The sequence below is a fragment of the Sinohyriopsis cumingii genome, unplaced genomic scaffold (genome assembly GCF_028554795.1).
Source record: "Sinohyriopsis cumingii isolate HCF-2022 unplaced genomic scaffold, ASM2855479v2 utg001944l, whole genome shotgun sequence".
NCBI classification, from domain to species: Eukaryota; Metazoa; Mollusca; class Bivalvia; order Unionida; family Unionidae; genus Sinohyriopsis; species Sinohyriopsis cumingii.
In genome coordinates, this window is record NW_028316088.1 from 952,781 (window position 1) to 1,093,087 (window position 140,307).

Sequence of the window (140,307 nt, forward strand, 5' to 3'; positions counted from 1 at the left end):
ATCCTGGCAATGAATTTCGCGGCGCTGTTTTATCAACGCTGAAACATCATAGGGTCGCGATACGACGAGGTCATACTGCGTTACATCGTGATCAGGCAATTGTTGAACGATTCAATCGGACTCTTGCTGAACGGTTATTTGGGTATCAATACGCGAAGGAATTCATCCAAGAAAAACGATCTCGTGAATGGGTCAAAAGGTTGCCAGGCGTAATTTCAGCGTTAAATAACGAGATTACCCGAGCAATCAACATGAAGCCCAGCTACGCGATTAAAAGAAAGTATATACCCGGAAGATCAAAAATAGATAGCGTTTCCAAGCCGATTCTCGGCGATGTCACTGTTAGATATCTGTATGAACCAGGAGAGCTTGAAGGCGGTAAAAAAAAGAGCTACTGATCCTATTTGGAGTGTTACCACACATAACATATCAACGATAACACGATCAACTGGTAGACCACCGATCTATAGACTGGATTCAACTGCTCCTCAGCGCGGATTTACTCGCGAGCAACTACAAGTGATACCTGATGATACTCAATTACCCCCACGTGGCCTTAACTAGCGCCGTTGCGTTTATTGCACTCAAGACAAGTTAACCTCACATTACCACGGATATGACCGAGACTGTTATCGATCCTGTCCACGGTAAATTGGCGAGCGTCTTTATCCGAATAACGCCAGCGCATTACACAATTGCAACTCGCGCAGTGATTATTCTGTTGTTGTCGTAACGCAATTATTAATTCGGCATCAATATCAAAACGCCGCTGTTTTTTTTTATCCTGTTGGCGGTAACCCGAGAGTTTTCTATCAATGACGCTAGCATCAATAATGTCATCGTTGTCACTGGCTTCGTCAATAACAATTCTTCGAAGCTGATTCATTCTCCGTACTCGGGACACTGCAAGATAGACTAGATTTGACCATTCGATGCGATTATCAACCATCCAAACAATTGTGTCCGTGATGGTTAATCCCTGCGAGGAATGTATTGTCGTTGCGTATCCTAGAGTCCACGGGGATTTATCAGCACGTAGCGCGTCCTCGACGACGCTGATATCAACGAGCACGATATCATTCAGCACGAGAATTTGTTTTTTTGTCCCTGACGCTGTTGGGCCCGGGATTTCAACTTCAATGTTTTGCCGCCGTGTGTCCGCGGGTCTATAACATAACGGCACTGGACGCGTTGGAAACTTTTCCTTATGCAACGCAAACAACTTCCGCTGAAGTGTGTCTCTGACTATCTTTCTACTCGCTACAATCAAATCGTTTGGTCTCCATGTTTCCCAGAATTCATTTAACTGCGTTTCCGGAATCACCTCGCGGATTATTTCACATTGAACTCTATCCGGCTGTAATCTGATTAATTTTTTAACCTCGCGCAGTTGTTCATCAAGTGCTCGGTAATCAGTATCGGTTTCTTCATAATAGTCCACAAAACCCTTTAACCAATCATGTGGACCCTCGCCGACAAATGGTGGTGGTTGGCCATGATCTCCGCACATTATCACCGCTGTATTCGCGCGCAGCAACCACTCAAGAAACATTTGTAAAACATCTAACGAAACAGTACATATCTCATCCCAGATGATAACCTCAGGAATAAATTTTTCCCCCATTCGATCAGGAGTCCACTCACCGCCGCTGTATCGAAAAAAGCTGTGATAAGTAACGGCGTCAACACTTCGTTGTTTTATCTCTCGCGCTAGTCTATGGGTCGGTGTAAGCACGATTATACTTGCCCGCGTTCGAAATAATTCAATTGCCCGAGTCGTCTTTCCCGACCCGCCACAGCCGCTTAAATAAACTGTTTTATATCTACAAATTGGATCAGAACACGGTGGTGCATTAGACCGTTCTGATAGATTATCACCGCGTAAGTAATTATTTTCAACGGTGACATCTGCTGACGGGGAATAATCGCGTCGTATTTCGTTTTTAATTCTCCATATACCCCAACTCTCGTCCAGACTAGTAAACTCGGCTATGTTTCCCTTATACTTTACGTCTATGTAAAATGAATCAATCGCAACTCTAACCGCGGTGTCGGGAAATCTATTTATCATCGAGAATAAATTGATAGCGGCGTAACCCAGCATAGACGCCCTCAAATGTGGATATGCCGGGCTGTCTCCATCGCTGTAGGTAACAACTGTACCCAACTTTGTTCCATTGGACAAGAAAGCTGTTTTGCAGTTCACGTATCTATTTTTTGCCACTGCGTCCTTGATTACGAAATCATATTCTGCGTCATCTATAATCAGCCGTGAGCAATATCGTTTGTAGTCGCAGTTTTTTCCACCTTGTGTGAACTTACCGATTATTCTTCTACCGAGATCTTTTGCCTCGCGGTTTCGTTGGTTGAATATCTTTTTGGACCATTCGATGATATATTCCTCGTTGGCATCAATGTGTTTTCTGGACTCGTCAATTATGCTATCTAGACGCTCTGGTTCTGGTAACCAGACTTCAGTCTGCGCCCGGTATGATATAATCGCGTCACTGACAATCAACGATACAAGCATGCTACAATCAATCATATACCGTAGCAGCGCTATTGGAAGCCATCTCTTTTCAGCCATGTGTCTACCGATCCAAATATAACAACAGCGATGAAGTCCTGCCGCGAATTGAAATGATACTATGCGAGCGAATCCGGTTAAATCAAAATCAGGCAGTGGTCCATTAATAGCAACACGAGTCATTTCATGTCTGGGGTGTCCAAATCGTTTAAAGTACTCAGCGGCGGATCCATATCCGAGAAAACTCGCTGGATAACAGGCAACCATATCAACGGAAATCATAGCGTCGCGGTTGTATTCAGTGTTCCATAGTCCACCGTGATAGTATTCCAAACAACTGGATTGTACATCCGGTAGAAATTCCTTGCGCGTTGGTCTCCACGCATTTTTCCTTGCTGCAACATGAGCCGCAACCGATGGAATCGTAAAACAATTTGTTAGCAGTTGTTCATCATGCTCTTCAAATTCCATGGCGGTTTTTTTCATTTTGTTGTGAAACGCTTCAGTGCGATATAATTCACCGTTTGGTCTTACAAACTGATCAAAGGTATCCATGTCGTTTTCAGCGCTGCGAAGTAACCACACTGACACAGGGTCGTTTTTACACAAACAAGCAATAGCATCAAATAGTTTCCTCTCCGCGAGAAAACCATCCTCTCCCAGGAATTCCCCGGGGATATACTTTACTGTTCTATCCCGTGGAAATATTGTGACCGCGGGCGTCCACGCGTGTTCGTTATGATCAATAATTTTGATTGGGGCTCCATTTGATTTATACTTTGATTCATATAATACTTCACCGGTTATTTTTGTAACGGTTATTGGAAATCTCAACGACGTTTCTAATTTCGCTATGTCGCTGATGGTTGCTCCTCGCTCGCGCACTGTCTCCTCCCATTGGTTTATTTTGCTACGTCGTAAATCGGTCAGTTTATTTCCTCGACACGCATTTGTAAAATGCTCTATTACTCGTTCTGCTACACAATTTATCCCCGTTGACTGTTTCATCGGCGCTAGTTTTCCGATATCAGGTTTCTTATTTAACGGGTATATTCCATAGACAACTGCTGTTTCAGGATACGCTCGTTCATAGTATGGTCTGTCAATTCCGGTTAACAGCCCTGGCTTGGAGTCGCGGCTAACAATAACTGTTTTCTTGTCGCTGAGAACCGGTTCAAATTTATCACGTATGATCCAATTACCTGATTCCACCCGGACAATGAATTTTACTCTGAAGAAATACTTTTTACCGTCAAGTTGTGATATTATCGTTGCTGCGCGGTTGTCGTTCATGGTAGCATCAACAACACCATCAATTCGAAATGTTGACCAACTATGAGATGCACCATCACGCTTGAATTCATTGATACAGTCGCGTATTTTATTCAACAGGGTTCTATCGTTTATTAACGCTTTTGGTGCGTCCTTGAGGACTCTATCGAGATTGAACTTAATATTTTTCCAGGGCTTAATTGCTGCTAGTTTCTTGAACTCCTCCTCCATATAATTAAAACAAGTATTTAAATAAAAGAATATAGTATAATGAATCACTGCAAATGGTTGATGATTGGGTCGACAACCCCGTGCAATAAATCATGTAGAGGTGAATTCTGCGGGTATCATTTACAAAGCGTTCGTAATGGTTCTCTTGGCCCCCTCCCGTGCTTGGTTTGCCACGTTGGTGTAAGAGGAAAATCACAGTTGTGTATCAATTGTGGCGGCAAACGATACAGGGAACTAAAACGCTATTATGACAAGCGAATAAAAAACGCCGTCATTGACCCCACCGCTGACTCCGTCAAGGACAAAATCATCAAAACTCCTCAGGACTACATTGCAAGGTTTATAATTAAAACAAATAATGAATTAGACAAGTAGTATTATTATACAAATGAACCAAGAATTTCAGCCGCATCCCGTGCTTGTTAATTACGAGGCATCTCGCGATGGCGTTGTTAGAAACCGCAGACTGAAGAAGCCGGTTGGTACCGTAAATAATCACGGGTATTTGGTGTTTGGTGCCGGGAAAAAAAAACTATTACGTTCATAGAATAATCTATGAAGCGTTTAACGGATTGATCAACGACGGTCTTGTTATTGATCACATTGATGGATGTCCTCAAAATAACAGACTGTGTAATCTGCAAGCCATCTCTCAAAGTGAAAATAGTAAAAAAGGCCAAACTGGTAAATGCTCAAAGCAAGCAAGGGGTGTCAAATCGTTTGATACATCAACGCACGAAGAAAAAATATTTCGGTCAATGAATGAGGCAGGAAAATATTTTGATATTTGTATGCCCTCAGTACGATTTGTTGCAGAAAATATAACTAAAACAGCGATCTCAAAAAAGACGGGTCACAGAATTCGATTTTCATATATAACGACAAAGGGAGATAACTCGTTTTGTGATAGCGTCGCATGACAAGAGTTACGTCCCTTGAAGTCCAATTAATGTTACAATTAATTAATCATTTTACGATGAAAACTAATGAAATACACGCTGTTATCTAACAGCTGTATTCTTTTTTTAATGTTTTATTCAAATATTTGGTTTCATTTGAATGCTGTGAAACACCATTAATAATTATTCAAGGATTTAACGATTCAAGGGAATTCAAATTAACACACACACCTTGTGACTGACGCGGTTGTATTAGTCACCTTATATATAAGACGACTCGTTATAAGCTTGGGGCTTTCGAGAGCCGATTCGATCAATGAAAACTAACCCACGCACTTGACCCGGGCGTGTGGTTGTCTTTTGTTCACAATCATGCAACCGGGTTAATTTAATTGGGTTGCTTTTGATTGATCGAATCGGCCGTAGAGTTCCGCCCCGCCTTTTTATGTTTGTGCTGTCTTGTGCCGTCCCATCATCCATCAATCATTTCATTGTAAATATATCCATCCTTAATTAAGTAACCGATGGGCCTCTCTGACGTCATAGGGCGCCAGCGGGGTTGCCAAACGGGTGTGCCGTCCAATCATAATACTCTCTGTTAACACGAAGATGCGGTGGCAACTTCATGTTATACGAGTCCATAATCACGCACATATTTCTCTAGGCAGTAAAGATGTTAACAGCACCTTTATGCGCCTAGAGTTCATTTTGTAAAACATTTTTTTTTTATATTAGAAATAAAGATGTTTATAAGAATATGAATATCGAAGACATCAATAATATATTAACCGAGATTTCAAAATTAAAAAATCAAGGAATTGTATTATCTGATAAGCTTGATAACCAAAAAATATTATCCGATTATGAAATTATTAACGAGCAATCAAAGAAAGGTCGATATACCCTGCCACGTGAGTATTCTTTTATAAAGCGATTACAATATACGATCAAATGAAAACCTGTATGGCAATGACGTAAATGCATTTATTGGACTATTTACTGCCGTTGAAAAAATACGACAAAAACTCGGACAGGCTTTTGAACGGCGTCGAGAAATCTCTAATAAAATTAAAAACATCAGGAAGATTCTAGACGAAGACGCTGTGGAGGAGAGAACTCTCAATTGAAATCACCGATTATACTCGTGTGTACAAATAAAACGTTAAAACAATATTTTTTTTTGTCATATACGTATGCAGGTATATTTTCTCCTCCAAGAATTCTTATCAATCTGGATTTTCCTATACAACTATGTGCGTACTGATTACTGCGACATGGTGTTATCATCTAACCACTAGTTTACTTTGACCTGGTAATTGCAATGACGTGTTGGGGTTTTGTATTATAAAATTAGAAGAATTTTATTTATAATAAATGGTAGGTGAATCACTTACAACGAAATTAGCACGTGAAAGACTAGCAGCGCTTAAAAAGTTTATACCGTTACGAGACAGAGTGAGAGAGAAACTTCAAACGCGGCAACAAATGCAAACTGATTTTGCTGTTGGAAGCGAACAACTCTTTGCCCCGGTAACTAATGCGACCAAAGATGTTACGGCGGCAACTGTGCCCGTCCTCGGTGCGCTTGAAAAGAAAGCGGCAGAGACAGAACAAACAAAAGAGTCTCTGAAAACACTTCCTGCGAAAATAGCGGTTGCTACAACACACCAACGGAGGGAGAGGCCGCCACCACTCGCTATAACGGACCCACAAGAACCTTACGTTACAATGGCCGATGAAGAAGAACTAGGCGCCACCGCAAGAAAACCAGAAGAAGAAATACCGGAAGAAATACCGGAAGAAATACAGAAAGAGGGGAATATACCCCGTAATGTACTTAAAAAGAGCACAATAGACACAATCAGAAATCTTGACGATGAAGAATTAGTTAATTTTACTGCCATAAATTTTGATAAGGATTCACGAGAGATGTATATCAATAGCGGCTACGAGAAAAATGTAAATTCGGTGGAAAAATGGACAAGAATAGTGTATTTAGCAAGTAGATATAAGGATATAATACCACGTGGTGATACCGATTACAAAGCATTCCTCGATAAGGTTAAAAGTAGGAAACCAAAAAAAGGAAAAGGATACTCTGTTGGTAAAGACGTTACTTGTCCTGGTAATGTTCTCAGTGATATATCACGGCTGGAAGTACTAATCGGAGGAAAACGAGCTGGAAATAACTCTCCGGAAATAATCAATGAGGCCGCTGATATTTGCAGGCGGTTATTTGCCGGTGGTATCATGGACATTAATGTATATCGAACGCTCATAGACGAACTCGTGGACCACGAACATTACAGCGATTGACCAATCACTGGTGATCAATCACTGGTGATCAATCACTAATTGGAAAACACTGGTGTTTTTATAATAAAGATGATTATACACTACAACCATGATAAACCAGTCAGCGTCTACGTGGTAAACTCACGATTGCCTGTATACCGCGCGTGGTACGGAGACAGTCTCGGTGATACCATTGCGGGGTTATTTACAAGAATGGCTCCAAAAGTGGCGCCGTTAGCTAAACAATTATCTATGAAGGCCATTGATGTTATTCGTGATAGGGGTATTAGTGCTATTGGAGATGTTGCCGGAAGGGCGTTTTCTGCCGCACGAGATAAACTAATGTCGTTGGTGAGAAAAAGAAAACAGAAACCACCGGTGATGCCATCAACGACAGTGATGCCTGCAAATGTCAGTAAAGTAATAAATAACGCCGTGGAAGAAAAACTAGAGTCGTTGGCGGCTCTGGCAAAGCCATCCACCGATGCAACAACCAACGCGCTCATGAAAGCAATAGCGGGAAGTGGCTTAAAGAATTTACGACGAAAACGACGTTGATGAATTTCAATTGAAAACACTCACATGATAAATAATAAAATGTTTGCGCGAACCGCTGATCCAGCGTTTGATATGGACGCCCCAGTGCGCAGGGATGATTCTGTCCGTGATTATCAATTTTATTCCTATCAACCACCACAAGCCAACCTACGATCGCGAATTGAACTTCAAGTCCAAGATACCAGTAAATACTTTTTGCCGTGTGAAGCGTTTATCGAAATTGAGGGAGAACTTGTAACAAATACTGCCGATAATACACCATACGCAAATAACCCTTATGTTCGAGTTGGCTTTGTCAACAACGGCATCATGGCGTTATTTGAGAGTGCTAGATATCTCATTGATGGGCGAGAAATTGAATCAATAGAAAACGATGTTGATGTTGCAACAACGATAATCGGGCTAGCAAGATATTCTGATGATTATACAAGATCGGCGGGCCCATCTATGATGTTCGCAAAGGATACCACTGATAACGCTGATCATATTCAGTACATTAACGTGCTGACACCACAAGATACTTCAGTTGCTAATCAAGCTGAAGCAGCCAACCCAGACCGCAGGGCAAGACCAGGAGCTGATTTTACTATTATAAAAAGTACTAACAATAATTTTAATCTAGGATTCGCAACACGATTAGGGATGTTGCACGAACAACGCCGACAGTTTTCATGCGCGATTCCACTCCATCACATATTTGGATTCTGCAGAAATGTCAGAAAAGTTATCTATGGGGCTAAGCATACAATTGCGCTATCGCGAAGGGGCGATGATAACAATGCAATATGGCGTGCTGCTGGCGTCGATAACGGTAAAGTCGTTTTAACTAAAATAGCATTGTGGATGCCGGTGTTAACTCCATCAGTTACCACGGAAGCACGATTGTTATCATTTATGGAACAGGGGGGAAAATCGTTGTTGAGTTGGCTAGCGGTAACAACTGATGCTAAAGAGGATAATGTCGCTGATACATTTACATGGCACCTGGCATCAAAACAAGGCGTTTCAGCCCCGCGTCATATATTTATAGCGCTACAGAATAGGGATCGATTGGGTAATCAAGAACGCAGCCATATGATATTTGATCGATTAGGAGTCAGGGAGGTTTCGCTGAGAATAAACGGACAACAGGAACCATCCGAGGATATACAGCTTAATTACGACAACAACCATATTGCTCGCGTGTACCATCGGATGCTGTCATATATGGGTCGTGATCAAAACGTTGACACCGGTTTGCAAATATCACAACTTGATTTTAAAAACCTGTATCCGATTTATTACTTTTCGTTGGAACATCTTGATTTAACGAGACAGTCCGTCGTTGATATACACTTCCGAGCTCGTATAGCCCCGGGTGGTGTTAATTATAGAGCGGTTGCTGTCATTCTCAGCGATAAATCAATGCTGTTGGAAGGTGTTGGTGGACGAATGAGAATCGTTGATGGACCAGTGGAAAACATGTAATTGAAAACACAAACGCGTTTACAATAAAAATGTCGTATAGTGTTGTCGGTGTAGAGTTGACCGATGGTCAAGTCAAGAAATTACGATCAAAGTCGGCTAAACAATGTGGAACCACAATAACGTTAAAGCCGTCACAGATGGCAGGTGGTAATCATAAGATATCGTTGACGGCGCGTCAAATAAAACATTTCAATGATGCGATGAAGAATAAAAAGGGTGTTCAAATAGATTTTTCGGCCGCAGCGATTAAAAACATGGAAAAGACCGGTGGGATATTTCCGCTGTTAGCTGCGATTCCAGCGTTGATTGCCGCGGCGGCCCCAGCAGTGGCGAAGGCGGCGGCGTTAGGAGCCGTTGGTACCGCGGCGGGAATGGCATTGAAGAAGGCAACCGGGAAAGGCTATAAAAAAAAGAAACGAGGACGACCCGTAGCCGGAAAGGGTCTAAGACTACCGGGAACCCCGTATTCATGGTACTCGGGGAAGGGTCTAAGACTAACGGGAACCGTTTAATGACTCCTATGTCTAATTTTGATTTAATAGATGCCGCAAACGCGTTAGCGATAAAAACTTCAGAGGTGTTTTTATGAGGGATCAATTACCGACAAAACCAAGGAATATTGAAACCGGTATAATTAACCTCGATAAATCCTCCGGAGCGGGAACTCATTGGGTTGCATATGCAATTGATCCGCGTGCGATCGTCTATTTTGATTCATACGGGTTAGCCCCGCCAAACGAGTTCATGCGGTATATCCGGGCGTGTTCAGCCCCGGTTTTTTATTCCACGCTGCCAACACAACAATTAAGTGACCCACCGATATGCGGCCGTGAGGTATTGAACGTACTCGCGGCTATTTCATCATCGCGGAAACCACCTCATGTGGTTGTAAACGAATACACTAGTGGGGTCGTAGAGGCCCGGCGGGTTAATTAAAAACACTGTGTTTTTTTACAATAATAATGATTGATATCTGGGGACGACCGGTTTCGGCGCTGAAAGAATCCACGGAAACGCTCGCCACCGATGACATAAAAAAACTAATCGAGGATGAAATCGCTGATACGTTAAATCTAACCAGTGTTGACCCGGGCGAAATAGTTGTATTTCAAGATCGTCAGGGTAAATTAAAATCCAGTAATGTGTCGTTGGATGACGTTTTAATACGACAACGTAATGCCGCCGAGAACACTATCGCGCTATATACCGGCGACGGACGACTTAAATCAGGTGAATCCATCTTGACGATAAATGGAAAAATAAATACACTAGACGACAATTATATAACCATGTCGAATTCGTTAAAAAATTTATATGATAAATTTAACGCGCAAGCAAATCAGTTCGAGGGGATACAAAAGTCTGTCACCAATATACAACTCACTACTGCTAGTTTTTTTGGGACCCCGACGGTGACCGAACCGAATCTTGTAGGGATAAAAAATACTATTTCGGAGTTTACAACGCTGTCGGGCCAATTTTACACGTTACGAAAAAATTTTAACAGGATCGATAACAACTTTGATAAATTCTTTGGTAAAAAAAATACCAAGCTGGATGAGATTACAATAACTATAAATGATATCACTGCGTATAGACAGGAAATAGAAACAATCAAAACTGATGTTGCAACGAACAAAAGGAGTGTAGACGTGCATGAACGGGAAATAGAAATAATCGGCGCTAATGTTGCAACGATCATAAATAATGTAGACTCGCATGGACGGAAAATAGAAACAATCAAAACTGATGTTACAACCATCATAAATAATGTAGACGCGCATACACAGGACATAATAACAATCAGAGCTGATGTTGAAGCGAACAAAGGGGGTGTAGACGCGCATACACAGGAAATAGAAATAATCAAAACTGATATTGAAGCGAACAAAAATAATGTAGACGCGTATTGGCGGGGAATAGGAATAATCAAAACTGATGTTGCAGCGAACAAAAAAGGTATAGACGTGCATACATATGAAATAGGAACAATCAAACTTGATGTTGCAGCGAACAAAAAAAGTATGACCGAGAATACACGGGAAATAGAAACAATCAAAACTAATGTTGCAGCGATTAAGGGGAATGTAGACGCGCATACACAGGAAATAGGAATAATCAAACTTGATGTTGCAGATATCAAAGACAGAATACCGGAAATGACAAAAATAAAAATCCCTCACGAGAACACCATCAACACAGTATACACAATTCGGCATGGATCATTCACTTGGACTCTTACACAGAATATAGTAAATATTACCGCAACTGTTAAGGGTATTTATCGATTGACACTGGTTTCAATGATGCAGTTTAATATATTATCGTCGAGTTCATCCGGGTTTAACAATACAATATCAACAATTATAGACAAGGACGCAACTGAACCGTTTACAATTTATGCCGTTGATAGAAATTTAACCAGGGCAAACATTACATGGTATGTGGAATTTGTAGCGGATCTAAGTAATTAAAAACACTAGCTCTTTTAAAATAAAAATGACCACCAAGGTAATTGAATCAGAGGTATCACCGACGTCACATCAATATCGATTCAATACCGTAAAAGAATTCTCCGCGAATTTGAAAACGCTTTCCGAACAATACCGTGTAAAAATAAAAAAATACCGTCGAAAAATAACCACCATCGACGCGGTCGTGTACTCGGTGTCAGGTATAGTAGCCGGTACCGGTGTTATTTTATCCACGGTGACCATGATGGCCCCGATCGCTGTTCCAATCGCTATCTCCGCGGCGACAACAATTGCTGGAGTCGCCAACGCAATCACTAGAAAGATATCATCGTGTTCTCAGAAAAAACTCAACGAGTATACAGTAAAACATCAAATAGTATCCGACGCGTACTCGAAATTAACCGGGTTGATCTCGTTGGCGATAGATAATTCGTTTATATCCGATGTTGAATTCTCCACGATGGTCCAGTTGTATGACTCCGCGATGTCAAAAATCGAAGATTTTCAACTGGAAGCTGGAAACCACGTCGCTGAAACCACTTCAATGGGCTTAAAACATTCTCCTGAAAACAAGCAGGTTGTTAATATTCGGTGTTGAAATTAAACACTAGAAACAGCGAATAATAATAATGTCGCTGAACCCCGAAGGGTTTCAATTACTTCAACGGATCGCGGAGAACACCACTCCGGTACAAACAAGTATGATATCGATAACATCAACGAAGCCAGAATTCAGTGTAAACTTCCCTTCTCCGATTCCAGTGAAGGAAATAGCGCTGGCAAAATTGCGAGTATATCACAGTTGGCCTAATATCCGAGCGGATGTATTTAACGGACAACAACCTAATAACTCGCTGGTTTTTGCATGGACAAATAAACCCAATGGGACCCCAGACTGGAAGGAGGTTACAATACCAACTGGGTCATACCAAGTAGAACAAATCAATAAAGAATTTCAACGCAGGATAAAATCGATCACAGGAAAAGAATCAAAAATCGCTATTACGGTTCATGAACCGACGTTATCGTCGACGATTGAAATAAGCACACCGGGGTATATGGTTGATATTTATAACAGTTCAATAAGAACCATACTAGGTTGGCCTGAGAATCCACCTCATGAAAGTCCGCGGGAATTTCACACGAATGCGCAATCGTATCATGAAATTAATCCCAGTTATCGAGATAAATTGTCTATTATGAAAAACTCGTTATTACCCAGCGGGTTTATATTTCAAGACATGAATACCATGCAATGGCATTTTCAGTATAAGGAAACTCCTGAATTGTTCGTCATTGTCAAAGTTAATTTAAATGATATCGATAGTTTTTTTTATCGAGATTAATCGTAATTACCGATTGCAACTAGAACAACTACGGAAAACAAAAGCACAAAAACACGTTGAGGTGTTAAATCAACTTATATCAGACATGGAATATATCAATAAACGATTCGTTAAAATGATATCCGATAGCAGCGATGATGATAAACAAAAATTCCTAACCGAGTATAATATCACAGAAGCCGATTTACCCGATTTCAAGTTTCCAGGATACAACGCGCCAGAACTAAGAAAGTCTCTTAATGATTTTTTCGGTCCATCAACTATCCTCAAACACGATAACGGAGATGGTGGTAGGCATATTGCCCCATACAACGTAAATATCGCATCGGTGATAGCAATCAATCTAGTGTGTGATGTTATCGAAGGGAGTTACCAGGTAGATACCAAGCAATCAAATCAAGCTCAACAGGGGTATATCCTTTATTCATTTTCACCAACAGCCCCTCCCGGATTCTTAATCGTTGAGAGTCCGATTAATCCGGTCTATATGCGATGCCATAATCGGTTTTTAACGAGAATTAATTTTAGACTTACCGATCAGTCAAATAACCTAATTGATCTACAAGAGGAGGAGTTAGTAATCACTGTTTGTAAGATCATTGTAAATAACTTCTTAGCAGCAGGGGGAGGCAATGACATCGACGCGGTCGTCGCGCTTTTTTACCGGACGCTGACGACGCTGGGATCGGCGCGCAGAAAGTATTAATTAAACCAAATGACGATTGGACGACCCACCGACGACGACGTCGTTTTTTTTTACCGGGCGCTGACGACACCGGATCCGCTGAGTGCAGAAAGTATTAATAAAGCAAAATGACGATTGGACAAAATGTCGGATTCGCCCCCCCTGCTGCTTTTTTAGAGGAGCAATTAGCGAAGCAATTAGCTAACGATCTAGCTTTTATAGGAACAAATATCTGTTTGTTGCAATTGATCGCGATGACAACGAAATACAATAATACAAACTATATCAGGAAGGATTGCATAGAGAAACTGCAGAGTTCAGTTTAAACAGAGCCAGGACACGTTAATACCTGAATAAAAAAATTAAAAGAGATTGAAAATGAAAGACTGAGAGAGCAAAGTTAGATGACTATGTACTTGAATAACCTGAGTTTGGTTTTGCTGTATCCAAATATACTCTTAGTGTTGATGGTAGACATTATTTGAACAATTATGTCAGTAACGAAACACATTTATGATCATAACAACGAAAATGAAATGATTTCAATCAATCTTCTGATGAACAAGTAAAGTACGAATGCATATGCATTACACCTGTGATGGGAGATGGTGTTCATGTAACGACATTCTGTGTGTTTCTCATACCTGAACCCGCGATGTGACCCTTCACGAAATTCATTAGGACTTCCTTCGTAGGTTGACTCCATCCATTAGAGATAAACATCAAACTAGGATTCCTGTTAAAACTCTGTAAAAGAGTGGACGTAATGTCCCAACTGTATACAAAAATATATAATGTTCCCAAGGCATGTGCTGTACCCAACCCCTTTTATCTAGCCGACAAATTTTCTTTAAAAGTTTCATCCAATTGTAACTGTTCCCAAACTAGATAGTTTCCAAGAGGAGATAAAATCAATGTCCTCTAAGTTCGTGCCCAATTAATTCAAGTTATTGCTCAATTCGATCTACATTTTGTGTGTTTTTCATACCGGGTTCCCTTAGGGTGCCTCTTACGTGGACAATTCCGCGCCACAAAATTCATTAGGACGTAATTCACTAGTCGCCTCTATCCCCTAGAGATGAAATACAATTGAAAGGTTCATGTATAAATTGTGTACGCAATGGCCCAAATGTAAACGTAAGATATAATCTCACGGCATGTGTTCTGCTCGACTTCCGTTATTAAGTCGCGAGTTTCTCGAAATCGGCTAGATGAATTTTCTTTTAACTTTTTATTCTGTTAGAAACGTGCCTTATGTGAAAACAATATAAGAGGCGTTGAATTCAACATCCTCTAAGTAAGGTTCCTATGATTACAGACTATTGATACAATTCATTAAGATTTGCGTGTATTTCATACCTGGTACCCCCTTAGGTGCCCCTTATTTCGCTGTTTCGTCTCCACGAAATTCGTCAAGACTTCGTTGTAGGTAGACTGTATCTCTTAGAGATAAAATATCCATAGAGGGTTCATGTCAAGACTGTATAAAATTCTAAAGGTAGAGACAATACTAATGTAACTTGATTTTCTTTATGTTATTGTTAATGCTGTTGTTGTTGCTTTATAAGATATCGTCTTAAAAAGTGTATCCTACAAACTAGAAAAAAATATGAGCTTAGTAAATTGCATTAAGTTAGAACATTATGTTCCTACTTGGCATATAATACTTTAGCTGAGAACACCTTAGCGTTAAAAACCGGTACTTGTCTTCTTGATATGGAGTTATAAGTTAATGAATTACACCTTGTAACAATTCTTTTGTATAGAAAATGGCTATTTTCCCCCACAAACTTTGCATTTGTGACCAGGACAGTGATATTTTGAAATGTACCTATTTCCTGAACATTCCAGATAGATTCAGTGCTGTGCTGACTTGCAGAAAGGTCAAGAAATTTCTAGAACTTTCGAGTAATATAAATAGCAATATAAATACAGGGGCCTTAAGCCCACCTATTCAGTTTAGTTCCACCTGCCTAAGTGGATACATATCTGAATTTATTTTTGAGATGGCATCAAGAGGCTGAAAGCATCCGACAGACGCATTTTGCTATTTCTGCGGCCAATTTATCAAGACCAGCCCGACAAATTTCTCCGTGGAAGCATTTGCTAATACGTGAGGCCTACAAGTCATATTTCGGCATGCCTGTCGGGGATCAAAACAAACACTGGGCAGCTCGTTTCACCTGCGAGCAATTTTTGCTCGGAATATTATGTTATAAAATTTGTTAAAATTTTTAAAATTGTAAACGTTTTAAATTTAAAAAAGTTGTACAATTTTCAACATTATTGAAAAAATATATTATATATGAAAAATGTTGCGAGAATCTCCTACACGTTAGTCATGGGTGAAATGATGAATTTTTGTAGAATGGTACAGAGGCGATAAGAGAGTCATGAAGTTCACTGTCACAAGAATTTGGCAGGAACCCACTGACCACTCAAGCGACTGCTACTTCTACATGGTGGACCCTTCCAGACGTCGGACTGGCAAGAATGCACCTGCTATCACGTTTCAGGACCTTCATTCACCCATCGCTTCGGTGCCACAGTGCCCTGAACTTCCCGTACCCACTCCTCCGGAGAGAGAACAGTCGTCTTTAGAAGAGAACAGCAAGCCAGAGACGTGGAGCTGAGGAGAGAAACCCATACTACCCCAACCCAAGAAGACCTCAACGACTTGATTAGAAATGAGAGATCAGGGATCAGAGATCTTTGTCTCACCAAGTCCAATGCCGAGCTTTTGCCGTCTAGACTTAAGCAGGGGAACTTGTTGGATAAAAGTATGAAAGTCGCAGATCAGAGAAAGCGTCACCAAGTTTTTACTAGCTTCTTCACCCGTCAAGTTGGGCATTGATTCTGCCACAATGTGACCAGTCTGTTCGATGCAATCGGTTTCGCCGTAACCAAAATGAGTGGCGCCTCTTCATTGACAGCTCATTTAGGAGCCTCAAAGCCGTGTTGCTCCATAATAGAAACAAGTATCCGTCTCTTCCCTTTTGTTCACTCAGTGAACTTCAAAGAGGATTACAACAGCATCAAGACCTTGTAGAACACATCGAAATATGATGAGCATGGCTGGGAGGGCATCGGAGACTTCAAAATAGTGGCATTCCTGATGGGTCTCCAAGGCGGTTTTGCCACGTTTCCCTGCTATCTTTGCCTTTGGAACAGGCGGGAGTGCCCACAGTGAACCGAAATCTTCGTGGGGAAGAACAACGTCAAGTGAGTGCCATTGGTAGACCTCTATAAGGTACTGATGCCACCACTGCACATCAAATTGGGCCTTATGAAACAATTTGTCAGAGCTCTAGATAAGGAGTACCTTCGAGACTTCTTCCCTAAGATGATTGAGGCAAATGTTAAAGCATGTGTCTTCACAGATAAACAAGATCCTGGAGTGCAATGAATTCCCAAAAAAAACTCACTAGTAAAGAGAAAGCGGCTTGGAACAGCTTTCTCGCAGTGGTTTTGGGGTTTTCTGGGCAATTACAAGGCCGAAAACGATGCGAAGCTGGTTGAGATTCTGGTGAAGAACTACGGTACAATAGGCTGCAGCATGTCCTCAAAGTCCATATCCTTCATGCTCATCTTGATAAATTCAAGAACAACATGGGATCGTACTCGCAGGAGCAAGGTGAGCGCCTCCACCAGGATATATCGGACTTTGAACGCCACTACCAGGGACAGTATAACGAGAACCTGATGGGCGGGGGGGGGGACTGATTCGTGAAAGTTATTTACATTATAATCGTTAATCTCGAAAATCTACTCACTTTTAAATATTTTGTTGTCATTTGTGTATTACATTAGTATAAACGCATGTTAATTTGTATTCATATTGTTTTTTCTGACCTTATGTGAACGAAAAGACATAAATTTGCCCATTTTCTCATTGGAAATAGGTAAATTTTAAAAGATCACTGTCCTGGTCACAAAAGCAAGGTTTGTCGGGAATAATAGCTATTTTCTATACTTTTTAGGCATAAGCAATTTCGAAATACCATGTACTACTCAGAAACAAAAAATGTGTTACATAGTGTTATCAATTATTACAGATTCATCAAATTGCTCATATCTTTATTTTGCATGAAAATCCTAAAAATAACAAATGTCACTAAGAAATTCTTAACTATGTTCTTCCACCATTTCGCAGCACATCAGTAGAATGGATATGACTTGTATTTCATTTATTTGGACTTGAGCAGCTAAATGAACCGGCACGTCATGTTTTATTCTACACAACCTGTGTATTTTATATTTGTAATACTAGCGCGTAGTTGATAACTATGTGCAATCATTTTGGCGAATGTTTAGAAAATGATTGGAGACCGGTAAGTTATTTGGTGGAAAATGTCTCATAAACTACTCTATCCTGTAGAATTTCAAATATGAACGATCTGAGAATTTATTGATTTTATAGGGTCTCTGATGGACCTCGAAGCAAACGCCAAAAGTTAAAATCAAGAAGTTAAATTCATTGTCAAGAGCTATAGCGTTACCTGCTACATTTTATTATCCGTTTAGTCTGTTGTTAACTTACGAAGGTCCTTTCCCAAGATAGCATTATGAAATACTTCTTTTTCCATGACAGGTATTAGAGTGTATGTTCCACTTCTTGCTGGTGTTCTTCGACTGCATGTATGCCCTCTACTGGCCAGTAAGGACGTGGGTCAATGACCTCTCCATTCTTTATGCCGAAGCAGCAATAAACGTAAGTTAATAACAAAAATAATTTCATTTTATATTTCATGTTTAGACCAAGCTTGTGATTTGATTGTTTGTCCCCATATTCCTTTAGTTCAACACGCAGATATTTTAATGACTGCAAATTGGTTTTTGTGACACATATAAACTTAAATGATTGATAAGTTGTCATCTGTGCCATATATAGTCAATCAGGGCAATCCGTTGAATAACATTATCGACAACATTCAAGCATACTGAGAGTTGAGGAAGGAATTAATACGATTCTCTCTATACTGTCCGTTGTTCTTCTAAATTAATAGGCATATAACACTGAAATGTTAATAATTACCTTCCTAAATAATTCGAAGTTCTTTAACGTAATGTCAAAATGGCGTCTTCCATTAGCGTCAGTAGATAGGTACTTCTCACAACTGTACAATCTGCTGACTTTTTATTGCAGGCCTGGATTAGTGTTATATAACTATAAAATCTGATGATTTATTTTATTGCAGGCCTGGATTAGTGCTACTCAATAGTAAATTCTGTTGATTTTTTAGCGCAGGCACAGTTTTGTTACATTGGTAGCGCTATCCACCTGCGTACGCCGCTGAAGTACGGGATTCCTATGACGTCATAGGGTGCCTGGTTTTGGTTGATTAATTTGAGTCTGCGACTAGTGCATACAGCTCGTTGAGTTCAAAGTTGTTATCTTAAGAACGAAACCATATCGATCATGCAGAAGAGGGGAAAATGATTTCCAAATTACTGGTCACTTAAACATTTTTAATAGCTACGGAATGCATGTTATTTACTCAGATAATTGTCTTTTTCAGATTAAAAGTTACCATCGACTTCTATCAAATTTTCATTCAGCTTTCATCGATGCAATAAATATTGCTGAAAAAAATTATGTCTAGTATAAAAATAAATGGATTAAAACTGAACATTTTGTTCAAAATACTTGTTGTGTGACTGATATAGGCATACCACACATACAATGAAGTTAGATAAAGACAAGTAATCGGTATAAGAGATATAACAGCATCTCTCCTGATAGACTATAATAATGCCAGATCATATCATAGATTTATTGATTCCAAAGGGTTACGGCCTATTATGAAAGACAACCTCTTTTGCGAGACCATGACTTGTGGGCTGCAGTGTTGGTCTTTTAAAGCAGATTTTTAGTGTATTAAGTGTCTCGTTATGTCATCACTGTCGACTAAAACTTTAACTTGACTACCACATATGTCTACCAAGTTTTAACAAGTATGACATCTACGTGGTGCTTGCATTTTGTAATGTTTATGAAAGCTGTTGATTGTAAAGAATAATTTCATATGACTGGTTCAGAGTGTAATTTAAGCCAAAAAGAAGCATGTTTCTTCATAAATGGAGACCATTCTTATATTATCATAACAATGACTGAAATGCAATAAAAGCACATGGAAAGATGAATGAGTCTTGCATCTTATATATATATATATATATATATATATATATATATATATATATATATATATATATATATATATATATATATATATATATATACATATACATATACATATATATATATATATATATATATATATATATATACACTCACACACACACACACACACACAGAGAAACAATACCATCATATAGGTTAGAGAATTTTTAATTCATGCATACATACATATATATATATATATATATATATATATATATATATATATATATATATATATATATATATATATATATATATATATATACGCGCACACACACAACACACACACACACACACAGAAACAATACCATCATACAGGTTAGAGAATTTTTAATTCGTACTGTACGGAGATTCTAACCCAGGTCAGCGGGTAAACAGCACCATAGGCGATGGGTGCCGTTTACCCTCGGACCTGGCTTCGAATCTCCGTAGTTTACGAATGAAAAAATATCTAACCCGTATTATTTGTATTAAAATATTAATTATGCTTACTGTTCTCAAGCATTCTTCTATAGGAATGCATGGATAGCACTTTCCGTTCTGTCTGGTATATATTTATAATACTCTCCCTCTCTCTCTCTCTCTCTCTCTCTCTCTCTCTCTCTGTGCATATATATATATATATATATATATATATATATATATATATATATATATATATATATATAATGCATACAGCTACATTAATTAGGGAGGCTAATCATCAATAGCAAACCAAAATGCAATATTCTTAAAAAGCGATAGCAACGATTCACAAGTATGAATATTAACAACAGTCACCGAGTGAAGTGGATTCCATGACCTCTGTTTTCTGTAGATAATAAGTCTTCACATAGTACATACGTATTTGCTTCCAGACTGAGAGCCTCAGATGACCGATATGTCTACAGCTATGAGGCGTCTTAGCTGACAAAAGCTGGTGCAATCAGAACGTTGCCATTTAAATTTTAATGTCATGTGTCCAGAATTCCAATTTCACGTGTTGTATATAAAAAAAAAATTGTCCTTAATGTTCCATTTTCTAGGTCGAGATTTTAGACTGTATCTGTTGAATTAATCAATAGTGGTTGAAAGTTATATTTTATATGTCGATGGTTTAGAGTGTGTCGTTTGAAGTTTGAAGTACACGGCGGTGGTTGAAATTTCACTGTCATACGTCGAGGATTCCTAATTTACAAATTGGTTCAAAGAGTTTATGTTGAAAGTTCCATTTTATATGTTGAGTATTTAGATTCCATTATGTTGAATTACACAGCGCTGGTTGAAAATTCGATGTCCAATGTCGAGTTTTGAGATTGTATCTTCTGAATTACACTGCGGTTGTTGAAATTTGAAAGTCATATGTCGAGAGTTTCAATTTTATGTGTTACTGATCATGAAAGTTCTATTTCGTATGTTGAGTTTTGAGCTTGTATCTGTTGAATTACACAGCGGTGATTGGACATTTTATTGTGCTTGTCAGAATTATTATTTTTATATGGTGAAATGATGTGTTGGTGTTAAAAGTAACATTACAAAATGTCCACTTTAACAATTCAAAATAATGTCGAGTATTAATATACATCATACGTGTATTAAATTTTGAGGCGCCATTACATTTCATGCATTTACAGTTTGAAAGTTACCATTCACAGGTCGAGAATTGTTATGAATTTCTTCGGTAGAGGTCGCTCTCGGGAATGTACCGCGTTATTTTTAAACAAGGAGGCGGCATCTCGTTGCTGTGAAATTCAACAGATGAAATCTAAATACTCAACGTATGAATTGGAACTTTCATCACAAACATTTGCATACAACGTGTAAATTAGGGATTCTTCACATATGATATTGAAATTTCAGCCACCGCTGTGTAATTCAAAATACACACTGTAAAACGTCGACATAGGAAATAGAACTTTACACAACCACTAAATAGTCCAACAAATAAATCTAAAATATCGATCTAGAAAATGGAACTCTAAGGACATGCGATTTGATCCAATACGTGATACTGGATTTCTCGACATAGGACATCGAAATTTCAACTGCAACTTTCTCATTGGACCAACTTTTCTCCGCTACGGCGCCTCATACTATATCTCTCGCAAGTACCGATCACTGCCATTTCATCTTTGTCAGTGTGGGTTCGAATCACGGTGTCTGCCAATGTGGATAAGTAAGAAGACTTGGCAGTAGCTGTCCGTGGTTCAGTGGTTCTTGTCGGGGTTTTCTAGGTTTCTGCCTTCTATAGTTATACTGATCATATATATCATACGCTGACACATATTTTTAAACTCAAATTAAGTAGCAACTTCCAGACTGTATGGTAGGTAAACCGCACGAAAGTCGATATACTTAACATGGGAATATGTTTTAAAAAAAACCGAGGCGCTGAAACTAGCATTGTAATCGGAATGGATGTTATAGGCTCCTGACAATATTAGAAAACACAATTGTCTGTAGGATGGATTAAAAGTACGAATTTACATTGATGTAAATCTTTGCACCCATTATTGACTAACATTCATGTTATACATGCATAGCACCTATACTTCACAGACCCAGATCTATGATGGCCTAGTAGTTAGTGCGTCCGCCTCGGATGCAGGAGGTCGTGGGTTCGATCCCCGGCCGCGTCTTATCAAAGTCTTACAAAAATGGCACTAACAGCTGCCTCGCTTGGCGCTCAGCATTAAGAGGCTAGTGTTAGGACTGGTCGGCCTGATGTCAGGAGAATGTAACTGAGTGGGACAACATGCTATATGTCTGCGACATGATGCCCCAGTGCTAGGCATCACTATAAACTACAACATTGCAGACATCGTAGCGATATGACTGAAAAATTGTTAAAGCTACAAATCCAAATCACACACACGCACGCACACACACACACACACACACACACACACACACACAGATCTACAGTCAAAATTTTGCACACAAATGTAACCAACACATAGATGCATATCATATAATAAGAGTCCAACTAAAAACTGCACAGATCCATAATGTTAGTCTGTGCAGTTTGTTAATCAGTAGAACAAACACAGACCCTGATATCCAGGGGCGTGTTTTGGCATATTGACTCGACTTATAAGTGAGTGCTTACAGTGTGTACTTACACACATACATAGATTTTTACATGGGACAGTGCATACATACTTACAATAAACCATACATATAACCATAAATGATTGTATGCATTTTTATGCACCTACCTACCTACACGCATGGATGCGCACATACATACCTACATACCTACCGACCTACCTACCTACCTACCTACATGCATACATACATACATACATACATACATACATACATACATACACGCATGCATACATACATACATACATACATACATACATACATACATACATACATACATATATACATACAGTCTCTGTTTAAGAGGAAATTAAGTCAGTCAGATGTACATAGATGGTGTACATGGTATACTAAACGTATATGAGCGCACGCGCTTTTGCTATATTCATTCTTGATATCTGAACCAAATTATAATGACAAACTGAAGACTGAAACATGAATCGTTTACACGCTTATTGTTAATAAGTGTGATTTTAGAAAATACAAGAGAATACATAGTTATTTTACAAGTGTAAGCTGTATTACGTGTATTCACTTCACAATTGAGAAACCATGTCAGCGTTTGAATATTGAAAATAAACAATGATCGATGAAAGCAAAAGACATATACAGTTTGTAAATGCAAAGATTCTTACATATTTATACAAGTCAATATATGTCTTTAATTAGAACGTAAGAATTAATAAAAAATATATAAAAACATCAACAAGAAAAAGTGAATACTACGAAAGAGTTTATAACTCTCAATATTTTGTACGACATGAAAATCAGCTATGAAACATTGAAGGCAACAGTTAATTTTTACTGACTTGACCAAGTAAAGTTATCGAATGATATTTTAAATTTTACTTTTCATCACAGCAGAGAAAACTTATACTGTTCGTACTGTAGCTAGGCATTAGTTCTTTTTAGTATGTTGTCGCCTCCATAACGTTATGGTATCATAGGAGAATGCAAAGCATGTGCAATTGAAATGGACACTTAAAAATGAAATTATATAATGAAGGTCTTAAACAGGGAGGATACTGAAATCAACGTTTCAAGAAACAAAAACTTTTGATTTTGCATGATAACAACAATTAAAGTAAACTTAGGTTTAAATATGCCTTCGTCATCAGCGACTTATATAATTTATCTTAAACTTACAATCGTTGGAGAATTCAATCGTGAGTTAAACAAAGGACGATGTGTGTAACTAATTGAAAAGCAAGAGACCTTGAAATGAGTGTCGTGGCTGTATCCTTGTCAACACTGTGGTAAACGTACCCTAATATCGTTCAAAATTGCTAGCACTATTATCTTCAATTATTTTTACTATCATTTATTTAAAGAAAAGACAAATACAATTTGATTCAGCAAGTATAAAGCACGCTTTTATTGTTCGAACACATGTTTCATCATATTAAGAAATAAATAATAAAATTTCCGTTTCTGATGAAGCTTATCGTGACAAACTGCCTGTTTCATTTGGATTCTTCATTATGTTCCAACCTGATGCACGTTCTGATCCTTAACACCAGGGACATTACATAATACACTTATCGAACAAGTTGTACGCATAAAATTAAAAATTAATTTATTTTGATGCGTGTATTTATTGTGCCAAACTTCATAATTACGATCTCTGGCTAAGAAAACTGTGATGTTCATTTAATATCTTTCAACAGCACTATTTGATACAACTTTAGAATTTATATTACATGTACAATGATATTCCCTTACTAGAGAAGCAAATTCTGGGTACAAAGCTCGTTTCCGTTAATTTCTGTACATTGGATGCTTTAGAAGTGATCCCTTTACCGACCGCAATTCTTATTTGCTTAGATCAACATAGATGGATTAAAATATTCTTCAGAGTATGTGAATATAATCACGTGACGGTTCATAAATAGAAACTTTAATTTCAACAGCAATTCAGTAATATATTCATATTCGTATGAATGAAACTATATATATCCGATTATACACGCCTTAGAATCCGCTTTAAATGGATAGATTAAAACTAGAGGCATATTGTTCAAATACTCAGATTAAAGATTGAAGAAGCTGCACTTGTTTAATTTATGGTCTTTATTAATATTATTGTTATTATTATCATTATTGATATTATTATTATTGCTACTATTTATTATTATTGTATCCTTATTTAATTAGCTAAGGCATGCTCGGCAATGTTCCTTACTCAGGATGACAACCAACTATCATTTGATGTCATAAGTTTTAAAGACTATTCGCGTATAAAAGAATGAGTGACGGTACTATTAATTTTCAAAGTTAAATATAATACAATGAATTGCATAAACAATTTGACTATGTACTCTATTCATTGAACTATTCCGCCACAAAATAATATGTAACGATTATTGTTTACATGCTAAAATCATGATAATCTTGTTTCCGTTTCTTTGCCTCAAACGTTTGAACATCGTGGCTGCATAATAACAGTAGATACGCACTCTAAATGGATATATTTTATATACGCAGGCACTGGTGGTAGCATGAACAACTCTAAAATAAAAAGGAAACAGGATCCATCAAGTAGACGTCTAATTTAAAAGTTTGTATGGTATATTATCTAGAATCATCTACAAATGCAACAATTAGGAAATTCGTGTATTTGGAATCTTTGACCCTTTTTTCCTTGTCCTGAACTAGTGCTAATCACTTCCATGACATTCCCATTTTGTCAGACAAAAGATACACCGGTATATTTCAAAGCATTGATAAAGCAAGCAGCAGATCTTACACACATGAAGCTTATACAACATGAGAATACTGATCTATCGGTACACAAGGGACACGAACTAATCCAATATAAATTTCAAATAATATAAACCAGAACAACTGTGCATAACACCCAAAGTTTCAGACGCAACCCATTCGCATATCAGAACCTTCGTATACAAATGTAGGTTCATATGAAAAGAAAGGCCTATGTTGACCCATGTGAAGACAAATTGTTCAAACCACACTGTGTTAGCTTAAAATGAGATTTCAGAGTTTTAACAAGATGTTGCTTCAAGAAAAAAAAACAACAACAACTTTACGGAAGTAATAAACAATTTCATTTTGTAAAGCCTCTGAGTCTCAGAAGTTCTCAAAGTGGTGTTGATATGACGGGAAGTTCTCGTACTGCTTGACCTCCGAACAGGCCTTCTCCACCGCTTGGATCATCGGCTGTGGACCACAGCTGAATACACCAATCTGTTTTACCTGTAAAGAGGAACACTATGCAATTTTTACATAAATGATAACACGCGGAAACGAAACAAGAAACAGGCTGAAAATTACATGTTAATGTACAATATCAAGCAAGAAAGCTACATAAACATTATGTTATTAGCTTTGAATGGTGGAACGGGTAGAACTGTTTTGGCAAGGTACACTGGTGGATAGACTTCTAATGGCCCTTCGAGTGATTCGTCAGTAGATTTTTAGCTGTATTTCTAACACATTGATATATTATGCCAATGAAATGGGAGCTAAGGGACTTTCCAAGAAAATATCGAGGTAGCCTCTCTGGGCTGTTCTGAAAAGGTATCGGACTCAAAAGAAAATGATATATTCTCAAATGATATCAAGTACATTTTTAAATAAAATAAAATGCGCATGGTTCTGATACCAAACGCACTTAGGAAATAATAAACCAAAACAGTTTCGACAAGGCAAAAGATGCAACAAAACAATTCAAAATAATTTATTTTTTTAAATGTTGATGCAGCAAATCCTAACAGACTATATCATTAAATTTAAATTGATCACATGCACCATTTTAGGAAGTGTATTTTCCTTACATCTGGGTGTTGATAATGAAGAGACTGGAGGAAATCCACAAACTCAGGGCGACCAAAATGGGTAATTGCCTTCAGTCCAGTAAACAGACTCCTACCGGATATCTTCTGGAAGTGGCGCTCACATACGTACTGGAAAACAAAGCGTCATGGTGAAATGGTGTCATTACAGAATATACGATTGCAGCAAAATTGATTTGATTTTAATGTAAGTTGATATAAGCAAATGGCTTACCAAAATTATTTGGTTTGTTCGTTTTTTCCCTTGTTTAATGTCCAAAGTCCGTCATTAATAATTCTCTTATTTTAAGGCTGCATCATCCATTGGTATGAAAATTTGTGTACCTATACATATGCCTGGGTGGATCTTCTGGCCTTAAGCAACATATATTCAGGAACATGAATGCGTTTGAAAAGTGGAAGAATAGATGTTGATCCAGCCTACCTATATTTCGATTAAATTCATATATATATATGCCTTATAACTATATAAGAACTTTGCCTTAACGAGCAGAAATCTACAGAAAACATAATCCGATAGACGCTGTGAAGTACAACCTAGATTCTTCAGTCAAATGGGTTAAAGACATAAAATCTAAATGTATTTGGTTGTAAGATAAATTTCTAATAGTTCAATAAGACAAATGTGGCATTACCAACATGGTGGTGCGGAGGTCATATTTCTGCTGGAACTGGGTGATGATAATGTGTGTGCTGACCAGGTTCTTGTGATCCGTCGTTTCCACCTCCCTGATGATATCCGTCAGCCACTCGAACTGTTTCTGTGTTCTTGTAACCCATAAGAAGTACACCTTTAAGTAAAAACAATTTGCAGTTCTATCAGGATAATTCTAAGGTTAATCTTGATTTCTTTTTATTCAGTTTTACTGTAGAATACACGAAGGCAGATTTAAGATCACGAAACGTTAATAATTTATTGCCGACAAGAAGTGCAACGCCAATTGAATTGTGTCAATGGGATTTGAGGCAAATTTGTAGCTTAAGAAAATCTAAATAATGAACTTTGTCTGGATAACGAGTTAGACATATATTTAATATTGGAGATATAAAAGGTATATGAACGAAATAATCCTGAACATCATACCTTTGTACAAGGAAACTTGGCCCCTATCTTTGATTTATGGACAATGTCTTTGAGGATAGAGGAGAAAGGAGTGACGCCGATACCTCCTCCGATCAGCACCGATACTGGGAACCTGTACCAATCTTGATGTCCCTCCCCAAACGGACCGTCCAAATACAACTATGGAAAGAAACATATATGAAGAAACCATATTTATTTAGTGTCAGACTTTATTATTTCACGTCCATTGGATCAACAATGTGTAGAGTTCATTAACATTTTACCTCATATACCTTTGATAGTAAATTATGAATACTACTTGCATCGTAAATTATTACACCCCCACACAACTTTAGTTACCATACAGAAAATACGATAGTCCTACTACAAAATATGTTTAAAAGCCTTATAAGCCGACAGTTTGTTACATACTTCATTCAACATCACGTTTTCTAGGTGGCATATTTTTTTTTTTTTTTTTTTTTTTTTTTTTTTTTTTTTTGGCGGGGGGAGGATATCAAGTCAAATTTTCTATCAAGTATCAATTATCGACAGCATGTCACTAGGTAAAGAGCATATTATCTGCCTCACTGCGAACGTTGTGTTGCTAAACCTTTCCGCACGCATATGACATATAAATGTTGCTATTTTTGGTAACCATAATATTCCTATCTCAGTCTGGCCGTCTCAGTCCAGTCGTCTTGGTCACAGTGTCCACCTGCTAAGAACTACTTTATCAAGAGACGCAACCATTGTTTTACTCTGCTTGGCTCAATATTTAGAGTTGTTTCCTATGACACACATGCCGATACTTTAGGAAATTTTCCAAATAGTATTTGGAGGCGAGATAGAAATAACTTAAAAAAGAAGATTGTACGGGCACCAGTTGGGACAAGAAAGCTTAGCTCAACAATGAAAACAAATTCCTATGAAAACAAACGTGCCAGATGTGGCTTATAGCCACATTAAAAACTCAAGCTTGGTAAATATATATGTCTATTCGAATACAATGTTGCAGACACAAGGGTGATACAGAGCACTGGTTCCAAAAATCCTAAATATGTCAACAACTACCGAAAACTTAGTAACAAGAAATGTGTTATATAAAACTTGTTTCCGACTAATTTTTAGACATTCCCAATGTGCCTGAATAGAATCGAGGATTAACGATCAGTCATAATTAATAATCATGGACTTAGCTGTTAGAATGAATCATTTATCCGTCGACACGCTACATCAGTAGCACCTTGTAGCATATTCGGACGCTACTAATAATAAGAACACTTGCTATATTTTTAAGATTGAAAATAACAATTTTCTAGGAAACCATGAATTTGAAAATTCAGTACATGGTTATCCGCTATGGAATGTGTTATGAGGTTTTTCATACTTCTGAATAATTTTGCGATCATTACCAATTACAGCACAGTATGTCACAAACAGTTTCACCTCTTCCAATGAATTGGAGAGTTATATATGATATTGACAGATATCTCCAATTACCCATGAATAAATCCAAGGTAGTGTCACTTAATATTACATTTTCTCTTCATTATGGGCTATCACTGCGTACTCAGTATAGTTTCAGTATTAACCATACATCGATTTTATTAGAACAGAGGAAATTAAACCTTGTCTTTGTAATAAATATTAATATTTTATGGTTAATTTACTATAACATCCATCTATAAAATGTTATAGTACCTCAATACTGTCATACGTTTTATATTTTTCGATTCACACCCGTAAAAATTGTGTACCTCCAATGGACTGGTCACGCCACAGCACCTATTAAAATATTCGTAGTCAAGCTCCATATACAAAAAACATTTGCACGTGGCTGTAGACCTCTTCGCGCAATAATTACAGTAAGTAACAATTATAACTGTCAACTTGTATCTGTTTGTGGATGATGGTGCATTAGCGGTAAATATAGATTGATTCTACTAAGAGTAGAATTATGGTTTCTTGAAAATATTATACAACCAAAAGACCTAGAGATAAATGTGAAGAAATATTAGTGAGTGATGAACTATATTGCAAAAATGAAGAGTTCTTATAACTTTAAGATAACATGTTGGGTGAGAAAAATAATCTACGTTGGCGTTTGCATCTAGACAAGGAAATACCAATCGCGGGGTTACATTATTTACCTCAGTACTTGCTTCGGTGCAAACCCCATCATAGATTATATTAGTATCAGACATGTAACCAAACACTCTCCATGCATATATTTTGCAAGATTTCCAACTATTAGCTGTTATTTACTGTTTGATTTTCTATTTCGAGTTACAACACTATACTATTATTCTTGGACTAGAGTACTAAAGTTTTGATTAAAGACTTTACCATGGGAAGCGGTTTGTCTCCCCTCTCATTGACGTCGTATGTCTTGCGGAGATTCATGGTCCAGGGCCCAACTGCCCTGATATGCAGCTGTAACTCCTCCTCGTGTGGAGCGGAAGTTAACGTGAATGGGTGGTATTCATTTTCCCCGAGTTCCTGACATGCTATCCTAACCCACTGACCTGACTTGTATTCAAAGTTTAAAGGTCGCTTGAAGGTCAAGGCCGTGACATCTGCAACAATCCGTTATGTATTGCACCATTGAAAAGACTTTAAGCAATATCATCAATATTGGAAAATGAATTTATTTCGTGGAATTCTTATACAACAAACTGTACTGAAGCTTATGGTGACAAAGTATAATAGAATATATTTAAGTTATTCATTGTAGTATGGTACTATGCACTAACGCATACGATAAATGAAAATCCTTTGAAACTTTGTCAGCAGAATACTATTAATATTTTTCTCCCTACGTGCGAGCTCTATATTTATATCAGTTTGTTCTTGTCGGTACCGTAAACATCAGAATGGTATAGAATGTTGTATGAGTATTGCATACATTACAGCGTGTTGGGAGGAAATAGTCCGATAACAAATGAAGGGCAAATTCAGAAGACGGCACAAAGGACTAAGATTTGTATATTTATATCAGTGTTGTACTCGTCGGTACCTTAAACATAAGAAGAGTGTAGAATGTGTTCTATTTTGCATATTATAGACCGTATTGGGAGGAAATATTCCTTTAATAAATGAAAAGCAAATTCAGAAGACAGTCGACTAAGATTTGCACTAACATGTGTTTATTATCCATGCAAATGTGTGCACAGTCTCGTTGACTTTCTGGAATCGAGTATTTATATCGGTAATTTAAATTCAAGATTCTTAATACTTTGGTCAAATTAGAAAAAGAAGTTGGATGCAAACACATGCACAGACAAATTACAAACATTCATGCAAATCAATACAGTGGTACATACATCTACAAGATTTAACTAAGATCGTACATACCTACATATGTAGGTTATATATTACCACTATGGTACGCTCATTCACGAATTCATACCTAAGTACCAACTTACCTAAACACTTAACTATATATTTGCTTAGACCGCTCCGATGGCTTAAATGATTAGAACGTCAGCCTCGGATGCGGGAGAAAGCAGGATAATATGACTGGGTGGGATATGATACTACGTGTCTGCGGTATAATGCCACAGTGCTAGACATCATTATACACTGCCACACTGCAGACATCGTAGCGAGATTACAAAAACATTGTTAAAGCTACGTTACGAATCCAAATCACACACACATAAAACTAAATATCCACCTACCTGATATATGCAACCTAATAAACATACATTACACACACACACACATACACACAAACACACATATTCCATCATGATGCACAGTTTCATGCACACAAGCACATACATAACATAATAAACATTAAGAATTTAATAGAGAACTGAAAGATCTCAATATTTTAAAGCTACTAAGCTTGAAGGAGATAAGCAACATATGCAAATGAACAAATAACATCACCTCTGCTAGTTGTAAAAAGGTATGCAGTAACAGCTTCAGTTAAAATTAACATAAAAACTATGTGCACAAGACTTGATGCCCTTCTAACTTGTAATAATGTGTTCTAACCCTTTGTACCCATATACCTGATTTCAATCTTCCAGAAGTTATCCATTGCACTGGCGTCACTTGGGGATGAGGGTGGTGGTGAGTACCGCACTGGGTGACACCAAAATTACTGTCTATAAAATTGTTGAATTTGTGTGAAGGAACGATATCCCTGGGGGTGACACCTTGAGCTACCTCACTGGGTGGCACCAACCCTAGTCATATCAATGATCGACTGAAACTCCGATACTCGTAGTTATGCATATGCTTTGTTCCTCATTAGTAACAAAATGTGTTTGATATTATTTGGAACAACACAATTCCCTTTGAACTCATCAGCATGAAAGGCGAAATTTGGAGAATACCAGTGCACACGTACAAAGTGCGGTTGTGGTCATAGTTTTATATGAGACAAGGAGTCCGATATGACGACGTCCTTGCCTCCATTACTTTATCTGATAATCATATAAGATTCGATCTAAAGGCGAATCAGTAGCAACCTGGGTTGCAAAATAGCTAGCATTGCAACGCAGATACCCCACACCTGCAGATACCTTTTACTTTCCTGCAAAATCACCCGATAATATCATTAAGATATTTGTAATTAATGCCGAAAACTCGTGGAATTGGCTCAAAGAAAATCTGCTCCCCCAATAAGTATGTTAAATACAGAAAGAAATGGCCTAAACTTCCGAAACAATATTTTTCTCAGGTATGGTTCAGTGACATATACAATAATCCATGCAATGAGTTATTGTTCCCACCTTAACATTTGTACACATTTAAATGTTTCACAAACGAAGATTTATGTTGTTAACTGAGAAACATGTTTAAAGTTTGCTTCCTTAAACGCTTTAATTTCCAAAACATCGTTGAATTTTGCTTGGTTCGATGTAGAAGTCATTGTTGCCTCAAACAATGGACACTATCTGGTTTGATTTTGAAGTGTTTTACAGATGCTCTCGTTGCAACGTTCTCCCTTTGGGACACCACACACTTGTTGGTTGCGATTTATGAATTTATAAGTATTCAAGCGATATTCTTGTAAATGGTTACAAGTAATGTGTGAAACCGTTTAAGCCATTTAACTGTTTCTGATCTGTAAACCACCCCTATGTACTAATGCAACAATTCATAGCACATAATCGATTTGGCAAATTTAGTCAAAATCATACGTACCAGAAGGCAAGAGTTCCACCTTATTTACCCGTATAGGAATCTTTTTGCGGTTGATGCTGACAAGTTTGTCCAGTACAAATAGCACGAGTGGTCCAAGGAGATAATAGTGGGTAAGAGGGTCCTGAACAAGGCGCCCGGACCCATGCAGAATCAGTAAGGCGTACATCAGTATATACAGAGTGTGCGTGACCCAGAAAGCCCTAAATACATGGCGACGGGCGTAAGGCAGGGCGAAAACATACATAATGATGACGATTAGCACCAGGAGAATTCCGGTTAAACCTATAATAATAATAATAATAATAATAAACTGCCAATGTTTAATAACTTTGAAATTAAATAAAGTTTATTTTCTGACAGTCCTTACTAAATGTATACAAAGGTTATTTGATGTAACATTTATATTCTGTTGGAGTGAGTTTTTTTAAGAATATATCTCTGTAGAATTATGTCAAAATTTTAAATAAAATAAACGGTCGATTGTATTAAATACTTCCGGATTTCATTCAAATACCAGTAGGTTAGTGAGGGGTTATTTTATTTTCTTTATTTTCCTTTCGTTTCGTCAGTTTCCTTTTCTGTAATTTAATGCTTAACTGTAGATGTTTAGTTGCAGGACAACATGATGAAAACAATCAACGTAGAATGTCTATCATTTTACTTCATTCGCTGAATTGATTTGAAAAATCTGTTCGCTGTCCCTCTCTCTTTCTTTTGTTTTCGTCTAGATATGTTCTGAGCTTGATTATAATTTGTGTTTTTGGAATTTCATAATTTCTTTCAACTGAAATATACAGGAGCGAACACTAATATCACATTTTGTACCGATTTATGCTACATACAAAGTTATTTGATTTCGAAACCATATTCTCTCCCGCAATACTCGCTCCATATATTTTCAGTCCGAGATTGGAAATAACGTCTGAGACCAATGTTGCTCTTGGAATAATGTCACATTTGTGGGACACCATTTAAACTTAGTGCGCGGTCTAGTCATGATTTTTTCAGAATTTACAACATGGGAAAGATCAGACGGAAAGGAATGTCATACAATAAACCTAAAACAATATGAAACAAAATAGGCATGCTGTATTCACGATATCTGTGGGCACTGCTTTTATTGTCTAATCAATAGAATAATGACCTAGATATATGTCAATTTGTACAACTGTAACATCTGAATAGTATTGTCAGTCAAAGCAAGCCTTTCTGGACAACCTTACTGTTAGCAGTATATGATCCGTTTAAAAGTATCACCTGTACATCGATTTAGACTATCTACTGTCCCTTACTTCACGCAGTTAAAATCATTTTCATGTTAGCTCTAGATGAAAGACATTTCAAGCTCAGAAGTTGCTTGTCAGATTCCTACATGACATTACTGCAATGGATACAAAATTTTACATGTGGGCATCATCAGCAAGTAGTACGTAACGAGAAAGCCTCTACAAGACTCCAAGTCAAGTCAGCTGTGCCACACAATTTAATCCTTACACCAGCAATATACACAGTCTGCATGAATGTAATCACGTACTAACCCTATGACGGCGTTTCGTCGTAGACGATGCGGTGATATGTCTGGTCAGGAAACAATTGAACAGCTGTTAACAACTCCAGAAAGACTTTTGAATCCTTAATTTGGAATTCGTGCAGAAAAATCAGAAACCGTCAACATATTTCGGAAGACCAATAGTTTGAAATGTACGTATCAGCTCCATTGTGAAGTCAAAACATCAGCACCAGGCGTACAACACCATGACACTTACATCAGTAAAGACATCAATGACCACACAAACAACATAACAACTAAGGCAGACCATGCCCTATGTTTTACTAAGAAGATTTACTTTATCATAAGATCTAGAAATAAAAGACCGATAATACACTACACTAGTGAGACCCAAACTCGCGTACCGTGAAATAGTATAGGAAACCATGTCGATTAGTCCAGTATCATGGTAAGGAAGCATCATATTTTAAACAAAATTAAGATGGTACAACACGGTTGACTAGATCGGTATTTAATGTACATCACAATGCATCCAATGTTTCAAATGTGCCGAAGCAATGGGAAAGGAGGTGCACAGAGCAAAGCTGAATTGAATCGAGACTAGACAGTGTTAGCTGACACTACGAAAGAGTGCAATAACCACAGATACATGCCAACTAAGGCTGCATTTGCTTCTACTTTAAAAAATGAAAACAATGAATGACTTTCCAGCTACTACTACAATCTCAATTAACAAATCGTCTCCTTCTCAACCAGTTTATTTTACTTCTTTCTGTCTTTTGATCATTTCTTCCGCTTTAACTAATTTATTTCACGTCATTCGACTTTATGTTTTGCTAATTCGGGTATTAACATTCACAATGAAGGCAAAATAATAATTAATGAAAAGCACAAAACTATAGCAGCATGTGTTTCCACTTACTTGCAGACAGTGAATTGAACACTTGTGCTCTCGAACACTTGTATTCACGATTACATTGTGACGGTATCCGATGATTTTTCATGGCGAAAGATCCAATCTCTTATAAGGTACATAAGTGCTCACGCGTGATTATCTTATTAGTTCTTGCAAATGAGATAATTAACTCACCAGTTATTGTCCGCCAAGCCCAATAATGGAAAGATGCCAGGACATCCGTTCTGAAAGGAAATGATACTTAACAGAAAAAATAAAGATGAAATTATTTGTCTGCTTCATGCCAGTTGTAAAATTTCAATTTTACAAGACTGTTCCAGTTTTGTTGACAACATAAAAGACCGTGAGTACAAATTTTACAAATATAAATTTATTAACTTTAAGTAAAAGAAGAATTCAGACAATTTGCGTTGACATAAACTATGCAGTAATTGCATCAGCTCTATTGGTTAAAAGCTTCACAGCATATTTTATGAGTTTAATTCGTACGTCCTATCACTTTGGACTTTATACGTGAATTGTGAATGTTTATAAACACCATAGATGCTCAAGATAAGTTTACAATACCAAAGCCAAAAACACTTACGCCCTGAAATATTCTGTGAACTGGCAATTCATGTCCATGGATGCGTGTGTAGAGATGTGGTAGAAGTTAATCGCGTGTCCCACGCAATGAACAACTGAAAAATGCGTGGAATAAATAGCTTACTATTGTATTGGTAAATACATTTAGGACATATATAAAATTTAACATTATGTGAACAATATTTAATTGTAAAACTATGCAAGACACAAGGGCATTCTGGAGATACATTTAGTACATTTATTATTTCGAGTTCAAGGTATCAAATGGAACAAACGATGAATTAGCAAAGATGTAGGAAAGCAGAGTTCGATTAAAAAGGAATAGTTTCACGAACTACCAGCATTATATTTTTTACAAAGGTCACTAAGACCTCAAGTACGGCCTATGGTAAGCATGTATAGGGATTAACGGCATGCCAGCACAAACCTGGCTATACAGTGGCGATTACAAGTTAAGTGTGAAAATGTAAAAGTAAATTTGTTAAATAATTTTGGAAGAAAACCCTTGAAAATAAAGATATATATGCAAGGCTACAACAGGAAATATAAGAAGTAAAGAAATATCAATTCTTTTAACGATATACACAAAAAAGATAAAGGTAAACAAAAATAAAGTCCTTAAAAAATAGGGTCAAACGTATTACATAACGGCCATATGAATGGAGGGAGGAGTGAAAATATATCTTCCTACATGCAATAGGTTGGGAATATATTTTCGAAAGATTTTGACCATTATCCGTATTCAGGTGCAATAAGATGTAATACTGGAGATCTTTTTATTTGATATTGTAATGTAAATTTATGGTACGCAATAATTGATCTCAGGAATATATTTTTTAAAGTAATAGCAGAAAATGAGACTAACCGGTGAATATAAGCGCAACTACAGCAATCAATTTGTGCATGGCGTAAGCGGAATCGAAGGGGATAAATTGGTGAAGGAACGTTTCCCTCAGTAAGGTGATCGTATTTCTGCTCATGGTCACCAGTAGAGTTGAATATGTCCACATGATGACGCTGGCGGCGCCACGCGTAACCGTCACTCCATATCCAGCAATACGACGAAGGCCACCATGCTCAAGCTCAAAGGAATAATCTGCAGAAAAAGACTGAGATATCAGCAGTAGTTTACGTCTGTCGCATTCTGTCTTAAACGACGTCGAAAACAGTACATATGGATGCCTTCTGTACAATTATTTTCATTACATTATTAAACTGAACGTTGAATTTATTTTGAAGTCTCATTAAATCACATTAGATGGTTTTCAGATACAGCCAAAGTCTATTTTAAGCGCTCATCGATCTGAACTGATGGACTCCTAATTCTAAGATGTTTGTGAAATGAAAATTTTATATTTTTTTAAACTATTTGTAAAAGAACCCACTAAAAACCTTGGATATTCTAATCCGGTGATTCATTAACTCATCCGATATTTAAGGCAATTTTAAATGTTCAATTAACTTAAGAAACATATGAGGACTATATTATTTATGCATATAATATTGCCCTGATGTATGGCGTGTCTGAGTGCTATCTTATAAATGCATACAATTTTGCCCTGTTGTCTGGCGTGTCTGAGTACTATCTTATAAATGCGTACAATATTGCCCTGTTGTCTGGCGTGTCGAGTACTATCTTATAAATGCGTACAATATTGTCCTGGTGTCTGGCGTGTCTGAATACTATCTTATAAATGCGTACAATATTGCCCTGCTTTCTGGCGTGCCTGAGTACTATCTTATAAATGCGTACAATATTGTCCTGGTGTCTTTCGTGTCTGAGTACTATCTTATAAATGCATAACATATTGTCCTAGAGTTGGCGTGTCTGAGTACTATCATATAAATGCATATACTATTGTACTCGTGTCTCGTATCTATGAATAATATATGATTCATGCTTAGACTATAGTCCTGGTTTCTCGTGCATTTTATCAATTACTTTTGTATACTGGCATATAAAATTTAAGACTGGAAGAGAGAGACAACACAAGATAAAGCAGTGTGTTCTATAGCTACTCTGAATTGAACTTTATCTTTAATTTTATCTCTGATGTAATTGCTTTGATGTTGTCTAATGAAGCAGACACAATTTGCCGTATGTGATGGCCTATAATACGCATCAAATGGCATAGACCCAGCTCCGTCGTCATATAATATATCTAGGTTTATGTAGCTTGCTACTATTAATCAATATAACAAAAATAAGACAGACATTGATATGCCGTCGAATAATTCGTAGCCAGATAACGGACTATGTTGTTTGCTGTTTAATAAAATCTACGCTTTATTATGCATGGTATCTGTAGATTATGCGTACACAGATCTTTGTATATTACTCAACAGAGACAAGTTGTACGTTAATACTTTCCTTACTGAATTTCGATTGATTTCCTATAAACAGTATTCGCAACGAACATGACGTACGTATGTCCCTATCCCTGTAAAATTATATATACAGTTTACTAACCTCATTTAACAATAAACGAGAAAAAACAAATCAATTTGCTTACAATGGGCCCTTTCCACAAAGATTCCAACGGTAATGAGAATATAGAGTGTAACCCAAAAGATCTGACGACGGTAGTTCTCCAACCAGTTGAAAATAGCAAGCGTCCTTTTCTCCCACTTTGTTTTAGGATGCTCTTTTTGCTTGGTTGTGATCGTCAGTCTCGATTTCGTGCGAGACAATCCAGCTTGTGGCGAATCGTTTTTGTTAATGTCACGGCTTAAAATAACATAATCGGTCAAAATTCAAACCAGGACATCCCAACATGGCATGGCGATAACAAAATGCATTCAAAAACAATTTGTGCATGCACATTCTCAACCTACGAATATCAGTAAATAAACCCTTTAAAGTTGATTTGAAAAGAAATTGAACTGAGTGACAGACATATCAATAACGTAATATCAATCACCGCGTAATCTTTGCTTTTTCAACTGGGAAATAAATATGTGACTTGTGTTTAGAAATAAACGAAATTCATTATGACAAGAAACAGTAACAGTTCTGAGTAAGTCTTAAATTCTTCAGAGTATTAAATGGCTTTAGCATTTTGCTCACAAGTGACCGCAATTTATCGAAAGAGGTAAACATTAGACATGTGCACTGAGGTAATATGATGTATTAATAAGTGGAAGAATTTGTTTCATAGTCTGGTTGTTTACAGTGTCAGCTAGATGGGCGAAACGCTTGCATGTTAACATTTATATGGCAATGCTTTATTGCAAGTGTAATTGTTTGAGGCCTGAATTTAACGGAGGACATAGCTTACGTGAATCCATCAAAAAACGTCTGGCGTCTGGAACGGAAGCTTTGGGCCAGATGTCCTGTTTTTTCGTCTCCTAAACACATTGCAATGAAACATATATAAATGCGTTTTCTAACAACAAAATGCCACCCTTTAATTCTTTCTCTGGTCTGCATTGATTTTAATACATTATTGCTGAGGAAATAGAGATTACCATATATAAAGGTTTTATATAAATATAGGAGGTGTGTTGGATAAATAATGTTGATTTTATCTGCCGAAAACAATATACAAACTGTTGTTGAAGTAGATCATGTATAGTCTTCATCCAGGTATGAGCGTGGACAATTGTTTGCCGGTGTCATCCATTTTCAACATATATCTGATTGGAACTGACATTTTTGGTATTAATATTGAAAAGTGAAGAGATGAAATTGTGACATATTTACTTTGTTTAACTTACACAATAGCAGATTTAGATACATGCATTGCAGTAGCAGTTACAAAACACCGCAGACAATACAGGTACAATATTAATATTCAGGTGCGTTAATACTAAGTGCCATTTACACGAGCTCAGATCTACGAAAACCGGATGCTCTATAGCAGTTCTTCTATTGAACCACATAATATGTTTAGGGATGAACGTTTGGAATTCAGGCCTTCCCAGGTAATGGTATAAAAGATATAAATTGGACATATAAACATTTGCAAAAGTCATGTTAAAACTAGACCTTAGGCTGTTGAATGTACTTGATGAAATAAAAGCAGAATATACCTTTATGTACGTATATTTGTTTAATTGGAGTGACATAAGCACTAAAATCTTTATTTCGTGTTGTTTCTTCTTGCACGAACCTCCTGGCCGATGGGAGATATCAACTTTGAATATATGCATGAACAAAGCAAGTCGTTCTAAAAACGATGTCACCTACAAGTCCTAATGAGACGACATAGAAGTGTTTGGCTGTTTTCTTTCTCTACTATTCAGAAACCTCTGTCGATATGCCTCAGGTACCAAGTGATAAACCTTTAAAATATATTCCATGACCTAACCATAATCAGCACTTTTAGATGGAGACTTATTAATAAAACCCAAAGCACTTTTATCCAACATATTCTTTCTATACTGAACCAAACTATTGTTTTTTTTTGTTTGACAAAAATGACGTTGTCTCACAAAAATCATATTCTTTGGCAAGGACCCTAGTCGGTCCTGGATCCGATTTAAAACAAATTCCCCACCTTTGATGACATTGTCAAAGTGGCTTGGTTTTACTATGCACAATCAAAAGATAAGGGACAACGAAAATTTCAAATTAAAATAATTTTAAATTTTAATAAAGAAATATCAATTTCTCTGAAATATTCTAAATTTCGTATCACAGACAAGCCATACTCCCTTTCTGTTATGATTGATGGTCACAAACTAACATAAAGAAGCGAACCGGAAATGTTATGTAAAACGTATCAAGTACTTTAATTATCAAAGTTATAAATTTCAATGTAAGAGGAACTTACAGCTTTATGAAATGAATCCGAATTGATCCCTTTAAAGTTCAAGAAAGTGTAAATAATTCAAAAGTTGCGTATAAATTTCTAAACCAGAAATGTACTGGTCTATGAACAATCGTGACGTTGTGAAAATGGCGTTGTCCAGAACGCCTTTGAATGATTTACAATATTTCAAGAATAATAATATAATATCATAATAATATATATTTATAAGCCCTTTCTATATCCACTGAACAGGCCAACAAATGCTTATCCTCTCGAAAAATATCTAAGTATAACATTAATTACGTCTACAGACTTGCAACAGGAATACAAGAAATGACAATGACTCCAATAACATGATTGAATCAGATTGCTGAGTTCCCTCCTTAAGTATACATTCTATTACAACTATATATCTGAACAACGGACAGATCATATTGCTCAATTTATTCCGAAATCGCATATTCATTTAACCTTACCCAACCAATGGGGAATTACTTTATTTTTCTGAAATCGTCCAAACAACATCAGCCAATGAGAAATGAACCCAAATTATTCATTAAGTCTTATGATTAACATTAATATTTGTAACTATCAGCAAATACAAAATCATCTATTTATAGATCCTATGTAATTTTACGGTCTTAATATTCTTTAAAATGACCGTAGTCACGTAGGCAAAATCTAGCGAAAGATAATCAGTAAAATTTACAGCTATGAATATAAATTTTAAAATAAATAAATAGATAAAGTCATGTACCAGGAGTTACAACAAATATAGATATACATAACAACACATTTTTTTTATTTGAATCGCTGTTGCCATAACGTTATTTTTAGAAATGTTCGCAAAACAGAGAAAACAACAATGTTAAAATTTAGAGTTAATTTGGACGATCGATTCAGACTATAAAGAGACAAGGTGAATGCCTTTATGAGGATATCACGTTGTCAGAGTCGGAGGATTCTAATGAGAAAACGGTTGAGTAGAAATTCGAATTTCAAGAGTCCTTTAATACTCTGAAACTAATGTGAAGGCACTTGAAACAATGGACATTCAATATCAATATCGCGGTTAATGGATTAACAGCTGACTAAATGGACAGTCTAGTTCAATATCGAGGATAAGGGATTAACAACTCCCATAATGAAAAATCTAGCTCAGTAATGTCCAACCTTTTCGACGCCATGGGCCACTGACAAACGAAAACGAAGGCCGCAGCAGAAAACAGAAAAACAACGACTATATAGACACTGGAGCTCTGGCGGGCCATTTAAAATCAGCCCGTGGGCCGCGGGTTGGATAACACTGGTCTAGCTCATTATCAAGGATAATGGATTAACGACTGAGCACAAATATATTCAGGAGGAAAATATCGAGTGATGTTTTTATTTCAGATATTGTGTTAAACTGCTATCTAGTGTTACGGTCGTGTTTAGGAGCTTAATCAGTGTACGTCAAACCTACCTGTTACTGCCATTGCTTCCTATGTCTATTTTCGACTGGCTTTCAGCTGAATTCTTAATGAATGATGTAAAATATATATCATTCTGCTATATTGTCGTAAAACAAATATTATATATTTAGTGCTTCACACCTTGGAATCCTAAAACACTAGACACCAAACAAGTCCAAGGTGTCTCACAATAACTTCATATATTTCTCTCAGAAGAATGCTAACGAAACTTTTTGTCCTGTTGCTAGATAGCTATCTCTCTCTCTCTCTCTCTCTCTCTCTCTCTCTCTCTATATATATATATGTGTGTTTGTGTATGTGTATGTGTGTGTGTGTGTGAGAGAGAGAGAGAGAAACAGAGAGAGAGAGAGAGAGAGACAGAGAGAGAGAGAGAGAGAGTTGTTGTTGTTGTTGTGTTTAACGCCATTTTTCAGCACACGATAGGCTATACATGGCGACCAGTATTAATGAAGGAGGAAGAACCCAGGAAAACCCGGAAAGAACCACCGACCAACGAGAAGCTACTGGCAAGCTTTCTCACATACCCACGTTGGCTGAATTCAAGACTGGAACCGACGCTGATAGAGGTGAGATGGCAGTGATCCGTAACGGAGAGCGCTTTAGACCACTCGGCCACTCGGGGCCCCCAGAGAGAGAGAGAGAGAGAGAGAGAGAGAGAGAGTAGGGTAGAAAAGGTGGGTGTGAGAGAGGCTAATCATAACAGTTGAATTATCTTTTGTAAAACATACGATTAGAATATTCTATCTTACCGTCAAGTCTGAGGGTTGCATTCTCGAAAATATTTTCAAATTCGTCTGAGGCGAAGATCTGCTTGAATGTTTCGAATTTTATGTTGGCGTTTTTCCGAAGTCCAGCTTGGGAGTAGAGAGTATCTATCAGCTGATTGACTTGGTCATCTCCAAGTTTGCCGTCGGACAGGTCCAGTATTGACCTGGACACACAGAAGCGTACAACATAAGTAGGGTCCTTTCTATTCAACCTCAATTATCTTAATATTGAATGTCGTACAGACTGGCATGGAAAACATACAGACTGCAGTATGTTTCTCACTATCCCCACCCTCCGTTATCTTTATGATCAGTGTGATAAAAACTGTCTGGGAAACATACGACATACAATATAGTCCCTACTATCCTGACTTCGTTTGTTCTCATTATAATTAATATAGTCAAAGCTTGCAGGAAAACATACAGTACATAATAAAGTTTTCAATATATCAAACCTCGATTATCTCCATTGTCTATACGATACAAACTGACGGGGAAACGTACACTATACAGTATCGTTCACACATGCAGTATCATTTATTATCCTCGTTATCAATATCATAAAATACGACTGATTTATCTCTACAAATTCGGAAACAAGATTAACTCTTTCATGGTTATCCCAACCCGCAACATCCAAGCTGTGCGTATGTATTGCACTTAATTACACTAATTACGTTACATCACATTAGTAATTTTGATTATCTTAAATTGCTAAGATGATTCAGGTGTTTAAGCAAACGCCAGTCAACATTTGATAGACGGAAGAATACCTATACGAGGTCTCAATGAAGGTGCCTAATTCTTTACGTTTGAAGAATACGGACTATGGATGGTGACAAGATCGAAGTCGGAAAACATAATAGTTAACTTTAAGTGTTGAATATTCAACGCTGATGATCCGTTATATTTTCGGAACCCGATAAAACAGAAGATTTTAAAGTAGTCCATACCGTCCACATTTTGCTGCATATGCAATTATTTTAATCAGACATTTATGTAATGTATAACTTTTGTAAGCACTAACTACACATGCAGCTGATTATATGTTTGTAGTAGCTATGTCGACAAGACAGACTTGTAGATGTCAAGGAGCAATGCATTTATTTCTTATTTTGATTTAACTATATATAGTGATATCCTTTATGGCAATAAAACTGATTTACGTCTTTCAAGCTCGACAGCTGCATTACTTCAAACTACAGCAAGGCACGATTTTACTTCATACGTATTTTACTACAGACCCTGGAAAAATCACGAGGACAGACACAACTATTTTACTATAGACGCGGGTTTGAACCACGAGGACAGAGACAACTATTTCACTATAGACACTGGTCTGAACCACGAGAACATACATAACTATTTTACTATAGACGCGGGTCTGAACAGACACAGCAACAATAAAGTGGGATTATAAGTATTTCACTATAGACACTGATCTGAACCACGAGGACAGACATAACTATTTTACTATCGACGCTGGTTTGAACCACGAGGACAGACACAACAACAATAAAGAGGGATTACACGTATTTTACTATAGATACTGGTATGAACCAAGACGACAGACATGACAAAAATAAAGCGGGATTATACGTATTTCACTATAGACGTTGGTCTGAACCACGAGGACAGACACAACAACAATAAAGTGGAATTGAATATACTACGCGATCGAACTAAGCTTTTCTACTAAGAATAGGTTTTAATAAGGTATTTAATCAAACAAAATAAGGTAAATGTGTGCAGGGTTGACGCATCTATAATACGTACACAGTACGCGGAGCCCAAAGTACGATAATAAATCTGTTTTAAAACTGTGGCTTCCACATGAGGGTAGAACGTAGTGCAATTCCGTAATAACTACTCATAATGGCAGTAGAATGTAGACAACAATTTTTTTTTAAAACGTAAAAATAACGGTTACAAGCTAAAACATTTTTAAAATAAAACAAACAAAAACTAGTGAGACATAATGAAACTAATGTTGAATTATGGTTCAGCAAACAGAAATAGTTTGTTTCATGAAGGCTGTTCAGTATATATACCTTGCAGAAAAAACAGCTCTTCCCTAGTGTTTTTATTTGTACAAATTATATTGTGTAGTGGTTATATATATATATATATATATATATATATATATATATATATATATATATATATATATATATATATATATATATATATATATATATAATGTTTTTATGCCGACAGCTAAGGTAGTACCTATCTATGTATAACAAATACTTTGGCTGAAGTTAAGATTCAAGCCATCAAATATTGATTTTTAAGTCCGTGCATAGGTTATTTTACCTGTACAATATATAAAAACCGTGCTGATTTAATTTAACATTTGTCACTGCGTGTGACGGCAATAATGCCACTCTGTTTGTTAGCTTCAGTATCTCCATAGGGCATAATTACTTTTTTTAAGATATAAACGTCTGTTACATTATCAGTCGTATTGATTTGCCTGAAAAAGTTTTATCAAAGTGCTAGTAGTAAGGCACCCGATACGTCTGGTCCAACTCTCAAAATAGTACGAAAGTATAGAAAGTGGTCATGATATTAAATATGTAGCGGTGTATGTTCTCTTTCAGTCATAATAATGAAACTGTTCTAGTTCAGAAAGTATCGGATTAGTAATAAAATGGAATCAAGTGTGTGTGTATGTGTGTTTGCATATTTGTATGTGTATATGAGCTCGTGACCCACCTTATCATTTTTTCGAAGTTTTCCTTTGTCAAGAATCCTTGACCTCTGAAGTCATTCATATTAAACAAAAATTTGGTCTTCTCTTCAGCGTTACCTGAGGAAGACATAAAATATCTTATCGGATCCCACATCAAATGGTGTAGGATATATAGCAATATAAGATGATAGCGGACGTAAAGTGAATGGGATATTTCGAACGAGATTTGGAAAAGAGTATACTTAGAAATGTTTTACTCTTTCTGGGAACCTAAACGTTTCGCGGAAATTAATTCTGCTACTTTAAAATAATATCAATCAAAGAAACTCATGCTACAATAAAAATAAGCAAGATAGCAGGAATCGTAGTATTACAGATCATTTTCAATTGCAGGCTATATTTCGAAGATGTAAAATATATAAATATCAAATTATCTTTTCTTGACCAATGATGCGAAATCCCATAGTACACAAGTAACACAATGCAATGAATTATGAATATAGAAGTATCACAATGTAATGAAATATAATGATGTCTTATGTATAAAAAGACAAACTGGGATACATAAATAAAAATATAGGACGAAAGTTTGGGCAAGGATGTAAGTCTATTTACCTCTGGCCAAGATCACAAACACGTCCATGAATTCTTGGAAGCTGACAAAACCATTTTTGTCTTTATCCGCCATGAGGAACATATTTCTGACGAACACAGAGTTGGATCGTAGTCCTAGTGCATCCGCAAATTCGGTGCGAGTTAATTGGATCCTTGATATTTCATTGGCTAATTTGGAGTCTAATTGAAGGTTCACTTCAGCGTTTGACTGTTTGAACGCCTTCGCGAGAGATTGCAATCATATATACAGAAATGTATTCAGTACTACTACCCGAAGTTTGAAGTAAACCTTATTCATATTCAAATTTAATTATATAGCAAGCTTTACACTTTATGTACTACGACTGACACAATTCCTTTCCAATGCTTTACAATTGTTTGTAATAAAACAACCTTTCACAAAAGCTGCTCATAACTTAAATATCCCTGTCGAGCCTAACGATATCTGTCTAAAATTGATTTTACAGTAAATCGTTTACCCGAAGAACATCATTCCATGAAGATAATAAGAAACATTAAAATTATCATTCAGAAAGTTACACATTTGTCAGGAAGAAGAAAATGCAACCAATATGTTAAAGGAATTTCTTACGTGAACACCGCAGTTTGCTTGTATATTGCTTTCTTCATTTTGGTTTCTTTCGCCGCTGTTGTTCGTGTTTTGTTTTGTTTTGCTTTGCTGTGTTTCGTTTATATTGTTTTGTTATTTTGTGTCCAATGGTTATGTTTGTTGTTGTTGCATTGCACACAAATATGGATACTTGTGTTTAAGCCTCAATAAATAGTGTATATACTTTCTGGCTTAAAGGTATTTACTTTATACACAATTCTAAAAAGTGTTGCGAATGATCGTAACAAGAGTGTAAGCAAATGGAAATACCAACGGTATAAAACACAAAATACTGTCTTTAAAAAAATAATTGTTGAATCTACCTGCAAGCAAACCACTCTGAAAAATTTATCCAATAACTTCTTCCTAGTTTCCTTTGTTTCTGCGCTTTTCAATATCATAGATTCAGAAAATGCATGTGTCTCGCTGTTGACCCCAATCTTCTGCAGGAAGGCTTTAAGCTTGGAGACAAAGTCGTCTCTGTATCCTTCGTCGGCAAATCGGAGGATCTGAAACATGTTAAAAGGATGCAATAAATTTATTTATTCTGAACCATTTGTGTATTAAACTGATCCACATGTAAACAAACATTACCTGTGGCTACAATAGTTTGACGTTTCCAGATGACAAACGTTTCGTTGGGATAGAAGTTACCTAATCTATCTTAGTTCTGTTATCTGATTTTACGGATGTGATCTTATACCATGGAAAATGTAGTAGATTTAAAATAGACCCAGGTACAAGCGAAATTTGCATAAATCAAGTCAACTATGTAGTAAAGCCATTTTTTGTTGCTTAGGACTATGCGGCTCTTTTTATACATATTCTAGTCTGTAACTTAATATACCAAGAATATACCTTTTATATCACCCAGTAAATGAGGCCATATAGGAGAAAATATCTTGAGATAAGATGATTATGATACTGTACTTGAAAGCTATAATAGTGTTCTTTTTCATCATTGTTGTGGCTGAACAGTATCTAGAAAAAGCGCAAGTTGATAGTTTCGTGGGAAGTAGCTTCCCATTTGAATTTATATACAACAGCCAAAGAACTAAATAAACAATGACTTAAAATCTCATTGAATTGGTAATATTTTCAATAGCACATAAGATCATCCAACACAATTTTAAACTTTAGTCTCAAACAGGATCCTAGAAAGCCAGTACAGGTGAGACTTAAAGATAAATGTCCTTAAAATGTGAAATGTTACGGGTTTTTTCAGATAAAATGTATGCGGAAAGGTGCACGTAAAAAAGCATCACGCACCTTTCACATATCAGGCAACAGATGAAATTCAAACTAGCCCACAACCAACACTTGGAATACATTGTTTGATGAAATTAAAGAATTAAACCATCTTACCAAATCTATTTCACCTAATACACGAACGGATATAAGCGTTCTCTGTCTGTCGTCAGATAGACGCATATGAACCTTCCCTGTATTTCGGCGTAAATCTATCATCCGGAGCGGCTTCTTTACTCTGTCCATGATATGAATCTTCTTTCTGGCCAGGTCAAACTTGGCCTTAATGTTTCTTTCACCCCCTTTCGGACCCGTCCATTCGGTCACTGTAGAGTTGGATTTAAAGAGTGGGAATGTATGAAGACATGTTCATTGAACAACCCAAATATGTAAACATTTGCTCGAAACTTTAGTAGAATGTACTAACATAGTTTTGAGGTGGAACAGAACACAGAGAATAAACCTTGATACATAATAATATAATATATTTACTCTAGTCTTAATAAAGCAACTTTATGCAGCAATCACATCTTTAAACATTTCTGTCCTAAACGGCACTTTAATCATGATGTCCTCTAAATCACTTTCATTCACTCACAATAATCAAATTAGCATAAATAATGTTAAAGATGCACTTTCGAATCAGCACATGAGAATGACAGGTGGTTTCTGATGCGATTACTTATATGGTACGTAAGGAGGGCACTAAAATAATACTGATACGTTTATCAACAATTGTAAACAGTTGTTTCAAGCATCATATTTCCCTTGAAATAAGGGAATAAGACTAAGTGCAGACCTGTTTCTCTACTAAATTGTGTAAATAACATATTAAACAATGCAATGTCTTGCATTTGTATAACTCTATATAACTATCGACAACCTAATTAGTCATATTCTATCGGCCTTCTCATCTAGATTATAGTTGTTTTACAACAGTTTGTTATTGCTAGTAACTCATAAAAGAAATACGATAAAGACAGAACATAAATTGTGTCTTCTACCAAACCTGGTTTGAAAGGATAATTTATGAACTATGAAAATATGAACCGATGGTACATTATTGTAATTGTTTAAATATGATAGGACGTTTCAAACGCTATTCTATATGTTTACATTCCAGATCAGCAGGACGATGGGAATGGTGTGTCACAAGGATCTCTACTGAGACCACTCTTTTCATTATACTGTACTGTTCCTCAGTCCACTGATATTTCTTTATCAACTATTTGTATAGCACCCAACTTTGGCTGATTGGATGATCACGTAAATAAAATAAAGTTTTTTTCTGAATAATGATCAGTACACTTTATTCATAACAAAACTGATTCAATAACCATTTTCAGAATATCTCGATCGGTACACCAACTATGATACATAATGAATGATAGGATAACAACAATCAGTATGAAAAAAGTTGATAAACAAAGAAATACAAAACTGAAGAACAAATAATCGGGTATTGGAACAAAAAGAAATCTACGTCGTATGGTACAATGTTGGAAGACATGTACTATTTTGGAAGACATGTACTATTGCATGACCCAGCCGCTAATGAACAGGGGAGTTTATAATTGATCAAAGCTCCAAAGGCCGCTTTAAGAGGACATAATATAATTTCTTGTTAATCAAAAACCGTTACGGATTTAACTCTTCTTCCTTTGGAGTTAGGAAACAACCCATCTATATATTATTTTAATTTACACTTAAATATCAGTCTTTAAGACTGTCTATGTGAGAGATAAACACAAATTGTATATGCAGTGGTTATTCTACGTTGTAGCTCATTACGCAATTATCTTTCGAAATATTAATTGTCATTTTCTAACAATTGTTTATTTAATGGATCAGAAACCTAGTACATTTTCTTACAAATCTTCAATGTTGAAGTTAGAAACCACTTAATACCACGTCCTTTCCTGGTTTTGATATGACTGGCAATACAAAATAGACAATTTATATTATAAACTGAGTATTTGAATTAATCAAATGGCATGCCTGAAATTGGTGCAAGGACTGTAAATTTACATTAAAAACAACATTATGTTCTAAATTACATGCATACATTAGAATCTACAGGGCGTCTTGGTCATCTTGATAACAAATATGTTCTCTATTACTACACGATCCTCCCGATGAAGAGGAAGGATATTGTTGGTCTGAAGTTTTCTTCTATCCCTTGCAAGTAACATAGGCTAGCTCCTCCAGCATCGTTGTCGATACATATCTAAAACTTTGAAATATCAGTTAGGTGGTTTATAGAAGTGAACAACTCTTTAAACATTTTGAATGAACCCAAGGGCTTTTGAATTTAGGCAGCGTTGTCACCAATATAAATTAATATTGTCGAAGTAGATCCAACATTTGACAGGTATCATCATTTGGTCAAGCGATATGAATTTATTAGAGCATTTTGCATTACTCTCAGCTGTTTTGCCATAGGGCGGAAGAATAATGCCATTGGGTAGTAACATGGAAATTGTTGAGATCCCAGATGTATAACCCATAGGTAGGTGTGAAACGCATGGGGATGCGAATTCAAGCACATATCCAATATAGTTTCTTAATGCATCAAATTTTAATGTAAATCGATTTGGACCCCAAAGGGAAAGAATCGAGCAAACGCTTCATGATGACTCACCAACTGGTTAAACAATACAAAGAACCGAAAAATCTTGACACAGTCTATGAGGTTCCTTTGTGTTAATTTTATGGACTGTATTCTAAAGTTTTGATGGTTTAGTAGTTGGTAGATGTGAACTTTTAATTTTCATGTAATGGAGGTTGACACGATGCACAAAACCATCTTGAGGCGAGTGATGTTTCATTTCTATTTTCAAAAACTCCAAAAGTACACTTTGGTTTATTTTATTGTATTTAAATACGAAAAGCTCACAAATAAAGTACATGGTTGTTCTGAAAAACGCTGTTTTGTATACTACTCAAAGGAGAGCTCAAAATGATTTTAAGTAAGTGATTCAACCATCTATATCTCTTCGTTTGATATTTGTATGCACTTGTCATGATGATGTTTCGAAATAAAGACCGCTTAAATCAATATAAAACTGCAATAGAAGAAATTGCAAGTTATTTCCAAAACGTCTAACACAATTATATTAGATACAACTTTATTACGGTCCATCATTGTTAGTGTTTATATTTATTGGTATTACAGACACACACAAAACTCTCGACACCTTGCCACTCTCACCATCCGCGTCAAGAAAAAATCCCACTGCCAAAGCAAAGGGAACATAAATTCATCAATTTCATAACATGTGGAAATACACTTTCTGCACCATTTTAATATAATAGTTAAAGCAGCCACGTCTATAAGGTATGGATTTATTTTTCTTCCGAATCATAAAATATGTATATGTATGTGTGTATGTGTGTGTTAGTTTGAAGAGTTTGACGAAATTAACCACAAGACGCACACCTATCCCTACATATAGCATCTTTTGAAGTTTTACAGAAATTAACCACCAGACCCAAACCATTCACTCCCAGGATCTTACTAAACGGCGATATCCGGAAGAACCTTTCTAGTGAAGAAGAAGAAGAAGAAGAAGATGATGATGAAGAAGAAGAAGAATATCGTTAGTAGTTGTAGCTTCAGCTAATCCTGTTTCATAAGATTCGGACAATCTGGGTGTAAGAGCTACAATGACTTATTTATGATAAATCATTAGTACATATTTAAGTACGATGGTGTTATTTATCCTATGTGATTTGAAGGGAGAATGTCATACCAGGACGGCTGGGTGGGTAGTTTAGTAAAGACAAAATGATTTATCCGAAACCTTCTTAGGAAAGCATCTGCATAATAAACAGACAGTGTTAGAAAGAGACCGTTAACGATTTAAAGAGCAGGGAACCATACAATTTAGTCTGCAATGAAGTGACGAGTCTGAAAAGGATCTTTAGATAAGTTGACGGACAAATATAATTCAAACTTACTCTGAAATGTGTTAGGGTCGCCATCGTGTTTTGTTAACACACGTCTTGCGTCCTGCAGCCTTTTCTGACGATATTTAGCCAGCAGGATAAGGACTCCAAAAGCAACTACATATACATCATAACATTTATGAATCAATGTCGGAAGTCCGAATATAAATCGAGAGAGACAACAAAAGTGTGTAGCTATGAACTAGAAACTTGCAAGTGTCAATAATAAAAATATATTAAAAGTCATATCATAGCAGCATCATATCTGGGCAACACATAAGCGCACTTAAATAACTTATCCAAATTAAAAATAATAAAAACAGTAAGGTTGCAACATAATCCTTTCTTGTCTTGTTGCTCGTAGCCTTCTTATAGTTTGATTATTATTATTATTATTATTATTATTATTATTATTATTAGTATTATTATTATTATTAGTGTTGTTGTTGTTATAATAACATGGGATGAGGTAGACTATAAATACAGCCACCTGGTACAATATAGACATATCAAATTTATAATATAATATTTTCCAAAAGTTTCGGATTTATGTGAATACACCACAATCGATGTAGCTTTGAATCATACATAGTTCCTGCCAATAAATTATATAAAGCAAAATACCAAAAAATTAATTCTCTTTGTCAATTGGCATGTAATAAAACAGAAACCTCAAATTCAGGATGCATACAGCTAGTGTGTCTATTTTTGCAAGAAATGATGTTAAACGGTTGTCATGTAAGAGAAACTTGAAAGAAACCGAGGCTATAAGGTGTTTTCTTTCCAGATGCAACAAAGAGAACGCATGCCACCAGACAAAAAACTAACCGAATGACTACTGGTAAGCTATTTAATAAAATTACTAGCTAGATGATTCGTTTGATAATCTACTAGAAAACTAAATAACTGACTGATACATTAATCAACTGATGGCGTATATATACCAACCAACCTACTCACTTAACAATCTTAGAAACTAAGAATCTAACTTTTCAGAAAGAGATATCAACATGTGTACATTACTTTTAAATTAAATAAACAACTGAAAATAAAAATCCAGTATTCATATGGACCGGTCAGAAAGAGGCCAGTAAGCAAATAAATAAGTATTAATGCCAAAAGCATTCATTTACTCGGTACACAGAAGCCGAGTCCGACAAATGTAAAGGCGAATGACACTTCACTTCCAGAGAAGTAGTCGTAGTGTTGTAGAGGTGTGCATTTCTCGATTACTTCAGTTCCATTCAACGTCTCGTTTCCGTCAGCAACTAGTTGTTCTGGCTGCGGACAGGGACCTATGTTAGAAGGAAGAATGATAGTTACGATACATACATACATACATACATACATACATACATACATACATATAAATACATACATACATACATACATACATACATGGGGCCCCGAGCGGCCGAGTGGTCTAAAGCGCTCTCCGTTACGGATCACTGCCATCTCATCTCTGTCTGCGTAGGTTCGAGTCTCGGATTCGGCCAATGTGGGTATGTGAGAAAGCTTGCCAGTAGCTTCTCGAGGGTCGGTGGTTCTTTCCGGGGTTTTCCCGGGTTCTTCCTCCACTATTAATACTGACCGCCATGTATATGCTATCGTGTGCTGAAAAATGGCGTTAAAACCCTACAACAACACAACATGGATACATACATACATACATACATACATACATACATACATACATACATACATACATACATACATACATGCATGCATGCATACATACATACATACATACATACCCCAAGGCATAGTTCGAATACGTTTTGCAACTGAGGGTATCAGATATGTTACCCACTCATGTACTATAGTAAACTTAATTTCCTATCCATATTAATGCACACACGAATCAAGATCTGTTCCTAAATTTATTTAGACAAACGTTGCTGGCCGTGAAGTTTAGATTCTTATTGAAGCAAATCGATTTATCATCTTGCCACAGTGATAAATGACCTTATCAATGTACAGTTTATAAAGGAGATCACAATTTAGAATTGCTAAACCGACATGATGAATGATAAACCTTAATATGAGATAACGGAAAATTCATGTTGATAGAACTGAAGAAATTTCTAAAGAAAGATATACCCCCGTGCTTGCAGAATGTACCCTACTGAACACACCATACGAACTTAACACTTAACGGTACACTGCAATATAAAAGTATCCCATCCAATGATATATATATCCAATTATATATATATATATATATATATATATATATATATATATATATATATATATATATATATATATATATATATATATATATATATATATATATATATATATATATATGTAAGGTTTGGGAGTGAATGTTAAGTGTCAAGGTCAAATGGTATGACTGACTGACTGATGGACCCTATGCTAAATGAACAGTTTGCTGCAGAGCAAGCAAAGAAAAACCTACTTTTGGGTTTCACTCATTTCAAGGAAAATAATGTAAATCCTCATCTTATGTCAATACTCACTGTCTGTTAACAAGAACGGATTCCGCTGTATATCGTTTTGTCCAATATGCGTCACCTTGGTTACTATGTCATAAATGGTAACATTCCTTATTTCTTCTATTTCATCTTCCGTAAATAACCTGATAATAAAACGATAACTAAGGATCGCCATAAGACTTATAGCTTGCAAAATTTATTAAACATCTGATATTTGTATATTAAAAAAAACTATTGTTTGTTATTTAGCATGCATAGCTAAGGCACCGAACGATTACAGTTTCCTCGGCATATCCTAAAAGAGAGGGACTTGTGCTGAAAAGTCAAAGCCACAAATCTAGGTAATTAAGTGACCTAAGTTCCCAAAATGATTTCGTTTATTTTCCATCGGTATATGCAGGTGCATACAATATATGATGTCAAAATCTATCATTCCTGAATAAAGTTCCATAAGGTAATCCATACATATGAGTAAGGCTAATGAAAGGGTATAACTATTCTAAATGATAATGTAGGACGCTTAAAATTAATTTACTTCAAGATCTCATCAATATAAAGGTGCGTGCCAACAATCTCCAGTAAATTAATCTGCTATGTATATTGTGCGATTAAAGTGTATCCATCATTGCATATTGTAATGATCATTTGGAAACAACATATTCATTTTGTCTATGATTGTAGATTATACTTTAAGATAATGACCAACTGAAAACATGTTTAACTGAAGTTGAGTTGAGGACCTTCCTTTTGTCTTTGGTGATTATATTGTCTACAAGAATTTTGTCTTGTTGTTAAGTTATAAACAAGTTTTTTAATAGTATTTTAGTTCAAAGGTTGTTCTTATTTATAATGTTTTCAATGTGCTTGAAGCAAAACTTTGACCCACATCCTGGTCATTTTATTGTGTCATAGGCTTTTATATATGGATGAGGTCGTCCACATAGTGTTAATTCCTATTTTAAAATCGGTCTTTGTTGGATCCATTTTATTATTGTGTTCTGATAAAATTTGAGAGGAATCATTATTTATTCTGTGACATTTTGGACTAAAACATAACTTGTGAATTATTGTGAATTAGTTCGATAACATTCTATTTTATATCACTGTGAAACAGGAAGACTATTAAAACACATTAAAGTCTTAAATTGTGATATAACATGTAGGGTTAATTGGGATTTATTTAACTAAACTGTAAGGTCCTCTTCATTTTCATGTTGTTAACGCTGGAGTTTTTGAAAATAGAATTAAATAATGTTACGACTAAGAAACAGAAAAAGCGCAAATCAACAAGTTTAGTAAAGTTCAATAAATAATTGTTTCCTAGCATATAAAGTGAAAATTTAAAAGGAACTTATATTTTGAGTTAAATCATAAACAATTTTTAAAGCGTATCACAAGTCCTAAATTATAAATTATTCAGAATGAATACCAGTGGTGTTACGAATGAATTCCAATCTCGAAAGTGATGATATGCCAGTAGCCTCGAATGTGCTAATCTGCCAACAGTCTTACAATGCATTACAATGATATTATCCAGAACGAGATTAAATAAATTTACAATACTTCCAGAATAGTAATTGAGCCTTAAAGTCAGTGATCAGTTTGTAATTATAATTAATTATTTCAATGAATCCTCTCACATTAAACTGAACACAAATAGTAGACTGATTCCACTTGTCATGTGATAAACTGGGAATAATTAATCATGTTGATCACAACCTTTATATAAAAACATAAGCCGGAAATTGATGACCAGGGTATGGGTCATTTTCCCATCAAAGTAGTAAACAACATTACTTCTAGAGACTTACAAGGTCAAAACTCCATCTAAACATGTTTACAAAAGAAGGATATTATCGTAAAAAACAAACCAACAATCATGGACAAAAAAGCTATGTAAAATGTTGTTTACAAAATGACCCTTACACTCTACAGTCATGAACACAAATTAAACACATACTATCGACATAGATACCACGTATTTGTTAAATTGTACAGTACTTGTTGGCTTTCCTATTTGTGTTACCTAGCTTAGAACCATATAACGAAAAAAAGTCAATCAGAAAAAAGGTCAGGTCAGGAGCTAGATTGCACAGAGACTATATCCTTTTTAAATCACAATGTGAAAGGCTGTCAATTAGACTCACGCAAGGGTTCATACATACAAATCTGGATGCAAAATTTGGTTGAAAAACAACAATACTTCGCAAAGTACTACAGTAGACACCAAAGTTAGAAAAATAATCAGAGGCGCTGTAAATCAAACTTGTTCAACATCTCGCTAATACAAATCTGCATGCTACGTTAGTTGAAATCCACGAATCCCTGCAGAAACTCAGGTCAAGAATATATATAATCAAGCAAGGCCTATACCTGCTGTACATTATTTCCTAAAACGCTGTCAGTCACATTCCACATGTATATAGCTGTATACCAAGTGTGATATATATCCAACAATCTTGATTATAATACAGTTGCCGAAACACAAGTTAATACAGTCGTTAAAATAAACTCTGTAAATGACGTCGAACGCTGGATATTAGATTCGATTCAAGGCTCACAGGTACAAACAAGGATGGATTCTAAATTAGATTGCAATAAAGCAAACGTTTGTAAAGTTAGGTTGTGGAATGGGAAAGTCATGAGGATAGGCACTTAGTAGAAGAAAAAAAAAACTTGTCCGAATGATATTGTAGAAGCCAGGAAATCCAACTCATTCGAGGTTTTATCAATGTATAGTGATATTCAAAAATCTAGTTGAAATACAAAAAACATTCATAAAACAATGCTTGAAATTCAAAGTGTGAAGATCTGGCAATCAGGGGACATAACTCATGTAAGAGTTGTCGCGGAACACTAAACATCAAAAGTATATATGGTTTCTTAAATTTTAAGTAGCTAGGGAAAAATTAGGTTGAAATCGGAAATCGTAATCTGGATCCTTGGCAGAAGAGAAGGGATGTGTTGGAAAACTCCAGTAAGTTGTGTTGTGGAACCTTGAAAGCAAAACTTCTTTAACTCATTAATGATCGTGATTATTTAGTACATATCAAACTTGGATAACATCCAATAAACCTTGATAAAATTATGGCGCGAAAACCAAATGCAGGATGACGGACACTCAGGATGCATAATTCCTCTATGCAATGCCATGGAACACAATCAAATTTGTTTTAACATCTCAGTCTTTAAAAACCCGTACGTTACATTTGCTAGAACCCCAACAGACATTGGAAAATCAATCCCGTGGAAACGAAACTAGGGTGACTGGATATTGGAACTGGAGGAACTTTAGATGACAATGCAGAAGACTGGAAATCATATACCGTTACGGTAGAACTAATTTAAAGCTGCATGTCAGATCTGGTTGAAGTCGAACAATTTTTAGCATAATTACCTTGCGAAAACCAAAATTGATGACTAACGGACAGGAAGAACGGCATTATATTAGGAATGCTCCGTCATCATTAAACGAGTCACTAATTCAAAAAACATATTACTGATGCAAGCAATTTACTATACACAGATGATACACTGTATTACAGTACCATTAGCGTCTCTAGCAACTTTGGAAAATAACAAGTAGGTAAAAGAGTATGCGTAAGTAGCGATAAGACATTATAACCGCAATGAGCGCTTTAAACAACGCACACGTTATCCTTAATAACAGCAGAGAATGAAATATGTTTGGTAACGGTCATGAATGATATTGAATTAATCAGAACTGGGGCGAAATGCTAAAAGATTTTACGGAAAACGATACAGTTCTATGTAAGATTAATGACAAGAAATGCTAAATTAAGTCGGCAAAAGCTCTTCATTCCTCAAAATGCGCATGAGTATCACATATATTGCGAAGGTTATGACCATGCAAAGCATCTCATATAGCTGGGGAAGCCAAAAACAATAAAACAATGACCAGGATTCAAACTTACACCGCAAGAGAATTCCGTCTTAGAGCCTGGTAATATACATGTACACAACGAAACAGTTCACGGAATTGTACATTATATCCCTTTTAAAATTAAAGAGAACGAGCACATTTAATTTTAAACAGTGAAAAACGCGTTTTCATTTGCTGAAATTACTGTATCGACACAATTAATAAAATAAATCTTACCCGTTCCTGATATTTTCAAACCAAAATCTGTCTCCGTGTCTGATCCTCAGGAACTGGTCTATCATAATAGTACGAAACGTTTCCCCCATACCATCTGGGGTCGTCTCCAACAAAGCCGCTGGAAATAGGTCCACGTTATCTGGTTTGGATGCATTTCCGTACACCCAACGCAATTTTTCGATTGGCTGGAAATGGTATGCTTTATTGCTTCAAAATGGCAACATTTTAGCTATCTGTTAAATGTTATTAAACGCAAGACTTGTTTTAGATTTCAGGATCATAATTATTGTTTTCGTCATGGTGAGAACACGGTAACAATAGTTGTATTGGATCTGACTGGCGTAGTGACCTACACCATTATCATTCTCTCCAAATAAGTTTTGGAAATATTTCATCAACATAATTTTGGCACAGTATACTTCAAAATGTAAAGGTTTATATCCGTTTCATTACTGTATTAATTCTTTACAATATTAATTTGCTGAGAATGCATTAAAATAAATACTAAAAAGATATAATATTGTTAAATATATTTTGCACACTGCTTTCAAGATTGAATACACTAATCACGTGACAAAATAGCAATATATTTATGCTCTACCAGTGAATGTATCATAAGAAATTGGCGAAAACTATCTTTAAATTAGCGGTGACAAATGTAGATAAGTACCCCTTGCATATATAAGCTCCCATTGTACGTGGAAATGTTGATTTCCTCCCAAGTTTGTCTCCTAGGTAATCCGTATGCCTCGCGGATTGTGTTATAGTCAGATAGTCCATGATCTCGCGCACGTTGGATGTTTAGAGCTACCAGGTCACGCCGGGAAAATTCAAGAGGGCCAAACAAATGTTCTAGAATAAGAATTGAAGATTTACGAATAGTAGTATTTTCATTTTACATTCCTAATTATATTCTTCCTGATCAGGGTAAGGATTCATTTTGTACAACATCAATGTGTAACAGATATGCCAAAACAGCAGTGCCTTGCATGAAAGATTCACAATAATTGATGTAACGTTGTTGAAGCTGACACACTGACTAGAGGCTCTCCAAAAAAGGACCAACCTCCGTAACAAAGTTGCTGATATTGTATGTCACAGTTCAGGACATGATGATAATAAAACATTGGCCTATATTCTTTTCGTTTACCCGAAGTCGCATGTTTTATATCCTCTAAAAATAGACGAAGCGGGAAACCAATGAAGGCAATCTTTTTTTGAAAATATCACCCTACGGCAAAATTCATCTAAATGTACTGCTTATAATGTTTGACCATAATACTACCGGTGATAGCACTATACAAAACTGTATGGACTCTTTCTCTCTCTCTCTCTCTCTCTCTTCCCCCCCCCCCTCTCTCTCTCTACACTCCAAATAGAATTTTTCGTAATATAGTCTTGATCTGTCTCTCTGTCTGTTTCTCTCTATATATGTCTCTCTCAAACTCTGGCTCTCTCTATATCATATACCACAAGCACATACAAGCATGGCACGTCATCGAATCTTCCAGCCCTCTGCAAGTATATGCTGTGAACCGAGCATTTCGGAAGTTTCAAAATAGAAGTAAGATTTGGCATTGACCATAAAATTGGCGTGTTATGGAGCCAATGTTACATATCTCTGACATTCAATACAGTTGTTATTAAATATGTTCAAGAAACTCCGGACGTGAGAAAGAGAATTCATAAACACAAAATTTTAATCGCAACAAACAAAAATGTAAGCCACTAAACCAAACAAGCTTTCCAATTATTATACGTGCGTTCGATTGGGTCTAACCCCGATGACCACCTTAGAATGCGCATTTATAAAGAAAACGTATATTTGATTCTATGTTGGTATTAATGTATCTATGAATAGGATTTCGTGAGGATCAATTCATTTTGGTGACATATGATACAAGGCGTAAGTACACCTGAAAGGAAGAAGCACATTTTCAAGCAGAATCACGAGGGGGAAAAGTTAAGCGTTCAGAACCAGACGATAACTGGCAACACATAAAATGTGATTTGCATCATTCCATCCAATTCATGCATCTTCAAATATCTATAACAAAAACAATATAATTAAACATTATAAAGAACCTCCATAGATCAGATAGGCATATTAAGCATTTACAAAGAAGCCTTGTGACGGAACATTTCTTTTCCTCGGGTTACAACTTTCAATGATGCGGTCCTAACTGGAGTCTAACATTACTCAGTATGGAGGCACAAATTGGATTACATTAAGAGTTATCAAAGCAAACAATGCAAAGTGCTTAGATAACAAGACATTTTAAAAATGCTAAAATCACATTTTCTGCTAAAGATTCGATGTTGTCTGCTATCTTACTTCTCAGATCTGGAACTACAATATGATCCTCTCTCTCCGACAATGTAGAAGCCATGCCCATCAATACCTCATCAAAAGCATTTTGGCCTGATAGAAATTCCTGTTAAAGAATAAAATATTTTAATTCAGAAAATAAACATCTATACTTTGACTTTCACTTTGACCAACAAAATAATGAATGAAAATATATAGACTCACCAACGTTTCATGTTACTCTATGCACTCGTGGATCTATCGAATGTTTCTATACGTTCATCAATCCATGATGTTATCACGTTATTCGTTGCGCTGTTTCTATACGCTCATCAACCATGTTGTGGTGTTCCACAGGGGTCTTTTCTTGGACCCGTTCTCTTCATTCTATACACTCAGCCGCTCTCAAGTGTCATAGATTATCATGCAATGTCTCACCAATTGTACGCTGATGACACCCAAATATACAGCTCTAGCCACCCAACTGAAGTTGATGCTACCGTCCCAGCTTTAGAGAGGTGCATTTCTGATGTAAAATCATGGATGACATGTATCACGCTGCATATGAATGATGATAAAACTGAGGCCATTCTGATTACAATAAAACACTTTCTCAATCACATCATTTACCTCAAACAATACATATCAGCAACAACAACATTAAATTCACACAGTTCGAAACATAGGTATTACTTTGGACAGTGCTCTCACATTGTACCAACATGTTATGAACATATGCAAGGCTGCATATCCTGAGCTGCTACGCTTCAGCTCCCTTCGAAAATATCTTTCAGTTGATGCCACTAAAACACATGTGTATTCATTAGTACTTTCAAGACTGGACTATTGTAACTCAATTCTGTCTGGTTCATCTCAATATTTACTCCAAAAACTTCAAAACGTTCAAAACACAGCTGCTCGGATCATACTTGGAGTACCACGATCTGTGCACACCTCCCCGCTGCACTATACCCTACACTGGCTATCCATTCGATCCAGAATCAAACACAAATTGTGTTCTCTGTGCTACATTTCACTGACGGACTCTTGTCCACTATACCTGTCCGACCTCACCCATGTGTACACACCAGCAATATACTCACGCTCCTCTTCTGACAATCGTATACTTATTATTCCCACTATGAAAACAAAGTCATATGGACAGCTTTCTTTTGCATACCAAGGACCAGCAACATGGAATGAATTGCACACTGAACATAGACACAAAGACACAGTGATCCCGTTCAAGAGTTCTCTCAAAACTCACTTATTTCGACTGCAAGAACAAACTTAAAGACATAATAATGTTTCCTGCCTTAAATATTCTCAGCATGTTTTATCTGGTTTCTAATTTGATTGGTTTGTGTTTGTAATCATATCATTATATATGTTTATTTATCTTGTACCTGTTGTCTAAGGTTGTAAAACGTTTAGAGCTTCTAACGATTAGGCGCTTTACAAAGTCCCCATTATAATAATAATAATAATAATAATAATAATAATAATAATAATAATAATTATTATTATTATTATTATTATTATTCGTTGCACTGTTTCTATACGCTCATCAGCCCATGCCGTTATCATGTTATTCGTTGCTGTTTCTATACGCTCATTAGCCCATAACGTTATCATGTTATTCGTTGCACTGTTGCTATACGCTTATCAGTCCATGACGTTATCGTGCTATTCGTTGCACTGTTTCTATACGCTCATCAACCCATGACGTTATCATGTTATTCGTTGCACTGTTTCTATACGCTCATCAACCCATGACGTTATCATGTTATTCGTTGCATTATTTATATACGCTGATAAGCCAATGACGTTATCCGTGGCACTGTTTCTATAAACTCCCTAACCCGTCATGTTATTGGGAGCATTTTGTTCTCTCAATACGGTCGTCAATCTAGTAGTTTTAGTCAAAATGCAACTATATTCCGAACATCCATTATGACCTTAGCTAATTGTGCATTAATCAGGTGCAAGGTACTGCTTAACAATGCTAAGATATTTTTGTAGAAAATGAACATAGAACTTATCAAAAACATTTCATTAAAATTGTAAGCGAAACAATGAAGGCAAGAAATATATCAGGAACTTAGTGATGGCTATCATAGGTGCATCTGATATGTAACAAAAACCTTGGTGACTACCAAACGCTGTATTTTGTCAGCTGTTGAGAATTAACTGATTGCAGTTTCAACGTAGGTGGGCACCTTCCATTGACATTGGCAATAGTACATCTACGCCAAGAAGTGTAATGGTTTAAAATAAATAAAAGCGTTTTTTGAAATAGACTGTCTTATGTAAAAGATCATAAATGGTATACATAAACACAACGCAGTATTTACAGTAGCTAATCAATTGTGAAATACAATTTTCATATTTTTACTACGTTGTCACTGTTAAACTGCTGTGATATACATTCTTACATACATATATATGCATATACACACGCACACACACACACACACACACATACACACACATCAGGCGATATCACACAGCCCAGGTAGGTGAACTGGTGGACTACGTTCAGCTCTGTCCGATCAGTGAATATGCTTGCTGGACGATACTCTTCCTTGGAAGCAGGCTGGTGAAGTACCTCAGTTTTCTTTAGGTTATAACCTCAAGACCAAACAGCTAGCAAGCTTCTGCATAGCAGGATGTTAAGCAATGTAAGACAGCTTCCGTGTGGGCATCAATGGCGGCGTCGTCTGCGAAGAGAAGTTCTCTAATCAGATTTTCCTAGGTCATGGTGTGGGCATGAAGTAGCCTTAAGTTGAAGAGGTTGCCATCAGTCCGAAATCGGATATTTCTTCTTCCATTGTGGGCACCAGTCTGTTTAGGAACACTCTAGCAAGGATTTTTTCTCCAATGGAGAGCAGAGTTATCCCACGGTAGTTTGGGGAGTCAGACTTTTCCCCTTGTTTATGAAGGAGGTGACGATGTCTGCATCTCGTAGGTCTTGTGGAAGTTTCCCTCGCTCCCTGCAGCAACTAAGAACTCGCGGAGTTTGGTGTGCAACGCTAGACCTCCTTTCTTCCATATCTCTGGTGGGACACCATCTTTTCCTGCAGCCTTTCCTGTCGTCAGTTGTTCTATGGCTTTTACAGTCTCTTGCAGTGTGGGTGCGTCATCCAGTTCCATCTTAGGTGGCCTTTGTAGGATGCCTCCTGGACTGTACGGCTAGTGCTGAAGAGGGTGTGGAAGTACTCTGACCAGCGGTTCAGGATATATTACGTCAGTGAGTAGTTCTAGGCCATCTGCACTCCATAAGGGGATCAATATTTGGAAGGAAGGACCATACACTGATTTCAGTGCTTCATATAACCCCTTGTTATTTTGGCCTCGGCTTGAAGTGGAAGTCGAGCTTGCATCGTACAAGACGTTGGTCTGTGTCGCACTCTGCAATGGTCATCACTCTAGTATGAAGGACACCTTTTAAGTCCCTCTAGCGTAATATGATGTAATCGATTAGGTGCCAGCGTTTTGATCTAGGATGCATCCGTGTAGTTTTCAGGCAGTCTTCCTGCTGAAATATGGTGCTTGTGATGGTGAGCTGTAATTCTGCGCAAAATTCAAGAGGCAGGCGCCCATAGTCATTGCAGCCACCCACGCCATGTTTCCCAAGGACTGCATACCAGGCTTCTGAGTCTCGGCCCACTGTGGCATTGAAATCTCCGAGGATGATTATTTTGTCGCTCTCTGGGACGCTCTTCATAAGTCTGCGCAGGTCAGCGTAGAATTATCCTTTTCAGAAGGATCTGCTTGGAGTGTTGGAGCATATACAGTGAAGAGTGTGGCGTGTTGTTGGTTCCCTAACGGGAGACGCATGGACATAATGCGGTCATTGTCATCAGTGGGAAGGTTTGTTAATTTGGTGACGATTGTGTCCTTGACCATGAAACCGACTACTGAAAATCGTTTTTAAGTTTTTGGTTTTCCTGACCATTACAAGGTGTATCCAGCGCCGAGTTCTCTCAAACTTTCCTTCTGTGAAAGACGGACTTCGCTGAGTGCAGCAATGTCAACAGCAAGGAGAGAGAGTTCGTTTGCAATTAAGGCAGATAGTCGTTTTGGTCTATTGCTGTCGACTGAGTCTAGCATTGTTCTGATGTTCCAACAAGCCAGTTTTAGTCTTTTGCCACGATGTGAATCAGGTTGGGCATGCTTTACTTATTCTGTTAAGTTTCAACCGTGTTTGAAGATGCCCGTTGGCTGCGGCAGGCCAACTGGGAGAGGGGGTAAAGAGACGAGAATTGGTTAGGCCACCTTTTCTAGGACCCTCTACATGCAAAGCAAGCAATGCTGTCCCTAGAGAAGGTTGCTCGGTCACTCCGGCTGCTGCAGGGTGATGGTGTCCTCTCCGGATCAACACAAGACGACCAAAGGCCTGAGTCGCGTTCGTGCAGGATTGGGACTGCGACTTCCAGTGACATCTTCCACCTGCCGTTTCCCCACCTTTCTAATCGTTGCAGGGCTTGATATAGAAGAACGTAAACAGTAGACAGTTCCTTCATTCCTGGGCAATGGAGCTTTTAGGTGGAGTGTAGTCTGCGCAAACTGGCCCAACCCTTTAAACATGGTGTTTATCTGCCATGGCCCAGCAAGCCAGGACGGTGACAGCGAGGTCCGCAGGCTGTAGGTTTTATATTGGAGTTTCCCTCTCCTAGGCTGATGGCAAACCATGACTGAAGAGATCTGTCTTCCCTGCTATTTCGAACCATAGCTAATACATATGGTGCGCCTTGGTCCCGAACACTTGGCCGTTGATCTGTAGAGACCTTCCGCCCTAGCACATGACTTCCCTTTAGAAGGTCATACTCCTAATGATGCAGTGTTAATATCACACCCGCAGCTGAAGCGGTGTACCGGGGTATGCCAGGAATAATTCCTTCTTGGAGGCAGACATGAGAGATTTGGGAGATGGATGAGGACCATTGTGTCAGTCCACTCAGAGAATGCAGCTGCCAGACAACAAAGGTACTACCTATATCTCGGGCCCCGTAGACCCCCCATATATATATACCTGAAATTGCTCCATACTTACTTACAATCGATTTAAGAGTTTATGTGTGTAGGTGTCGGTGGGTAAAGATTTTAATGACAGATTCGAACCCAACTTTTCATAATTGTGTAAATGCATGACATAATATATTTTATGTCACAAAGCGAATGTTATAGACGTACACTATGTCTTTGCGATAGAAAATCATATGATTACGAAGTTAAATTTGAGGTCATTACGCCATATAGAGCAAGACTGTAATATCATCTGCATTCAGATTCATTTCCAAGTAATGTCACTTCACTGTTTCGCTGTTTCTTTAACAAAATTAATGTAGTACATATTGTACTAAATATAAGCATGATGGATGCTCACTGAGAAAGATATGTTTGAAAGTTGCTGTTGAACTGGTGTCATAGGTTCATTTGATATAAGCACTTGTATAAGATTAAATCTTTACTATGTTAGTTGAAACTACAATCCTAACCGCACGTGTTAGACTGTTTCCGTGAGCTAATCGTAATATAGTGTTACTCTTTTGGAAGGCATAAATCATTTCGAGCTGAATATAAACCGTTATTCTGACTGGAAAAAACAATTACTATAAAATAGGAAGTATATGTCATATTGCAAACTTGATGCCCTGTGTCAGTAATTTCTTTATCATATGCATTATTTTTGTACCGTGAAAAGTTTATCATACCTACCGATGAAAATTTTACATCTTTCTTTTGTTTATTGTTCCTTAAGTCTTGTTTTGAATTTAGATGCACCATTTACTCGTGCAGCTCTAGCATGTATTGTGATTGATAATTTTATACTTTTGTTAAATAGTTTGCACAGTAAATCTTTAGTTGTATCAACATGTAAACATACCTGTGGGTTCCAATAGGCATTGCACAAGCGAAGAGCGTGGACATTACCTGGAGAGCCGGGTATGTTAAGCTTCAGCTTCTTATATTGACACTTATTATTTCTGGAAAGGAAATGTAACGTTTATTCCATGCTATGTGTTATTTTCTTAAGTATTTTTGCGAAGAAATCTTTTTGCATGTATATTACAACTGAAGGGGGATTTTGCTCGTGATATACTGCTTAATCTTGTACATCGGACATTTTATGGCTAGAGATGTAGCGAGTATAAGGCCAGCAAAATAGGTATACCTTGAAAACATGATTCAAACTATTAGATTATCGGACGGTTCTTAATAAAGTCGTTGACTGATCGTTATGGCTTCGGGTCAGAAATATATGTATGTATCAACTGAGTTAATTTGGACAAAATTAGCATTTCAGCGCCTTTTCAGACGAAGTCGGTTGGGCATTGTTTTTCTAGATCATATTGGAATCAAATGCTTGCTTTATTATATTGAAAGTTTTAACACTTTTATATTATTACATCACATGAAACGTTCCCGACTCTTTGCTGGCTTTACTGAAGGACATTATTTCCACATGACTTGTGCATGCCATACATGACAACAGTCGTCTAATCCCTTCCTGCAGGAATTTATCACCGTCGTTACATTTCACAAAACGTCGTGTTATGTGTTAAATCTAAAATAAGTATTTATGTCATACAGAAAATATCCTTTACCTTTAATAAATCCACTTTCTTATCTTATGAAGTGACAAACTGTAAAGACAATGCGTTTTAATAAATTGTCCAAACAGAAATAATTTTGTATAAAACCAATTTTACTAACCATGAAAGTTGCAAATGGTGAAAAAGGATGTATATCATTTGAATATATAATCAATTTGTCATGTTGTCATTATATCAAGTTTGTTTGCATCGTTTTGAGGTCAGTGATGTGATTCTGTTAAATAATGTTGATATGCATTGTTCATATTTATGTTGGACAGATGTTAACAAAAGTGATAATTACTGTCTAAGTACACTGACATGACTAATGATAGTTTGATAAAATCGGTCATTTACGTCTCAAGGCTGGCGTGTGCCAAGTATTATCCAGTTATTTTGCGATAATATGTCAAATGCATTCAATCTTTTTAACATACAGTAACGCTACATTTCGAAGGTGAAATCTTTTACTGTGATTTGTTTTACTTGAATGGCTTAGAAAGATGTATGGTCCAAAACTAGCAGGTTCTCAAATTTGTTTTGAACAAAACGAAATGTGTTAGTGAAACTCTTAATCAAGAAGAAAGGAAAGAGTAAGGGACAAATACAACTGATTCAAATGTTAATACAGCGAATTCTTCCTCCAAAAGTATATGTATACCAATGACTGAGAAAATTGTGTCGCTCCTGCATAGTTTCTAAACTCTGTTAAAGAGATATGACTAGTCGTGTTTTTCCCGAAACGCGAGTCTCTATATGTATACCATAGAGATGTGTACCAGTCACGTTTCCCCTTAAAAAAGATAGTCTCATTATTCATGTCATAGTGATATGTATCAGTCACGTTTTCCCCTGAAAAGTGAGTCTCTTTACGCATACCATAGGAATATGTAACAGTCACATTTTCCTTTGAAACGCGAGTCTCTATATGCATGCCATAGAGATATGTACTTGTCATGTATTCCTTGAAATGTGCTTCTCCATAAGCATGCCATAGAGATATAAAACAGTAACGTTTTCCTCTGAAACGTGAGTCTCTATATGCATTCCACAGCATTCCTTTTCACCTGAGAGATGAGTCTGCAAGTGCACGCCATAGAGACATGTACCCTAAGATATGAGTCTCCATAGACACGACATAGAGCATCAGAACCAAATCATTTATGATAGGAATACTTAATAGCAATATGAAGAAAACATGTTTCTACCAACAAATATATTTTGAGCGACACTGAGCTTAAAATTCGTCATTACATTGTTAGCGAAACTGTGGAAAGTGGTAACTCTGGTATTTCATTCCGTCGTAGTATGCACGCGTGTTTCAGTAATGAAAGTCTTTACATAAATCTAAGATCCTTGATTTAGATATGTTACATAGGAAATATATGTAGATGTGTGTTTCAATTTTACTGACTTGTTCCACAAATAGTACGCAAGGGAATATTACCGTTACATATAGATATATATATATATATATATATATATATATATATATATATATATATATATATATATATATATATATATATATATATATATATATATATATATATATATAATGCAAGCTATCTAGTTTGATATATAGATAGTAAGCAAACTAGTATGTTTTGTATTTAGACAGTAAACAATCTAAATGCACATTTCATTAATTCAGTCAACATGAATAATATAAAACCAATGTTGAACGTAATGGAAAACAAAGAATTATCAAAGGAAGAGGACGATGGTGTGGACTTTGCTATTTGCTCGTTACAAGCGTGCATCAGTAAATCAATATTTTTTAAAACAAAGGTTCATATAATAGTTTCTTACAAAAATGTTTTAATGAATACTGATGAAAATGCTTATCTGTAACATGCTGTGAAATATGAATGGCATGAACGGAGTCCCAACGAAATATAACAAGAGGATTATATTATGAAAATAAGAGAACGTCTTCATATATTGCTACATACATAATGTTTCAATCTTGTGGCTAAAACACTTTTATAATCCAGTGCTTAATTTGAATCGGATCCAAAATTAGACGTGTAAGCACAGATAAGAATGGATGTTCTATTAATTTTGCACTTACCTTGGCAGTATAGTTCGCGGATATTTTAATCTTAAACGTTTATCATGCTGTGACATTTTGTTTAATTAATTTTGCATGAATGTGGCTATGTTTTGAAAAGATCACACTGCCCATTTCTTTCGCAAATTTGCAATTATATTACACCTCCAAGTGAAGTAGGTATAAATGTTTATACAGGCCGAATACTTTACAATGCTACAATCTAAACATTTAACAAATGGCTGTGGTCCCTATTTTCGATTGTTACAGTTTCAATGAATGGTGGCAGACAAAGCCATACATATTTCCCAAATACTGTAGTGAAATTATCCGGGTTTACCATATTTCTCCCTTTGCTGGAAACTGTCCTGCAACATCATCTTTGGCATATATCGTATCAGACAACCATATAGAAGAACAGTTCAATCGGGTGAAGCTAATATTTTTATATTAATTAGAACCGTACCCCATAAACCCATCCACCACAATTATAATATCACCTTTACCCAGCCTCTTGATTTTGCAAATTGCTGACACCTCATTCTCGTCTAAGCAACTTAGAAGATTAAATAACGCAATTGTGCACATCATTTAATTACGTACCTGATCCACGAGCCAGGCGTCACCAGGGTGTGTCCAAATCTCAGTGCCGCTGTCTGGAACTCTTGGGAAATACCCGGATGTATATGTGGGTCATATGAATCTGAAATTAGTAAAATATAGTTAGTTAAATAATGATGCATGTAAAAGAGTTAGCTTTAAAATAGATGTTTCATTAGATGATTTTTTGCCAAACGTTGTTTAGGTACCCATATGCGCTAAATATTAAATGTTCCTTTTTATTTTGAAACCTAGTGTTATCTTCTAACACACAATAAACTGTAATACAGCACAATGCATTATTTTTAGAGTTCAGATCTCAATCCTGTATCATGTTTCGAAAATTCAAAAAATTCATGCAAAACATTCTAAAGCATTTTGTCAACATTAATTTGTTGAGACATAAACATGTTTTCCTATTCGTCCTTCAGACGTTCATTGCCATTTACGTCTATTAGATGTTCACTGCCTTTTCCTTTTTGATGCCATTCAAATGAAAGAAAAATTAAACCTCTTATAACAAGGATCTAAATCTGTTGGAGTCAGCCATTGGTTATAGAAGTTAAATGTTGAAATACTAAATTGGACAAGAAGATACAATATCTGACAACCAACGAAAATAATAGATCAGTCAATAGCAACAACTGATGGGTATGATTGTTTACTCACTCTTTGGATCACTCAAATTGTAGCGGGGAATTTCATGGGTGGGGTTTCCTGATTCATCCAGTCCCAACCACAATGGCAGCCAGTCGTACATTACAATTTTCTATGGAAGACAAAAGTTATTTGTTATAGTTTGTTCCACTTTCTTTACGTATGCAGTTCCTTGGTATGAAATAATATAAATACATAATTTGCATAAGAATATGTATGTTAAATTTAATAGGTTTGGTCGTGAAGAGAAAGAATAAACTGATGAAAGTAGGAAAGAAATGTATTAATCGAAATGTTAATGAGTACTTTAGTAATTCCAATGAATAATCTAAATAAATACTTCCTCTCTAATTGTGCATGAGTTCGACAGCACAAGTGTAACGTCAATATATTTCCAGACATTACCAGAAATTATTTGTTTCTCAACTCCATATTTATATATCTTTTATTTGAACTACGACCTTAAAGAATGTGAAGGAATATCATTGAGACGATCCTGTCAAATTGAAAACAAGACTTTTCTTGACCTCAAATGGCAATAAACATCTTGTTTACAACTTACAAACATGGACAACGTTTGGCATGCAAATGTTTTATTTACAACTTACAGCCATGGATCAAACGTTACGCACAAATAAAAAACCATTTATACAATAAAACTTTCATTTGAATATTAGTCAAATCTGCATACGATACTATAATAACTAAAATTATATCGAAACATGACTTTTGAATGACACTTTGCTTCATTTCATAAAACATACACAAAATAAAGTAATATAGTACTTATATCCACGTGTCATTGCATCTACAGTCACATTAACTTTAACCATGTATATAATACCAATGTTGTATTCTTGCTAAATTAAATTTAACTTTAAGAATCTCTGTTTTTTTTTAAATTTGTGTTAAAGAAAATAAGAGGAAGGTGATCAGTGCATAGAAGAACAGAAGAACGAGCTGAACTGATAGACACTTCAAAATTTTGCAAAGCCTGTATCAAAGTCAAATATTCCTTTCCATTTTTAAAAAAAATAATGTTTCTGGTACTTGTTTAGATTGTTTAGAACAACAGCCCACTGGATGATCGACAACATTGTATCTTCAGGAATCAATTCTTCACAATCCATACATACCTAAAACAAATGAATCAGTGCCTTTTTACTCATAGGCGCTAGGAATTCAAAGATAGTCTTGACCTTTGCAGGTACATGTTTTGCTTCAAAGCTAGCCTTGACGTTAACAGGTAAATGTTTTATTTGATCTTATCCCACAATATGTCCTAAGATATCACACGAGCATGGCAATATTCACTCCAGTTTAAACATACTGTCCGAATTGCATGTTCTCGAAAACTTTTTCATTTCTGGGGGCATCACTTTATATTGGTAAATACCATCTATATTTGTAAATGCCAAACATTATTTAGATTTTCCGTGAGTGGATTTGCTAGAATGTTTTTGAAAAGTTAAACTCGGTAACATTTCACATTTAAAATTATATCGATGTAATCATCTATTCTTCGCATTTGGAAACGTATCCGTTTTGATGACGCTGTTGACTTTTCTAATAGTCAGTACACAGGGGTAATACATATATCTGGTTGATGCATAGAATGCATGGCAGACGCCATGGACTTAGTTCTATAAAATCATTCTCCAGTAAGTATTGATTTTGTCTTGCGATATATTCATGTCTGAGAGGATTTATCCTGAGCGGATGATGTTTCACAGGCATAGAATCTATAGTTTCAAATTTATTATATGTTTCATTTGTTCGTATCAGAATATCTAGAAACAAGTGCACATATTCATCCAACACTTGTTTAGTTTCCCTAGTTTCATGTCGTTGTTGATGAAAAATGTCTAGTCCAGATTCTTTATTATGTCTGAATTATAAAGTTTGATAAATGACATTAACGGCGTCGGGCTTTGCTAACTCACCTGATGGTGTGCGGTGACAAACTTCCGTGCTTCGTTGAAAACTTCTTCGTCTGTGTAATCGGGATGCTTTGATGCAATATCATTGGCCATATAATTATGCCATCGAAACCACAATACCCCAAATGACAAGAGCAGAGGATTTTCGTTGCCCCTTGGATTTCCAAGCCCTGAAAATGTTACCGTTCGTAAGTGTTTTTGTACATTAGAAAAACACAAAAAGACTCAATACGATATAAAGACTGAAGATAAAATTGACAGTTAATATCGATATGGCAAGAATTTCAATTTATTGATTACATATTTAACCCATCGACGTGTTCGACATTCAAGAAACTACCCTTCCGCAAGTGGAAAAGGATGAAATAGTGAAAACATTCTTTAAATAAACGTTACAATACCTCGTTTTTATTAATATTGACATATTCATTGCCTCGTTTATGTAAGGTTCTTTAAAATTATATTATTGTATTCGTTCATTATTTTCTAACAAACCTATGATATGTGTTATGTTTCTTTTGGTATCTGTGTATAGATCTATTAGATTTTAGTGATTAATTAGTTGCTTAAGATAAAATAATATTGCGAATTAGGTGTTTGGGTCATGATTTGTAGTATGTGGTATTTGTTACAACTCCTACGCCTTAAACTAAGTAACAAGAAAAATAACCAACCAGTGTTGCAAACTTAAATAACATATTTCATTATTAATTTCTAAGAATGAACATTTAACAAGAGCTTATAGATTTCTGAATTAAATCCCACATAACTCTAAATATTCTATAGAACGTTTAAGATGCATTCAAATCTTGTATGAGCTGATGTACGAATAGTCTTGAATGTTGCACTGTACCAATTGTCTTGATGTATCGCAAATATATAATCCAGAATGTTTTCGAATTAATTTAAAATAATTCCAAAGTAATGTTTTAGCCCCCCAAAAAAGTAGACCCTTTGAAAGTAAAACGGATCCTTGAAATACAAAATTCCTCTCAAGATATATATGAGCACATATGAAAGTGATTACACAAACTCTAGTATTAAATAGAAATGAAATCATTGTTGCACCCTTAACCTTATCTAAAAGCAATAAGTCACAACAAGGTGACGCTGATGTGGGTCATTTTCCCCTCAAACTTGTAAACACGTTCAGTTCCACAACCTTACATGAAAACGCTGTGTAAACATTAAAGCAAATATTATCTTAAAGTACATACTCGGATCGATGCAGATACCAATGGTAATGAAATATTTTGGACTATGCAATCTCTCACTGAGGGGGACAAAGGACACATACAAAGAAAACCAAAATACCTCAAATACAAAGACAACTTTGCAAATCTAAATGTGCGCTACATGGGGAAAATTAAACAAGACAATCTGTCGGGAAAAATAAATTTTGTTTAAAATGTAAGCAAATAAAGGAAGGAAAGTTGCTTACATTCTTTCAATTTTATTTGTTTTATGTACCATGACATTTACGTATCAAAGTTGTAAATATCATAGTGTTGCAGCATAGGATGCATAATGTATCCATAGTGTCATAAATGTTATGTCAAGGAGGCATTCTTGAAATATGACAATACGAACATTATTATACATTTGGGAATAATGAAACTTTACCACTAGACTCTAGGAAACTGGTGATGCATTACGGTTTCAGTTTTTGACGCTCAGTCCATACAATTTGACCACAAAGCTTCTTCGGAAGTGGCTTTGATAGTCATCATTCATCCCATTCAATTAAAGAATCAAACACAGTTCTAGCTGTTACGAAAGGGAATATCTACTAGAACCGATCAATCAGGTATTTTAAGTCCTGACCTCATTAAACGAAGTACTCAATGTTTTATTTTTGTACTCTGCTATCGTTATCGTCGAGTATAACGTAGCGGGAAACACATGCCTTTTCTTTGCTGAGAGTCATTCCTTTCAATACGGATTCCTCCATAGCTGCTTACTTTTAAGGTGGAAACACGCACCACGTTCACTTATAATTTGTACTTTGTCATTATCTCCCTCTCAGTAAACCGTATTTTGATAGTGTGAGTATTAGTTTGAGACTAATTTTAGTAACAATTCGCAAAAGAACTATTCATAGTGAAATCACATTTCTGAAAATGGTTATCTGGTAAATTGGGATTCATGTATCATGCGTACTGACGGCTAAAAAGACAACGAGGATATTGTGTGCAAGAGATATAAAAATCGCTCTTTCATAAGGTGGTACCCGTTTGGATAACTATGTTTTCTCTAGAAGTGTATGAATTAAAACAACGGAAATAATTTTTCCAAAATTTCTCATTCCCCAACAAAGTCCCAAACTAACGATAATGAATGTAGTAAAATGTGTTGATCCAGACAGAAAAAGATAACACTGGTCGCCGAGAAAACCAGATAAATTAAATTCACACCCCTGTCAAAATTATTGATTCATCCTTCATTCCTGGAGAAGACATGATGATAAGTCTAATAGCCTTCATAAGCATGGACATGACCAGGCAAAGTAAGGACACAATAAGAACAGAGATTACGACGTTTATATTTCTAAACATGACGCACAGAGATTAATAGTCCAGGAAGGAACTCTATTCGTTTGCCATTCCACTAACAATGATGATAATACAAGACGCCAAGTCGGCCGAATTCAATCTCATGTCTTTGGACACCTCAGCTAAACAAATGTTTGAATTCAAAAGACAAACCGAAGATTATGTCGAATCGAGAAAGAGCCGGTTTTACCTGACAAAGTGCAGAGAAAACGCCAATCCAGATGCCGATCGCAGCATGGCTCCAGTACACAATTGTAATGCGTTTCTTGTGCACTGAAGTGTACTTGTAATTCATTACACAAACTGATGAGCAACATCATGGACGCATACCCTTGCAGAGCGTATATGCAGAATAGTCTGACTTAAGAAATAACACCCTAAGAAACAAACATTTCGATGCAACAGTAATGTAGAAACCTGACATGTTATTTGAGATCTTATTGACTTTCGTTCGAAGCCATCTATAATTTAAGTATTTCTTAAGACGATTATGCAAAAGGGTGTGTTTCCTGGGACTTTTTTTCACTCCTATAAAATCAGGACAGCTTTGAGTGGAACGTCAGTTTGCACATGCAGAAGGTGACAGGACTTTGGAAGTAATAAGCAGAGAAGAGATCCTAGTCTGTTAAAATGAAACGTGAAACATATACGACAGTACTTACGCAGGAACCAAATATTTAGTCTTTTAGATCTCAACGTCCGCATGTGTAATATGTTGAAAGAAAATGCTGTATCTGCTCAGTTCATTAATTTGAGATTACAAGTATTGGATTAGATCTGGTGTTTCCAATATTACTTGCATTTTATTTCATCTACCTGGACGCGGATTCTATTAAAATCCTTACTGATTGGTTTTGTACGTGATTTTTCTAGCTACAAAACAAACGAAACAAAATACAAAATGTACATCATTAATTTCACGTCTTTATGGTTTCGAGAGCTCTACAACGGTATATCCATCGATAAAAATGTCACTGTATTAAATCAGTGAAAGTCAACTTACTCCACGTCATTTTCAGCCTTGTAAATACGATCATAGTGTCGAGTTGTATAGTATCTGTTACACTCATACTGATAGTTCTGAATATCTTTAGGGGGTGGGTACATTCTTTAACGGGTTCGTTTCTTTATTCCCTCTGTCGGTCTTTGAATTTCTAGGAAGATATTTTCTTGCATTGGCGAGTCTCTAATGTGAGTGTTTTGTTTTGGTATTAACGGCCCTGCTTAAACAACACGTTTGCTAGTCTTGTCGTTCATCTTTGGCTTGTTAGTCAATTTAGGAAGCTGAGTAAAACATGTGCTTCTTAATTAGAGAAGAGTACCTCATATGAGGAGTGGATCAGATGAAATTATATTCAAACAAGATTCCCCTGAGGTAAATAATAGGATTCACAACAGCAAAGGGTCTCATTAGAGAAGCGATGAAACAATGAAAGTAGAGGCAGAGGAAAAGAAGGCAAAGGAGCAAGAGAAACGTGAGTGAAAATCCCACACCTCAACTAAAATTTAATACGGGTCCAACAAGGTTGAGAAAACAAGACGGTGAAAGGGAGAAATACCTCTAGTAAAACAGCAACTGCAACAGTAACATGAGTCAGAACATCCTCAAATGGAAAACTGAGGGATGGACGCAGATGGTCCAAACTTTTATCTCGCTGTTTTCGTTGACAGATGGACTCATTTCGATCATATGCGCCTATACTGTCAACACTGAGCTAAGGGATGATGTTGTCCTTGATATTGAAAACATGAACGATCCAGAATAACAACCAACTACCTTATTATTGCCAAACTGTCTTCATTTTGATTTTTTCTGTAATACATAATAGAACTCCCACATATTCGTATGCGCATAGTATGTAAGCGCTCTTGCTGTATCGTGTGTGATAGTATAATATTATGTCATTAAGTACTAGTACCCTTTTCTTGGATAGCTGTGTGCATTGAGAGCACTACTACCATTTCTATCAATGTTCATACATTTGTGTGACCACTGCTATCCTTTTCGGATGTTTTTGATTTAGGACTTCACATTTTATTCATGGATGTTTTGTGTATGTGTCAGTCCAACTATCCTTACCTTAGATGCGTGTATGCATTTTTGCAAGCACTCCGGTCCTTTCGATGGATGTTTTACGTATGTGTTAGGACTCATACCGTTTCAGTGGATGATGTATGTTTAAGTTATCACTCGTACCCTTTTCATGGATGTTGTATAGATGTGTTAGCACTCGTACCATTTGATGGAGTAATAATAAGTCTATCTATGTATTAGCACTCCGATCCTTTTCGTTGATTAGTTAGTGGAGGTGTTGGTCAGTTAAAGTAGTTTTAATATAATATCCAACTACTATACCTCTACAAATAATTCAGCATGGACATATCTTGGTAAATATATCTTGTCCTAAGATGGCCGAATTGATATTAAACGTATGGATATTGGGACATGGAATTCCCGTTACATCGGAGAATCATTTTCATAATCAAGACCAAATACTATTTTTCGGAGAATGAGAAATATGTATAAAAAACAAGGTTAAATTCCCTTTGTCCCCAGAGAATATATTAATGTCGAACTTATAGACAATTTTATAAATTTCATTTTCTTTGTACCGAGAGTGCCATTTTTTGAAACCATTCTCCTGTAATTTAGTTCTAAAATATCTCTATATTTAAGTGAAATATGACAAACGGTATTTATGTTAGATGAGTTTAATTTATTTTGAAATGCAATAACACAAAGTCGTTACTTAATTGAAGTTCACAAAATACTTACGGTATTTTCTTACTGCATATTCTAACATTTAAATTTAAATATTACACACACACATATACAAATACCCACAAACTATGCAATTAACATAAATGGGAAAAAAATATCAGGTTTCATGTATCTACACATGTACAAAGCCACATAGTTTATATGTAGTCAAGCAAAGATGGTTGCCACATACATTTACACACGGAAAGAGTTTACCATAAATTCAAGACCTTTGTTATTGGAGTAAAGATACATGTTTTTTCACAAGATTGATTAACGAAAATCATGGTATAAAGAAGCAAAATTCCCTTATGACTGGCTAAATTCTAAGCATGTTATATTAAATGCAGACAACAAGTCTTCTAAATTTAAATCGCATGAATGTAAAGTGCTTTTCGATCAAGATGAAATTACATGGGCTAGACGGAGGCTAGAAAGGATGTATTAAAGAAGGACAAAGGCACAGGAACAAATCACGATTGAGTCTTTAAGTGTTGCCAATTAGTGTCCTTCTGTCGAAAAAGAAAATATATTAAAGCTTTTATCTACTCACTCCAAAATCTCCTGACGGGTTTCAGAACGTGTTCTCGGGGAGGGGGAGGATTAGCAAATGGAAGACGGATGTTGTTTAGAGCGGGAAAACTATCCTTTATGTCACCATTAGGATCCAGGGCCGCTAGCCTTCCTCTTAATGGGCCGCCCTTAAATTCTCGAAGTGCGTCCGTCCATGCTTTAGCCGTCCCGTAAAACAGACCGCCATCTAGGTACGGGGTGATCTCATTCAACTGAGAATAAATTTCGACTCCAATTAATATGTATGTTAAAATGCAAACTAACCAAACGTTTGGATCAACTGTTCATTCTAGCACGCTTATATCTTGTGGGTTGGATAATGTAAGACATATATTTTAATGTAGTGAGTATATTAATATCTCTCATTGATTGGTATGAAAACGGTTTTTTAAATCAGCATTTGATTTTATGATGGGTAAATCATCTTTTTTACTTTAATTATCGCTTTCGTGACATGAAAACGTCCTAATACAGAACATAAAATGAAAAGTATATTGTGGTGATAACCATTGAACACCTGGCGAGTGTAACGATCATCGCTTTTTATTTATATCAACACATATTTTTCATTCATTGTAAAAATAGTGTATGTAATCATTAAAAAATATAAAGGTATCAAGATAAATGAGTTACCACAATACATTCAGTCCTTAAATTCCAGAACCTTCATCGATATGCCCATAGTAATAATTTTAGAAAGAAAAGTATCATTATTTAAATTTGCCATCGTATATCGCAATACTGGTGAGGCAAAAAATGTTTAGTATTTTTCAAACATCGATATTCACAATACACACTGAGTCAATATGTCATGACGACAAGAAATGTCCATGTAGACGTTCTTCTATAAAGAACTTGAACTTGGAAACAAGATACCAGATATACCTGTTGCCTTGGGTTATTGGGTGAGAGTCCAGTTCGCTGGTCAAATCTCGTTCTTTGTACCGGCATCTCAAGATTTCCTTTTCTTTCCGGGTCATAGTCATGTCCCGGTGGCACAGGAATATTTAAGAACTCTCTCGGACATCCTGGTCTCTGCGCATCCAAAATTTCTTCTACTACCTGCTGACCTATTGAATGGCAAAACACCATAGGCAGATTTTTAAATATGGTTAAAATAGCAAACATGAACTGGTGATAATGCCTTATATTCTCATAGTGTAACGGAACGATATTGAAACACTTGAGGGGCACCTTGTCATGATTGGGATCTTGTCACCTTTGATGACCAGCAAGGATGCTGATGTAATCCCAGACCCACTTTTGACACTTACTTGGGCTTTCCATAACTTGTCCGTCATAAAACTCATTGGATAATATTCATTATCGTCCGACTACATATGCGAAAGGGTTACAATACGGCTTCAATAATGTAAGAACAGTCGACCTGGAAATTACAGTTAAATATGAATCGAAGAAGTCCTTTGCCTTTAACAAATAGTGAATTAACTGAAGTATCTATTTTTTTTCTTCGATGTTTACAACACAACGCATTTAGCGAATTATTCGTTCATACCGGCTCAGATTAAAATGCGCTGAATTGCATAAGTAAACATGTATATACGAGCCTGGTTCAAAATTCAACATTTGCTACTACATATGTTATCCAAAGAAGTATTATTTTACATCATTTTTAACGTGATAACCAAACTCATGTTCCTGTCTGAGTCGGATGTTTGGGGTAATGTGGTCCACAATCGTCATTAAACCAAACTTTGCATATCTGATTTTCAGTTGAGATAAAATACATGCAAATCCCAGATGATTAAAATAGTGAAATCTATATTGGATCTACCGAAAAGGTCATGTGTTATTATAGCTACAGCTGAACTTCGACGTTTTTATACAAACATTCAAATTTCTGTCAGCATGCTTAAACTTGCATAAACATTTTTAACAGTACCGTTACAAGTTCTCCTAAAATCTCTGAACAGGATTATATATTAGACAATGCGAAGTCTGAGTTTCGATGTTTGGCCTTGTTATGTATGTTAATTTTGTATTGTGTTATGCATATTTAATTTGTATTATTTTTAGTTGTTTTTACTCCATAATTATGTGGTATGTATAATCATATTTTGGATTTTACCTTGACCACAATTAAGCTCATGTTTTACCTGAGCAAAAACTTTTATCTTGTAAACTAATAATACCTAGCTAATATTTACTCTCTGAGAGCGGGTTAGATATTGGGATCATTATCAATATTGGGATCATTATCAATATTAGGATCATTATCAATATTAGGATCATTATCAATATTATGATAATTATCAATATTAGGATAGTTATCAATAGTGGGATCATTATCAATATTAGGATCATTATCAATATAGTCATGTCGATCTTAGTCTGAGTCTAGAACAATGGAACTCAACCACAAAACATGCCATACCTACCTGTTATTTGTCACATGCCTAGCCTACCTAATGTTTATCACATCTTTTATTCATATTTTTGTAATTTTTGCTGACAACCTAGACAAATAAAGAATGGGAAATTACACTAAGTGGACATAGTACCGTCAGTAAATGCTAATTAAGGCCTAGGTCAAGTAGAGGGTATTATGATCTTGTTTACTTGAGGAATGACTCATTCCTGCGAAATTATCTGAAGCAGAAGTCATTTATATTATTGTGTTTAGGTTTTGATTGCTTGGCATTATTTATTCGAATTATTATTCTCTTTAAAGACAATTTGCTCAGCAATGATATTCTTGGAAACAAATATTAAATTGGAGTTATAGTGAATTCAGACAAGAAGATCATGGATTACATGCATGCAATTAATTGGACGACTGTTAGCATATCATCACACTTCAGGCCACTACTACATTAGTACATTCAAGACTATAGGAATATCAGCTGCTTAAGCGCTGCTTTTTTATTTCGAACACCACGGGAATTTAATTGGAACTTTATACATCATGAGTGGTGATAGGCCTTTTTGGACTAGTTTTAATTTAATACGCAATACTTTAAGTTCTTTTTACATTTTAATTTGCATTCGAGGGAAATAAAACATGTATTGAACTTGACTAATCTTGATCCAGTTTTGCTCTTTTCTATTACTTATTTCAAGACCATAGAGTCGTAATATTTATTGTTGGATTGGTAACAAATGTATGTTATGTATATGTGTATTTAGCACTTAATCTTGCCCAAATCAATTCATAGTGTACCTGACCAGTACAACTTAACTTTAAAAGAACATAATATATAGTTATAATTTTGCTACGAGTGTGTATTAACTATTAAGACCATTATATTTTGAGGTAAACATGTTTATTTGGGTCTGGGTCTAGGGAATCAGATTTTCATTCTGAAATTCCTAAATTTGTTGAAAAGCTTCAGTGTGTTAGATATGAGACTACGCTATCTCCTGGTTGTATTTTCGTCTTAGAATTTTATGCTATCATCATTGCTTGACAAAATTATTCATTCTGGCCTTAACAACTGAGGCAGAATTATTATTATTATTATTATTTTTATTATTATTATTATTGCTGTTTTTGTTGTTGTTATGTTAATATTTGTATATGCTCGGATTTATTCCGTCATGATATTATTTACTGGAATAGCAAAGTATTCAATAATGTATTGGACCGGAACATTAATTTGGATTTATGGTGAATTCAGAAAATGAATTTGGATTTTCTTATGATGATATGTCAAAATACTGTTAACACATCATCACAATCCAGGACAGTGGCACATTAGCATATTTGGGACTACAGGCACAGCGACTCATTCAATATCGGAATTTATTTGGCGTACCAACGGGCTTTAATTGCAACTTCATACGTTTAGACTTGTGATAAGTCTTTAAGGACTATTTGAGATTTAACTCAAAATACTGTATGTTTATTTTTCATGTTCACTTTTGTGTTCTAGTTATTTACATTATTTCTTTAATATTATACAATTTGTTGGACTCTGCTCTTTTATGTTACTTAGTTTGAGACCATAAAGCGGTAACAGTGTTATAAATGAAAAGAATTGTCTTGTGCAGTCAATGTAATAAGTTAATGACTAAAAGCACCAATGATACATGTTTATCAGTTGTGATGAATTTAGTAGTGTATGTGTTAAAATATTGATACTAGCCGATGATGCGTCATTTTGACACGTGATGCAAGTTTGGGGACAACTGATAGAGAAAGTGAAATTTTAACAGACTATCCAGTAATACATTTAAGATTATCCCACATAAATGATGCAGATATGCGACTAAGAAAAAATGAAGAGACAATGTATGAAGGCAAATTACAAAATTTCAGGTTAATGTCGTGCAGCACGTTCCTTTAAAAATATTTCTGACCGATCCATAAACCACTTCAGAGCGTTAAAGGTCGTATTCAACGTTGCTTTACTTTTTTATTTCAAAATGAATAGACTCTTTCTTGTAATATCATCTGTGATGAAATTTGTTTACATAAAGATAGGTGCAGTTGCTTAGTTTGGCACTTTGCTGTAGCCGTCATCAAAGAAACTGGTACCCTGTCTGAGAATTTTGATAACATCTTTGTAATTTTTGAACAGTCACCTTAACATATATTTAACAGTGTATACCGTTGACAACTTATTTGTTAGATTGGTTGTTTGTTCATTTTACATGGTCAAAATCGGCACAGACATCAGTCATAAACAATATAGCTGCAGCTTGGTATAAATCATCAAGTTAATCTAATCTATGTATGGTCAGGATCATCTTTGAATAACTAAATCATGTTGCAATTCGTGTTGTTAAATAAGACTGGACAAATCATATTTAATATAAACGGTGTATGCATACAGTGTGTTTCAGGTTTACTGAACACATAGTGTCTCCGCAATTAGTCACTCCAAAACAAATCACCGTGTTCTTTTCAATTGCTGAGCGTTACCTTTTGATACTACTACCGTGTAATCTTTTTTTGCGTTCTCTTCTCATATCATTTCAGATTAAATGGTTAGCAGTTTTTGCAGTTAATTTCTGTTTCCTTCTGGTGTTCAACAGATAATATTGTCATTCGACATGAATATTGAATTATGCTTTAAATCATCATTCAGATTAAATCGTATACGACTACTGTGTTATCACCTCTTTAACCTTCATATTGAAAGACATAATACACAAGCCGTCATAATCATGCTGTTTTGGACTTAGATTTAGAAATGCTATCTGTACAGTATTGCACTTGTCTTATGTTGATCGGTGTGAATGTGAGCAAATTGCGGCTATTTATATTTCCTCGTGTGTATGAGAGAATATGCATATATTTTCAAAAGACTATGATATATTACTTCACCGTCTCCAGCATGTATTTGGCATTCATGATACAGCCTTACTGTGGTTATGTCCTACTTGGTCAACAGGATACAAATTGTGTCTGCAAATGGAATACACTCAGGCCCAGTTAATCTATGTTGTGGTGTTCCACAGGGGTCTGTTCTCTTCATTCTATACATTCAGTTCTCAAGTGTCATATATCATCATCCAGTGTCTCACCAATTGACACCCAAATATACCAATCTAACCACCCAACTGAAGTTCATGCTACCATCCAAGGTGTAGAGAGGTGCATTTCTGATGTGAAATCATAGATGACATGTAACAAGCTGCAGATGAATGATGATAAAACTGATGCCTTTCTGATCACAACACAAATACTTTCTCATTCACATCCTTTATCTCAAGCAATACATATCAGCAACAACAATATTAAATTCACACAATCAGTACGAAAACTATGTGTTACTCTGGACATGACTCTCGCATTGCACCAACATGTCATGAACATATGCAAGGCTGTATATCTTGAGCTGAGACGCATCAGCTCCATTCGTAAATATCTCTCACTTGTGTGTTCATTAGTACTTTCAAGACTGGATTATTGAAACTCAATTATGTTCGGTTCATCTCAATATCTACTTCAGAATCTTCAAACATTTCAAAACACAGAAACTCGGATCATACATGAAGTACCACGATCAGAGGACACCTCCCCGCGGCCCGGTACCTAACACTGGCTATCCATTCGATCCAGAAACAAACACAACATTTGTTCTCTGTGCTACGTTTAACTGACGGACTCTAGTCCAACATACCTCTCCAACCTCATCCGTGTATACACACCAGAAAGATACTTACGCTTCTCTTCTGACAATCGTATACTCATTATTCCCACTATGAAAACAAAGTCGTATGGACAGCGGTCTTTTACATAGTAGGGCCCAGGAACGTGGAATGAATTGCCCAATGAACTTAGATACAAAGACACAGTGATCTCATTCACGAGTGCTCTCAAAACTCCCTTATTTCGACTGCAAAACAAACTTAAAGACCTAATAATATTTCCTACCTTAAAAATGCTAAGCATGTTTTTTATGTTTTCTAATTTCATGTTGTTTGTTTTTGTAATAATATTAGTATGTTTATTATCTTATAGGTGTTGTTCTAAAGTTGTAAAGCGCTTAGAGCTTCTAAAGATTAGGTGCTATACAAAGTCCTCATTATTATTATTATATGTACCTTGACATTGTTTTGCATTTATATGAATTACAAAACCTAATGCTTTGACAGAAATATAAATACAAACTAAACGGAATCACACGTTACATGTGGCAACAATATTCATTCATGTTTTAACCATTTAGCATAAGGATCTAAAATATCAGTTTAGGCTGTCATAAATTAACATAGTTTGGATCGTACGTATAGCAAAGAAATCATTTGCGTTGTTTAAATAACTGAAAACCTCGCGTAATCCAGTGTATTTGCTCCTTTTTAAATCTGCTCGTGTCCTCTGCATTTCGTAAAGTAGATATTCCTTCTCATTCCTCTCTTATACAGTTCCCTACAGATTAGGTAAATTGGTCAGTCGTTCCATAAGCAAATGACTATTCTACCATTTTCTCTATTTCTCATTTAATAGATTCTCAGTCTTATGATTCTTTGTGTATTAATCCAATTATTGATGCAGCGTTCGTTTCTAGTTCATATATAAGCGATTCTTTTACGCCAAATATATTGATTTCAGAATCAGTTTTTTAAATCTAGTGAGTAAATAATATATTACTTGTTTACCTTTATTCAAAGTAGAAATAAAAATTAAAGCCAAAATATGTTAAAGGTTTAACGTACAACTTTGACAATAACTGTGTCGACGCCTTTTCAGAAATGAATAACATATTTATCGACTAAACCGTATTTGAAAGTAACTCAGCAATGTGATTGGAACTCAGAAATGTGACAAAAGTCAGTAATGTGGCAAGAAGTCAGTATAAGTAACTTGATAAACGTAGTTTCATGATAATAAACGTCCGGCAACAATTTCCTATATTTTCTGGCATTAACAGCTACTGTCTTGGTAGGAACTGTAAAGTTTGTCTCTTATAAACACTTAAAGGAACATCACCTTGATACGACTGACCCTGTGGAGTGCAATACTATATATATATATATATATATAATTTGACACCATTCACGTTATTACTTCAATTGTGATTGTCCAGCAGCGTCTTTTAGATCCAGCTGTATCAATTATACCACTTGATGCATATATTTCAGTAGTAAACTAATGTTCTAAATTGTTTGTCACGTTTAACGCTAGTTTAATATTTTGTATAAATCATTTATAAATGCGTTACAGATCACTGCCATCTCACCTCTGTCTGCGTGGGTTCGAGTCTCGGATTCGGCTAATGTGGGTATGTGAGAAAGCTTGCCAGTAGCTTATCGTGGGTCGGTGGTCCTTTCCGGGGTTTTTCCGCTTCTTCCTCCACCAATAATACTGGCCGACATGTATAGCCTATCGTGTGCTGAAAAGTGGCGTTAAACACTAAAACAACAACAACCTACTACGATGTTATTGATCACTTCTAAAATAGTGTGTTAGTTTGTATCCGTTTGCAACTCTTCAGTCTTGTCATGCACACTTTTGTAGCATTCGATGAATTAAATTCTTTATCGTTTCGATTGTACAATACAAATTGCAAGTTGTTTTCGTAGATTTTAATTCTCGTTGATAAGATTTAGCTGTGTTTATTCCTCTTAATTATGGGCTTATTGTGGTTAAATAATTCTTCATCCGCAGCCCTGACAGATTTGTTCCGTTATGATCTATAGTTTTCTTCATGTCAGCAAATTTGTGGCATTATTATCCATCACACGGATCCATTGCTCAAGCTGAAAGAGGAATTCCAAAACTGAGATCCTTGCCTAATACTTCTTTTACATTTCTGAACCTAAATCATACATGTGGATATGACACCTATTCCTGGTTATTTTGTTTGAAAGATGTCTTATTGATCTCTTTTTCCCCACTTCTCTTTTCTCATTTGGCTGTTGATTTTGTGCAATTCTTCAAATGTACGTTTGTTTGAAGAACAAAAACACAATTCAAATTGTTGTGATCTTTGTTCAGAAACTTACGATCACCTAAACTGTCATTAATGGTTTGATCAATGTGTTTCAGTAGAATTACGTGATTGTTAGCTCTGTCACTGCCACCATGTTCCACACCTGTTCATTTACTGTCGATATATAAAACCATAGTTTGATAATAATTTTAAATTGTTGTTTTAAGAATCTTACATATTTTAACAGAGTTTATAACTACCATCTATGGCCAACAACATCCTAAAGAAAACAGTAAAACTTCTATTGAGAAGTCAAGAAATGAAACTAAACAAAACAAGAAAGAGTGCGCACAAAAATGGAGATAGGAAACTATATAAAATGAACATACGTACAAGAAGAAATATGGAAGAAAACAAACAATTATGAAAGAATCACAGGTAATTACCAACGAAAGAACTTCAGCTGCAAAATTCATTAAAAATAATGCTAAAACCGTTACAAACAAAAGAACACATGAATAAAGATTCATCGTTGGAGATAGGTAAAACTTCAATATTTTAGAATGAGTAGTGTTAAGCACTCTATCATATAGTGTTTTGACCTGCAACTTACGCGCGATCAGTATTACAAAGTGCATGACATAAAAGAACCTTTTGATACAATAAACATCACTTGTATTATAGAGTTCCTGAAAGCATTGAACATTTACTCTAAACTCTAACTTTTATGCCGTCACCTTAAGCTTATCTATGTAATACTTTTACCGTCAATAATTTTTAACAACTTCTGTTTTGTCTTTATTAACATTTACCATTTGCGTTCCCCGTTGATCGGGAAGTTTTATATAATGCCCTTAACCATCTTATCGTGCTATTTTTAACTATTTGGTCGATTTAAAACATTTCTTCATTTTTAAATAATCATGCATATTACCTTTTGTATGGCGCTAAATAGCCTAACTGTGCTGGAGCGCCGTAAAAATAACAATCAAATCAAATCGTCATGCACAGCGTCACCCATTGAATGAAATGAGCAGAGCTTTACATATAATATCGCAGGTTTCATTAAATGACCAAGACTTCAGCTTGTTTCATGAATTTAGCGAAAATGTGATTTCGGGCGTTCACGTTAACAACAAAAGAGGTAGAATAAAAAGAAGAAGCATAAATAGACAATAATAAAATAAAAATAGAAAGAACGTACCAAAGAAGACCAGGAATGCCGTCCTGTTTCGAAGTGATCCGAGACCAGCCGGTCCATCATGCACCTCATTACTAATGATGAAAGGGTTGGGGCGGTCCTTGCCCGAGGGTTCGTACACACCATCACTAAATGCCACAGGGCTTCTACGCACTAGATGCCCATCTGGAATATCAGATATTTGTTTGAAAAAAGGCATAGTGATCAAAACTAATTTGTTTCTATTGCTTGAAAAGAAGATAACAATCTGAAAAAGTGAAATATGTGCCTCATAAAAAAAATCGATGATAGTTTGATTGTCTTTGTTGACGTTAATATTATGCTGACACAAGAAAATGATGTATTGTTTGATATATCATACACGTTCAACATTAATACATTGCTATGCTTCCTTTTCACATTTTAATCTACACCAACATTTAATAGCATATGATGTGTTCACTCATAAACTATACCTGGTTTTTTAATTATGACTTCACTACTATTACTAATAGATCATATTTTGCATCAGTCTGTAGAATTATCGTTGACTAAATGAGGTGAGTGATAAATGTAGGCAAACGTATAGTCTGACAAATCAACATATAAATACTTGTATTAATACATACATACATACATACATACATACATACATACATACATACATACATACATACGTACGTACATACATACATACGTACATACATAGATACATACATAGATACATACATAAATACATACATAAATACATACATACATCGATCCATACATCCATCCATCCATCCATCCATCCATACATACATACATACATACATGCATACATACATACATACATGCTTGCATGCATCACACACACAAACACACAGACACACACACACTACATCCATCCATTCATCCATCCATCCATACATACATACATGCATGCATACATACATACATCCATACATACATACATACATACATGCTTGCATGCATCACACACACAAACACACACACACACACTACATCCATCCATTCATCCATCCATCCATCCATCCATCCATCCATACATACATACATACATACACATACATACATACATACAAACATACAAACATACATACAGACAGACAGACAGACAAACAGACAGACAAAGATGATATGGAGTGTGCATATTGAATCACTTGTATTACAGTGACATTCTATGTAATTGTTATTACTTATACCAACATTTTATAATGTCTAATTGTCATCCTGAACAAACATTAATAGTTTCTCCTAATCCCTCTTCTTCATTCCTCCTCTGCTGGCCGTGAGATGTAGACTAAATCCTGTTGCTCCCACAGGAATATCGTAGGAAGCGATAAAATGAAAACATTTGGCGTTGCTGCACTAACATCGCATTCAGCCATTGTCGTTTATCGTCGGCTACCATGGTGTGTCCTTAGGCAAGACACTTTACTTCATTTGCTTCAGTGCTGAAATGTACCTGGCTGCTGTGCATTAACCCATCAAACCAAACAGAGTATATTTTTGTCCTACCTGCTAAACCACCACGCAGATCGTGTTTTCACTTACTCTGTTATACCTTACCTCATAATTATGTTCTTGATAACATTCTGTCTTCTTCTGATATTAATGTACTAGTATGGTTAATAAGCTTCATGAAGCAATTATTCTGATATGTTTTCAGTTCTTGTAAATTGTATTAAAGATATGCATGTGTTTTGAATACATTGTTCATCACTAATAAAATTATGGAGCTATTAAAATTTATGTTTGTTGAAAAATATATTTGTGTGAGTATGTGTGTTGGAGAGAGAGAGAGAGAGAGAGAGCTCACCAATTGCTCCCCAGTCAGGGTGTATAAGATTGTTGTACCATCCATCCTGTGGAGTCAGTTCAAACTCCCTTCCAGAGTACGCTTTAACGGAAATTTCAGACTCATGTAATCAGGAGTATACAAATGTGTGCTGAATTGTTCTGCTTACTGTACATACAAGACCTAGACACACACTCCTATACATTTTTAACTATTCTCCATGCAGAGGGTCCTCTCTTGCCAACCAAAATCAAGTGGAACATTAGTATTTCTTAACATAGGTGCAATTTCAAACAACAGTAAATTGTGCAGAATAAATAAGCAATCAAGGTATTGCATTTCGGAATATGTAATTATTACATTACATTGACAGTTTTTAACCGATTACTGAAACTAAATGAAGATATGTTAGAGAACTATGAAAAGCTAACGATGTCCAATTAAATTCCAAAGACATAGCATATAATTAGCGTGGAGAATAAAAAGGATTGAATATCTGGGTCTTGTATCATCTATCTCTGGCATTCCCTTTTCTTCTCACTTAACACATCGTTAAATCCTGCATTATCTAGAACCGATTGCTGATTCGAACTCCAATAGGCAGGTAAGGAATGTACAATTGCTGACATCACAACGAAATTCAGACATTTATGGGCGGGTGAAGCAAGTCAAGGCTACAGATGGCGAGGAATAATTAAGGAATTTCACCTTATAATTATGTAGAGAAAGATATAAAAAATATCTTACGCACAGAATAACTGTATATATATATATGTATATATATATATATATATATATATATATATATATATATATATATATATATATATATATATATATATATATATATATATATATATATATATATGATCTCTAAATAAGTCGGTCACATGGTAGTTCCATAGGTCGCCTATATGTATGCGCTGTGTTCCTGGGAAGTAATTAGCATAAATGATGATATCACCAAAATGTAATTATAACGTATGTCAATGTGTGACCATATATATTTTCGTTTGGGAGTGATGTATTGTGGGAACGGACAGCTCGGGTATTGCACTCAGTTGATATCAATGTAACAGTCAATGTTGGCAGAACATCATCTACCTGCGTGCGTATTTGTATATACATATATGTGTGCTTTTGTCTGTTATCATCCAGGTTTGTTTGTTAGTTATTAGCTTCTAATTTTTTGAGAACTTGTAATGAAACAATGATAGAAAACATCCTTATAAAAATAATACCCTCAAAACATATAGACTGATTGTTACGTATTGTTAATTTATAGAGTGCTTTTTTCTCTGATGATTATAGATAGTAACTGCATACCTGACTGAAGACATTTTTTGCAGGCAACATATTACATAGATATGACTGTAGGATATGTATTAAGATGAATATTTATTATAAACATATTTTTAATTTGAGTTTAAGTTGCAGCCTTAATTCTGACCTTAGCGGGTTTCAAAAACGATTTTTGTTTATAGTTTTAAGTGTTTGTCCATTAAGATTGCGGAGCATTTGCCGAAAATAATCATTGCAATCTAGGTCAAATTAAGCGGTATATACAGTCGCTTGATTCATAATTTTCTTCCGTCTATCTTATCATCCACAGTGCAGCCAGTCTAGCTGTTGTGTTCAGTTATTATTTGAGATAATATTGTATTAAATCATTAACTTCTGTTACAGCATGATCACTAGCTTCAGTCTAAAGAATTGTTTGGGGCTTATTGTGAATTCATTCAAGGATAGTTTGAATTATATCGTTCTGATATAACAAGACGGTAGGCACATTATCATATCTGAGGCTATCGACACATCACATTCGAAATTGGAATTCATTTGGAACACCGATGGAATGCGTGCGGACATCCATAGATTCAGACTTGCCATATAACGTGTAGACTATTTGGGACTTAATTCACAATACTTTAAATTCTCTACATTTCCTTTCTGTATTCTAAGGAACTGCATTATTTACAAAACTTATGGATTTTCACTGTGTTCTGTTACTTAGCTTAAGAACACAGAGTCGTGAGAAAAGATTGCGAGGGAGGGGAGTAGAGAGTCGCCTGTGGGATACAAAATTCTTAAAAATATTACAGAACATTTCACTTTGTTTTTTTTCGATTAAAATTTACTATTTTAAAATCACCTATTTAAAAAATCTATAGTGTGACCATTATATTTTCACAGTGTCATCTAAAGTGGAAAACTACATCTAAAAGTATTCCCCAAAAGAGATAGAGTTCGTGATATAAGAAGACGTGCTTAGCTTGCAAGAAAATATGATCGTTCTGAAGCAAATGCTTTTCGAACTTAGGAAGAAATGCAAATTATTTTGCTTGAATATTTGGTGGAAAATAATGCTTTGATAAAAGTGTATTGGGTTTAGATTTTCATCTCTATTAGGCTCAGTAATGAAAGTAATATACTTTAAATTAAAAAGTCCCAATAGAAATAGACACAAGAAAGCATCAGTTTTAGAAAGAGAAAAAAAAAGAGAGAAAGAGAGAGAATGGAAATGGAAATGAAACGAGAATAGATGGAAATACACACAGAAATATAGAAAGAAGAATGGAAAATGCAACTTATATTAAAACAGTATAAATGGCAAGCAGAAAGATGTCGCCTCCGTTAAATTCAAGTTCAGGTCTTGTTGTGTAAGAATCAGAATGTTAGCACCCCAATTTAGAAGAAAAGAAGTAGATCATATTTTTTACCCCTTTTGACAAAGGTGTTGAAAATTTGAAATTGATAAGATAGCATTAGACTCTATTCTTACAAAGAGTACTTACTGGCAAAGCTCGTGAAATCTTCTCTTCAATTTCAGTACAAGTGTTAATTATTATGTGGTTAAGGCATTTTCTTTAAAGGTCACCAGTTGGTCTCTGATGCTTATCGACCAAATTCAAGAACTTTAATAAAGAACCTTACAGTAATCTTGGCACCTCATATAAGTTGAAGATTTCGAAAATTGCATTCATAGTGAAGCCAAGACCTAGCCTAATGAGCAAAATAAGGATATCAGTATTCTGATATTACTGTGAATTAGGACATTCATGCAAGGACATTTTAGATTATATTATCGCGATTAATCAAGACTGTTGGCATAGCTGTACATTCTAAATTGGAATTCATTCGGAACATCACTGAAATCCATTCGAAAATCTATACATTTAGACCTGTGAGCTATTTGGGATTTAATTTATGATAAAATGAGTTCTTTTTAAATTATTTTAACTATGTTTTCTAGTAAAGTTAATTGCTGTTTAATTTTACAAAACCTTTTGGCTTCCACTCCTTCCTGATACTTAGTTGTTGATCAGAGTGTCGTCACACTGATTGTACAATATTCGTCATTGTTTCCATTTGCAAAAATGCAGTATCAAATCATTTATATTTTTCTGTGAGTGCTGCATGCAATGCAAGGTTGTATGACTCATGTTTCTCAAAATAATTTCCTACGGTGTAGTAGTGCTGAATGAGTCAAAGGCGATGAAGATCTTAATTTGTTTGATATCAATACCAATCATGTTTGGTTCTCCAGGTATGTTTTAAGGTGGTATGTGACATATTTCTTAAAGCGAAACAAATATCCTTTGGTGTTCTTTAATATTGAAATTCTATATTTATCTAGCCTTTATCCTTTGTATTCCGATCTGCAGTTTATATCTTTACTTCGGAATCTTCAAAATCTGTCTTTCATGCCACTAATCCATCCAACACAAACTTTATTAACAATCACTTAAAACAGCGTCTAATGGATGTCCACGTAACAACGCTTGAAGGAAACGGAACTCAAATTTCAAATGTGTTTGGACTAAATATATTTAATTCAGCGTTTCGAAGAAATCTGTTTGGAACACATTATTCTGAGGACGTATATAAAATCTAACAAGTAATAACAAAAATATGGTTTAAGAAGTTGAATATCAATAACCCAAATTTGCAACGATGTTTTTAAAATATGGCATTCTAATTATTTAACGACTAGGTAATTTATATATTTGAAATATATTATGCACATGGTGTACCATTTCACATATATATTTTCTCATTACCAAATTCATAGTTTATATAACTATCCGATTATAATAGAAGGAGAAGGAAAATGAGAGGTACAAATAAATAAATCAATAAATCTATCAATCAAATGTTTGCTAAAGTGATGATATTCCTAATATGTGAGCTAAAGAAGTGATTGATATCCCTCCCTTTTTAAAATATTACTCACTTACATAACTTTAAATCAAGATGAATTTTGTCAGACAGTGGTAACGATTTAAGAATTGTTTGAGTTTATTCTTTCTTTTGGTTTATTAAACAAACTTATACTTGCAGACAAAGGTAACAGTACGTGTATCATTTCAGACGAAATACATTCAAGAAAGAAGTGGGCCGACATAAAAACAGACATGTCATTCAAACTCGCTGAAAAGTGTAAAGCCCAGAGGAATTAACTTCAAAAGCGATTACATCGATAGCCTTGGCTACGAGATTCACATTTATGGATATCATATAGTTGTGACCTCGCTAGCTCTCATCTGGTCTGTTGCCAATACGTGGGTGAGCAGATTCGTTGGTGCAATCAAGTGTTTCATATAATTTTTAAAACAAAGCAACAGGCAGAACAAGGATGTGTAATTAGCGAATATTGAAGATGAAGTCAGAGTAACAATCTACACAATAAGGCCAAAGGAATCTGCAATTATTAAATGGCATTTCGTGTTCTCTTTTTAGTGTATCATTCATATAATAGAAAACTTCTAGTCAAGTTTTTAACTTCCAGGTCCATTTTCAGATCTTTCTTAACATAATGAAGCTATAAACCTCTTGGAGATAAATTAGTGCTTCATAGAGTATATGGCAAAGTTTGGATAATGGAGTCCTTGTTTAAATTTATCAGGTCGGCGGATTTATACACCGATGGTGTGTTGTCAGTAGACGGATACTTCCGTGTTAAGTAATATATCACAACTTTTGGTAGCATTTTAGGGTCATACATAAAATGCCCAGTGACACCAGCATTGTCAGACAAGGATACCAGGACAACTGGACGACTGGCATAGACAAATAATGTGTATAAAACCTTCTTGACAGTCCGACTATGTATAAATATTTGTGGGTTTTGCTTGTTGTCTGTGATGCTAATTGTATTTGGTTCCTGAAGTTTGGTCCCAAAATGTAACACCCCGTTACGTCACCTGTGACAATCTCATTCATACGTATCTTCTCACTCAATAGTTGTTGAGTAGCTATTTGGCGATTTCAACCCGAGTCTGTTCGAAATAAACCGCGTAAGAATGGTGGAGTCATCTTGCAGAAACCTCTATGATCATTAAATGATTCTTCAAATACATTAAAACAGCTGGCGAATAATACCGTGATAATAGACATTTAATGCCCCTCTAGCTGCAACAGGTTCCCGCTCGTAAATTGCAGACAACTGTCTTCCAGAACATGGGTCATCTTCTTGATCATATTTTAGATAATTAAGCCACCTAAAGGTTGTAGGAAATGACATAGAGTTGCAAACGTTATGTAAGTATGTCATACTATTAGTATCATAATACCTTAAGAGCACTAGGATTTTACAGTTTGCTCTTTTCAGAGTTACAGAATTCTTCTCAGTATAGTCATGTAAAGTATTGCAGTCTGAAAAAAATTCTTGGGGTTTGTTTTTATTTGTTTTGTCTCCGTTTTGTATTTGCCTTTCCAAAAGACTAATTTAGAGTCGAAAGGGCACAGGGTAGTTAGAAAGTAGTTTTTGCTCTGTTCGATATCAGTTTATTGCAGATATATATATATATATATATATATATATATATATATATATATATATATATATATATATATATATATATATATATATATATATATATATATATATATAGATGGATAGATATTATCACCTGGTGTAATAATTTGGTACTTATAATATCTGACATTTTTTATTTACATCTAAGAGCAATGAATTCTGTTAAATATGTATTGTGTGATGCTGTTGAATAGGCATTTCAAAACAAAACAATATATCTGCTTCTTCATCCTTACCTTCGTTCAGAATTGCATTTAGTGATCATAATTATATTGAATGAAATATTGCTCAATATCCTGATTGACATCAACCTTTCCATACTGAAATAACAATTACATAATCAAGTATGACACATTTCAGATTTTGTGACGATACTTCAGCAGTTGATAGTTGGATTGCGTCTTAGAGCATATGTGATATTTATGAAGGGGGACCCTGATAAGAATGTGTAGATTGACGGAGTGGTTTGTTTCCTTAAGTACTTGCAAATAAGTTCAAGAGATATGCATGCTTGAAGCAAATGTCTGGTTTCTCTTTATCAAGTTTTATCGTAAGCAGGAAGGGGCGGTTTCGACAAGTATTTAGCAGGAGAAAAATATATGTATGAAAACTGGATTTAATAGAACAAATACATCATGCTCCTAATTCATTCGGTAAGAAGACCTCAAAATTGGATGCCCTACTGTGACTTGTTGACTTAGGTATTTTTCATAACCCCGATTAAAATAATTTTGACATCTTGTCCTATAACGTTTTATTCTTCACCACTTTTATTATGTCCTATAATTGGGGATCTCAGTCACTATCACTTCTCTTCCTGCACCAAAGTCAGGTGGTATTTGTATTTATCTGCAGTAACATAACTGAGAATGGTAATTTCTGGAGAATGTGTCCAACCTATTCGGCATTTCGCATTTGCATATATAATATTTGATCATTTTGATTTATTTATATCCAAAAACAGCTGTAGATGATATTTCAGTGATTCGAGGTTTTAAAACTATTGAGCATATCTAAAAGTTTAGGACCAGACTCTGATCCGTTAATTCTGGAATAAATTGGAAGACTTTACTCAGCATTGCACAGGGATATGTCTTACTAACTTTCAGATCATGCTAATTGTTTGTATTTTAGCTTATTTTTTAACGTTTTACTGTAAAATATCACCGTTCTCTCACCCAAAAGCTTTCGCGTTGATATGACACCTTGAGATAATGGCTGGCATTCAGAAATAACACGTCAGAAATTATCGTCTCTCACGCTAACCGCAGTAGTTAATCAGTAAGTTTATGGCGGACTGAATCGTGATACTGATAAGGCCTCGCGAATGGATACAAAACTACAGCGGTCTATAATGCAACATAGCCTCGTATGTAATTTATGTTCTCTTGCCTTATTTTTAAATTTGTGCAGATCACCCTTAGTCTGCGGTACGATTTCTAACGGTATATCATGCTTTTTTAAGTTCATGATGTACAAATGATTCGTAGCGTAGTGCTTTTGATAGTTTCTCCCACTTGGAAATCCCGTGAAGAAAATGCAAAAGCCATTAGTTTCTATCAAATAATTCCAATATTTTGCTACTTATGCTAGAAAACCTTCTTTTTGACACACACATTCAATATATGGTCCTACTTACCGGTTGACATAATCGCAAGAAGAACAGCAAAAGCAGAACAAAATAACCAAATAGTATCCATATCAGCCTTGCTCCGACTCAAACTGAAATATATTCCTTCTGACCGGAGTTACTAAGTTAATGTGCAGATATACCGCCCTTCAGTACCAGGAAGTTGTATATATTTGTACGGCTGTAATTAAAATCAAACCAAATATCACTGCAATTGAATGTAAACTGGACACTATCAATGTCATTCAAAGAACGAAAGCAAATATTGAATGGTATCTAAACAAAATATGACGTGTAAGCTAATGCAGTACAAGCTAACTGGCGAAGTCTTATATTGTTTACAAAACAATGTGCAACACTTGATCTTTGGTTTAATACCTTTTTGTACCTCAGGGATATCTATCGATGGCCCATATAGTGTTCCCCACAACTGACTCACTTTGTCTCACTCTTTATGTGACACTTTCGTTACCGCTCAGTGTCTTTAATAGGACGTATCTGATTTAAATAAAATTTAGTATGAAACTTTATCTTAGGGAGATATACACATACCCCATAATAATGTTCGACATTTACTCTTCTTTTTTGTTATACCTAAGATAAATTATTTCCTTTTGTTATATATTGCCCTCTAAGTGTCTCATTTTGGCTGAAAGATATTTACGCATGTTTAGTGTGGGCTTGATTTTGACATGCTTTTATTTAGCGAAAACCATTGGAAAACAAATGTATTCAAAACATCTTGAACCTCAAATACCAAATGTGGTTTATTTGCCCTTTTCAATTTTTGATGATTAAAAATGTGCCGCAAGGAAGACAATTGCACAAACAGTAAGGGTCTCGTATGTGGCATACCAAAATAATCAAGACGGGAGCTTGACAATCTCAATTAATGACAACCACAATTATTTCAGTCTTGCTCCAAAACATTTATAAGGACTTTCTCTTAACCATCGCCTTTCATAGACACGTACATATGTCTGGGTTACCAAGCATACACCAAGCAACATCTCAGAAAACCCATTAAATGATGCCCGTTTATCAAAACGCCGTTCAATGTTCCACGTGGGCGCTGGAAAGGATTAATGTGCAAGCAGACTAAGAATAAGTACACATACATACATACATACATACATACATACACACACACACACATACATACATACATACATACATACATACATACATACATACACACACAAGTGCGTGCGTGTGTGAGTGCGTGCATGCATGCATACAAACATACATACATACACACGTACATACATACATACATACATACTCTTTTTCAAAGCTTAAAATCCAGATGCAGTGTTCAGATAATTGTAACGTTTAATAATTATATATATATATATATATATATATATATATATATATATATATATATATATATATATATATATATATATATATATATATATATACATACATACATACATACATACATACATTTGTGTGTGTGAGTGTATTCAAATCCACTGAGCTGTTTTAACGAGATATACCCGATTAAGTTCAAACATTGGCTACTAAGAGAGCCGCCGTGATGTAAATATAAATCCGAATTTTTTAAACATCACATAACAGCGGAAAAAATGACCCCGGTAAACGGGTATACTGATAATACCACTCACCTTTTCTAATCACATGTAATAATAGCTAAGTGCTTGTCAGTAAGCTTTTTGAGAAAGACTAGGCGCTTATCTGTTAATAATCTAACTGTGGTTGATTTGATTTGTTTTCAAGATCAATATAACATTGTTAGTTTGTTGTTTAAATTAAGTATGAGAGCCTTAGCTAAATCAGGGCTGCTTGGAGATATGACAAATTATTAATGTTGTGGACCCTCAATGTCTCAGTTAGGACCACGGATGTATGTGGTGGTGTGTTGTTATGGAAACGGTATATATCTTCTTTTGGATACAAGAATCGAGAGGCATAATTGTGTCCACTGAACGTGCATTGTCACTTTGTCAGTCACGGCTATATCGTGGTCCAGCCATTCGCGTCTTTTCCGAATAAAACGCTTTTGACGGTCTTATCATGTCGAGAGATGTGGGGTCTCTACTCATTTTTTCTATTCAAATTATCAGTTCATATTACGTATGGGTCGATAAAATGAAATCCATGTCTGTTTTTAAATAGCCGTCAAGGATTGCGTAACCAGTCTTGAAGAAACGTGATTCAGCTTTAAATTATCATTTCAAAGTATTTTACAAACATCTGATGATATAATGCCATGATGAAGGAAATATATTCCACTTTCTACTGAGCATATTCATTTCTTGCTCCCTTCACCACAACAGACACTTCCCTCTATTAATTTGTGATCATTTTTAACAATCTATGCACCTCGAAATCGCATTCAGAAACTTTATCCATGTCGGTTGTTACATCGGTCGGAAAATGACTTAAATAGCCATATTCTAGAGTATGCTCTACGACCAGAAGCTTAATTATTCTCCTTCTCAGACATTTAATTTTCATTAAAATTTTCCTATGGTGTGTCACATTAGAGAGTACATTGGGAAGATGCGCTAATCACTAATAATGAAGGTTTTCGAACATCCTACCAATTATTCAGCACTCGTTAAATACATCTGTAATATGTCAGTAAGACTTAAACTATACAAAAGCATTACAGCATAAATGCAAACTATAAAAAACATTCAATAACAAGTCACAAAAACCTTGAAGTCACACAAACTCGGTACGTAGAGAATTACAGCGAGTGGAAGAATTCAAGTCATCCGTATCTACAAAAAAATTGTATGATGTGATTACCATATTTCAATGATTGTGTTATATTGGGGGAAATTTGTGAATCATTAATTTGAACCAAAATCTAATGATATCTCATTGATTATAACTATCCATGAATGTTTTTTTTTAGGGATTTTTAACGAAATATATATTTTGCCAATATTCCGTTTTAATTGAAAAATTTGCCTTGTACTGATTTAGTTACTATTTTATGATGCTAAAACATCAGCTAGATTGTTTACTTAATTTGCTTCAAAAGGTCTGAGCAGGGGGGGCGAATCGGACATTTTGTCCAATCGTCATTTGGCTTAATTAATACTTTTTGCACTCAGCGGATCCGGTGTCGTCAGCGCCCGGTAAAAAAAAACGACGTCGTCGTCGGGGGGTCGTCCAATCGTCATTTGGTTTAATTAATACTTTCTGCGCGCCGATCCCAGCGTCGTCAGCGTCCGGTAAAAAAGCGCGACGACCGCGTCGATGTCATTGCCCCCCCCCCCCCCCCCCCGCTGCTAAGAAGTTATTTACAATGAAAATTAGTTACAATTTAACCGAATATTTGGTCAAGTCCGATACGATATCGTGTCCGACGATCATGTAAATTTATCGTTACAAATCCATGTGGGGTCGACTGAGCATGACTAAAAAAGTTTCGAAAACCATTAAAGTCCATGTCACCGCCGCACCATGTCTGCCAAATATTTCGTAGCGTGTGTGTATCAACGCCGTTGAATACAGCAAGAATATTACAGTTGTCTCTGATTACTTTTGGAATCTGAGTGTATCGTTGAGTGACATATATCACGTCGGTGTTTTTATGCCTGCCTCTGGAAAATATCCTAGCTGGGTTTTTTTGATTGTCTAACATAACATCATCGTACACGACTAGATTGTTAACGTAGCCATCAATATCATCATTACCTGGTGCATCATTGATATCTGTAATAAACTCAATAACATTTTTTTCAGCGATCGCTGATGCATTCTCGTTAAAATCTTTCAACACCTCGTAGCATCGTTGATCATCTACGCTAGGGGCGATTAAATACAACTTATCCCACTTCATCCATCTCATTATTAAATTAAGTAACAATTGCGTCTTGCCGGATCCAGATGGTCCGATGATAATCATCCGGATCGAGTTTGGTAACGCTGCAACATGCTTAACTGGTTCTCTTGTTTTAGTCGCCGAAAAATCAATTATATTCATATCTCTATACATAAATTATGGATTTATATTGTGTGAAGTGTAGAGTGCGTACTGGCACAAATGATATGACAACCGTTACAACGAGAAATAACAGATCGGCACTTACTGGTAAGTGTGCACGATGCGGTACAAAGAAATTTAGATTTATTTCTATTAGACCCGGGGATGCTTTAAAAAAGAGCGAGGAGGTGATATTGCAGCCAAGTTATCAAAACTCCCCGGAACACCGTGGGCAAAGTATCCAGGAGAAAAGCACCTCCCAGGATATAGCTACTGTGGCCCCGGAACGCGATTAGATATCAGACTCGATGATCAAAATCAGCCGCGACCCGGTGAGTATCCAATAAACGCTATCGACGAAGCATGTCGGATACATGATATAGCTTATCGTAGCGGTGATCTGCAACAGCGTCATATCGCGGATGTAAAATTAATTCACGCGTTAAATGCCATTCCTGATAAATCCCTCAAAGAAAGTTGGCTTCATGGTTGGTAAAATCGGCTATGAAAGGTAAATTAATGATTGGAAGCGGAGCTTCTCGCGCTGGTAATTGAAAACGCTAGCGTTTATAATAACAACATGGAATCCATCTATTATTCTCCGAGAGGATACTGGAAGGGGAAGGCCGCAATTGGTAAACTCGCAAGCGCTGCAAAGGTAACAAAGGCCGTTGCGGCTAATTGGTTATCCAAACAGGCTATATGGCAAATTTATCTACCACCGCCTAAACAAATCAACTTTTCGCGCTTTGATGTCAGCGTACCTAATGAAGTTCATCAGGCTGATATACTATTTCTGCCGCATGACAACGGTTACAAATACGCGCTAACCGTAGTTGATGTTGCGAGTCGATACAAACAAGCCGAGCCGTTAAAAACAAAGTCAGCAACTGAAGTAACCGGTGCGTTTGAGCGGATTTACCGAAGGGGTCCTCTGCGCTGGCCAAATCTATTACAAGTTGATCCTGGCAATGAATTTCGCGGTGCTGTTTTATCAGCGTTGAAACATCATAATACCGCGTTACGACGAGGTCATACTGCGCTACATCGTGATCAGGCAATTGTTGAACGATTCAATCGGACTCTTGCTGAACGGTTATTTGGATATCAATACGCGAAAGAATTCATCCAAGAAAAACGATCTCGTGAATGGGTCAAAAGATTGCCAGGCGTAATTGCAGCGTTAAATAACGAGATTACCCGAGCAATCAACAAGGAGCCCAGCGACGCGATTAAAAAAAAGTATATACCCGGAAGATCAAAAATAGATAGCGTTTCCAAGCCGATTCTCGGCAATGTCACTGTTAGATATCTGTATGAACCAGGAGAGCTTGAAGGCGGTAAAAAAAGAGCTACTGATCCTATTTGGAGTGTTACCACACATAAAATATCAACGATAACACGATCAACTGGTAGACCACCGATCTATAGACTGGATTCAACTGCCCCACAGCGGGGGTTTACACGCGAGCAACTAAAAGTGATACCTGATGATACTCAATTACCCCACGTGGCCTTAACTAGCGCCGTTGCGTCTATTGCACTCAAGACAAGTTAACCTCACATTACCACGGATATGACCGAAACTGTTATCGATCCTATCCACGGTAAATTGGCGAGCGTCTTTATCCGAATAACGCCAACGCATTATACAATTGCAACTCGCACAGTGATTATTTTGTTGCTGTCGTAGCGCAATTATTAATTCGGCATCAATATCAAAACGCCGCTGTTTTTTTTTATCCTGTTGGCGGTAACCCGAGAGTTTTCTATCAATGACGCTTGCATCGATGATGTCATCGTTGTCACTGGCTTCGTCAATAACAATTCTTCGAAGCTGATTTATCCTCCGTACTCGGGACACTGCAAGATAGACTAGATTTGACCATTCGATGCGATTATCAACCATCCAAACAATTGTGTCCGTGATGGTTAATCCCTGCGAGGAATGTATTGTCGTTGCGTATCCTAGCGTCCACGGGGATTTATCAGCACGTAGTGCGTCCTCGACGACGCTGATATCAACGAGCACAATATCATTCAGCACAAGAATTTGTTTTTTTTGTCCCTGACGCTGTCGGGCCCGGGATTACAACTTCAATGTTCTGCCGCCGTGTGTCCACGGGTCTATAACATAACGGCACTGGGCGCGTTGGAAACTTTTCCTTATGCAACGCAAACAACGTCCGCTGAAGTGTGTCTCTGACTATCTTTCTACTCGCTACAATCAAATCGTTTGGTCTCCATGTTTCCCAGAATTCATTTAACGGCGTTTCCGGAATCACCTCGCGGATTATTTCACATTGAACTCTATCCGGCTGTAATCTGATTAATTTTTTAACCTCGCGCAGTTGTTCATCAAGTGCTCGGTAATCAGTATCGGTTTCTTCATAATAGTCCACAAAACCCTTTAACCAATCATGTGGACCCTCGCCGACAAATGTTGGTGGTTGGCCATGATCTCCGCACATTATCACCGCTGTATTCGCGCGCAGCAACCACTCAAGAAACATTTGTAAAACATCTAACGAAACAGTACATATCTCATCCCAGATGATAACCTCAGGAATAAATTTTTCCCCCATTCGATCAGGAGTCCACTCACCGCCGCTGTATCGAAAAAAGCTGTGATAAGTAACGGCGTCAACATTTCGTTGTTTTATCTCTCGCGCTAGTCTATGGGTCGGTGTAAGCACGATTATACTTGCCCGCGTTCGAAATAATTCAATTGCCCGAGTCGTCTTTCCTGACCCGCCACAACCGCTTAAATAAACTGTTTTATATCTACAAATTGGATCAGAACACGGTGGTGCATTAGACCATTCTGATAGATTATCACCGCGTAAGTAATTATTTTCAACGGTGACATCTGCTGACGGGGAATAATCGCGTCGCATTTCATTTTTAATTCTCCATATACCCCAACTCTCGTCCGGACTAGTAAACTCGGCTATGTTTCCCTTATACTTTACGTCTATGTAAAATGAATCAATCGCAACTCTAACCGCGGTGTCGGGAAATCTATTTATCATCGAGAATAAATTGATAGCGGCGTAACCCAGCATATACGCCCTCAAATGTGGATATGCCGGGCTGTCTCCATCGCTGTAGGTAACAACTGTACCCAACTTTGTTCCATTGGACAAGAAAGCTGTTTTGCAGTTCACGTATCTATTTTTTGCCACTGCGTCCTTGATTACGAATTCATATTCTGCGTCATCTATAATCAGCCGTGAGCAATATCGTTTGTAGTCGCAGTTTTTTCCACCTTGTGTGAACTTACCAATTATTCTTCTGCCGAGATCTTTTGCCTCGCGGTTTCGTTGGTTGAATATCTTTTTGGACCATTCGATGATATATTCCTCGTCGGCATCAATGTGTTTTCTGGATTCGTCAATTATGCTATCTAGACGCTCTGGTTCTGGTAACCACACGTTGGTTTGTTTCCGATATGATATTATTGCGTCACTGACAATCAACGATACAAGCATGCTACAATCAATCATAAACCGTAGCAGCGCTATTGGCAGCCACTTCTTTTCAGTCATGTGTCTACCGATCCAAATATAGCAACAGCGATGAAGTCCTGCCGCGAATTCAAATGATACTATGCGAGCGAATCCGGTTAAATCAAAATCAGGCAGTGGTCCATTAATAGCAACACGAGTCATTTCATGTCTGGGGTGTCCAAATCGTTTAAAGTACTCAGCGGCGGATCCATACCCGAGAAAACTCGCTGGATAACAGGCAACCATATCAACGGAAATCATAGCGTCGCGGTTGTATTCAGTGTTCCATAGTCCACCGTGATAGTATTCCAAACAACTGGATTGTACATCCGGTAGAAATTCCTTGCGCGTTGGTCTCCACGCATTTTTCTTTGCTGCAACATGAGCCGCAACCGATGGAATCGTAAAACAATTTGTTAGCAGTTGTTCATCATGCTCTTCAAATTCCATGGCGGTTTTTTTCATCTTGTTGTGAAACGCTTCAGTGCGATATAATTCACCGTTTGGTCTTACAAACTGATCAAAGGTATCCGCATCGTTTTCAGCGCTGCGAAGTAACCACACTGACACAGGGTCGTTTTTACACAAAGAAGCAATAGCATCAAATAGTTTCCTCTCCGCGAGAAAACCATCCTCTCCCAGGAATTCACCCGGGATATACTTTACTGTTCTATCCCGTGGAAATATTGTGACCGCGGGCGTCCACGCGTGTTCGTTATGATCAATAATTTTGATTGGGGCTCCCTTTGATCTATACTTTGATTCGTATAATACTTCACCGGTTATTGTTGTAACGGTTCTTGGAAATCTCAACGACGTTTCTAATTTCGCTATGTCGCTGATGGTTGCTCCTCGCTCGCGCACTGTCTCCTCCCACTGGTTTATTTTGCTACGTCGTAAATCAGTCAGTTTATTTCCTCGACACGCATTTGTAAAATGCTCTATTACTCGTTCTGCTACACAATTTATCCCCGTTGACTGTTTCATCGGCGCTAGTTTTCCGATATCAGGTTTCTTATTTAACGGGTATATTCCATAAACAACTGCTGTTTCAGGATACGCTCGTTCATAGTATGGTCTGTCAATTCCGGTTAACAACCCCGGCTTGGAGTCGCGGCTAACAATGACTGATTTCTTGTCGCTGAGAACCGGTTCAAATTTATCACGTATGATCCAATTACCTGATTCCACCCGGACAATGAATTTTACTCTGAAGAAATACTTTTTACCGTCAAGTTGTGATATTATCGTTGCTGCGCGGTTGTCGTTCATGGTAGCATCAACAACACCATCAATTCGAAATGTTGACCAACTATGAGATGCACCATCACGCTTGAATTCATTGATACAATCGCGTATTTTATTCAACAGGGTTCTATCGTTTATTAACGCTTTTGGTGCGTCCTTGAGGACTCTATCGAGATTAAACCTGATATTTTTCAAGGGCTTAATTGCTGCTAATCTCTCGAACTCCTCCATATAATTAAAACAAGTATTTAAATAAAAGAATATAGTATAATGAATCACTGCAAATGGTTGATGATTGGGTCGACAACCCCGTGCAATAAATCATGTAGAGGTGAATTCTGCGGGTATCATTTACAAAGCGTTCGTAATGGTTCTCTTGGCCCCCTCCCGTGCTTGGTTTGCCACGTTGGTGTAAGAGGAAAATCACAATTATGTATCAATTGTGGCGGAAAGCGATACAGAGAGTTAAAACGTTATTATGATAAACGAATTAAAAACTCCGTCATTGACTCCGTCAAGGACAAAATCATCAAAACTCCTCAGGACTACATTGCAAGGTTTATAATTAAACCAAATAATGAATTAGACAAGTAGTATTATTATACAAATGAACCAAGAATTTCAGCCGCATCCTGTGCTCGTTAATTACGAGGCATCTCGCGACGGCGTTGTTAGAAACCGCAGACTGAAGAAGCCGGTTGGTGCCGTAAATAATCAGGGGTATTTGATGTTTGGTGCCGGGAAAAAAGTTATTACGTTCATAGAATAATCTATGAAGCGTTTAACGGATTGATCAACGACGGTCTTGTTATTGATCACATTGATGGATGTCCTCAAAATAACAGACTGTGTAATCTGCAAGCCATCTCTCAGAGTCAAAATAATAAAAAAGGCCAAACTGGTAAGTTTTCAAAGCAAGCAAGGGGGGTCAAATCGTTTGATACATCAACGCACGAGGAAAAAATATTTCAGTCGATGAATGAGGCAGGAAAATATTTCGATATTTGTAGAGCCTCAGTAAGAAAAGTAGCAGAACGAGTATATCAAACAGCGATCTAAAAAAAGACGGGTCACAGAATTCGATTTTCATATATAACATCAAAGGGAGATAACTCGTTTTGTGACAAGAGTTACGTCCCTTGAAGTCCAATTAATGTTACGATTAATTAATCATTTTACGATGAAAACTAATGAAATACACGCTGTTATCTAACAGCTGTATTCTTTTTTTTAATGTTTTATTCAAATATTTGGTTTCATTTAAATGCTGTGAAACACCATTAATAAGTATTCAAGGATTTAACGATTCAAGGTAATTCAAATTAACACACACCTTGTGACTGACGCGGTTGTATTAGTCACCTTATATATAAGACGACTCGTTATAAGCCTGGGGCTTTCGAAAGCCGATTCGATCAATTAAAACTAACCCGCGCTCTTGACCCGGGCGTGTGGTTGTCTTTTATTCACAATCATACAACCGGGTTAATTTAATTGGGTTGCTTTTGATTGGTCGAATCGGCCGTAGAGTTCCGCCCCGCCGTTTTATGTTTGTGCTGTCCCATCATATATATCCGTACGTCCCCCCCAAGCATATCTTCTGGGCGGTCTACGATGACGTTTGTCACCCTAGGCCTCCCTCCCGGAGATGTATGTTTCGGGGTTCCCTTGGGCTCAGATGGATGCGAAGGCACCCAAGGGGTTCCAAGATGTGAATGTAACCGATGGGCCTCTCTGACGACATAGGGGGCCAGCGGGGTTGCCAAACGGGTGTGCCGTCCAATCATAATACTCTCTGTTAACACGAAGATGCGGTGGCAACTTCATGTTATACGAGTCCATAATCACGCACATATTTCTCTAGGCAGTAAAGATGTTAACGTGCCTAGAGTTCATTTTGTAAAACATTTTTTTTATATTAGAAATAAAGATGTTTATAAGAATATGAATATCGAAGACATCAATAATATATTAACCGAGATTTCAAAATTAAAAAATCAAGGAATTGAATTATCTGATGGTCTCAACAGCGAAAGAATATTATCCGATTATGAAATTATTAACGAACAATCGAAACGGGGGCGTTTTACTCTGGCCCGCGAGTACGCTTTTATAAAACGATTACAACATACGATTAATGAAAACCTGTACCACAATGACGTAAATGCATTCATTGGACTATTTACTGCCGTTGAAATAATACGAAAAAAACTCGGACGTGTTTATGAACGACGGCGGGAGATTTCTAGTAAGATCAAAAACATTAGAAGGATTATAGACGAAAACTCCGTGGAGCCCCCAATTTAATGGCATACCTGTTCACGTAGCGTACGGAAGTGAATTTTTACGTTGTATACATTTTTTTTTCCTCGATAGGTCGTGGTAACGTGCGTCTGACGCTGCCACAGGGAAATTAGAAATTACGGAGCAATTTGCAATAATGGTAGGCGAATCACTTACTACTCGGCTAGCCAGAGAGCGGCTAGCGGCGCTTAAAAAGTTCATACCGTTACGAGACAGGGTCCGAAAACAACTTCAAACGCGGCAACAACTACAAACTGATTTTGCTGTTGGAAGTGAACAACTCTTTGCCCCGGTAAAAAGCGCAACTGTGCCCGTCCTCGGTGCGCTTGAAAAGATAGCGGCTCAGACCGAGCAAACAAAAGAGTCTCTGGAAACACTTCCTGCGAAAATAGCGGTTGCTACAACACACCAACGGAGGGAGAGGCCGCCACCACTCGCTATAACGGACCCACAAGAACCTTATGTTACAATGGCCGATGAAGAAGAACTAGGCGCCACCTCAAGAGAACCAGAAGAAGAAATACAGGAAGAAATACAGAAAGAAATACAAGAACAGGAGGAGATAAAGGAGAATATACCCTCTAAAGTACTTACAAAGTCCGCAATAGATAAAATTAGAGCCTTCGACAGCTACGAAGGATTAGTTAATTTTGCTGCCATAAATTTTGATAAGGATTCACGAGAGATGTATATCAATAGCGATTACGAGAAAAATATAAAGTCGTTAAAGGATTGGACAAGAATAGTGTATTTGGCAAGTAAATATAAAAATGTATTACCACCGCGTGATAATAATTATATAATATTCCACGAGAAAGTAAAAAGTAAAAGACCAAATCACGGAAAAGGATACTCCGTTGGAAACTCTTCTGGTTTCAACGCTAGCGTTTCATGTCCTGGTAATGTTCTCAGTGATATATCACGGTTAGAAGTACTTATCGGAGGGAAACGAGCCGGAAATAATTCCAGTGAAATTATTAATGAAGCCGCTGATATTTGCAGGCGGTTATTTGCCGGCGGTATCATGGACATTAATGTATATCGAACGCTCATAGACGAACTCGTGGACGGTTTTGATGACCACGGTCATTACAGCGATTGACCAATCACTAATTGGAAAACACTGGTGTTTTTATAATAAAGATGATTATACACTACAACCATGATAAACCAGTCAGCGTCTACGTGGTAAACTCACGATTGCCTGTATACCGCGCGTGGTACGGAGACGGTCTCGGTAGCACCATTGCGGGGTTATTTACAAGAATGGCTCCAAAAGTGGCGCCGTTAGCTAAACAATTATCTATGAAGGCCATTGATGTTATTCGTGATAAGGGAATCGATGTTGCCGGAAAGGCGTTTTCTGCAGCAAAGGACAAACTAATGTCGCTGTTAAAATCCAAAGGATTTTCACGAAAAAAACAAACGCCGCTGCGTTCTACAACAGTGATTCCTGCAAATGTCAGCAGGGTAATAAATAACGCGGTGGAAAAAAAACTAGCGTCGATGGCTTCGGCAACGACCCCGCCGTCGTCGATGGCTTCGCCATTGGTTTCGCCGTCCACTGATGCAACAACCAACGCGCTCATGAACGCGATAGCGGGAAGTGGCCTTAAACAAAATTTAAAGAATTTACGACGAAAACGACGTTGATGAATTGCAATTGAAAACATCAACATGATAAATAATAAAATGTTTGCGCGAACCGCTGATCCCGCGTTTGATATGGATGCCCCAGTGCGCAGGGATGATTCTGTCCGTGATTATCAATTTTATTCCTATCAACCACCACAAGCCGACCTACGATCGCGAATTGAACTTCAAGTCCAAGATACCAGTAAATACTTTTTGCCGTGTGAAGCGTTTATCGAAATCGAAGGGGAACTTGTAACAAATGCTGCCGATAATGCACCATACGCAAATGACGGTCGTGTTCGAGTTGGTTTTGTCAACAACGGTATCATGGCGTTATTTGAGAGTGCCAGATATCTTATTGACGGGCGAGAAATTGAATCAATAGAACGCGAGGTTGATGTTGCAACGACGATAATTGGGTTAGCAAGATACTCGGATGATTATACAAGATCGGCGGGCCCATCTATGATGTTCGCAAAGGATACCACTAATAACGCTGATCATATTCAGTACATTAACGTGCTGACACCACAAGATACTTCAGTTGCTAATCAAGCTGAAGCAGCCAATCCAGACCGCAGGGCAAGACCAGGTGACAATTTTACTATTATAAAAAGTACCTACGATAATTTTAATCTAGGGTTTGCAACACGAGTAGCAACATTACAAGGACAACGCCGACAGTTTTCATGCGCGATTCCACTCCATCACATATTCGGATTTTGTAGAAATGTCAGAAAAGTTATCTATGGGGCTAAGCATACAATCGCGCTAACGCGAAGGGGCGATGATAACAATGCAATATGGCGTGCTGCTGGTGTCGCTGCCAGTAAAGTCGTTTTAACTAAAATAGCATTGTGGATGCCGGTGTTGACTCCATCAGTTACCACGGAAGCACGATTATTATCATTTATGGAACGGGGGGAAAATCGTTGTTGAGTTGGCTAGCGGTAACAACTGATGCTAAAGAGGATAATGTCGCTGATACATTTACATGGCACTTGGCATCAAAACAAGGCGTTTCAGCCCCGCGTCATATATTTATAGCGCTACAGAATAGGGATCGATTGGGTAATCAAGAACGCAGCCATATGATATTTGATCGATTAGGAGTCAGGGAGGTTTCGCTGAGAATAAACGGACAACAGGAACCATCCGAGGATATACAGCTTAATTACGACAACAACCATGTCGCACGTGTGTATCATCGATTGCTGTCATATATAAGTCGTGATCAAAACGTTGACACCATTTTGCAAATATCACAACTTGATTTTAAAAACCTGTATCCGATTTATTACTTTTCGCTGGAACATCTTGATTTAACGAGACAGTCCGTCGTTGATATACACTTCCGAGCTCGTATAGCCCCGGGTGGTGTTGATTATAGAGCGGTTGTTGTCATTCTCAGCGATAAATCAATGCTGTTGGAAGGTGTTGGTGGACGAATGAGAATCGTTGATGCACCAGTGGAAAACATGTAATTGAAAACATAAACGCGTTTACAATAAAAATGTCGTATAGTGTTGTCGGTGTAGAGTTGACCGATGGTCAAGTCAAGAAATTACGATCAAAGTCCGCTAAACAATGTGGAACCACAATAACGTTAAAGCCGTCACAGATGGCAGGTGGTAATCATAAGATATCGTTGACGGCGCGTCAAATAAAACATTTCAATGATGCGATGAGGAATAAAAAGGGTGTTCAAATAGATTTTTCGGCCGCAGCGATTAAAAACATGGAAAAGACCGGTGGGATATTTCCGCTGTTAGCTGCGATTCCAGCGTTGATTGCCGTGGCGGCCCCAGCAGTGGCGAAGGCGGCGGCATTAGGAGCCGTTGGTACCGCGGCGGGAATGGCATTGAAGAAGGCAACCGGGAAAGGCTATAAAAAAAAGAAACGAGGACGACCCGTAGCCGGAAAGGGTCTAAGACTACCGGGAACCCCGTATTCATGGTACTCGGGGAAGGGTCTAAGACTACCGGGAACCGTTTATTAACGCAAGAGTCAATGACTCCTATGTCTAATTTTGATTTAATAGATGCCGCAAACGCGTTAGCGATAAAAAACTTCAGAGGTGTTTTTATGAGGGATCAATTACCGACAAAACCAAGGAATAATTAACCTCGATAAATCCTCCGGAGCGGGAACTCATTGGGTTGCATACGCAATTGATCCGCGTGCGATCGTCTATTTTGATTCATACGGGTTAGCCCCGCCAAACGAGTTCATGCGGTATATCCGGGCGTGTTCAGCCCCGGTTTTTTATTCCACGCTGCCAACACAACAATTAAGTGACCCACCGATATGCGGCCGTGAGGTATTGAACGTACTCGCGGCGATTTCATCATCGCGGAAACCACCTCATGTGGTTGTAAACGAATACACTAGTGGGGTCGTAGAGGCCCGGCGGGTTAATTAAAAACACTGTTTTTTTTACAATAATAATGATTGATATCTGGGGACGACCGGTTTCGGCGCTGAAAAAATCCACGGAAACGCTCGCCACCGATGACATAAAATACTAATCGAGGATGAAATCGCTGATACGTTAAATCTAACCAGTGTTGACCCGGGCGAAATAGTTGTATTTCAAGATCGTCAGGGTAAATTAAAATCCAGTAATGTGTCGCTGGATGACGTTTTAACACGACAGCGTAATGCCGCCGAGAACACTATCGCGCTATATACCGGCGACGGACGACTTAAATCAGGTGAATCCATCTTGACGATAAATGGAAAAATAAATACACTGGGCGACAATTATATATCCATGTCGAATTCGTTAAAAAATTTCTATGATAAATTTAACGCGCAAGCAAATCAGTTCGAGGGGATACAAAAGTCTGTCACCGGTATACAACTCACTACTGCTAGTTTTTTTTGGGACCCCGACGGTGACCGAACCGAATCTTGTAGGGATAAAAAATAGTATTTTGGAGTTTACAACGCTGTCGGGCCAATTTACCTCGTTACGAAAAAATGTTAACAGGGTTGATGACGCCGTTGATAAATTCTTTGGTAGAAAAAATGTCAAACCGGATGAAATTACAATAACTATAAATGATATCACTGCGTATGGACAGGAAATAGAAACAATCAATACTGATGTTGCAACGAACAAAAGGAGTGTAGACGTGCATGAACGGGAAATAGAAATAATCGGCGCTAATGTTGCAACGATCATAAATAATGTAGACGCGCATGGACGAAGAATAGAAACAATCAAAACTGATGTTGCAACGATCATAAATAATGTAGACGCGCATACACAGGACATAGAAATAATCAAAACTGATATTGAAGCGAACAAAAGGAGTGTAGACGCGCATACACAGGAAATAGGAACAATCAAAACTGATATTGAAGCGAACAAAAAAAATGTAGACGCGTATTGGCGGGGAATAGGAATAATCAAAACTGATGTTGCAGCGAACAAAAAAGGTATAGACGTGCATACATATGAAATAGGAACAATCAAACTTGATGTTGCAGCGAACAAAAAAAGTATGACCGAGAATACACAGGAAATAGAAACAATCAAAACTAATGTTGCAGCGATTAAGGGGAATATAGACGCGCATACACAGGAAATAGGAACAATCAGAGCTGATGTTACAGATATCAAAGACAGACTACCGGAAATGACAAAAATAAAAATCCCTCATGAGAACACCATCAACACAGTATACACGATTCGGCATGGATCATTTATCTGGACTCCTACACAGAATATAGTAAATATTACCGCAACTGTTAAGGGCATTTATCGATTGACACTGGTTTCAATGATGCAGTTTAATATATCGTCGTCGAGTTCATCCGGGTTTAACAATACAATATCAACAATTATAGACAAGCACGCAACTGAACCGTTTACAATTACAGCCGTTGATAGAAATTTAACCAGGGCAAACATTACATGGTATGTGGAATTTGTAGCGGATCTAAGTAATTAAAAACACTAGCTCTTTTAAAATAAAAATGACCACCAAGGTAATTGAATCAGAGGTATCACCGACGTCACATCAATATCGATTCAATACCGTAAAAGAATTCTCCGCGAATTTGAAAACGCTTTCCGAACAATACCGTGTAAAAATAAAAAAATACCGTCGAAAAATAACCGCCATCGACGCGGTCGTGTACTCGGTGTCAGGTATAGTAGCCGGTACCGGTGTTATTTTATCCACGGTGACCATGATGGCCCCGATCGCTGTTCCAATCGCTATCTCCGCGGCGACAACAATTGCTGGAGTCGTCAACGCAATCACTAGAAAGATATCATCGTGTTCTCAGAAAAAACTCAACGAGTATACAGTAAAACATCAAATAGTATCCGACGCGTACTCGAAATTATCCGGGTTGATCTCGTTGGCGATAGATAATTCGTTTATATCCGATGTTGAATTCTCCACGATGGTCCAGTTGTATGACTCCGCGATGTCAAAAATCGAGGATTTTCAACTGGAAGCTGGAAACCACGTCGCTGAAACCACTTCAATGGGCTCAAAACATTCTCCTGAAAACAAGCAGGTTGTTAATATTCGGTGTTGAAATTAAACACTAGAAACAGCGAATAATAATAATGTCGCTGAACCCCGAAGGGTTTCAATTACTTCAACGGATCGCGGAGAACACCACTCCGGTACAAACAAGTATGATATCGATAACATCAACGAAGCCAGAATTCAGTGTAAACTTCCCTTCTCCGATTCCAGTGAAGGAAATAGCGCTGGCAAAATTGCGAGTATATCACAGTTGGCCTAATATCCGAGCGGAAGCATTTAACGGACAACAACCTAATAACTCGCTGGTTTTTGCATGGACAAATAAACCCAATGGGACCCCAGACTGGAAGGAGGTTACAATACCAACTGGGTCATACCAAGTAGAACAAATCAATAAAGAATTTCAACGCAGGAAAAATCGATCACAGGAAAAGAATCAAAAATCGCTATTACGGTTCATGAACCGACGTTATCGTCGACGATTGAAATAAGCACACCGGAGTATATGGTTGATATTTATAACAGTTCAATAAGAACCATACTAGGTTGGCCTGAGAATCCACCTCATGAAAGTCCGCGGGAATTTCACACGAATGCGCAATCGTATCATGAGATTAATCCCGGGTATCGAGATGGTTTGTCTATTATAAAAAACGCGTTATTACCCAGTAGGTTTATATTTCAAGACAGGAATACCATGCAATGGTATTTTCAGTATGAGGAAACTCCTGAATTGTCCGTCGTGTTCACAGTTAATTTAAATGATATCGATAGTTTTTTTTATCGAGATTAATCGTAATTACCGGTTGCAACTAGAACAACTACGGAAAACAAAAGCACAAAAACACGTTGAGGTGTTAAATCAACTTATATCAGACATGGAATATATCAATGAACGAATCGTTAAAATAATATCCGATAGCAGCGATGATAATAAACAAAAATTCCTAACCGAGTATAATATCACAGAAGCCGATTTACCCGATTTCAAGTTTCCAGGATACAACGCGCCAGAACTAAGAAAGTCTCTTAATGATTTTCTCGGTCCATCAACTATCCTCAAACACGATAACGGAGATGATGGTAGGCATATTGCTCCATACAACGTAAATATCGCATCGGTGATAGCAATCAATCTAGTGTGTGATGTTATCGAAGGGAGTTACCAGGTAGATACCAAGCAATCAAATCAAGCTCAACAGGGGTATATCCTTTATTCATTTTCACCAACAGCCCCTCCCGGATTCTTAATCGTTGAGAGCCCGATTAATCCGGTCTATATGCGATGCCATAATCGGTTTTTAACGAGAATTAATTTCAGACTTACCGATCAGTCAAATAACCTAATTGATCTACAAGAGGAGGAGTTAGTGATCACTCTGTTTGTAAGATCATTGTAAATAACTTCTTAGCAGCAGGGGGGCAATGACATCGACGCGGTCGTCGCGCTTTTTTACCGGACGCTGACGACGCTGGGATCGGCGCGCAGAAAGTATTAATTAAACCAAATGACGATTGGACGACCCCCCGACGACGCTGTCGTTTTTTTTTACCGGGCGCTGACGACACCGGATCCGCTGAGTGCAGAAAGTATTAATTAAACCAAATGACGATTGGACAAAATGTCCGATTCGCCCCCCCTGCTGCTGTCTGTCTCAATATTTAGTTTTATCAAAGTGCACATACTGTACTTTATGTTATTATTTCTTTTCTGTTGAGGTGACCTATAACTGATATCGCATGTATGCCAGGAATGAAGTTGTATATTAACGGCTAACCACATGTGATATGTATACTACAAAATAGTTCAATCAAGAATCACAAATTTCGACAATCATTAGAAAGACCGACAAATAGCTGTTAGTATACAGGCTGGATCTGTAGCTTCACACTGTCTGCACAGGTATGATCTATCTATATATCTATCTATCTATCTCTCTATCTACCTATCTATCTATCTATCTATCGAGATATATATATATATATATATATATATATATATATATATATATATATATATATATATATATATATATATATATATATATATATATATATATATATATATATATATATATATATATATATATATATTAATCGACCTATCTATCGTTCTATTTGTGCTGAAAAATGGCGTTAAACTCCACAACAACAACAACAACAACGTTCTATTTGTCTGTCGATCGCTCGATCGATCGATCTGTCTGTCTGTCTATCTATCCATATATCTATCTAGCTTTTTATAAATGTATATATCCATCTATCTATCGATTTATCTATCTATCTATCCTTATATCCATCCATCTATATCTATCTATCTTTCTATCTATCTATCTATCTATCTATCTATCTATCTATCTATCTATCTATCTATCTATCTATCTCTCTATCTATTAACCGACCTATCTATCTATCTGTCTGTCGATCGCTCGATCGATCGATCTGTATGTCTGTCTATCTATCTATCTATATATTTATCTAGCTTTCTATATATGTATATTTCCATCTATCTATCTATATATCTATCTATCTATCTATCTATCCGTCCATCTATATCTATCTATCTATCCATCCATCCATCCATCCATCCATCCATCCGTCCATCCATCCATCTATCTATCTATCTATCTATCTATCTATCTATCTATCTATCTATCTATCTAGAATTATTCGACCGTGTCATAGATAGATAGCTATATATATATCTAGCTATCCATCAATGACACGGTCGAATAATTCCTCTGATTGATGGGAAGTGTTATATTTGTTGTTATTCTAAGCTTCCACTGAATGTTAGTATCTTCACGTTTTGTAATTTCGTCCGACTGCATAGTTTGATAGATTTCACATACGAATCCATGATATTGTATAATTTAAAATGTTTAATATATGTATTTTATATTTACAAGAAATGCCGGCCGTCATGACACAGTTTATATTTTTTGTAGCCTATAACCATTATATTGCTACGAGTAAATAAAGAACTGAACTGAAATATTAATCGAAATTTGGAAAAGAAATAAGTTGTTGAAAAGTATATGCGTATGTAGGCGATTTTTGTTTCAAAATTTATTCATCAAAATTTACGTTTAAATGTACAAAGTAAATTTTTTCTGAGCTTTAAGGTGTTGTAATTTGAGCTGGCCGGAAGCCAAATTGTGCTTAGGGCGGAAGCGAAATTGAATGCGAGTTTCAAACTCCCTGCATGCTGTCTTGTGCAAACAATTCAAACCATGAAGTGAAATACCCTGTAACCAAGATAAGTAGGATATCAGACAAATAGCTCGTGCTGTCCAAGCTGCTTTAATAGCATGGCGCATATTGTGAAGCGGAATTTTGATTCTTCCTTAAAGGAAGTTATGAAAAAGAATATATATATATATAAATTTAATTTTAAGAAACTTATATATATGTATGTGTGTGTGTGTGTGTCTCTGTGTGTGTGTGTGTGTGAGAGAGAGAATTTGCTGAAGTAAAAGGAAGTACTAGCAAGCATTTAGTCACTAATATGAAATTCAATAGCATAAGAATTTTGCCAATTGCATTGCTTTTCTATATCGACATCTCTAAATATACTCATAGCACAGAAGAAGACTGGTACCTAAAAAAAACCTGCTAATTTTGCCGGTAATTACATATTAACACAAACGAAGCGTCATCGGGTATCTTATAGATAAATATTTTGAACAAACCAGTTTGCAAATGTCAATGTCAATCGTAGACATCCGTTTCAAAATCGATTCGAAAAACAGTACAGCATATATTAATTTGGGATATGTAAAACAGCCTCATCTGTAGTTCGGATACTATGATAAAAATATTACCGATTATTCACAGAGTAGTTCTTGCCACATAGCCACATAGCCCATACAGAATATCTGCTCAAGAGTATATTACACTTACCCACCCCGCCGGACATATTGCTCAAACAAAATTTTTCGTCTAGAGTAAATTTTCTCTTCACACATGACAAATCCCCTTATCGCGCTGGTGTATGTATTACTCTCTCATTCCCTCATTCCCAGGAACCGCCCCAAGTGTTTCTGTGAAATTTATCAACGAGATGTCCTAAAATATATATATATATATATATATATATATATATATATATATATATATATATATATATATATATATATATATATATATATGCTCTTAAAATATGTAGCAGAAAAGAGTGAAGACATAAATCTTTGTAAAATTTAACAAATAATATATTTCCCTAGAATACAAAGTGAAAAATGGAAAATGAATTTACGGTATTGCGAATTAAATCCAAAACTAAAGACACAAGTCATAGTAATAAAATGTCCTCAATACAACTCAGTTCAAGCCCCGGAGAGATCCAAAACTGACTTGTCTGTTATGGCCTGTGATGTGCGTGTGTATCAACAGTCTCTTGTTGTATCACATACAAATTGTTACAGGTTTGAATTCAGTATTAATTCCTATGAATATCTTTGACCAAGAATTATATCAGAGAACGTTTGTATTTCCAGAGAAAAGAGTCATTTGAGTTCGATAATGAGACGAAATAAAATTTAGCCCATTTTAGCCCAACAAACAAGTTTAGCCCAAACTTGTCACAACATAATACAGCTTGAATGTGTCAAATGATAATGCACGACTGGTAAAATCCTCGGTCACAACATAATATGCTTCTCTACTTGACCTCTGGTCACAATTAGCGTTTTCTAAAAACAACCATTACGTAATGGAAACTAAATTCCTAGAATGATCTAATGGTCCCTATTTATTCACAACAGAATAGCCTACAAAATTCACTTAGGAATCTCCAAAACCCTGACCCTGATAAACATATTTACGCCTCCTTGTTTACCTGAATAATAATCCTGATAATAACATCATGCACATAGAGAATAATGAAACTTATTTTTTGGTTATGACCAGTCCAGTGTCCTAAGTGATTAGAGCGTCTGCCTCGGATGCGGGAGGTCGTGGGTTCGATCCCCTGCTGATTCATACCAAAGACTTACAAAAAGGGTACTATTGGCTTACTCGCTTGACTCTTAGCATTAAGAGGTTAGTATTAGGACTGGTCGACCTGGTGTCAGGATAATGTGACTGGGTGGGACATCATGCAACATGTCTGCGGCATGATACCCCAGTGCTAGACATCACTATAAACTACCACACTGAAGACATTGTATGACTGAAAGTTTGTTAAACCTACGTTAGAAATCCAAATCACACACACACACACACACACACACAACCATTTGTTGGTTACAAAATTAAAATGAAAGTTGCTCAGTCAGATCAAGCAGTAATGAACTCAATTTTAGACAAAGTCAAGTCCAGCTAATAATGGTACATTATAATAACATGTAATGAATTTAAAAGACATACTAACATAGGAACGATTCAATTAAATATACGTAACAGTACTGAAGAAAACCAAATGATTGGCACTCGTGTCACATTACCTGCATTGTTACGCATAAAGAATAGAGAAGCGAAAAATTATACTTACAAATTCACTACAGAGTTTCACAAATGTTTTCGATCAAGTCTGCCATGTACACTAGACGTTTTACAACTGTTTCTGAAGGAAGTCAAATTCCTCTGTGTCTAACAAATTTCATAATGAACACGTAATTTATCATGACATCTATTCAAATACTACCACTGATTGGAGAACTTGTAAATATCGATTTTGATAGCAACATACGAATACAATTAAACATAAAAATAGTTCATTGTAGACCTAATTAATATTTAAGGATGTAAAGATAATATAAGTTCATGCAAAATGTGAAAAATCGTCTTTCAAACCTGCGATACCGTATTGTACACAATTGTTTTTAAGGTGGCCCGAACTAGAATTTGGTTTATTGCAGGAATTAGCTTTTATAAAAATACGCAGCTGCATGCATTTGGTCTTCTGCCAAATGCTACTAAGTGCAAAATCAATATAAGCGATAGAGTTCGAATGTTTGCATAACAGGACTCTCTTTTGAAGGTAAAGCTTTATTAATTTGAGATCGTTTTGATAAATTACCACTTATCTTTAGAAGCTTTTATTAAAAGAATGCAAGCAAAATTTGTCAAACACATTGTTTATTCATTTAGCAGCTTTAACTGAAACCTTATGGAAGTGACGAAACATATCATTGACAATTAAAGTGCCTCCTTGACCATGATTACATATATATCTACTTGGTTAGATATGGATTCTTTCCAAAATACTGAAAGCAATACATGTAATAGAATAAGCAAATATATGCAAGTATTCTAGGACTATTTAACCCATATATAAGCATATCCATAGTGTCATTAGTAGTTATTCCATCCTCTGACGGGGCCCCTGGTGGCATTGTGGACTAAAGCGCTTACATTTCACCTCTGCCCGCGTGGGTTCGAGTCCCATATTCTCGGCCAATGTTAATATGTGGGACAGCTTGCCAGTAACTTCCAGCAGGTTCGTATTACTTACAGGCGTGTTCCCGGGTTCTTCCTTCACCAATTATAATGGCCGCCAAAATTTGGAACGGCAACGGAAAGACTGAATAAAGCCCTTGTGAGCAACCTGCTCACGTTGTTTACAAAGGAAGGATTTATCTATATATAATCAATGACTCACATTACTAGAAATCATTAATATATCGCGAACGTATGAGTCTTTATTACAATATCCAGTCCCGAGTATATAATTATATGATATATTTCACAGTCGTGAACGAATGCCTTACCCAGTCCAGAATATATGAGCCTATGATATCATACCCATTCTGAAATGTATGAATTGTTTACACGATATTTTGATATTGTACTTACATGCTGACACCAATACAAGTAGAACACCAAACGCAGAACAAAGTAACCTAATTTTGTCCATAGCGGTTCTGATCCGACTCCAGGCTGTAATATATTCCCTATCACATGCCGTGTAAGGAAGTGGTGATTCATTCGCATGATTGTATTAGATTTTAATCATCCAGCTTATCTATTGAGTACATGTTAAAGTAAGCATTAATCAAACAATCTTTATAACCAGTGCAAACATACTGATTCTTACACCAAATAAAGCTAACCGTTACTATGTGGTATGTTCCGGTAATATATTCCAAGCTAATCAGCGATTGTTTAGTTGTTTACAAGGATGTGACTTTTTATTAGACTTTCAAACGTGTTGAATCTACTTTTATCAACGTTGTTGGATGCGCATTCCATGCACACACTAATTTGAATCTACTATATCATCTATATATGCACTTATTGTTTGTACCACATGTATGACACACTGAGGGATGTAGCAATAAACTCAAAACCTAGCTTATCCACTCCAAATAATGCTTTAATTATTATATGTGAAAACAATAGTATGTCTAAAACTAGAATATAATGCTCTTTATATTAAATAACAAAACCAGACCGACCACAATATAAAACATTTTGTTAATAAATAAAATATTTTTTTTTTGATATTTGTTTTAATTTTGTCTCATCTAATTCTAAATAGCTACAACCTTTGGTTAGAAATACATTTTAATTCACTATACATATCACTACTACTACTACTACTACTACTACTACTAATAATACTAATATTACTAATATAACATTCATCCATGTTTTTGTCAACAGGAAACGATTTATCAACACAACACTATATATTGATTATTGTTAATACGTATGCCTCTAACTGGGATAATCCGTTTTCTATTCTGAAAAATCAAACAATAGTATTACCTTAAGTAATGTGAGCGTATATGCTTTGTTATCGTTGAATTCGATTTCGGTCATGAATCCATAATGTATAACCAATAATTATATTCCGATGGCCAGAAAATTAATTATTCATATTTGTTTGTGGAATTTAATTTCAGTGATGTTTGAGTGTTATAAATTATGGACGTCGACGATTTGCATACAGAAAAAAACAAAAAAACAGTTCAACTAAGTAAGCAAGGCTATGTATTTCCTTTATTTCCGAATCGTATTTAACTGTGGCGGGAGAAACTATGATAGCACTTTGCAATCAGACTGATCACTCCCTAGTAAAGAAAACGCGTCATTTAAAAACTTTAATAATTCGTTTTTTAAGGAAAACTGGTTCTATCTCACTTGTAAAAATAAATCAGTGTACAATTCCAAATCTCTACACTGATCCAATATTTATTAATTATGTCCTAAACGTTTGCATTAGGCATGCGTAGGCAATAGACTAAACAATAGAGTTTCAGCGCTAGTTTATAAAGATTACACTGATAATATAAAGGGAAGAAAAATCGAGAAAATATCCATATTGTAATATTACCTCGTGTTGACCGAGAAGCCTATCCAAAGTATTGACTGAGAGAATTAGGTCACTAGACCAAATTACATATCACGTGTAACTTTAGCAAATACAATAAACGTAATCGACATAAAAATGTAATACATACATATATAAAGAATTATAGCACTATTATTCGTCATGGTTTACATTACATGATTCCTGGCGTGTCCGTTCAATGTTTAAGATAATAGAATATACTTTGCATCTACTTTTACTTTGCTGGCAGATAAACCAAAAGCACCAAACATGAGAAGGAGATATAGCGTCAAAAGAAATATACATCAACACATAATGATGTATGATCTATATAATTATTGTCATTTGTTAAAATTGTACCATCCTATGCTTTAATATTACGAACTTAACATATTGAGTTCCATGTACATGTGTTTCAGCTTTGCAGTGCAGATAAAAACGTATCCTCAGAAGGACTAACACAAACATCTAAGTAAATACTGTTTACAAAACACTTCAAAAACTTTATACTGGCGAACAAGTATAATGTTTCAATATCACTTTGAGAAAGCAAATATATTCTTTTTGTGATATGGAGAGGGACCGTATCTACCCATATTAACCCTAACATTCGTATAACTGTCTCTATACTTGCAGATTAACCTTAGATACAATGTCTATAGATGGTTCTCTGCAAAAGTCTAAATAAATTTATATTAACCCTTATTATATTAGTGAAATCCCCTAAATACCGTTTAAATTGGTTCTGTAGGTACCTTACTTTGCGGAAAACATCAACATTTGTTTTGTTCAAATTAACCTTTAATAACCATTTATCAAAACAAAATTCAAGTAAGGTGGGTGAACGTTACATTTCGATCGGTGTTTAAGGAAATAAAAATAAATCACATCCATAGCATAGCAAAACAAGCAGTTTAATGTCATTAATATCTGCACTATAGCTGTCATTGCACAATTAGCATTTAAGGTAATATACAAAAGGAAAATGTACTAGTGACAAATTGCAGCTATGACGTACACCAAAAGGACACATGAAAGCATTTGTCTTCCCTTTTCCTTTCTTGATCCAAACACAAGCATATATATCCATATATATTTATTTAACCATATGCTTTGAAATTAATGCCATAACGAGTCTCCAATTATGATATCAACTGACTTTGCAAATTCTACACTTGAATATGCTACTGCATTTTCGAAGATATTTCCATTTGAATGTGCGCAAAGCAAATAATTATATTACTGGATTATTCTAAATCCCGTATGTTTACGTTCAAATAAACTTTTTGTTGCTCAGAAAATCCCGTTATTCTCTTATTCAGGATTACCGTACAAACCTTGCTCATTACAAGTAGTTGATAAATCCCACCATAATAAGTTGGGATATCTTTGTCTCCTTTTCATTCAATTGTATAATGATTGCTGTATGCAATCCTTGGTGAAGCAAGTGCTTTGAATCATTGCAGGAAGCAGGCGTTTCAACAAAGGTGTGAGATAACATTCATCTGCTTTATTAATTTCAGAATCTATGCCATCAATATTTAGACTTTAGGAAACATGTAGTTTCTCTAAGCTCATTTTCTTGAATTTCGCCATCTAGTGTTTCATCTTGAGAAGTATCACAATGTACAAGTGAACATGTGTAATACTGGAAAAAACATTTGAGAACCGATGAAGCCACTTCTTCTGTGAAATTTTACTGGAGTCAGAATTGCATCTGTTTTGTAATAAGTTCCAAAATATCTTTGTATCATTTTTCTTATATGCCTCTGCAAGTTGCAGTTTGTTATTTATATGTTTATACAGTCATGTTTTCTACATGAAAATATTCTTCAAGGTAATGTTGATAGTAAACGATTCTAAACTTTGTGAGTGCACTAACAGACGTTTTGCATTTTGACCAGACTTATCAACGCATTGTTGTCTTGCATTGATTGCGTTATGGTGTGTTATATAACTGTTACCGGACCGTCTGAAGTCTTTGGCATACTATTGTCAGCTTTATTACGAAGAAACTAAACCAATGATAATATAGCCCTTCTAAAATCAGATGTTTCGATTATCTGGCAAAAGAAACTCAAACAAAAGATGATGAAATTGATCAGACAATTTCCTGATATGCATTTGTCTGTTTTGTGTCTATTTTAACTGGCAAGGGCGTTCGTTCGTCAGTATAATTAATTTTGGATCCAGAAAGAAGAATTACATTAATTACGAAAACTTATATGCATAAGTGTAAAAAAATATCCCACATTTAGACTCGAAATGCAAATAAAAATGTGATTTCTAAACGTGAAGACCCGCTCCATAACCTCGTTGAAACTGTAACCCTATAAATACGATATAATATGCATCTTTTTGAATCATACAAGTAAATAATAATAACAATAAATATAATAATAATAGCAATAATAAAAATTATAATAATAATAATGATGACTTTGTATAGCGAATAATCTTTAGAAGTTCTAAGCGCTTTACAACATTAGACAACACCTATAAGATAAAAGACATATACTGATATGATTACGAATACAAACACCATGAAATTAGAAAACATTTAAAACATGCTGAGAATGTGTAACGTAGGAAACATTATTAGGTCTTTAAGTTTGCTCTTGCTGTCGAAATAAGTGAGTTTTGGGAGCACTCATCAATGTGATCACTGTGTCTAAGTTCAGTGGACATTTAGTTCCACGTTGCTGGTCCCTGGTATGCAAAATAATACTGAGCATATGACTTTGTTTTCATAGTGGGAATAATGAGTATACGATTGTCAGAAGAGGAGCGTATGTAACTTGCTGGTGTGTACACGTGTGTAAGGTCATATAGGTATGTTGGACTGGAGTTCAACAGTGAAATGTAGGCCAGAGATAAGATTTTGTGTTTGATTCTGGATCGAATGGATAGCCAGTGTAGGATACAGAGCGGCGGGGAGGTGTGCTTAGATCGTGGTACTCTAAGTATGATCCGAGCAGCTGTGTTTTGAACTTTTTGAAGTTTCTGGAGCAGATATTGAGATGAACAAGACATAATTGAGTTACATTAGTCCAGTCTTGAAAGTAATAATGAACACACAAGTGTTTTAGTGGCATCAACTGAAAGCTATTTGCGAATTGAGCTGATGCGTCTCATCTCAAGATATGCAGCCTTGCATGTGTTCATGACATGTTGGTGCAATGTGAGAATACTGTCCAGAGTAACACCTAGGTTTCGTACTGTTTGTGTGAATTTAATGTTGGTTTTGCTGTTAATTATTGTTTGAGGTAAAGGCTGTCAATGAGAAAATCTTTGTATTGTGATCAGAATGGCCTCATATTTATCATCATTCATCTGCAGCTTGTTACATGTCATCCATGATTTCACATCAGAAATGCACCTCTCTACACCATGGATGGTAGCATCAACTTAAGTTAGGTGGCTAGACTTGTATATTTGGGTGTCATCGACGTACAATTGGTGAGAGACTGGATGATGAACTATGATACGTGAGAGCGACTCATTGCACATAATGAAAAGAACAGGTCCAAGAACAAACCCCCGTGGAACACCACAACATAGATCAACTGGGCTGGAGTGTATTCCATTTGTAGATACAAGTTGTGTCCTGTTGACCAAGTAGGACTTAAACCACAGTAAGGCTGAAATTTGAATGCCAAATACATGCTTGAGACGGTAAAGTAATATATCATGGTCTGCTTTGTCCAATGCTGCAGACAAATCGAGGACGGTGAGGACTGTAATCTGTCCGCTATCCAACTCAGAGAGAATGTAAATTAACTACTTTAGAAGAGTAGTTTCAGTACTGTGGCAAAGGCAATATGCAGATTGTACATTTCTAAAACGACTGTTTGAATTTAGATGAGATACAAGCTGGGATAGAACAACCATTTCGAAGACTTTTTATATGAATGGGAGATTCAAAACCGCGCGGTAGTTGTTTATATCTTTTAGGTCTAATGTTGGTTACTTTAGCAGAGGCTTTACAATGGCAGTTTTGGAAAATGATGGGAATTCTCCGGATGAGAGAGATTGGTAAAATACATTATATAAAAGATGGAAATGTAGACTTTAAAACAAACCTGTATTTTAATCCAAGTTTCCAATTTCGCCAGAAGTTGTCCCATAAGTAAAAATTCATCTGGTACCCAATGTGTCTACTTGCCGCTAGAACATAACTTCTCAACAAATTTTCCGCCGTATAGTCTGTTTCTAAATTCTGTAGTAATCGCTCCCAATCAATAGGACGATGTAAACACATTACATCCTATTCATTGTTATTTCTCTTCCACGTAAGAGCTTATTTTTTCATAAAATGTTGAACTTTTCTAACTATTTTACAAGATCGATTTAGTTTGCTCAATATCTCTTGCCATTTATTGGCATGTTTTGAATTTTGTAAAATAGGCTATAAACCAGTTCTAACTACTCGGCTGAACTGATGACAGAAACAGTCCAAATTAATATATTTCATTTATATAGCAGGATGGATAAGCATTACATTTTTTCAAAGCTATGCGCAGAATAGGCCGACATATCGCGAGTCAGGAAAACGGGTGTGTGTGTGTGTGTGTGTGTGTGTGTGTATCCCCTGTGTCCAAAATTTATATTATTTTGAACAGAATATTCTGGTGACAATTGTATCTTTTCAAATGGTATGAATTGTGCTTTTATTTTTGTCAATCGTTCGAATTCGGTATGTGTTTTGCTTCAATATTGGAAACGGAAACCTTCGGTGCGCAGAAATGCCTGACAACAGTGTAATTATATAGAGACATTTGTTTTGTTTTTGGTACTACCGAAAACAAAATTAATTATCGGTGGTTTTAATGACTGGCTAAAGAACGAATGCATTTATCTTAATAATTTTTTTGTTTCAAGTTAACAGTTTCCTTCCAGTACAATACGTAGGGGAAAAGTAGATGATGACATCAATTAAGTTTTGTTGCAACTGAACCTATACAGCTGTACATTTAATTGTGAATCATCAAATACGATTCACTTCGAGACAGAAATAAAATTAAACGTCATGTATGACCAGTATTCTGCATAAGGTAAGAAGTAAATGGGACTGACCACAAAATTACGTTTATATAAGAGACGTTTCTAAATGGTTGTACGGGTATATTTATACGTGCATGGTACAGCCCTGAAATGTTACTCTTGTTAATTACTACCTATCTTTTACAACCACTTTTATAATATAAGGTTTCTGATTTTGGGGTAACCAATTAAATCGCATAAACTCACGGACACAGAATGTTCAACCTGGAAAGAACACAGCTCTCTCGGGGTGGCTGACTGAAAGACAAGACCATCTCGATGGTCACGACTGAGTGTACTTAATTTAGACGAGAGAAATTGCCCTAAGGTCATTCTTAAATCTCTGTTTTGCACATGCCACACGATGTTTTGATATACCTGTTTGGTATACCAGCCACTCACAGAGAACCATGAACCTCTCCATTCAAAGGTACAAAATCGCTTTCATCGACATACTGCCTACCACATGACCCGCATTCTACTTGTGTAGAATTAGCCTTTGTTACCGTTTAATGGGTCCTTACTGAATGTGATTGCCCATGGTTATAAACGTGCCTCCGGCTGGGAGTTGCTAGATAAGTACCAACTACAACTGGCAAAATGCAAGCAGGAGCTTTTAAAATGTGAGTTCACACCGTCCCACGGCAACATACACAGTTAAGATAAACCGTTAAACCATTCATAAAAGAGCATTCTCACTGAGCTTACGTTCCCTTCCTTCGACGATACTGTTGAAAACTAATGATATTACTTACCACTTGGCAAAGCCAACAACCACGCTCGACTTGCTCACATTGAACACTTCTATTTCAATATCTGAGCCATGCAGGACGGCAGGTCTTTTAGCAGCTGATATAATTAAGTAGGTGGGTATCCTCCCCCAATCACTGATGCGTATAATGGCAGAATGCCCTGAGATATGTGACAGGCGCCAGACAAAGTGTGGTCCAAAGATATGGGACGTATAATAATAGTTGATCGGATCGTGCAAAGCGCGTGGCTTCTCGTGTTGACACAGCTTCTTTACATAGTCGAACAAGCAAATGTTGGTACGTCTCATAACAAACCAAATTCGGGTGACTACACAAAGCCCTCCTCCGTCAAGGTCAATTGGCGTTTTTCAAATGTTTCGTGTGTCCCTTAAAAGGAGTGTCCGGGACCTTTAAAGATTATAAACTACAAGTCATCACCTAGCCGAACCGACGGCAGTCGGAGCTACGTACCTAATGTGCGCAATGGTCCTTTTTCAAACTAAAAACCGTTTTGTGTGTCCATTAAAATGAGTGTCTGGGACCTTTAACGATCATAAACTACAAGTCACCGCCTAGCCGAAGCGAGCGCAGTCGGAGCTACGTACCTACTATGCGCAATTAGCAAGCGTGTTTGGCGGGAAACGTACACGGATGTTTACCACCTTGCAATAGTTTTAGTGACACTGTTGACGTTGTTCATAATTAGTCTGCTCTTTTTCCCACTGCCTGAGATCGTTGAAGAGTCCCAAATATCGGCATCGGAAATTCAGGATGTTACACTGATTTTTGTGACGATCGCGCAACCGAGGTATTTTACAATTGTACGGTTTGTGTTGGCGCTGGTGAGCAATTGTGAATGCCAGGCACAGTGACACCTCTGCTGATGACATTTGGAAATCTAACATTAAACTGCTGGCTTTAGTTTATGATCATCTGTTTATTAGTCACCACAACTCTGCTCTGGATCCCCTTTGCACCAAATGACCGTTAGAGGGAACAGAATTGATCAAGTTTGTTTCCGTATTTCAACACTTAGTATATAAAAGTTTAGTTGTCATTTCTATAATATAGAGCGGATTCATTTAGTATTCTTTGGCTGAAGGAGGCTCTGATATTAATATGGAATATTTACAAGATGAAACACTATATACGAAAAGTATCGAACCATTTATTTATTATTATGAGTAGTTGAACTAACGAGAATGTAGCATACGGGGCTATAGCAGTTAAAATCAAATTCGTGCGTTAAGTGGCAAACGAGACAGGCTTGATTAACTAGACTTTTAACTTAATAATAATATACTGACCATCTGAAGGTTAGTTATCTCTCTCAAATATGAGTAAGGGGAGATAATTCCGTATCAGTCACGCTCAAAGGCAGGTGGAGTGGAAGCATATATGAACAGCAGAGCATAGAGAGCCCACCAACCTAAAGCAGTACGATCACGTATACACTACTGTTAGGGCGAGAAGAGCAAGCTATTTCGGGCTACGTGTTCACTACACAGAAAGAAGTGGTGGCACAGGAATCGGACAGCCTCCCAATGCGGGATAATCTTGTTCTTAATAAGGCACAACAAAATGTATCGTGGTACACGTCGATTAGACACATCTAAGACTGCAAAGCGCGATAACGAAATGAGTTCCAAGTAGATAAGAGATCGCATTGCAGATCTGCAGTTGGATCCCATAAAAACAAACTAACGTTTACGAAGTGCTACTTTACTCCTATTATGAGACCTTCAGCATAATTATTCAGCAGCTAAGAAAACAAATAAAGCTTCGGCGATGCTGCCAGGTACGATGGCACTATTATGTCATTACTACTAAAAGAGATGAAAATGCCTTTGGCCAGCTGGCTGAAAATTTCCTTGGGCATGTGTTGACGATGGCGGTCACATACCCCGCTCACACACATTATCACACCCCAAAATTGCATCACATAGGTAATACATACAAGTCACAGATGCAAGCGTATCTCCGCCAAATTGAAATGACTCGTTCCATTTCAGAAAGTGATGGAAGAAGGTTAAAACGTAGATGTGCGTCGAGCACTGGGACTACCCAGATCAACTTAAGCTACCCTGCAAAGATGCACAATCAATTGCGATTTTATTGTCAGAACAGCAAACAAGCGTCCTGTCCTCGGTGAACCACGAGTTCGATTATAATGACAGCATTGTAAATAGCGAAATGTTGTCTGACATAACGTTTCCTTCGGGTTATGCAGGGCTTTTTATCACTCGTTTCTTCCTCGAGAGAAGAAGTTATATTCGAAACTATGCGCTCTGCCAAATGACATTACTCAGCCAGAAAACAAACAGTAGGTACATCAGCGAGCAGATGGCATGTTATTTGTAACTTGTTGTGAGCAAGTTGGTGGGTATGTTGAAAACCGTGTTATTTACAAATATACTGATATCAAACAATATGACGCCTACATTGACATCACCGCCAACTTACCAGTACAATTTGGCAACATGTTTGAGGCACGTGACGGCAGAGAAGCAAAACCAAACAACCCGTAATAAGCAGTAATTATAGAGGAATCATACTGTTGCTTTACCAAATCTCCAGGGCGCACGCAATATATTATTTACGAGGAGAGGATGAAAACTCAGTAAATGGTGTAGATAACGATGACGCTGGGCTGACGACAATATGATAGGCATTGGAATAATATAATCAATCGTTACTGACCCCATTACTATTCAGAGCTTTAAGCTGTGGTTTGACTTCTTATGCTGAAGATTTTATCAGCCGGTAATTATGCATGAAAGACAAAAGCACAACACAATCGCATACCACACATTTAAGGCGATGCGGGACTAACCATCTCTGAAGTAGAGTTGAAACGTATCGTAGATGGAGTCCTCAAATAATAACCCGAAAAACATTCAAAACAGGCTATATTGCTATATTGCACTAGTCATATTCTTAGGTTTTATTCAAAGAAGTGGCGAAAGAGCCTCAGCAGTGTGGGTATCATACAAAATCTAGCAGGGAATTCACAAAATGAGTCGAAATAAGGCCTTCTGTCTCTTTTTTCATTGCAAAGCACCTCCAGCATAGTGAGGTTTTTCAATATCAAGCGAACGAAATGTGTAGCTTATGTACTTTCGTCTGCTTTTTCTGTAAATATTAAATGATAATTCCAACATCACGTATCGTTGTTTGTATCCTATATGACCTGCAGATCTGCAAAAGAAATCGTAATAGTGCCACTGTCAACATACAGTTGAAACATAACCATCATGCTAGAAGTATTTTTAGCCGTATCTGAGTTTCTCATAACTAACATAAGTGTTCGTACCAAATGTGCAGTCCGTACAGTGCTATCAGTGACGTGACCGTCAAGTTTAACTACATAAACTCGATCAAGTTAAATGGCTCAAAGCTGTAGTGAAGGATCACGTATACCGCCTCTCACCAATTGCGCCATGAGTTGGAGGCGCAGACGGCGACACTGAGGTTCCTTATAGCTTTCCATCACAGCAAGTTACTTTTCTAAGCAAATGGTTTAAACGTGACCTCAGTCAAGGTCGACACCATACGTATGTCCACAAACACACTACCGAGAAACTATTTGCATAAATTTTAGGAACGAGTTTTCTCGTTTGCTAAATGGACATTACATTTAGTTACGAGTTTTCACCTTTTGTTAAATGGGCATTAATAATGATTTAAATTACCAAATTGTTTAATATAGCTGGAATAAATCCATTCGCATTTGAAATGTTTAAATATGATTGGTGTCTCGTGTCTTGTCATATTATTTTAACATATATTAAACCTGAGTCCCCCATGCCAAATACTTTAAAATTATTATTTTTGATACCGTAAGGAATATCTGAACATATTTGGCACAATGTGATCAATAGTTATAAAAGAAAGAAATTTAGCTTAAATGTATATCTGATGAACATTTAGCTAGTTACATACAGTTTCTGCTATTTATATACCATAAGTATAACGTAACGTCACTGGGGAATATTCACATTGCACATAATCACGTAAGACTGTACTGAAAAGATGATAGATGCTGAACAGATTTAAATCTGTACTCACAATTTCGTAATATATGTAATGTTTTCACCAAAGGATAAGCAGTAATCGATGAGGAAGCTGCAAATTTAGAATAGAAAACCGTGATCGAATTCTCTTAGTAAAAATTTTTTTTATCTTCATAAACTCGTTTTGATAAGACATGGTTTTATTCACAAAGATGTTGGCATGAAGCAGTTGGAAATATATTAAAGTCTCGTCATTGGCTACGATGTTCGTATATATACGTATATGAACATATTTGCATGTATTTAATGTATGTTTGCTTTCCCTAGTAATATTATGCATGTTTGATAAGAACATATTCAAGATACTGGTAGGAGAGTACCATTGTGATTTCTATGTATGCATATTTGTCGCGGTTGTATGCCTGATCATGCGGAACCTTTCCGACTTCATATCATACAGTTAATTTTCTCCCAAATGCCAGCCTCATTAAATTTAAATGCATATTTATCTGACAATGACGAACAAATGGCTTAAATTTGTACAAAGTAGATCGAAGCAATCTGTTTTATGATACCTTTTCAAAACAAGAATTCCTTCAAAGGATAAACAGTCTACTGTCCGAAAATAATTACCAGAAATCCAAGATAAGTATGTTTCGTTGTTTCAAATACTGAATGTTAAACATATCTCTCGAATGATAACAAGATATTCAAACTGGTCACTGTGATGGCAATACAGGATGCCAGAATGGGGACCGTTTTTATTTAAGACGAAATAAACAGTCTTAGAAGCGTATATGTGAATAGCTAACCAAGTGTTTGTAGCGCTCTACTTTTATTATTAAAACCAACTTTCATGTTTAAATAATAAGTGTGTATTATACTGATGTAATCAATGTGAAGAAAATTAGAAACTAGAAAAAGAAAACAATCAACGTATCAATATGCAAAGGTGATTGTGAACGGCTATAAAAGGCACATAGCTACATTTTGTAGCGATCACTCTCGGGGATGTGAGGAGTTCATTCATTAGGTCCACACACAGCTGCATGAAATGAATTTTAACTCTGTTTAAAGGGTAAATATATGTTTCAATTTAATGAAAAATGTATACCTCTCGTGGTGCATCATTGATACAGCGTACTATACATGTATACTCTCTCTCTCTTTTATATATATATATATATATATATATATATATATATATATATATATATATATATATATATATATATATATTCATTATGCTACATTTCGTTGACTGGCTCCTGTCCTATAGGCATAACTCGTATGTAGACCCCTTCTAGAAACGTACGCTCCTCTTACGATGCTCGCATTCCCATTGTTCCTACTGTTAAAGTAAAGTCATACATTCAAAATTTACATGCAGAGAATTACCCATAGATCGTAGACACAAGAACACTGGTCTCATTAAACTCACCTGTTTCAACCACAATACCAGACTAGACTTAATAATGTTTACTTCCGTAATTGCTGTCAGCAGTCGATTGTTTTGCACTTTCATGGTGTTTGTTTTTTGTAATCTCGTCACTGCATTTGTTTTTATATGTTATCTAATACTGATATGCGTTAAGGACTTACACTGATATTTTTTTCTTTTTCGTTTTTAACATAACGAGTTTCAATGGTGGATAAAGTTTACAATACAATATCCGTGCAAACGAAGTTAGATGTCTTTGAAAACTCTAAATTACACGAATGGATTGACATTATCTGAAATTTCATTGAATGCTAAGTGTTATTAAATATACATTTTGATAGAAATTACAGCCAAGTTCTGTCAGTAAATATATGACAATGTAAGGATATTTAATGTTTTGCACACTAAAATGTTGAAGAAACGAAAATGACAAGAACCCAATGGACAATCACATCACCCTTGGATTTGAAACTGATAATTGTATACGTGGAATATTCCTATCTAAATTATTGTTAAAAAATTCCTGGCACCTAAGCGTCGAAGTCACAATAATCCAAGAATAAAAAAATATCGTTTTAATGACAGAAACACTGAATAAGTGTATCATGATTAACGGGCAGAAAACTTTCATAGTACTGGTAACTTGTCTTATCACGCTTCCTAATATCCTGGCATTGTTCCTATTCTTACCAACGTTTGCTGCAAGAATCATACGAAACATAAAATACTGTACAATTTATATGCCTATCATAAGGTTTCTGCAAGGGCAAATAGTTTGTGAATAAAAACATGACATAGGGCGTAAATACACATCAATGACAACTAATGCTATAATGTGAAATATTTCTGACGAAATTTGACACAACACATGGAATTATATATGAACAGCTAGACATTTAAATATTTAATCACAGTTATAGGCAATCACTGTTCTCAGGAGGAATTGGGTAACAATTTGTACTTTAAGTTCAGTACAACATTTTTGCTCTGTCATATTGTTTGATAATAGAAGAGTTATATGCATACAATTTTGGTAGGGATCTAAAGGCAATTATCTATTCTTGAGAATATGAGCTTATGGTGTCGTTGTCTGTGTGTATTTCGGCGACAGTGCAAATGCCTTGGTGATGATATGGAAGTGAAATATCTTTTCCATGGCTGCTGCTTTGTTTACAGTCAAAATAATGCCGGTGAACCTTTGATAAGTACTTCCGTGAAGTCATCTTTCAAGGTAGCTTAGAGTAACATATGATTTGTATTGATTTCACACAGAGGAGAGTATAGTGCTGATAAACAAATGTAGATAATATATAGAAAAATTAATTGTGTATATGTCCTGTTTGAGCAGTATCGATTAAATTTTAAATTGGTATAACAATTATATTATTAATTTTAAAATAAACAACACCAACATGTATAATGTGTGACCGGTTTCGCTTTAATGCTTCATCAGACCATCATATAAAATAGGATCATCAACTAAATGTAATAGACCTAGATGTTCACACTGTTCATTTATTAATGAAAATACTTGTTTCAATAGTAATAATACGAAAGAAACTTTTAATATGCGTTGTGATATTAATTGTGCAACATCGAATGTTATTTATTTGATAACATGCAAAAAATGTGGCATCCAATATGTTGGACAAACCAGTCAACAAATATCAAAACGTATGAACCAACACAGATCAGATATAAAAAATTATATCGATCAATCATTTTCATCTCATGTTGCCGCACATTTTAACAAAAATTCCCATTCATTGCAAGATTTCTCCTTCCAACCTATTGTTAAAACTGATCCTGAAATGGAACGTCTACTAAAGGAAACCTATTGGATTCACCGTCTTAATACAGTATATCCAAAAGGTCTAAATTCAAAAACACTATATGACATTAAGTGAAAAAAAAAAATTATGTTTTTTTTCTTTCTTTTTTTTCTTCTGAATTATGTCCCTTGTGTACAATTAGATATGATTATTCTACTTTGCATAAAAAATTTCATTGGTAAAAGTAGAATCTAATAACATAAAAATAAGTTTACTAACTCTTTAAAAATGAAATTGCAGTTGTAAATTAATTTTCTGTACCATATAATTAATTATTTATAAAATACTTCATAGCAAGCGTTATGAACACCATATTTTTTATATATATTTAGAACATTTTTAAGACAAAAAAAACATCTCGAAAAAAAATCTCGAAAAAAATAATAAAAAATCTCGGAAAAAAAAGATAAAAAAAGGCAAATGCAGCGATGCAAAGCAAGCAGGACCGTTCCCGAGCTCTCCTTCCCACTAATGACAGCCAACCATTCAACTGTAGGGACCTTTTTGGACCCACAGATTGAGGCCAAACTATCAGGGTTCCTTGAATCCATAAAAGCCTGGGGGAGGTGGCACCATCCCCTTCCCCAGGAACAACTAGCAGGCTGCGGTGCAGTCAGAAAAAAGTGGCACATGTACAATTGTGCGAACGCTACTATAATTAATCTCAACAACAACAACAACCTACTTAATAGCTGAACAGATTATATTAGTATATATATTTTATGTATTTATCTAATTTTATTTTTATTTTTATTTATTAATGTTATTTCTTTATTTTCTTCTTTACTTTCTCTTTTCTATTTATTTATTTTCTATACCTCTAATAAGTGTGCATTATACATAATATAAATGTTACTAAAACTGTTTATCTCTATTTATTAATAAATTTTTAATTATATTATTAACAGACACATGAAATTTTCACACTTTGTGTATATTGACTGTAAAAATTAGAAAATATAATTATAATTCTAAAAGTTTAATTTAAAACAATTTTAATTAATTTGTTTGTCTTTTGTAAATTAAAATGATTTTTCCCTATGCATTCACAGAAATGGTATCTGTTGTAGATGACACTCATTATTATTAGCAGCAATGTATTCCCACACCGTATACCAAGTTGAAATAGAAGATTGTTCTCAAAGACTGTCAGCAAAAATATCTTAACATTCTGTGCCTGCACATACTAGTGATTATATAATATGTACAGGAAGTGTAACATTCATTAGTTTGTTTTATGATAATGTCATATAGGGATCCTAAGACAAACACATGGAAGAGAAAGTATGTCCACAGACTGGCATTAATATTAAAGTTGAATATTCCAAAGGAGCTTGATGCATCCCATTTATGCCACAACAGTGTGTTCGTGAATGTTGAGAACCTGATTATGGAACCTCATTCCGTTAACAGTATTAGGCAGTGCGGCACATTATATGTGCATTGTATTGGGAATAGTGACTTTCTAGACAGCATGCTAAAGATGAAGTTGTAACATGGAATAATAAGATATCGTGATATGTCGTATCCACTCACCCACATCTATATCGAATTATGTCTGGCATGGATGGATGGATGTGTTGAGTCAGAAGGAGAAAAGAAAGAGTGTGGTCTTTATTTTAGTAGACCATGCTGGTATGACAGTAAGGTCTTAAATACATTTATTCCTTCCATGTATTCATTCATTCATTCATTCTCTCAGCTAGTACGTCATTTCATATTATTTTATTTTATAATTTTCCTAGATTTATTTATTTTGCGTTGTAAGTTCTCTATTTATATCTTCATGTTCAAAGGAAACTGTTTCGACCTCTCCATAGGTCTCATCAGATGGTAGTAAGTAACACAACTTATAAATAACATGCATTGTGTTACCTACGGATTTCGCCACTACAGTGTTTCCTTCTGTTCCATGTGTACTTCATGGTGTCTTTTTCAGTACTATCATTTCGCACATGAAATTAAGATAATCTTTTCCATCTATAGTCTCCATTGGCTCCTGCTAAACATGTGCATAACAGTGATCGCCCTTGGAGTCTAGCAGTTCCTTCCTGTAGTCAGACTTCATATAGCTTTACTAATACAGGTAGGCCTGCATTATATTTCTTTGTCTTGCTAGAATACGTTGCCTGGTTTGTGAACGCTTTTGATACAACTGTTGGTACCTGCAGTCTTTATCCATTGTATCCAGTGATCTCAGAGTCCTTGTTGAAAGTTTACCTTACAAGTGTGTCACTTTTGTTTTCAACGATGATCCTAGTCTGTTATTGAGTCTGTGTATTGTTGAATGTATTCTTGCTTTAAAGTTTTTGTAATAGTTCACATATTTACATATTGAAATACTGATGGATCTGTTCACAGCCTCACATTACAGTGTGCATGTTCAGTCGCATTCTTTCTACAACATCACAGGAAAATTTCTTTTTCAGAACTTCTAGCAGGATATTTTTATCATTTTCTGTCATGTTTAGATGAGTGCCGTGATGAGGGCCCAGGTATGATGATTGCATCCACCAACTGTTAGCACTTCCTCACCCACATTGACTAATGACGTCATTTTGAGCAGTCCCCTGAATAATAGCTCGGAGTTGTATCCAGTACATGAAGAAGTTGACATTTAATTTGGGTAGCATCATCAATATTGTCCTCCATCAGTTGTTTAAAAATTAAACTGCAGCGTGCGTGAATGTCTTTGCTGACAATTTTCTGTTTAAGCATTTTTTTTTCTCTTGCCGTTATTCCTGGAAACATGTTATCACTGAACATTGCATAATTACAACCTTTGAACTGTAAACGTCCAAAATGGACCGGGTCAGACAGTCGTTATACTTCCCACACTGGATGTAAAATGTTGTAGGCATCTCGGAAGCCATCAGCATCCTGTGCATCTCCATATGTTGGTGCATGTTTAACGATAATCTCTTGCAGCACAAACATTTTCCTCATTTATTTTACCATCTCATGATCTGAATGTAGTACAGCTGCTGACACATTTGCTGTGCAGTCAACATGGCCTTGCGCATTGCACATCAAAACCTTTCCCCTTCAGCCATACTCAAGTCAAACACAGCTTGTTTTCTTCTGTAGTCCCCACAGTGCATTGTTTCTCTTTAAGAGTTTCACAGGCAATTCCAGTAGCTTGCGATTAACTTATACCAGGTTTATTTTCAAAGCTAATGGTATTGTATCTTGCGTCAAAAGCAACATTTACCTGTCTGACCATAGTCAGCTTTTGTGTCATATCCTTTCATTGAGCTCCACAGTTGCTTTGCCTACAATGTTGGAGGCATGTCGCATAGATGTTCTGCTAGGTGGCGGAATGTCAGTGGCTGCAAGCAAGTATCTAGCCCTGACGTTGCCCATTGGTGTATCTTGTAGTCCAGCTTGAAGCTGCAGCAGGAGTTGGCCCAAGTTTATTTGTTTTTGTCTCCTCATACAATATATACTCTGGTGAATTAAATCGGCAGTCTTTATATATCATAGTATGCTTCCAAGCAAGTCCCCATTTCCTTTCATCAGCAATTTGGAACTCTGGTCTCTCACATATGTTGACTTGATTGCCATGGCGATGAATGATATCATTCGACATTTCAAAATTTTTTGATGCAAATGACACGTGACCCATCATACTCTTTAAATTCTGTCTCTTTCAGGTCAAAGTTTGTTTTGGATAATAGTCGTAAAATTTTTGCAGACCCATGTGTGCCATTACATTCTCATTTCTGAACTGACTGGAGACCCCTATTGGTCGGCTTTGACACTGTCATGAGAAAGAACTTGTCTACATCCTTTATTCTGGTCATTGGAGCAGATGCAGCACTGGAATAAGGTAGATTATTATCAATCCGATACCAAACTCCTTTGTATAGTAGAATCTTTACAAGCGTAAAAAAAAGAGTTTTATTCCTTTTCTTGTACCCTTTCATGGTTTCGGTTACCATAACTGCACGTAAAATACAAGAAGTATCCTTCCTCTCACTTATATAACTAGGAGAAGCCATGCCAGCTTGAGTTCAAAAACTATACCAACTCTTCAATACTATTGGAAGCCCAAGATGTTAGTGCTAATCCCCTTCATGGGTGGAAAAGATAGCATGTTCTTGTTTAATACCTATAGCTAGCGTATTTAGATTCTGCCAGATTTCAGGTACCACCAGCATGTACTCCCTGCTGAGCAAACGCCGCCTTCGATTGCTGA

At 36.3% G+C, this 140,307-nt stretch overlaps 1 protein-coding gene across 2 annotated transcripts; it reads right to left on the reverse strand.

Moving 5' to 3' along the window:
• Positions 1 to 23,520: 23,520 nt before the first annotated feature.
• LOC149771341 (dual oxidase 2-like) lies at positions 23,521 to 121,660 on the reverse strand. 2 transcript variants are annotated; one of them, XM_089948598.1, is made up of 32 exons: positions 121,549 to 121,656; positions 97,586 to 97,757; positions 90,150 to 90,230; positions 88,352 to 88,513; positions 79,691 to 79,875; positions 78,786 to 79,017; positions 72,923 to 73,089; positions 70,992 to 71,091; positions 70,326 to 70,425; positions 66,961 to 67,060; positions 61,098 to 61,197; positions 59,433 to 59,614; positions 58,763 to 58,947; positions 54,667 to 54,785; positions 53,317 to 53,478; positions 52,196 to 52,300; positions 48,353 to 48,561; positions 47,311 to 47,496; positions 46,378 to 46,597; positions 45,786 to 45,879; positions 43,050 to 43,231; positions 39,350 to 39,419; positions 38,585 to 38,799; positions 36,937 to 37,167; positions 36,073 to 36,166; positions 35,661 to 35,710; positions 33,061 to 33,342; positions 30,247 to 30,476; positions 27,919 to 28,077; positions 27,470 to 27,625; positions 26,817 to 26,945; positions 23,521 to 26,235 (listed from the first exon to the last, which is right to left on the reverse strand). In XM_089948598.1, exons 2-32 carry the CDS (start codon positions 97,644 to 97,646, stop codon positions 26,110 to 26,112), a joined length of 4,674 nt encoding a protein of 1,557 aa, XP_089804724.1. In that variant the 5' UTR covers positions 97,647 to 97,757; positions 121,549 to 121,656; the 3' UTR covers positions 23,521 to 26,109. The 2 variants fall into 2 exon arrangements, with proteins under 2 accessions (XP_089804724.1, XP_089804726.1); XM_089948600.1 differs by lacking the exon at positions 97,586 to 97,757 and having other exon boundaries at positions 121,549 to 121,660.
• Between the last annotated feature and the right edge of the window lie 18,647 nt (positions 121,661 to 140,307).

Bases quoted from the DNA above. Each gene is read 5' to 3' on its own strand.
- LOC149771341 (XM_089948600.1), bottom strand. From the start codon at position 121,609: ATGGACAAAATTAGGTTACTTTGTTCTGCGTTTGGTGTTCTACTTGTA. The intron at 79,876-88,351 runs GTACGTTCTTTC...GCCATTCAATAG, and splicing joins GGCATTCCTGGTCTTCTTTG to GTCAGCAGGTAGTAGAAGAA. The intron at 53,479-54,666 runs GTGAGTATTGAC...CTTCTAACATAG, and splicing joins TCCGTTCTTGTTAACAGACA to GTCCCTGTCCGCAGCCAGAA.